Here is a 144179-nt window from a genome sequence, read left to right as displayed (position 1 = left end):
AAGGCTTAGGACAGACCTAAGTCATCTCTACCGGAGCCGAGAAAGCGGGGAGCAGCAGAGATCAGCCCGCATGAAGGGAATGCTCCCAAAAAATCTAGAGCTGAACCCGCGGGAGGAAAAAACCCGGGCAGGTCAGGAGTGAAGGCAGGACCCAGGAAGCCCGGCATTAGCTATGCTAGTGCGGTCAAGGGCATTCGACTGGCCATACTGCCAAAAAGGTTTCCCGAGCAAATACTCACTCGGGAGGAACAGGAAATCATTGAGGAATTTCTCGTCAAGCAGATGATCAAGGGTTGGACGTCGAAATTGGTGTTCACCGGGATACGCTTTCGACCAGGCCTTATACTGGTGGACTGCGCGACGGAAGGCACCGCAGAATGGGTTAGAACCATAATTCCTAGATTGCCAGGCTGGGAAGGGGTGGAACTGTCAACATGTGCTGGGGATGATATACCAGGAGCCCACATGGTGACAGTTTTTCTGCCAAAGGCCGCGGCAATAGTAACGGAAGACCTTATGAGACTCCTAATTGCTCAGAATGAAGATCCCCATACTCGACTATGGAGAGTCTTCAGAAGCAAGGTGGAGGGAAAGGGTAAACTCCTCACGATCGGGGTAGATGACCGATCCCTGGAGGCAATTAAACGTCGGAGTTGTCATATCAACTACTGATTTGGCAACATACCCGTGCATGTGCACAAGGAAAAGCCAAGGAAAGAGACCTCGGAGGAGGCACCGGGTGAAAAACTTACCGAGGTCCCTGAAGAAGTCGCGGAAGCCATAGAGGCGGAAAGAACTGGATCAACCAGGGAAATAGACCTGCTGCCCAGTGAAGAGTAGAAGCTGGACGACCTAGACCTAGGACTCCTAGGGCTCGGGGTGGACAGCGACGCGCAAGAAAGCGCGATACCGGAGGAGGAGGGTGACACTCCGACAGTGGAGAAGAGCTCCAAACAATAACGGAGCCAATGGCCAACACTAAGATAGCCCAGATAAACCTCCACCATGCGAGAGCTGCATCTGCAGTGATTGCAAGGGCAAATTCCAAGGAGAACATTGGAATAGTGCTGGCTCAGGAGCCCTGGGTGTACCGAGGGCAGATTCGCGGTCTGCAAGGAGGAGACATGCAGGTAACTTGGGACTCTTCTTGTGAAAAACCAAGAGCTTGCATAATTCTCAAACGTAATTTAAAATAATCTTTCAGAGTTCTTAACCGGGGACCTTGTGGCTATCCAAGTCTCATTGGAAGCCGGGAGAGCACTCGAGAGGCAGTTGTAGCATCGGGATACTTCCCAGGAGACGAGAGCCGGGCTCCACCGGAACAAGTCGCAAAGCTGACGGAGTATTGCGAGGAGAGGGCGTTACCACTTCTTCTCGGCTGCGATGCCAACGCCCACCACGAAGTGTGGGAAGCAGCGACACTAATCGTAGAGGTGAGTACCTTCTCGAATTTATTCTTAGCAATAAGTTAGAAATATACAACTTAGGGAACACTCCAACATTTGTGACCAGCACCAGACAAGAGGTACTAGATATAACACTTTAGGGAATTCTGTGAAGGGATTGAACAGATCACAGAAGCAACCAGGCTGTACAAGGCTGTAGCCAAAGACGGGGGAATATCCTCTGTCTGCTTGAAAAAGGAAGATGGGACATTCAACGAGAATGAGGAGGACAGGGTGCACCTGCTTCTCAGCACCCATTTCCCGGGCTCCTACCCCACGGCGGCAGGCGACAATCATCTGCCTGACACCCCAACAACGAATAAAAGGCGAAGGAAAGAGAGCTGGAAACTAGCAAAAGAGGTATGCTCAGGGGCTAGGCTAAGATGGGCAGCGGGAACTTTCAAACCAATGAAATCTCCCGGAGTAGATGGCATTTTCCCAGCACTTATCCAGAGAGGCCTAGGAATTATCTTAGAGTCTCTTCTGAGGGTGGTAAGGGGGAGTTACATACCAAAGGCTTATTCCGTCTTTATTCCGAAAGCGGGTAAAAAGGATCCTTTTCACCCTAAATCTTTCAGACCAATTTGCCTAACATTGTTCGTACTCAAAACGGTGGAGAAGGTCATAGACAACTATATTAGAACTAACGTTCTAAAGCGTAATCCCCTACATCACTGTCAACACGCTTACCGGGCAGGACGGTCAACTGAAACTGCTCTGTATCAGCTGACAGAGGTACTACGGCACGCCATAGAAACAAAAGAAATTGTACTGTGCGCGTTTTTGGATATCGAAGGAGCATTCGACAACACATCGTACACAGGGATACAGGGTGCCCTGGGTCGCAAAGGAGTGGGAAACACCCTGGCACTCTGGATGGCCAAAATGCTAGAAAGCAGACAAATAGAGGTACAAACAGGTACAAATTCTATTATCATGAACACCACGCAAGGCAGCCCACAGGGTGGAGTACTATCGCCGCTGATGTGGAGTATGGTAGTGCATGAACTCCCGGACGTGTTAGTTAATACTGGAATACAAGTCCAGGGCTACGCGGACGACATTGTTCTAATCTGTAGGGGCAAATATGAAGATACCCTATGTGATAGAATCCAAACTGGATTAAGAGTTACTAGTGCCTGGTGCAGGAAGGTGGGACTGCGGATCAACCCAACCAAAACCACCATAGTACCATTCACTAGGGGACGTAAGCTGGATCACCTGAAAGCCATAACATTACATGATATATTACGTATTACGCTAGACCAAAAATTACTCTGGAAGACACATGTCGGAAACACTTGTCGGAAAGCCACAAGGGCTCTGATGACTTGCAGATCCATAGCAGGAAAAAAATGGGGTTGCAGCCCGAAGATACTACTTTGGATATATACTGCAATAGTAAGGCCAATGATTACCTATGGAGCGGTAATCTGGGCAGAAAGAACCCAACTCAGCACACAAGCCAGGGAATTACATAAGCTCCAAAGGCTGCCTTGCATGTGTATCAGTCGGGCAATGAGGACATGCCCAACGGCATCCCTGAAGGTCCTTCTGGGATTAACCCCTCTCCATCTGCACATACAGATACAGGCAATTAGATCAATATTCAGGATGGCCGGTAGTATGAGTGAGGCGGGGAGCTGCCTAAATCGAAGGAAGATTGATATCCTTTCTAGGCGGTATCCCGAATTACTGCGATAAGAAGGTTGAAACACGTTGGAGTAACAAGGCAAACTGGGAGAGCGTGGCTGCGACATACGGCTTAAACCAGCAACTGATTGCTTGGTACACTGACGGATCCCTCACAGCAGAGGGAGCGGGTGCCGGTGTCATTGGTCCAAGGAAAATGTACTTTGAGCCAATGGGCAGGTACACTAGCATATTCCAGGCGGAAATTTACGCCATAGACAAATGTGCCTCCTTTAATCTGCAAAGGAACTACAGGGGGCAGAACATAGCTATTCTCACCGATAGCCAAGCAGCGATCAAGGCACTTAGGTCCAACCAGGTGAACTCTAAACTGGTATGGGAATGCCTTGAGAGACTGAATACACTCAGCTCGTCCAACAAGGTCTAGATACTTTGGGTTCCAGGCCATGCTGGGTTGGAAGGCAATGAGGCAGCGGATGAACTAGCCAAGAAAGGAGCAGGGATGCCCTTACACGGGTCAGAACCCTTCTGTGGAATCGGAAACGGTTTCATGGCTATGAATCTAAGAAACGAAGAGAAACGGTTGAGGAAACTATATTAGGCGGGCCTACCAGGGATGGAGCAGTCCAGGGTGCTTATTGGGGGATAGGAACCCATGCTTACAAAAGATTGCTTAAACCTCACCAAAAAGAACCTCCCAATCATAGTGGGAATTCTCACTGGTCATTGTCGGCTGAACTATCACCTAGGGAAGCTAGGAATATCTACGGACACTGCCTGCAGGTTCTGTGAGGAGGAGGACGAAACCTCTATGCACGTCCTGGGACAGTGTCCGGCACTTGTGCAAAGTAGGTCGATACATCTGGGAGAACACTTAATACCAGATGCAAAGCTGAAACTTCTGGAAGTGGGGAACATACTAAAGTTCCTAACGGTTATAGGCCTGCTTGAGATACTATGATCAACAGGTACACTATAACCAGTAAAAGGGGCACAATAGTTCTTCAAGGACGCGGTGCGACTTTCCCTTAACAGAATAATAATAATAGCCTTTGTTCCGTTCACAAGCGTCCTATCCTGATCGGTTGTATCATTTTGTTGTATCAAAGGCCTGATCTGGATATAGTCAGGAGGCTTTCAATACCCCATACAGCGCATCAAGCCACTGTTGTTTCGATCGGCCTTTTGGTAGCTTTCCATCAACTCCTATATTCAGACCAATCTTGGCAAGTGAATTCTCGTTAGCGCGAATTACGTGACCATACCATCGAAGACGCCTCCCTCTAAATTTTTCCGCGATCTGTGCAACCCCATATCGATCACAGATGGCCCCATTTCGGATGTAATCAAAACGTGTCACGCCCCTAGTCCAATGCAACATCTTCGTCTCCATTACCGCAAGACGCTGCTCATTGTCTTTTCTAGTCGGCCAACACTCAGATCTATAGAGGGCTACAGAAAAGACGACATTGTGGAAAATTTTAGATTTGAGTAGTTCGTTGATACGTCGATCACAAAGAACAACAGTTGTGGAACGCCACTTCATCCAGGTTGTGCCAATGCGTGAAGCAATTTCACAACGCAGTTCTTCATTGGCTGATAGCATTGACCGAGATATTTAAATCGCTCAACTCTGGGCAAAGTGTGTTACATGAGGCGATAGTTTCATTATTGGACAAGTTGCTCGAGATAACATCATGCGCACAAAGTAGTGTATACAGTGCTGGACGTTGGATGTCCCGTGTGACAGCGTCCATAACAAGAACCAAAACGGTAGGATAGGGTACCGTATGGAATGACACTTTCTGACGTTTAGCGCTGAACCACTAGCAAAGCACCAGAGAAGTAGTGTGTCTAGGTTTGATTGAAGGAAGTCACAGTCCATAGGCAATGAGAGCAATAGATAACGAAAAGCCCAGAATAGAGCCCTGTGCGGCGCCAGGGGAGGGAGGGAAGGAACGGAATGGGCAACCACCAAAAGAGACGAGGCAGGAACAGTTGGAAAGGTAAAAGGCTAACCATGAAAGAAGGGGGAACGATCAAAGGGGAGAGTTTGGACAAAGGTATTTTACAGTGTCGAAAGCTTTAGCAAAGTCAGTGTAGATAGTATGCACTTCCTGCCGTGAATGTGACATTTGAATGACATTTGGCCACGAAGTTGATGAAGTCAAGCACGTTGGAGAGAGTGGACCTACACTTAACAAGACCGTGCTGCTCTTTCATTGTGAGGTGACCAAATTGGACGGACGAATCGCTGACATACCTTTCCAAAATTTTGGAATAGGAGGAGAGAATTGAAATGGGGCGGTAATTCTCATCGATCGCTTCTTTCGTTTCTTTCCGCAAGCCAGGAAAATGATTCTTTCCGAGGCTCTTGTTAAAAATAATGGAGAGGGGAAGGAAAATGAACTAACCAGTTTTAAGCAAAAAGAGGTTTGCAAAACCGTCATAAGGCTGGGCGTGACTGTGGGAATTATGAATGTAGGCCCAAAATGGTTTGAGGATCCCGCACACCAAATATTTATTTCTGAAGTTTTGAATAAACTGAAATTAGAATAAGTTCTAAATAACAGGGACTTCCTTCTAGCAATGAATTTTGACGAAGTTTTTGTGGACATCGGTGATAAAGCAAACAGGGTAAGAGCGTAAGGAGAGGAAGCGTAACAGGGAAAAATATCTGATAAAATAGTACAGAAGGTACTGAATGCTTGGTCACAAGTTATTGGAGAGAGGAGGGGAGCCCAATTAATTGTCAGAGTTCAAACGTATAAAATTTCCTTTAAGAAAGTTAACTTGGCAGGCTCGCGCACAGCAGGGGAGTGGAGTCGGGTGGACCAAGCATCAAACTTGAGAACAGGATGGTGGACATCAACAGAGACATAACGTAAGAGGGGACATGAGAAGACTGGGAAAGGCAACGCATAGGAAAGTTAGAGACTACAAGGTCAAGAGTGGGATTTAAGTGGTTTCTGGAAAGGTTAAATTGGAAGGCGTTGGGTATTCATGAAGGCGGATCAAAGAAAGGAAGGGTGGGTGGAGTTATCGGTTAGGAAAAAAACGGGAATAGTAGGCCAAGAGAGCATAGAAAAGTTAAAGTCGCCAGAGAGGACGAAAGGAAGAGAGGAGAACAAAACGATTAGGACTTATGATAATCTATCGAAGAAATCTTCGTACAAAGAAGAAGGCTGATGTAAGGAAAATATACGCAGGATATAATAAAGCAGAATCCGTTTGACGGAACGACTCGTACGGTGACAGAATCGTAAGTGGAAGAGGAGAAGGAAAAGATGGTTTCGCCACGGAGAGCAAACTTAACAGCTATTAGGGCATGTCCGCCGGTCCACTTACCAAATGCAACGCAGCTTATGTCACAACGAAAGGCAGAGTATCCTTCGTGGAGGATAGAATCTAAAATCCTGTCATCCAACCAAGTTTCAGTAATGCAGAAAACGTGATGTTTGATTGTTAAGGCAGATGGCTTGAAACTCGCCAACTTTATCCTTAAACCCCTTACATTTTGGTGAAAAAATGTTAAATTATGAATGTCATTCAAGGTCGGCCAGTTAAACGGGCGGGTCGAAAATTTTCTTGAAGCTTCGAACCGAGGCCTTCTGATAATGCTTGATGAAGACCCATTGCGACCAACAGGAAGATTGGGCGATAGTGTCGAAGTCTTGAGAATACGTAGCTTTGAAACAAGCTACTCCCGTTCTGGAGAGCCATTCTTCGTCAGCTTTACACATGAAAGAGTTGACAAAGTTGAGTTGGCCTTGCTGATGTAGGCCAGAATATCGTCGGAAGACCAGAATATCGTCGAAAGACCAGAATATCGTCGGAGTAAGCTAACCTCGACCCGAATAATTGTTTCGGTGGTGAGGTAACATTCAACAAGGGCCGCAGATTGGGTGTGACCTACGGTGTAGCGATGACGTGGGTCGATGGGGCACTGGTGGAACGGTGCGCAGACACCAACGCAGCGACAGTAGAACAATCATGGGAGCTGCGTAGCGCATTTGATGCAAGTAGGGTATGTGTCCGTCGGATAGGAGGCGATTGTTAGGGAAAATTTGGTTTGAAGGCACCCATTGAAGATGGAAAGGCCGGAGTAGCATAGTGGTCCTTCCTCAGGCTGGACCTCTGGAACGCTTAGTAAGATAGTGTGTTTAGACTTGATATGCCAAAAGAGTTGGTTATGGAGAAGATGTTGTGGCTCTTGTTGCCGTCGACAGCGTTGAACAAGAGCAAAGCAAATTTGTCATGTTGATGTGCCGATTAAGTGGATAGATGAATGTATTACTCACAGTTTCAAAATGGCAAAGGGAAAAAACCAAAGCAGCCCCCATAAGCAGAAAGGGAACCCTGAACTTGCTTCCCGTATCTCATCATCATCACTAACCGCGCAACAACGCGTATCCGGTCTAGGCCTGCCTTAATAAGGAATTCCAGACATCCCGGTTTTGAGCCGAGGCCCACCAATTCGATATTCCTATAAACTGCCTGGCATCCTGACCTACGTCATCGTTCTACCTCAGGCAGGGTCTGCCTCGTCTTCTTTTTCTACCATAAATATCGCCCTGGAAGACTTTCCGGGCTGGACCATCCTCATTCATACGGATTAAGTGGCCCGCTCACCGCAACTTGTTGAACCGCATTTTATCCACAAGCAGGCGGCCATGGTATCGCCATAGATTTCGTCGTCATGTAGGCTACGGAACTGTCTATCCTCATGTAGGGGGCTATAAATTTTTCGTAGGATTCTTTTCTCGAACGCGGCCAAGAGTTCGCAATTTTCTTGCTGAGAAAGAGTTTCCGAGATATACATAAGGACTGGAAGATCATTGTCGTGTACAGTAAGAGCTTTCACTCTATAGTGAGACGTTTCGAGCGGATCTCTTTCGTAAGCTGAAATAGGCCCTGTTGGCAGCCAATAACCGTGCACGGATTTTTCAACCCTAGATAGGAGAAATTATCAACCGTCTCAAAGTTGTAGTCTCCTATCTTTATTCTTCCCGTTTGACCAGTGCGGTTTGATGTTGTTGGTTGGTTGGGTTTTGGTGCTGACGTTGCCACCATATATTTTGTCTTGCCTTCATTGATGTGCAGCCCAAGATCTCGTATCAAGCGTCGCCTGCTCGATCTGGATGAAGGTAATTCGTACATCTCGGGTCGTTCTTCTCATGATGTCGATATCGTCAGTATAGGCCAGTAGTTGGGTGACCTTAAAGAGGATCGTACACTTTGCAATTACCTCAGCATCACGGATCACTTTTGTAGAGTCAGGTTGAAGGCGACGCATGACAGGGCATCCCCTTGCGTTAGACCGTTGTTGATGTCGAATGGTCTTGAGAGTAATCCTGTTGCTTTTATCTTGCTTCGCACATTAGTCAGGGTCAGCCTAGACAGTCTCATTAATTTCTTCGGGATACCGAATTCTCTCACGACCGCGTACAGTTTTACCTTTTCTATGCTGTCATAGGCGGCTTTAAAGTCGATGAAAAGGTGGTGCAACTGATGTCCATATTCCAACAGTTTCTCCATCACTTTCCGCATAGAGAAAATCTGATCTGTTGCTGATTTGCCTGGAGTGAAGCCTCTTTGGTATGGATCAATGATGTTCTGGGCATATGGGGCTATCCGACCTAGCGAGATAGCGGAGAATATCTTATGGATGGTACTCAGCAACGTGATACCTCTATAATTACTGCACCGCGTGATATCTCCCTTCTTATGTATGGCACAGATAATACCTCTTTGCCAATCGTTAGGCATTGATTCATTGTCCCACCCCTTGAGCACAAGTTGATGAACTGGTGTAATTGGTCGCCTCCATATTTAACCAATTCGGCTGTAATTCGACGACTTATGGTTTTTAAGCCGGTGGATTGCATGGACTGTTTCTTCCATGCTTGGTAGTGGCAGCATTTGTTCGTTGTATTCAGTTGGCGGGACCTCCAAGTCACCGATATTCTGGTCGTTGAGTGCCCATTCTGTTGGAAATCAAAACTTGCGCGCCTGGTGCGGTTACTCCCTGTACTTTTCGAGTTCATAGACTTGTTGGTTTCGCCAGGCTTCCTTTTTCCGTCTGAGAAGTTGCTTCTTCGCTGGACGGAGCTCATGATATCGTCTCTGTGAGTGTACGCGTTTTTTGAGAACTCAACATTACTTGATATGCAGCATTCTTCTCTTCCCTTGCTAGCTTACATTCATCGTTGAATCAGCCGTTCAGACTTTTTTTGCGGCTGGGGCCAAGTATGTTTGTGGGCGTGTCAATGATAACGCTCTTCAGGTTGTTGTGAAGATCATTTGTTAATTGATGCTTCATCTGCAGGACATCTATCAGCTGCCTTTATTGCGGCATCCATTCCCCCCTTATAGATGTTACGGAGGGCTGTGTCTTGAATCGCTTCAGTATTCACTGTCACTTGATTGTCAGAGGACAGTGTAAGTGGTTTTGTAATTCGATCCCGGAGCACCATGCCAAGGAGATAGTGATTCGAGCCTATATTGACCCCCCAATATTTTCCGATATTGATAAAGGCTGAGTGTGGCGGCGTTCGATCAACACGTGGCCAATTTAGTTGAAAGTGATCCCATCAGGAGGGGCCACCGTTTGTTGATGGACCGCTGTGGTTCTTCTTCAGGAAACCGGTCCGTGTCCAGCGCATCTCTTGCAGTGCTATTACATCAGCCTTATATTTGGACAGGGTATCGGCTAGCTCCTGAGCAGCATTCAGTCTGTACATGGAGCGCGGGTGCCATGAGAAAATGCGCAAATCGTTATTCCATTGTCGTTGCCGGGTTCGTCGTTTTAAAGTCAGTCCATCCTGCAGCCTTCTTCTGTGGCTTGGTAACATTGGTTTTTCATGTGTGTCTGTAGCCCTACTCAACCTTCAACCTGGAGGACCAGTTGGTACAATTTGTCCCGTTTTTATGCGTGGGAGACTCGCCTTCATCCTTCTCCCTCTGCAGTTTTTCATTAAGAAAGAACTCCCAGCGATCACCACGTAGAGGTGGAGATAGGATTTGGAAGTAAAGCTATTGGTGTTGGTTGAGCAGGGGTTTCCCAGATTGTATACACCACCATGGGTTTCAATCCACGTTTTGCCCTCGGACTTATACTACCCTTTGGCCGCCACTTCCTACATTTATCTGCATAAAGTCAAAATCAACGGCTGAGTATCTTAGTTTAACACTCGACTTGAAGATAGGTTTCTTCCGAAAATCAAATTAGCAGCGGGCAAGATTGTAACTGGAGTCTCGACATAAAGTCGGCTAATCTAGGAAGCGACGTATTTTATTAACTGCAACGTACATCGTAAGCGCCTTGGCGAAGTGCAGAAACGGGAAGCCTTCCGAGTGCCGTCGCGGGCACTGTCTCAGGACCGGTTGTTGTTGCCTCCTTGCTAAGGAAGTAAAGCCGCCAAGGTAGATGACTTAAGGGAGATGGTTGCCCGAGAAGAACGGCCACACCCACTAACTGATTGGCAACTCTCTGGGCAAAACGAATGAAGAGTAGACGGTCTGCGCGGCCCATCGGCAATTTAGATCCATGGTTGAAGCGAAAGCATGGTGAGATTGAATATTTCCTTACCCAGCTGGTAAGTGGCGTAAAAGCATTCACCTACCCTATTGAAAAAATATCCAGAGTTCTTCAGCAAGCACTAGTTCAGTTTGCCTTCGCAATTTCTGGAGAGACAGCCTTTGTGTGGAAGAAATTTGGTGCGGGATTTCGAGGCCTTCTTCCATTATTCGAGAATCTTCTCCCCTTGTGACGTGACACCGACCTGTAATTCGCTGTCCTCTTCAATCTTTTTATCTTTTTATTACGCAGCAGGCCCATCCCCTAAACACTTCCTACAATATCGGTTTCTATATCTTTGTCTATTCCTTTCGATATGTGAATTTAGGTAAAATGGAGTGCCAGGGATTGAGGTGCCCCGAGCTCCACCCGTATTCCTGAACTAGCTAGCTCAGTGGCGAACGAACAGTCAATGACAACATGAACAGATTTCAACGATTGACTGTCGCGAATTTCCCAAGTGAGTTATCGTCTTGGCCTCGTTGTTAAAAACAGTCAACACAGGTTAGCCTTTCGACACAATTCCGAAGTTAAATATCACATATAAGCTTTCAGGATTTCTATGTTGATTTTTATATTTACAGATTTCTAAAAAATGAGATAAGATTTCGGTAAATATAATTCATCCCTCATGCAATGTAAGCTTCAAATTCCGAACTGGAAACTTCAAAGCACCTAAAATAAATAAGACACTCCCTCATTTAAAGTGGCTGAAAATTACTAAAATTCATTCAGTTGGTTCCAATTAAAATTGGCACTTGTTCCTGGTTTGCAGTTAACTTTTGGCAATCTTAACCCAATTGAATCAAAAGCACGTACTGTTGACACAGCACACCACCCAACGCCACTCATGAAAAGTAAATACCACTTGAATGCTATTCTGAACTGTTTTTCTAATCCTATGGGCTTTGATGCGACTTTTGCCCCGTGCCTAGCCTTTAGACCATTTTTTGATTCCATATTTAATTGGCGGATTACAGATACCACTTTCGATACGGAGCGATCGTTCCGTTGCCAAAAAAGTTTTGATAGCACGAGCCTCAAATTTTTTGTTAGAAAGCATTAGATTACGTTCAATTGAGGGTGTGCCCAGGTGTATTTGCTTTTCCAAAGTTTGGACAGACAACTCAATGCACTCAAGGAGAACTGAAGACTTCAGCAAATAAACGCATGACAATGTGCAGATGGCGTTAGCTTTTCTTGGTATCATAATTTACACTCCGCGGATTAAAGAAAAAGACTGAGTGACTCAGTAGTATTACTCAAAAAACTATAATATCTACGTAGAACCGGGGATCAATATTTGTTAAATCATTGCATAAGAACTGAGGACACTTTTTAAATTTCAAGGGGGGTTTCTTATCATATCCGTATCATCAATTCGCGGTAAAATTTCGGCCATATTTTTCTAGGGCTCAGTAATCTTGTATATTAGGTGCCAGATATCTGAAAATTAAAGTGAGTTGAAATTCAGACTTTTCGTATCTATTTATTAATTTTAAGATGCGCTTAATCGAAACATCCTCGGAAAGATATTTCTTTGGTCTTCGTATTCGAAAAACCAAGTTCTTCCTGTTTCATTCTTTAATGCACGAAATTAACCAAGCATGAACCTTTCAACATCTTATTCAGATAGCAATTGCCTATCATCAATCAAATGATTGGGAAGGGGGTAAAATTTGAAGGAGCATTTTTTTCATTTCATTCTTTAATCGCTTTCCGGATAAACGGAAAAGACGGTCAAGACAGCTGCTAAAAATCAACTGTGCATTTTGAAAGACGAAAAAATCCTTGGTGAAACTCTAGAAGAAGTTACCATAAATCATCCAGGCGGAATAATGTCATATCAAGAAGCGTAAACGTTCAACTCTTACATCAGGTCAGCATCATCTCAAGATCAATTCTTTTCTCTGATCCTCTTTCAGCCCCTACCCGTACCCAAGATTGATGCGCAAAACCAATAAGAGTATATTGTTCAGTGATCTAATATAAGGAGTCCCTGAGGAATTATAATAGCTTGTTGTTTTTCAAAAGACATTAGTAAAGTTACAAATATCGTTAACAGATTTGGAGGACTACATCTAACTTCATAATCTCAAGCATAGAAGTTGCAGATAGTTCAGTTTCCTGGGGATCTACACTGTATTCGCGTATTTAAGCATAAACTTACGCAAAATTAATGTTTCACGAACACCTTCTGACCAATCATCCCCTTAATCAACAAATTTCCTGTGCCAGGAGCATATATCCTGCCAGCTTCAACATCAATTTATACAGATCCTCTGATCAGTGGATGCACCAAGATATCAACAAGGGCATCGAGAGGATCTTGTTGTATGTATTATGCTAAATAATTGGTTGCACCTTCGTTTGTATCCATATATGCTATGCATAGACGTATGTATCTGAGGGAAATTGATACTCAAAAACCTTCAGAAGATGTTTAGGCTTTTGAAAAATCGAACCGCACACCTTGAGCACACTCAACAAAGTAACACGTTCACACGTTTGGAAGATGCCTACAGCATCGTTTTTGAGATTCGATAGGACCGATCTCATTTGCAAATTTTGCAAGGAAGTAGTTTAATGCATAAAGGATTTTTGTTTACTTATAAATTAGTTTTGGGAACGAAAGTAGTTCAATTCTTCTGATCTAAAGAGGCTTCTTGTTTCCCAAGATATATCACTCAGCTGAATTCGTATACCATCACAGGCAATAGTGAAATCTGCAAAAATACCCAGAAGATTGTAAGCAATTGATATACGCTGGAACCCATCAAAACTGTCCTGTAATGTGTACGGCTTATTCCTTTAAACCTTCTCTTCATACTCAGAGAGCCTCATTTGCTCTACCATCTCTACTGTCCGGAGCATACCACCCCGCTCCAGGTGTCCTCGCTCTACATCATCGCTCTAATCATGGTGACCGGAAACACTTGTCATCTTTTCGCTGGCAAGCACTGGCATTACACTCAAAGGTTACTCTGTTTTCCGGTGTGACAGAGACTGCGCTGCACTTGGCAATTTAGCCGGCGGAGGTGCCTTAATAGCCGTTAAGTCCCCTTTCCGTGTCGAAACCATCTGTGCCTCTTCCTCTCCCACCGACGATTCTGTCGCCGAGTCATTCCACCTTTATCATGTCCTATGTAGGCCTACAAATAATTTCTGTCGGTTTTCACAATAGATGGCGTAGCTTGTTTTTTATTCCATTGATCCACATTTCCACACATTCATCAGAAAGCTACTGTCAATAGGCACAAACGTCAGTATAAATTATTTAATTGAAGTGTAAACAACAATACTTTTTTCATCAACGAAAATGGCCAATTTTGTACCAAATAATGTGTTTTTGTCGGGAGTTCTACTTCATTATTTCAATATAAAGAAAAAAGCAACCGAAACTCATCGCATTTTGGTGGAAGTTTATGGTGACCATGCTCTATTTGAGCGAACGTGTCAGAGGTGGTTTGGACGGTTTAAAAGTGGCAATTTTGACTTGGAAGACGAAGAGCACGCCGGACGTCAACAATTTTTGAAGATGAAGAATTAGAGGCATTGCTCGAACAAGATCCATCGCAAACACAAGAAGAACTTGGAAAAACACTTGGAGTCACTCAGCAAGCCATTTCCCACCGTTTAAAGGCAATGGGAATGATCCGAAAGGTGGGAAATTGGGTTCCGTATGAACTGAAGCCAATAGACGTCGAACGCCGTTTTTTCACGTGCGAACAACTGCTCCAACGACAAGAAAGGAAGGGTTTTCTGCATCGAATAGTTACTGGCGATGAAAAATGGATCCATTACGATAATCCCAAGCGTCGGGCAACGTGAGGATACCCCGGCCATGCCTCATCTTCGACGTATAAGGCGAATATTCATGGTGAGAAGATCATGCTGTGTATATGGTGGGACCAGCTGGATGTGGTATACTATGAGCTGCTAAAGCCGAACGAAACGGTCACGGACAAACTCTACCGACGTCAAATGTTGCGTTTGAGCCGCGAACTCAAGAAAAAACGGCCGCAATACCATCAAAGGCATGATAAAGTTATTTTGCAACATGACAATTCTCGTCCACATGTTGCACAGCCCATTAAAACATATCTAGAAACGTTGAAATGGGAAGTCCTACCCCACCCGCCGTACTCCCCAGACATTGCTCCTTCTGATTACTATTTGTTCCGGTCGATGCAGCATCGCCTGGCTGACCAGCACTTCTCCAATTACGACGAACTTAAAAAATGGCTCGATGAGTGGATAGCGGCCAAGCTGGCCAATTTTTGGCGCGATGGTATCTATGAATTGCCTGAAAGATGGAAGAAAGTTGTGGCTAGCGATGGGCAATACTTTGAACAATGAATATATAACCAATTTTTCACAATAAAGCTTCAAATTTAAAAAAAAAACGACAGAACTGACACATACATTTTCCCTACGTCAGTCCCCACCTCTGTACGAAGAGTTTTCCGACAGATTATTATAAATCTGAATCGTTTTGTTTCCCTCTCTTCCTTTCATCCTCTGTGGCGACTTTAATCTTACTGTGCCCTTCCTGACCAATGTGCGAGGCCAGATAAAAACAGCAGGATCACTTTCAAGACCATTCGACATCAACAACGGGCCACGACAAGGAGATCCTCTTTAACCTGGCCCTCGAGAAAGTGATCCGTGATGCTGAGAGGTACGATCTTCTTTAAGTCCACCCAACTACTGGCCTATGCTGACGATATCGGCATCATGGGAAGAACAATCCGAGACGTACAAATTGCCTTCATCAAGATCGAGCAGTCAGTGATCGCAGCCAGATCTTGGGCTGCACACCAATGAAGGCATGACAAAGTATATGGTGGCAACGTCAGCACCAAAAGTCAACCAACCAACAACATCAAACCGCACTGGTCAAACCGGAGGAATAAAGATAGGAGACTACAACTTTGAGACCGTTGATAATTTCTCTTATCTAGGGTCGAAAATCACAACCGTTAACAACTACGGTTGTTGTCAGCCAACAGAGCCTATTTCAGCTTACAAAAACTGTTCCGCTCGAAGCGTTCACCATAGGGTCAAAGCTCTTACTGTACAAGACAATAATCTTGCCAGTCCTCATGTATTCCTCGGAGACTTGGGTTCTTAACAAGAAAAATTGCGAACTCTTGGCCGCGTTCGAGAGAAGAATCCTCCAAAGAATTTTTGGCCCCCTACATGAGGATGGACGATTTCGTAGTGTACATAAGGACGAAATCTATGAGCAATAACATGACCGGCCAGGTTGTGGATAAAATTGTGGATAAAATCCGGCTCAATAGGTTATGGTGGGCGGGCCACTTAATCCGTATAGATGAGGATGATCCAGCCCGGAAATCTATGATAGAAAAAGAAGATGAGGTAGACCCTGCTTGAGATGGAGCGATGGCGTAGGTTAGGATGCCAGACAGCTTTTAGGGATATCGAATTGGTGGACCTCGGCACAAAACCGGGATGTCTGCAGTTCCTTATTTAGGCAGGCCTAGACCGAATACCGGTTGTTCCGCCGTTGATGATGATGATGCCCTGCTTGCTTAACCCCTCCAATTTAACCTTTCCAGAAATCACTTAAATCCCCTCTTAATCTTGCCCTCTCTAACCTTCCTGTGATTTGCTTTTCCCAATTCCCTCATGCCCCTTCTTACATTGTACTGATGCCCATTATAATGCTCTCGAGTTTAATGTTCAGAATGCCAGATTCCATGCGCAAGCCTGCCAAGTTTAACTTTCTTAAAGCAAATTTCGAAGGTCTGAAAACCGCCCTGGCAACCATCCACTGAGGTCTCTTTGTTCTCTATTAACGTGTGACCCAGCACACAGCACCTTATATACCCTTTTACCAGATCTTCTTTCCGCACCTTTCCTAAGCCCTGTCTAGTTCACCACTGAAGTCCACAAAAACTTCATCAAAAACGTCTGAAACAGATACTGTGTTCAAATTCTTAATAATTAAGTCCTGAAAGGAATATCTGACCAATGTTGAAAACTCACTCGAGCGCGAAAACCTCAAATCATTCTGATCCCAGCTTCATAACTCATGCAGTCCCGCCCAACTATTCCTCCTTTCATTAAATTCTCTCCTTTCAACTATCTTTTCGTCAGTTTATGTTCTCACTCCTTTTCTTTTCGCCAATTAGTAGTCCCTGCATGCGCAGTATCACCTACAATTCGTCCCTTACGCCTCTCCTTGTCGAGTACCTCATTGGCAGGCTTGATGCCAATGTCGACCCTCGTTACAACGGTCCTAATCTCTTTCTGCTTAAAAATAACCAACCCGTTTCCCTTGCACTCTCCAAGAGAGTGTTGGTTCTCCAAGAGAATCATTTTTTTAGCCTGTGGGAAGAGGCTCCCATCATCCCCATTCTCAAAAGTGGTGATCGCGCTTTTACTGAAAATTACCGTCCCATCCGCTCCTCCTGTTCCAAAATCTTGGAAAGGTGTATCAGCGACTGATTATCCGCCCGTTTGGCCACCTCAGAGCGAAAGAACGACACGACTTTCTTAAGCGTAAATCCACTGCCTCCAACCTGCTCGACTTTACCAACTTTCTTGCCGAATGTCTAAATTCACGCCAGGAAGTGCATACTATCTTCAATGACTTTTCTGAAGACTCCGGCACCGTAAATCACAAGATACTTCTGTCCAAACTCTCCTCTCTCACTGTTCCCATACCACTTGTTTCATGGCTTACCTCTGACGTTTCCAATCGATCTTGCAGTGTCTTTTTTGATGCCAGCACATCCCGTTCTTTCTCCCCCTCCTCTGGTGCTTTCCGCTATATCGTCGCCTAGGGACTCTGGTTTCCTTCATTCAAAGCTAGATACTCTGGTTCGCTGGTGCTCTGCTAATGATTTCGTGCTAAACGTCAGAAAGTGTCACTCTGTGTCCTACTTACCCAAATCTTTCTTCTCCTACTCTCTTGATGGACATTCTCTATCAAATCGGAACTACACTCAAAACCTCAAAGTCACTTTCAACAATATGCTCCACTTCGATACCTACTGCCCTAAAGTCCCCAATCGGGTTTCATAATTCGCTCCTCCTCTGATTTTGACTGTATCCAACGCTCCTTAACTCTTTTCGTGATCTGGTCACCCTTCCGTTACTGTGATTGGCTTACCCTTGATAATATGTAACGTAAATTCACCCGTTCGCTCTTCTTGATATGAAAACTTTCCTCATGTGGACTACCACTCTCGCCTCCGCTCTCTGACCCTCTCCTCCACAAAAAAGCATAAAACCTCAACCTCAGAACCACAGTGCATCTAATAAGCAGTATCCACACTCAATGGACTGGACTTGCGAATACATGGGGAAGCTTATCCGTACACGTCATAGGCACTCAACATCTGGCAATATCTACATGTGATTTAGTGACTATGGTGTGTACGGATAAGCTTTTTCAATACATACAATGAACCAGAGAACGTGTGTATTTCCTCGGACATCAAGACCGCCAAAAGACGGCTTTGGTTGCTTTATTGTCAAACATTGAAAATACCAGCGAATCCACAAGGCTCAGCAAAATTTTCTCCGAGGAACATAGATGCCCATTCTTTCTTAAAAAGCCGGAAGGCTGCTGGACGGAATCTTCTGGTAGAACCTTGGCGCTGCTGGTTCTGACGCATTTTTCCGCCAGGGGAGTACTGTAAGTCAAAGCCTTGCTTGGAGGGTCTGCAGTCACTCCATCCGTGCGAGGCTATCAAATCGGTAATTACTAAGGATAAGATCGGCTGGGCTTTAAACAACTTCGCATATAAATCTCCGGGTCCGCTGGGACGTTCCCAGGACGGAGCCGTCCCTTCTGTGGGGTGCGGAAATTTTACAAATATTGGACAGCAGCGTGTGAAGCAGTGGCGTGGTGAAGGTGGTGGCGTATGTCAACGACTTGGTGATATTAGTGTCACGGATATTTCCTTCCAATGCGAGTGACATCATGGAAGAATCGTTGCGAAAGGTATGCAAGATGCGGACTGGGCATAAATCCAACCAAAGCTGGGCTGATGCTACTCACCACCAAGATAAGGGTACCTGAAAGAACAACGGTTGGTTCTCCAATGTGAAATATCTGAGTGTAATCCTGGATCCAAAGGTAAACTGGAGATTGAACATAAAACTGACGGTAAAGAACGCCTGTATTGGCTTCTACGGTTGCAAGAGAAGCTTCGAGGTATCCGGTGAGGGATGGTTCTCTGGTTGTACACAATTGTGGTTCGTCCCATCCTAACATACGGATCTATTGTATGGTGGCAGACTTTGAGCGAAAAGTACATTAGGATAAAACTTAATATGATTCAGACAACCGTGTATGGTAGCATCTGAGGCTCTGCATTCCTGCCCGGCAGATGCTCTTAATATACTCCTGCATCTCTTCCCCCTAGACCTCGACATTAAATACGTTGAAGCGTGCAGTGCCGTTAGATTACGTGAGTCCGGATGCTGGACAGCGAAACCCAATTGCCATAGTAACATTCTAGACGGAGTACCTCGGGAAATCTGGACATTCCAAACGGACTATGCCACACGGAAGCTAAACTTCACCAGAAACTTTTCTGTGGGCTTTCCAACCAGGGCAGAGTGGAAGACGGGTGGCATATTGCAAAACTATGACACAGTATTCTTCACCGGCAGATCAAATGGTCTGTGGAGGTTTTCTCGAATACACACAGTGCATCCCAGTCGGTTTCCCAAGTTTCGTCACTGTATTCTAAGCGGAAGTACTGACAATTCTGGAAGCCTGGCGATGGCTGGGACATGATGCGAGCCCCAAGCATGTCATAGCCATTCTGACCAACGGCCAAACGCCCATTGAGGGCTTGTGTTCAGCGACGTCACCCTCCAGGCTCTTGAGGCAGTGCGCCAACCAGTATGCGCGGCACGCTCAACTTTACCCTCCTCTGGATTCCAGGTTATAAGAACATAGAGGGGAATCAGCGGGCGGGTGGATTGGCCAGGCTGTGCTCTGCTCTTGGCAGTCCTTCGGCGAGTACAGCCGGTGTCCTGCTGGCTACTATCGAGGGCGGAATCTACTTGCACTACTTAGCAACTGTGAACGTCAGATAGCGAAAGCTCATCATCTGTGGCAAGTCAAGGAGGATTTGACTCGCTTACAACAAAACCCGATCGCGAGAGTTCCTGTGAAAGACGAGTGCATACAAGATTACGACAATCTGCACGGGGGACTGCGAAGCTGCGAAGAAGAAGGGGGAAGAGATCCTTTCCGATTGCTCAGCTCTAGCTAGAGTCAGACTACGAACACTGGGTAAACCATTCTTTGGGGTCCTTAGAGAGATTTTTAGCTGCAGGGTGGGAGAGCTGTTTTCCTTCTTGAATGCTACGGGCTAACTCTGCAGATCTGAGCCGGTTGGACTCTGCCTCCCTGCTCTCATTACAACAGCCGCCGTGGCATCCAACCGGCGCACCATAGAGTTAAGCGGCCACTGATACCGACCCACCTACCCAAAGCAATCATAAGATTGGCAATTGTATGAGGTAAAAAAATGGGGTTGCAGCCCGAAGATATTACTTTGGATATATACTGCAATAGTAAGGCCAATGATTACCTATGGAGCGGTAATCTGGGCAGAAAGAACCCAACTCAGAACACAAGCCAGGGAATTACATAAGCTCCAAAGACTGGCTTGCGTGTGTATCAGTGGGGCAATGAGGACATGCCCAACGGCATCCCTGGAAGTCCTTCTGGGATTAACCCCTCTCCATCTGCACGTACAGATGCGGGCAAGGAGATCAATATTCAGGATGGTCGGTAGTATGAGTGAGGCGGGGAGCTGCCTAAATCGAAGGAAGATTGATATTTTTTCTAGGCGGTATCCCGAATTACTGATACCGAGGGATAACATGACAACGAGGTTTCACTTCGATAAGAAGTTTGAAACACGTTGGAGTAACAAGGCAAACTGGGAGAGCGTGACTGCAACATACGGCTTAAACCAGCAATTGATTACTTGGTACACTGACGGATCTCTCACAGCTGGGGAGCGTGTACCGGTGTCATTTGTCCAAGGAAAATGTACTTTGAACCAATGGACAGGTACACTAACATATTCCAGCCGGGAATATACGCCATAGACAAATGTGCCTCCTTTAATCTGCAAAGGAACTACAGGGGACAGAACATAGCTATTCTCACCGATAGCCAAGCAGCGATCAACGCACTTAGGTCCAACCAGGTGAACTCTAAACTGGTATGGGAATGCCTTGAGATACTGAATACACTCGGCTCGTCGAACAAGGTCTGGATACTTTGGGATTCAGGCCATGCTGGGTTGGAAGACAACGAGGCAGGGGACGAAATAGCCAAGAAGGGAGCAGGGACGCCTTTACACGGGCCAGAACCCTTCCGTGGAATCGGAAACGGTTTCATGGCTATGAATCTAAGAAATGAAGAGAAACGGTTGAGGGAACTATATTGGGCGGGCCAACCAGGGATGGATCAGTCCAGGGTGCTTATTGGGGGACTTCACCAAAAAGAACCTCCGAATCATAGTGGGAATTCTCACTGGTCATTGTCGGCTGAACTATCACCTAGGGAAGCTAGGGATATCTACGGACACTGCCTGCAGGTTTTGTGAGGAGGAGGACGAAACTTCTATACACGTCCTGGGACAGTGTCCAGCACTTGTGCAAAGTAGGTCGAGACATCTGGGAGAACACTTAATACCAGATGCAAAGCTGAAACATCTGGAAGTGGGGAACATGCTAAAGTTCCCAACGGTTACAGGCCTGCTTGAGATACTATGATCAATAGGTACACTATAACCAAAAAGGGGCAGAATAGTTCTTCAAGGACGCGGTGCGACTTTCCCTTAACAGAATAATAATAATGAGGTACAAAATGAAGAGGTCAGGTCTCTATTTTAAAGGACAGAAGACAAAAGTTAGCGAAAGGATACTCGGTTAATAAGAAATGAGGTGTGAAGTCAACAAAGTTAAGAAAAGAAACCTGGTCTAAGTAAAGCCTAGCTGAGCACAAAATTGAGCAACTGATTTCATCTCCATTTGACAATCTATTTACGAAATTTGACATTTGAATTGGACAGGTTTGAGGTAATCTAAAGAGCAACCTAAACTACCTACTGCCGATACAGAGGTAGAGCTATGCTTCACCTTGGGGAAACTTGGCTAATGACCGTTCAAACCCACCCGCTCTGAGTTTAGAAGCGCAGGGCATAAGGCAAGCCCTTTTTCATAAAATAAGGTGTGAAGGGCAGAAGTACCGCTGACTTCTTCGGTAAAGCTACCCTTAGGTGCAGCCAAACCTAAGCGGATGTTAATCATTAAGTTTTCCAAGGTGAGTTGTTGCTTTGCCTCTTTAGTGAATAATTCCCAAGTTGGGTTGTTCCTTTGGATCATCTCCATAACATCAATGGGCATATTAGGCTGTGAAACACGTCAAGTAAGCGATAGATGTAAAATGATGCAGTGATCAACCCATAAAATACGCTGGTGGCGAAAGATGCTGTGGAACTTGCATATTAAGTATGCAGGAAGATATGATCTTCTTTTTCTTCAGCCTTTGTCCCGTTCACAAGCGGGGTTGGGTCGTCGTGATCGGTTTCGTCATTTGGCTCTATCGAATGCCAGATCTAGGTGCAATCTCGAGGCTTTTAAATCCCCACCCAGCGTATCAAACCAACGTTGCTTCGGCCGGCCTTTTGGTCGTTTACCATCGACTGCGATGTTCAGACCAATCTTGGCAAATCAATTCTCGTTAGCACGAATTGCGTGACCATACAATCGAAGACGCCTCTCTCGCAACTTTTCCACGATCGGTGCAACCCCATAAAGTGGAAAAGTTGCGAGAGATCTTAATGAACGCAACGTTTATGAAGGTCGAATGAAATTTGCTAGGCACTCCGGAAAAAAGAAGGATGAATACGGATCTGGAAAACTATAAACGCAACTTGATTAGAGCGATTAGAAGCAATTATGAAAGTAGTTGCCTCTAAATACCGAACTTGTACAATAAAAAACATCTAATCCATATGCAGGGTGGTATGTTAAACGCCTGTTGAGGCTCGACACAGAGCAACAGATATATCGACACGAAATGCGATGCAACAGCTTGTAGCCGGATAACAACTAATCACAACATCAAATGAGCTGGAAAACATTGTTAAAATCTCCTTTTCAATTCTCCATTGATGACATGTCACAATCACAATGGTATATCCTATTAAATCTCATTTCACGACGACACAACAAACAAGTCCGGAAATGAAAACATCTGAGGATGTTGTGAATCTAAAAGCGAACAGAAAGCAAAATCAGGAGGACAAAAAAAAGATCGAAGAACGAGAAAATCTTCAACCTTACAAAGCACTTTAGAGAGCCCAGAGTCCTCCTTATCCACCTTTCTTCCGAAACGGAAGTACATGTTTGGATTTCTCATGGGTCGCTAAAATCTGCATATGTGTTGAAGAGATCTCAACTTCATCGCATCCTGACGAAGAAAAAAACGGATCGGAAGTAAGAGGAGATTATGAGGAAGAGGAGGACCTTTTTCTCGTATTGAATAGAACTCATCGCAATTATCAACGGAGGAGGATCTACAATGGGTCTTAGTCCTTGCATCCTTCAATGCACTTTCCCATTTCAAGCACGATGAGGGAGTAAATATTAATTTCCGAAGAAACAATCCAAACGATAAGAGAGGTAGGAAAAATCTCACTGCGCACTTAAAGTTCTTTTCAACTGCTCAAGTTGAAGAGGGTGAAAGATTTTAATTTTCTCGTTTAAACTTATCACCTTACCGGTGGCAATCTGATTCAATTCAAACACCCTCTATCGTTATACAGCCAACATCCCTCTCACCCCTTGAACTTGTTGATTTCCAAAGAAATTGGTTGCATGCAAGGTGCACCTCGGATCGTGTGAAAATCTGGATCTGAAAATACTGCGCACGAAATACTATGACTTGGGGTCCAGCCAGATCTACATGATCGCAAGGAACCGGGCGTAATTATAAATCTGCACCATGGTATGAAGAGGATATGGAGAAATACGAAAAAATCAAGTGAAGATTTTAGATTGAAACCAGAAAAAGTGCATCTTACACCGGATACCAGTTTTTAGGGGCCAGAGGCACTAAATAACGGCAGAATTCGTTCTGTACAATTTTTCAGATATGATAGGACTGGCGGCATATTCATTTGTAGGTCAAAAGAAGGAGCTTCTACAACATATCAAGGTAGTGCTAAGCATTTGTCGACCGGTTTCTTTGCTATTAGATGTCATTACATAATTAAGATGTGTCTCTGCATAACTTGTCCGCAATCAATGAATTAGTTGATCCAAATAACATTTGTATCTTTTTGGGAGCAATAAATACTCCTTCATTAATATTCACAAAAATTTTAAAATTCAAATTAATTGCCCATTAATTTGTTTCCATATCGTTTCCATATATACACATATATAGCCTGAGCCTTTTTAAATTAAACTAAATTATTAAGGCCTGCCAAACTTCGTCCAATAAATTTTAAAATTAGTTTAATGTTTGGCTTAGTTTAAATGAAAATTATAGCAAATTAATGCGTGAGGACTGGCAAAGAGGCATGATCTTTAAGTATTTATTCAGTTTTATTAAAGCTATTGCATTATTGTCACTAAATTGTCTTTTATATACAAAAATATTTAATTTAATTCAAAAGAAAAATATTTGAAAAGCGAATCGTTTGAATTGACACAATCATAGAACTTATCTTTTTTACATTATTTACAATTATTCATTAATTTAAGATGAAATACAAAACCAAAACGACCATTCCGGTTGATGGTTGAGAACTGAATTACTTCTTGCTTCTCAAACGTTAGAGGCAGAAAAGACGTCTCCCTTCATTTGTTTCTTTTCTGCCCCTAACTCATGGCACACTCGCCGGTCCTCCACTCCCGTGTCGTGATCCGCAAAGTGGATAGATCCGCGCCATCTATTCGTTGGCACTCGCAACATTCGAAATAAATTTCGAATGCCGCGAATCCTGCCGCGCCACATCACTCCGCCCCCAGATGAAACCTAGGGGTTTCAGCGACTGATCCCCGAACTTCGTTCGCCGTTAATCTGCAAATCGGACACGACGTTGCTTCGGGGCGCACGCGGGTTTCAGCCTGGACAAAGAGACCGCCTTTTTGTGACCACCGATCTCGAGCTGGAAGAAATGTTCTCCTCGCTCGAGAACGCGGTACGGGCCCTCATATGGAGGCTGCAGCGGTTTCCGGACGGCATCCGTTCTGATTAGCACATGCGTGCATGTGTCCAGTTCCTTGGGCGAACAAGCAGGTATGGACGAGTGTCGAGAGGGTGGTGGCGCCTTGATACGTCGGAGATTGTCCCTCAGCAGACGCACCAACCCCGACTCCGTGAGACCCGATCTCTTGTCGAAGACCGGATCGCTTGGGAGTCTCGGGTTCTCCCCGTAAACCAGCTCCGCGGGGCTGGCAGCAAATTCCTCTCGGCGGGTTGTACGAAGGCCGAGCAGGACGAGAGGCAAGACTTGCGTCCAGGACGGATCGTCGCGTGCCATAATGGCGGCTTTCAGCGTCCGGTGCCAACGTTCCAACATCCCATTGGATTGTGGGTGGTATGCCGTAGTCCGCTGGCGTTTAAAACCAAGGAGTTTGCCTAACTCGGAGAAAAGGGTGGACTCAAATTGCATTCCCTGGTCAGTGATGATCACTGCAGGGACGCCAAAGCGAGGTATCCACTCTCGACAGAGGGCTTCAGCACATGAATGCGCCGTAATGTCTTTCAGAGGTATTGCCTCAGGCCACCGCGTGAACCTGTCGATGATTGTGAGGCAATACTTATAACCGTGCGAGTCTCGCAAAGGCCCTATTATGTCGAGGTGTATGGTGTGGAAACGCTTGGTGGTGCGGGGGAATGAGCCCACTTCTTTCCTAACATGCCTGGAGACTTTACACTTTTGGCATGCGATGCACTCTCTGGCCCAGGAATTGATATCCTTGTTCATGGAGGGCCAGAAGTATTTTCCGGTGACTAACCGGTTTGTTGTCCTGATGCCGGGGTGCGCCAAGTCGTGAACTGCGTGGAACACTTCCTTACGAAATGTGGCCGGAATGTATGGCCGAGGTCCCTTTTCCGAGTCTTCGCAGCAGAGCGAGAGGTTTGAGCCGAAGATGGGCAACTCCCGAAATTTGTATTTGGGGTTGGACATGAGGCTCTGAAGTGCTGCGTCATCCACTTGCGCCTTGGCAATAGCCGAGAAATCGAGTGAGGCGGGGATGTTAACTTCGGAGACACGAGACAAAGCGTCAGCAACAATGTTGTCCTTCCCGGACACGTGCTGGATGTCCGACGTAAACTGGCTTATGAAGCTCAGGTGTCGAAGCTGACGAGGGGACGCTTTATCGGGCTTCTGTTTCAAAGCGAACGTGAGAGGCTTATGGTCCGTGAACACTGTGAACGGCCTGCCTTCTAGGGAGAAACGGAAGTATTTGATGGACAGGTATGCGGCGAGCAGTTCGCGATCGTAGGTGCTGTAGTTCCGTTGAGCGGGATTCAACTGCTTCGAGATGAAGCTCAACGGCTGCCAAACTTGGTCCACCTTTTGGTGAAGGGCAGCACCTACTGCGATGTCAGAGGCATCAACAAAAACGGCTAGGGGTGCATCTTGAAGAGGGAATGCCAAGAGTGTAGCGTCAGCCAGTTGTTGACGAGACTTGTCAAACGCGCAGATAGCCTCTTCAGACCACACGATCTCTCGTGTGTCCTTAGTTTTGGGGCCAGACAAGTACGCGTTCAAAATGGACTGGAGATGGGCGGCCTTGCGCAGGAAACGACGGTAGAAGTTTAGCATGCCCAAGAACCTCCTCAACTCCCTCACTGTCTTTGGACGCGGGAAGCTTGTTATCGCTTGCACCTTGTCTGGGTCGGGTTGTATTCCTTCAGGGGAAATGAAATGGCCGAGGAATCTCACCTGTTGTTGAAGGAATTTGCATTTCTCAACGTTTAGGACTAAACCGGCCTCAAGGAGACGTTGAAAAATGCACTCGAGATGGGCTAAGTGCTCAGACTCAGTGGAAGAAGCGACCAAAACATCATCCAAATATACGAAACAGAACTCGAGGTTTCGCAGGACTGAGTGAATGAACCTTTGAAAGGTTTGCGCCGCATTGCACAATCCGAAAGTCATCCGGGTGAACTCGAAGAGTCCAAAGGGTGTGCATATTGCCGTCTTTGGAATGTCTTCAGGAGCTACTGGGATTTGGTGATAAGCCTTGGTTAAGTCCAAGGTCGAAAAGATGCGGCAATTCGCGAGGTGATGCGCAAAGTCGTGGATGAGTGGAATTGGATATCGGTCAGGAACAGTCTGTGCATTTAGCCTTCTGTAATCCCCACATGGGCGCCATTCGCCGTTTGGCTTAGGGACCATATGCAGTGGGGAAGACCAACAGCTGTTTGAGGGCCTGCAGATACCCTGTTGAACGAGTTGTTCAAACTCTTTCCGTGCAATTGCCAGTTTCTGAGATGGTAGAGGACGCACCTTCGAGAAGATCGGGGAACCAATAGTGATAATGTGGTGCTGCACATTGTGCTTCACTGGTTTGGAGAGACTACAGTTGGTAGTAATCTGGCTGAACTTTTGGAGAAGTGCCCGAACACGAGAGTCGGTAATGTCTTCTAAAAGAACGGAAAGATTATTGCCTGGGTGAGATACCATAAGTCCCGACGAATTAAGTTTGGTCGTGGAATCTATAAGAGACTTGTTTTGCAAGTCCACCAGCAATCCATAGTGACACAGGAAGTCTGCGCCTAGTATGGGGAAGCTGACATCCGCCAGGATGAAACGCCACGAAAACGTCCTACGCAAGCCAAGACTCACGTCTACTTGCCTATACCCATACGTGTTTATGCGGGAGGAATTTGCTGCCGCAAGTTTGAGCGGTTGAGGGAAAAGTTGATGATGCTGGGGTACGGGAAGAACCGAAACTTCCGCACCCGTGTCGACGAGGTAGTTGCGCCTGCTGAGGGGGTCGAAAATAGTTAGGCGACGTGGCGCTGCGTTCTGGGTGGCCGCCGCCAAGACCCCCCGCGGACCTAGTTTTTTGCGGTAGGAGAGAATCTACACGGTAGCGTACATCTTGTCGCTTTATCCCCGAATCTGCGGTGGTACCAGCAAATCCCTTGGTCCGTGGACTGTCTTGACGACCTGCTACCTGATCGCCCTTTTCGGGTGGCAGACCGCGAGCGTGCTCGCGATCTGGCGCCCGAACGCTGAGCGTCCAACATCGCCCGCATCTCGGCCATACTGGCTGTTAACGCAGCAATCTCGCGCCTCAATTCACCCACCTCATCCGACGGTGGTTGAACGGCCGCCAAGGTTGGGCGTACGTACACCTCCTGGACCTGGTCGGCCGTCGCTGCCAGTTCCTCCAAGGAACCGGAGACGCAAGCGAGGATCGCCTGGGTGCCCTCCGGGAGCCGACGCAGCCAGAGCGACTTGATGAGGTCGTCGCCGATCTTGCTCCCACCCAATTGCCTCATTTCACGAAGCAATTGGCTGGGAGTTCGATCACCCAACGTTAAACCCGCCAGCAAGTGGTCTAATTTTGCCGACTCGCTTGCCGACAGGCGCTTGATCAACTCGCTCTTGAGCTGCACGTACGATGTCGACTTCACCACGTCGGACACCAGAAGTATGGACTCTTCGTCCAGGCCGACCACCGCGTAGTTGAAACGTGTCGCGTCCGATGTGATGCCGGACATTTGGAACTGTGCTTCCAAATGCACGAACCACAGTTCGGGGTTCCGCCGCCAAAACGGAGGGACGCGTACGGCGAGGGCGGTCACTTGCGGGTCCGATGGGCCTGCTGCGTCTTTATTGTCAAAAGACATCTTGTTTCACTAAAAGTACGAGATTGAGATGCAAACGCGGTGAGTTTATACTGACACGGCAGGCCGCACCCACAAATGCACGCACGAAACGAGAAAAAAAACGAAGCGGACGCTATCCAGCGCAGACCAAAAACACCACCAAAAATGGAGGACTCGCGATGCCAAACACCTCCACGCCGTCTCTTGCAGCGATTTCAAAATTTTTTATTACTATTTTTTTAACTGAATAAATAAATAAATATTATATATAAATGAATAATAATTTCTCTTAAGTATAGCTCCTCGTCGGTGGCGCTGGTCGAGTTTGTCGGTTGTAGCTGCGGCGTTGGCGGTGCTGGGGACGTCCGTTTGTTGCTGTTGTTGATTGTTGTGGCACTGATGTTGTTGATTGTTGTGGCACTGATGTTGTTGTTGTTGATACTGCTGTGGTGGCTGTTGCTGCTGCTGTTGAATTTGTGGTGGTTGTTGTTGTGCAGGAGGGCGTTTTTCTTTCTTGCTTGTGCTCCGACTCGGGATGTGGATGGATTTCTATTACTTGACAATGGGAAATCATCTATGGCGCGAGTATAGTCCAGAGTATATTCAGCATCCGAATAATTGCATTCTTCTTCAGTTGGCTCATAGTCTCCATTTATGATCTCAAAACGTTTCTTGAAAATATCACGATGTCTTTCTTCCAAGCTGCGTTCCAATTCATAGACCTTACGATGAAATTCGGCATCAAGATGTGTTGTTATCAGTTGTAACTTTTGAAGGGCACGAACTTTTTTTTTAAAATCGGGGTCACCAATTAAGTATTTATTCAGTTTTATTAAAGCTATTGCATTATTGTCACTAAATTGTCTTTTATATACAAAAATATTTAATTTAATTCAAAAGAAAAATATTTGAAAAGCGAATCGTTTGAATTGACACAATCATAGAACTTATCTTTTTTACATTATTTACAATTATTCATTAATTTAAGATGAAATACAAAACCAAAACGACCATTCCGGTTGATGGTTGAGAACTGAATTACTTCTTGCTTCTCAAACGTTAGAAGCAGAAAAGACGTCTCCCTTCATTTGTTTCTTTTCTGCCCCTAACTCATGGCACACTCGCCGGTCCTCCACTCCCGTGTCGTGATCCGCAAAGTGGATAGATCCGCGCCATCTATTCGTTGGCACTCGCAACATTCGAAATAAATTTCGAATGCCGCGAATCCTGCCGCGCCACAATCTGTCCCATACATAAAAAGGGAGATATCACGCAGTGCAGCAATTATAGAGGTATCACGTTGCTGAGTACCATCTATAAGATATTCTCCACTATCTTGCTAGGCCGGATAGCCCCATACGCCCAGAACATCATTGGCCCATACCAAAGAGGCTTCACTCCAGGCAAATCACCAATAGATCAGATTTTCTCTCTGCGGTAAGCGATGGAAAAACGATTGGAATATGGACACCAGTTGCACCATCTATTCATCGACTTTAAAGCCGCCTATGACAGCATTGCCAGGGTGAAACTGTACACGGCCATGAAAGAATTCGTTATCCCGACGAAACTGATAAGACTGTCTAGGCTGACCCTGACCAATGTACGAGGCCAGATAAAAGCAGCAGGATCACTTTCCATTCAACATTAACAACGGTCTACGGCAAGGGGATGCCCTATCATGCTCTTGCTCTTTAACCTGGCCCTCGAGAAAGTGATCCGTGATGCTGAGGTAAATGTAAGAAGTACGATTCTCTTCAAGTCTACCCAACTACTGGCCTATGCTGACGAAATCGACATCATGGGAAGAACGACCCGAGCCGTACAAACTGCCTTCATCCAGATTGAGCAGGCGGTGCCAGATCTTGGGCTCCACATCAATGAAGGCAGGACAAAGTATATGGTGGCAACGTCAGCACCGAAAACCAACCAATCAACAACATCGAACCGCACCTCCTCATTGATTCCTCGGAGACTTGGGTTCTTAGCAAGAAGATTTGCGAACTCTTGGCCGCGTTCGGGAGAAGAATCCTCCGAAGAACTTTTGGCCCCCTACATGAGGATGGACGATTCTGTAGCCTACATAACGACGAAATCTATGAGCGATACCATGACCGTCCGGTTGTGGATAAAATACGGCTCAATAGGTTACGGTGGGCGGGTCACCTAATCCGTATGGATGAGGATGATCCAGCCCGGAAAGTCTATAAGGCCAATATCTATGGTAGAAAAAGAAGACGAGGCAGTCCTGCCTAAGATGGAGCGATGGCGTAGGTCAGGACGTCAGGCAGCTTTTAGGGATATCGAATAGGTGGGCCTCGGCGCAAAACCGGGATATCTGGAGTTCCTTATTAAGGCAGGCCTAAACCGGATACCGATTGTTGCGCCGTTGATGATGATGATGATGAAATCACCCGGTGTAGATGGCATTTTCCCAGCACTAATCCAGAGAGGCCTAGAAATCATCTAAGAGTCCTTCTGAGGGTGGTAAAGGGGATCGTTGCACTGGGATACATACCGAAGACATAGAGACGGACAAAAGTGGTCTTTATTCCGAAAGCGGGTAAAAAGAATCATTTTCACCCTAAATCTTTCAGACGAATTTGCCTAACATTGTTCGTACTCAAAACGGTGGAGAAGGTCATAGACAACTATATTAGAACTAACGTTTTAAAGCGCAATTCCCTACATCACTGTCAACACGCTTACCGTGCAGGACGGTCAACTGAAACTGCTCTGTATCAGCTGACAGATGTATTACTTCCCCATTCGGAGGAGCAAAAAGAAGTGCTTCAAACAGCTGTGCGACCATGCCGACATAAATTCTTGGGGCGAGGCTTACAGAGTGGTGATGAAAAGGCTGCGGAAATCACCCCAGGTGACCTGTCCGCGCCTCCTGAAACAGATTGTTACCACTCTGTTCCCTCACCACGAAAATAGGGGAAGGCAAATTTTTGTCCAGCTAAATTACGACATAATACCGCCTGTAACTGTGGAGGAGCTGCGGGAAATATGTGGTAGGTTCGGTGACAACAAGGCCCCAGGTTTGGATGGCATCCCCAACCGAGCTTTGAAACTGGCAGTGAAGACTAGGCCCGACCTTTTCGCCAACACCTTTGAGGCGTGCCTAAAAGAAGGAATATTCCCTGCCCAGTGGAAAAAGTAAAAGTTGGCGTTGCTTTCGAAGCCTGGCAAGCCACCTGGAAACCCAGCGTCGTACCGTCCTATCTGCCCGTTGGATACAATGGGGAAGATGATGGAGAGAGTCATCTACAACAGACTCCTGCCCATCGTCGAAGCCAGCAATGGTTTGTCGGAACGCCAGTTTGGTTTCCGACGCGCCCACTCTACGGTGGACGCAATTGGCATGGTGGTAAACCTGGCAAAAGGTGCATTGATTTCTGCCGGCTGCTGTGCCGTGGTGGCGTTGGATGTCAAAAACGCATTCAACTCGGCCAACTGGAATAGAATTAAAAGGGGCGTTGGCTGACATAGGTGTCCCCGGGTACTTAGCGAATTTGGTGGAAAACTACCTCTCAGAGAGGACTCTCTGGTACGGGACGGATGAGGGCCCCAAAGAGTACATTGTTACAGCCGGGGTACCACAGGGATCGGTACTTGGTCCCCTGTTGTGGAATATCATGTATAATGGGGTGCTTGCTCTTCCCGTCCCAGAGGGGACTACGATTGTCGGCTTTGCTGATGACCTAGCTGTGGTTGTTGCAGCAAAACACCCAGAAGATGTGGAGGTTTACGCAACAGAAACAGTGAGAGCGGTAAAGTCCTGGCTAGAAAAGGCCGGGCTGACCTTGACGGACGCGAAAACAGAAGCGGTCTTAATAACGAAACGCAGAAAAAATAACACTGTAAAAGTGGAGGTCGGTGGACACACGGTCGTATCAAAGCCGGCTATCAAATACCTGGGGGTAATAATTGACACCAAATGGAGTTTTAGGGAACACCTAGAGTATGCATGCCAAAAGGCAGCCACTGCCACCACGGCACTTGCAAAAATGTTGCCAAATATTGGTGGACCGAAACATTGCCGGAGGTTGGTGCTAGCCGGAGTGGTGCGCTCCATCCTGCTCTACTCGTCGCCTGTGTGGGCAGAGGCGCTTGCAAACTCTCAGAGAAGGAAGCAGGTGAACTCGGTTTACCGGTGGATGGCTTTGAGGGTTTGCAGTGCTTTTAGAACCAAATCAGATGAGGCAGTATTGGTGGTGGCAGGCATTATCCCGGTTGACATTCTGGCCAAAGAAATGAGTGTCCTGTACAATGCAAGACATATGGAGGAGCATGTACAGCGTAGAAATGCGGCAAGGTCAGAGTCGCTTGATCTCTGGCAACGCAGATGGGACGAGTCTACGAAAGGTCGGTGGACGCACAGGCTCATTCCCAACATTGGGGTGTGGCTTGAGCGAAAACATGGGGAAACCAACTACCACATTACCCAGTTCCTCACGGGGCACGGTGGCTGCTACAGGCAGTATCTGCACCGCTTTGGGTTGGATGATTCTCCGAACTGTCCCAGATGCGATGGCATACCGGAGGATCCAGAGCATGTGATGTTTCACTGCCCACGATTTGCGATGGAGAGAAGGAGCTTAAACCAGGTGCTGGGCAGGAGCGGGACCCCGGAGAGCTTGGTTACTGAGATGCTGGAGTCCGAGGAGAAGTGGCTTGCGGTTGGCTCCGCAATCATCCAAATGCAGGAGGAGTTGCTGAAGGAACAAAGAAGGAGGAAAGCTGCAAATAGGAGAAGAATGAGTGCCTAAGAGCAAACCTACCCCACGAAGTAATACCTCAATGGTGGTCCCGCAGGGCTGGGGCTGGAGAGACCGGGGGTGGTTTTTAGTGGGTGTGAATCCCACACGCGCCCGCTGTAGTTCCGCCGTTCGGGCGGCGGAGCTGCAGCCGATGTGTCTTTCTAAGATTTTCCACCTCCGTGTACGCACAAAAAAAAAATATATATATATATATATTGTGATATTATAACTTTGTTAGTAATAATGCGATTTTCACTAAACTTGGTAGGATCATGCTCTATGTTATAGCCTATCTTACTGCAAAATTGGTAGTACTAGGATGAAGCTTAGAGGAGGGGGGGAGGGGGGTTTGCAGCCAATTACTAAAAATTATAGTAGTATACTATTATATATAATCATTTGAAAGGATATTGGTGTGGGGGTACCTAGGCGCCATAGCCTCCTGATTTTTTTCAGATTTTCTGAGTGGATAGTTTCTGAGAATAGGTCCGTTAAAGAAATGATCATTTTCGACCTCCCGCACATCCCATCTTTCCAATAAATATCAGAACTAACACCGGCTTCAGAAAGTATTAACCAAGAACTTCATTTGGTAAAAAAAAAATCTACACCCCCCTTTTGCATGTATACCCCCACCCCCTTAAATTCGCTGTAAAAGGATGTAACTCACTGTGTGCGTGGGCGTTCACAGTTCCCACCTTTCCATCAAATTTCGTATTAATCACTATAACCGTCTTCGAGAAAAATGCGCGTGACGAATAGACAGATAGACAGACAGACCTATCAAGAGTTGCCAGATCTCCCATCAGGCGCGTCCCTTCGTGCGGATAAGGGAATGCACAGCGGATGCGTATGAATATATACTTATACGCATTCGAAGGTGTGCGAACATGGGCATGCCCATGCGCAGGTCGGGTAGGTGGGAGAAAAAAGGCCACCCGTTGATGAAAATGGATATGGGATATAATAAACCAATATGGACTAAGGGAAGATGTATAAACTTACGGTGCATGGGCTCGGAACTCCGGTACCGGCGACTTTTGGAAGTGGGCAAGCAGGCTCCCGGGCATCGATATCCCTCGACTGCAATGCCTCGGTGGTGGACAGCTTGGCCACCGTTGTATCTAATGCAACAAGCAGCTTAGACAAGTAAGTGTTTAAACCTAGCACATCGCTCCCTAGAACACCCATAGCAAGCGCGCAGAAGGATGTACCCAAGGAAAAATGTTGGTCGTTAAAAGCCGCAGTGACACCAACCGCATCCCAGCTTAAAATGTTAAGGGAGGCTCCTCTGTATCGAGAGCCGGATCCGTTTAGGAGAAGCTCAGCGATTATGAGATCTGTCCCTAATATCCAAGGTGGAAAAGGACCTGGACCACAGCAATCCCATTGATGCCAAAAAATGTGCGGAAAGAAGAATGGAGGCTTTGGAACAGAAGTTCGACCTGGAAGAGTTATCCTTCATTTTGTTTGAACCGAAAATTGTTGAGTTGTCAGAATCCATCAAAGATAAACCCAGCGTGCACCAAGTAATCAAGCCTGCGATGAGAGCCATCAGGGTTCTATACAACAAATCGCGGGAAGATGAGAAAGATTTGAAGGCGAGCCATAAAGTTACACCTTCGACGATGACGCAGTCGACGCAGGTGACACCTGACCATATACTCGCGGATGGGCAGAGGAAAAAGAAGGTTCGGGAAAATGAAGACGAACATCCAGCACATCAGCAGGTTCCCAAAAAACAAAAAGGCGTACCATCCGCTTTGAAGAAGGCGCCTAAAACCTCGGTAGGCGAGAAAATAGTGTCTAAAACACCAAGGGAGCCGATGTCTCAAAAGGTACACGAAGATTGAACTACGGTTGGATCAAGGAAGCCAAAAAAGAAGAAGGAGAGAATGAGGATCCGTCCCGAGGCAATCATTATTTCAAGCATGGCTAGTATGGCCTATGCAGACATACTAAGAAGAATGAAAGCCGACCCTTATCTCAAAGACTAGGCGGGGAATGTAAGCAGGATCTGGAGGAACGAAAAGGGAGATCTCATGCTGGAACTGAAAAGGTCCGAAGAGAGCAAAGCCGAAGGCTTCAGCAGCCAAGCCAAAAATTTACTTGGGGGTACTTCTCTCGCAGACCACCCATAAATCAGAGATGCAAGTGGCTATAATAAGTGAACCCTATAGAAACCCTAACAATAATGTATGGGTAACCGATCCAACAGGTAGGGCGGCCTTGTGGGAATGCTGAGACCAAGCCATGCAGGAATGTATGAGGCAGTCCACAAGTGGGTTCGTATAGGCAAAAATAGACAGCATATACGTCTACAGCTGCTTTGCTCCTCTAAGCCTGATGTTGGCCGAATTCGAGAACATGCTGGATAAATTAGTTCTGGATGCAAAAGGACGGAAACCAAAAATCAGTCCCGGTGATTTCACAGGGCCACTGAATAGGGAAGTTCACTGACGAATGCAAGAGGGTCTTGGAGGCGTTCGCGCAGATATCATATTGGCTAACGACGATCAGGATAATATTTACCAGAAAGGGAGGTCCAATTCGGTGGTGGATCTGACTTTTGTTAGTCTTGCACTAGCTCGTGATATGTCGTGGAACGTCAGTGAACAGTACTCCCATAGTGGTCACAAGGCAATACTCTTTAACCTGAAGAGCAAGTCAAGCGGTTCGAAATCTGCTCGTCCAAAAATGAGGAGAACATCAGGTTGGTCTGCGAAAGCAATTGACTAGCAAATTTTCATAGATGTATGGTTAGACCAAGACACTATACAAGGTATACCATCGGAAAGAACCCTCCATATTACGAAGTGTATCGAGAAAACATGCGACTCATTGATGCCGAGACATTATACGTTCCCCAGTAGAAGGCCCAACTGCTGGTGGAATAGTGAATTTTCAGATCTTCAGTCGATGTGCCATCGGACCAGACGAGCGGTTTAGAAACCTACCCATTGAGGGTAGGTTTGACCAGGAGGTGAAACAGCGAGCTTGCAAGGAAGCCCGAAGAAATCTGAAGCTGCCTATACAGCGAAGCGAGAGGGAGTGCTTCAAGCAACTCTGCTCAGGGGCCGGTATAGACCCATGGGAAAGCGCCTACAGGGTTGTGATGGGGAGATTTAGAGGTCAGGCGGCTCCAAAAGTGACATGTCCCGATCTCCTACTGAAAATCGTTCAGGGTTTGTTCCCTCAGGGGAACAAAAGGGGTTACCGTCTGCAGACATCTTTAGATGTGGCTGTAATACCCACAGTAACGAGGGAAGAAGTACTGGAGATTTGGGGTATGCCGTTAATTCGAGGTCAGACATATTCGTCGAATTATTTGAAGCATGCTTGGCGTATGGGATCTTTCCTGAGACATGGAAAAAACAAAGGTTAGTGCATAAACATGCCCGTGCATGCACATCTGCAAATCCGTACATATGCATATTCCTGCGCATCCGCCGAGCATTCCTTTATCCGCACGAAGGGACGCGCCTGATAGGAGTCTGCCTGTCTGTCACACGCATTTTTCTCGGAAACGCTTGTAGCAATTGACATCAAATTGGGTGGAAAGGTGGGAACTGTGAACGCTCACGCATACAGTGAATTACATTATTTTAGGTTTGACGATGAATTTAAACTAGCAACGGAACAGAAGAATGCTGCCTACCGAGTAATGTTGCATTCTCAAAGGACGTGGGCACGCGTGGAGACTTATCACGCACTCCGTCGCGCGGAGAAGCCACTTCACAGACGGAAAAAGGAAGCCTGGGAGAACCAACAAATCTGTGAACTAGAAAAGTACAGGGAGCAACCGCACCAGGCACGGAAGTTTTACCAACAAGTCAGCAGGATGAAGCCTTAAACACCTCGATGTTCATCCTGCCGAGACAAAGAGGGAAATCAGATTTCCGACAGAATGGGCATATTGGAGTGATAGGTTGGGTACTTTGATGAACTCCTCAACAATCAAAATATTGGCGACTTGAAGGTCCCGCCAACTGAAGACGACGGACAAATGCTGCCACCACCAAGCATAGAAGAAACAGTCCGTGCAATCCACCGACTTAAAAATCATAAGTCGCCTGGACCCGATGGAATTACAGCCGAATTGGTTGAATATGGAGGCGACTATTTACACCAAGTGGTTCTTCAACTTATGCTCAAGGTGGGGGACAGCAGTAGCCTGAGGACTGACAAAGAGGCATTATCTGTCCCATATATAAAAAGGGAGATATCACGCAGTGCAGAAATTATAAAGGTATCACGTTGCTGAGTGATCCGTGATGCTGAGGCAAATGCACGAGGTACGATCCTCTTCAAGTCCACCCAGAGTCTGCTGGTGACGATATCGACATCATGGGAAGAACCACCCGAGACGTACAAACTGCCTTCATCCAGATCGAGCAGGCGGGCGCTGCACATCAATGAAGGCAAGACAAAATATATGGTGGTAACGTCAGCACCGAAGACGAATCAACCAACAACATCAAACCGCACTGGTCAAACACGAAGAAGAATAAGGATAGGAGAATACAACTTTGAGACCGTTGACAATTTCTCCTATCTAGGGTCGAAAATCACAACCCATAACAACTACGATGATGAAATCCGCGCACGGTTGCTGTCAGCCAACAGAGCCTATTTCAGCTTACAAAGACTGTTCCGCTCGAATCGTCTCACCATAGGGTCAAAGCTTTTACTGTACAAGACAATGATCTTGCCAGTCCTCATATATTCCTCGGAGACTTGGGTTCTTAGCAAGAAAAATTGCGAACTCTTGGCCGCGTTCGAGAGAAGAATCCTCTGAAGAATTTTTGGCCCCCAACATGAGGATGGACGATTCCGTAGCCTACACAATGACGAACTCTATGAGCGATACCATGACCGTCCGGTTGTGGATAAAATCCGGCTGAATAGGTTACGGTGGGCGGGTCACTTAATCCGAATGGATGAGGATGATTACACCCGGAAAGTCTATAAGGGCAATATCTATGGTAGGAAAAGAAGACGAGGCAGACCTTGCCTAAGATGGAGCGATGGCGTAGGTCAGGACGCCATACAGCTTTTAGGGATATCGAATTGGTGGACCTCGACGCAAAACCGGGATATCTGGAGTTCCTTATTAAAGCAGGCCTAAACCGGATACCGATTGTTGCGCCGTTGATGATGATGAAATCACCCGGAGTAGATGGCATTTTCCCAGCACTAATCCAGAGAGGCCTAGAAATCATCTAAGAGTCTCTTCTGAGGGTGGTAAAGGGGATCGTTGCACTGGGATACATACCAAGGGCATAGAGACGGGCAAAAGTGGTCTTTATTTCGAAAGCGGGTAAAAAAAAATCATTTTCACCCTAAATCGTTCAGACGAATTTGCCTAACATTGTTCGTACTCAAAACGGTGGAGAAGCGCAATTCCCTACATCACTGTCAACACACTTACCGGGCAGGACGGTCAACTGATACTGCTCTGTATCAGCTGGCAAATATATTACTTACTTACTTGTTAAAAAACTGTGTGCATTTTTGTGGAGAGAGATACAAGATGCACTGAGTCGCAAGCGAGTGGGAAACACCCCGGCTTTCTGGATGGGCAAAACGCTAGAAAACAGGCAAATAGAAGTACCGGCAAGTTATTTAGTTAGTTAGTTTAGTATACTGGGGGGAGCCGCAGCTCCGAGCACTCAGGCCATTGTTAGGCCCATTGTACTATCCCCGTAAATCGTTTATTCCTGCCTACGATGTTCGCAGGTTTTAGCGAATCTGAGAACATTCTCCTGAGGCAGAGAGTGTGCATTGAAGAAAACCTTTGCAAGGTGTCTTTGTCTGAGATCTGAAGAGGCCGGGGGGCTGTGAAAAAGTGCAGGACCGTCTCCTCCTCCTCCTCACATTGACTGTACATAGCCGAAACCACTACCCCAATCTTTTCCCCGCTTCTTAAGGGACAACAAAAATGCCGCTCTAGTAGCCCTAGGTTCTTTCACAAGAATTTTCGCCTGTTGGCAAGAGTCCAAATTTCTCCACTCGGCAGCGTGAATCCTTGAAATTTCACCCTTGAGAGTAGACTTGACAGGAGATGGTCGGATTGCAATAGCTGGTTCTGGGTCCCCATTGTGGATCCAGACCCTTGGCAAGCCAGTCTGTCAGCTTCCTTATTACCAGCGATGTTAGAGTGCCCCGGCACCCACATCAGGAATGTTTCGTTCAGCCGGCCAAGTTTCAGCAGCACCCGATGACAACTCCACACCAACTCACTTGATATGCCGTTGCCATTCAGTGCTGATAATGCCGCCCGACTGTCGAAACATATCCGAGTGGTGCGACCCTAATGAAATGGCATATATCTCCGCCTGGAATATGGTCGCCATTTTTCCGAGGGGTCGGGCCAATTCTATAATTGGATTCTCTGAGAACACCCCTGCGCCCCATCCACCCTCCATTACTGACCCGTCGGTGAAGATTATTAAGGCTGTAATCTGAAAAGACTTATGGCCATTTGTCGAGCATTCTTCTCTTTCGGTGATTACGACAGTGGATGTCCTTTCAAAGACAAATCTGGAAACCATATGATCGGTCGGCATCAGGGTTGCCGGATCTTTTTCAAGGAATTTCCAGATAGACGTATAACCGTGTGATTGGCTGACTTTCCACGCGCCAATGGTATCGAACCTATATGCGTCGTTGGCTGCTTTCCGTTTCACCTCCAAGTGAATAGAGGGGAAATTTACCTATCGCATTCCTACAGCACCAGAGCAATCTGCAGGATTTCTGATATTGTTCTTGGATATGATGCTTCCACGTTAACTTGGAGTCAAAATGTACTCCTAAGTGCTTGACTGTTTGTGCCAGCTGGATTTTTGCCCCTGCTAAGGTGGGTAACGTATACCTGCCCCACTTGACGTTCCTGGTGAACATAACTAGTCCAGTCTTCCAGCGTTCACCGTGAGTCTATTGCGGAGGCACCACCTCTGGATTTCATGCAGAGTTGCATTCAAGCGGTCACATAATGTGTCCGCAAACTTGTCAGCAATTATTACAGCAAGGTCGTCCACAAATGCTTGTGCGAAGACTTTTTTGTCCTCCAGGAGCCACCGACAGGTACAAATTCTATTGTCATGAACATTCCTCAGGGTTGTCCACAGGGCGGGGTACTATCGCCGCTGATGTGGAGTATGGTAGTGGACGAACTCCTAGACGTACTAACAAATACTGAAATACAAATCCAGGTTGTTTTAATCTGTAAGGGCAAATATGAAGATACCCTATGTGATAGAGTCCAAACTGGACTAAGGGTTACTAGTGTCTTGTGCAGGAAGGTGGGACTGCGGATTAATTCAGTGAAAACCTCAATAGTATTCATTCACTAGGAGGCGTAGGCTTGATCACCTGAGAGCCATAAGATTACATGATATGGAAGTGAAACGAGAAACAGAGGTCAAATATTTTGGAATTACCCCAGACCAAAAATTACTCTGGAAGACACATGTCGGAAACACTTATCGGAAAGCTATAAGGGCTCTGATGAGTTGTAGGCCCATAAAAGGAAACAAGTCGGGAAACTGGAAGCTGGACGTTTCAGGTATGAAAGGTTTTGTTTGCTTCTTGTGTGAGTATATTTGAGTGTAGAACTATCCCATTTGTACGTAGCCCGTTAAGAATATGCATTTAGCATGTCAGATTTAGTACTTCGGGTTGTAAATTTACACGGTAAAGACAACTTTGAGCTACTGTAACTTTGTTACTAATAGTATGATTTTGATCAAATTTGGAGATAATATGCTCCATATTATATTTTATACTACTACCAACTTTTATAATTCTGAGATATCTGAGAATTCTGAAAATCGAGACCTTTCATTTGATACCCCACATGACTACATTTGGTGAAAAAAAAATTTACACCCCCCTTTTACATGTATGGGGACCCCCCCTAAATCTCAACGCAGGAGGATATCACTCACTGCATGTCTGGGGGTCCACAGTTCCCACCTTCTCACCAAATTTCGTGTCAATCGGTATAGCCGTTTTTGAGAAAAGTGCCTGTGACAGACAGACAGACAGACAGCGAGCCTTATCGCAACAATAAGAGGTGCCTGGAGTGCAGATGAAACTGGTAAGGCGGCAATATGGGCGTGTGGAAATCAGGCCATTCAAGAAGTGATGGAGTTTCCAGAAGTTGGATTCGTCAGGGCAAAAATAGCTGATATCTATATATATAGTTGCTATGCTCCACCAAGCGCGACGATAACAGAATTCGAAGGAATGCTAGGTATGCTAGTCTCGGATGCAAGAAGTCGAAATTCCAAGATCATAGCTGGTGATTTCAACGCGTGGGTCGTGGATTGGGGCAGTCGCACTACGAACACCAGGGGCCGTATCCTGCTCGAGGCTTTCGCGGAGCTAGATTTGGTGCTTGCCAACACGGGAAACGTTTCCACTTTTCGTGGGACAGGGTCGGGCTCAATAGTCGATCTGACATATGTGAGTACCACATTGGCGAGGAGAATGGCATGGCTTGTCAGTGAGCATTATACTCACAGCGACCACCAGGCGATTTTCCTCCAGATCGAATATGGGCCAAGCGTCGATGCGTGTTCCCGTGAGGCTGGAAACCGGGGCTGGTCCGTGAAGGGGCTTGAGGAGGATGCATTCATAGAGATGCTATTAGGAGGCCAAAGTCCCGGTGGTGCGGCTACGGAAAAGGTAGAGCAAATGATTGGGCGCATAACGAGAGCATGTGACGCTGCTATGCCGAGGCGACGAGTTCTCGGAAAAAGGCGCTCAAACTATTGGTGGAATGAAGAGATCGCGGTGTTACGGGATGCATGTTTTCGTGCTAGAAGGATCTGCCAACGATCTAGAGCAAGACCAGATTTCGACGAGAAACGGCTAGCGTATGTGAACCTTCGAGGTAGGCTTAAGCAGGCTATACGGACCAGCAAGCGAGAATGCTTCAAGGAACTTTGCACAGAGGCAGACCAAAGCCCCTGGGAAACAGCGTACAGGATAGTTATGAAGAAGATGAGAGGGCGAACACCACAATTGACCTGCCCGCATCTTCTGCTCGGTATCGTGACGGCGCTCTTCCCCCCGGATAAAGGGGAGCGCTAACAACACAAGCGAATAAATACCCAGGACACCCATCATCATACCGACCGATTTGCCTTATCGACACGCAGGGAAGATGCTCGAAAGGGTCATCTGCAACAGACTGCTCCCTATCATCGAATATAAGGATGGACTATCGGAGCGACAATTTGGATTTCGTCAGGCCCACTCAACGATCGACGCCGTAGACGTTGTTTTGAAGCTGGCTCGAGACGCGATGTCGTCTAAAAAATGCTGTGCCGTAGTGACGTTGGACATCAAAAATGCGTTCAATTCCGCAAGCTGGGAGTGGATAGAAAGGTCACTGGCTAAAACGGGTGTCCCTAATTACTTGACTAAGCTCCTCAACAGTTACCTTTCGGAGAGGACACTGTGGTACGACACGGATGAGGGATCTAAGCAGTAGACCGTCACGGCAGGAGTACCACAGGGCTCAGTGTTGGGTCCTCTCCTGTGGAACATCATGTACAATGGGGTCCTTGTCCCTCCCGTGGCAAAGGAGGCCACGATAATCGGTTTCGCAAATGATCTAGCTGTGGTTGTCGTCACGAAAGAACCTGAAGACGTTGAAATGCACGCTAATGAAACCATAAAAGCGTGGCTGGAGACGGTTCAGCTTGATCTTGCGGAACAAAAGACGGAGGCGGTCTTGATTACCAATCGTAGGAATACGGTTAATATTCGCGTTGGTGGTCACGTCATCACTTCGAAACCGGTTATCAAATACCTAGGGGTGATAATTGACGCTAAAATCAATTTCAAGGGACATCTGGACTATGCCTGTGAGAAAGCGGCAAATACCAGCTTATCATTAGCGCGGATGATGCCTAACATTGAAGGTCCAAGGTACAGTCGCAGATTACTTGTGGCCGGAGTGGTTCGCTCCACACTATTATACGCGGCACCAGTTTGGGAGGAAGCACTAGCGTGTGAGAGTAATCGTAGGAGAGTGAATATGACTTACCGCTTAGTGGCGCTAAGGGTGTGCAGCGCCTTCAGAACAGTATCAGGCGAGGCAGCGTGTGTTATTGCGGGAATGATCCCGATAGATATTCTGGCAAATGAGACACTGTCTGTACGAGCCAAGGAAAATTAATCTTCTTGAAAAGGATGCAGAATACCGAAAGGTGGCAAGGCGAGAGTCGTTGGAGAAGTGGCAGAAACGGTGGGACGACTCGCAGAGGGGTCGCTGGACCCACACTTTGATTCCCCGTATTGAGGAGTGGATCCAGCGACGACACGGTGAGATTAACTACCATCTGACGCAATTCCTGTCAGGACATGGCGATTACAGGAAGTACCTGCACCAATTCAGGCTGAATGATTCTCCCTTGTGTCTTGAATGCGGTTGCACACCTGAGGACCCGGAGCATGTTATGTTCCACTGTCCACGATTTCTCTCAGAAAGGAGGAGTCTTTAAGACTCCCTGAAAACCACCCTAAGCCCGCAGAACATCACAAAAAAAAACAAGGCAGACAGACAGACAGACAGACAGACAGACATTGAACCGATTTTAATAAGGTTTTGATTTACATACAAAACCTTAAAAAATGGGGTTGCAGGCCGAAGATATTACTTTGGATATACATTGCAATAGTAAGGGCAATAATTACCTACAGAGCGATAATCTGGGCAGAAAGAGCCGAACTCAGCACACAAACCAGGAAATAACACAAACTCCAAAGACTGGCTTGCGTGTTTATCACTGGGGCAATGAGGACATGCCTAACGGCATCCCAGGATGTCTTTCTGGGATTAACCCCTCTCCATCTGCACATACAGATGCAGGCAAGGAGGGCAATATTCTGGATGACCGGGAGTATCAGTGAGGCGGGGAGCTGCCTCAACCAAAGGAAGATTGATATTCTTTCTAGGTGGTATTCCTAATTATTGATACCAAGGGATAACGTGACAACGAAGTTTCACTTCGATAAGAAGTTTGAAGCACGTTGGAGTAACAAGGCAAACTGGGAGAGCGTGTCTGCGACATGCGGCTTAAACCAGCAATTGATTGCTTGGTACACTCACGGATTCCTCACAGCAGAGGGAGCGAGTACCGGTGTCATTGGTCCGAAGAAAATGTACTTCGAGCCAATGGGCAGGTACGTTAGCATATTCCAGGCGGAAATGTACGCCATAGACAGATGTGCCTCCTTTAATCTCCTAAGAAACTACAGGGGGCAGAACATTGCTATCCTCGCCGATAGCCAAGCAGTGATCAAAGCACTTAGGTCCAACCAGGTGAACTCTAAACTGGTGTGGGAATGCCTTGAGAGACTGAATTCACTCGGCTCGTCCAACAAGGTCTGGATACTTTGGGTTCCAGGCCATGCTGTGCTGGAAGGCAATGAGGCAGCAGACGAACTACCCAAGAAGGGGGCAAGGACGTCTTTACACGGGCTAGAACCCTTCTGTGGAAATGGTTTCATGGCTATGATACTAAGAACGGTTGAGAGAACTATACTGGGCGGGCCTACCAGGGCTGGAGCAGTCCAGGGTGCTTATTGGGGGATACGAACCCATGCGCACAAAGGATTGCTTAAACCTCACCAAGAAGAACCTCCAATTCATAGTGGGAATTCTCAAAATTATCACCTAGGGAAGCTAGGGATATCTGCGGACACTGCCTGTAGGTTTTGTGCGGAGTGTGATGAAACCTCTATACACGTCCTGGGACAGTGTCCGGCACTTGTGCATAGCAGGTCGAAGCACCTGGGAAAAGACTTAACACCAGATGGAAAGTTTGAAAGATTTGAAAGTAGGGAATATACTAAAGTTCCTGACGGTTATAGGCCTGCTGGAGATACTATGATCAATAGGTAGCAGTAAAACCAGTAAAAGGGGCACAATAGTTCTTTAAGGACACGGTGCGACTTTCCCTTAACGTAACAATAATAATGAATACAGAAAATTCCTTTCACATTAAATTTATTTTTAACCAAAATATCGCTCCTCGGCCAATTCAAATGCAATTCTACCTTGCGCCCAACACCCAAATGCAATCCACCCTTTCCCAAGCCCAACACCAGCCCACCGCGAGCCACCCTCAACCAGCAGCCGGCATCATTGCGAGCATCTTTTGTTTCCCGTCACCTTTCAGTTGGATGCACACGAATGGAAGCATCCGCGCGGCGACAGTACTCACGCGAAAGCAGCGCCCCTGCCGAGCAATACGCCAAGCATGGGAGAGAGCGTCCTACCCTCTCCCCAGTGGTTTTACCACGCGCCCCACATTTCTCCAGCCCCGAAAGTGAGACGGACTCGGAGTTGCCGTGCGCCAGAGCGGAACAACCAGACCAACCGGAAAAGCCGGCTTCAGCCTGGGGAACACAACCATCTGCTGCCCGCGTTCTCTCGAGGCGGAGAAACGTGTTTTCTTGAATTGTTTCGTACTGCGTCCCGCTCGCACTCGTTGTCTATCCCGCTCGCGCCGGCAACACGCCGCTCGCCAACGCCAGGCTCGCGGCCGCTTTGCCTCCTCGCGTTCGACTAGTTTTCAAGTGTGCGTGGTGGACGTTGGGTTGCTGGCCGTCAGCGACTTCTTGCACGAACCCAAGAAATTGCATCTTTTGCATTTGTGCACTTCTGTCCCACAGAACTCCTTGCTCTCCGCTGATCTCGCTGTGTGATGCGTTCCGTCGTGCGTTCGCTGCTTGCGTGACATTGCGAATTTTCCGTCGATGCGGGAAAAACGTTTCCGACTGAAGTTGAGTTTTCGCGTGTGCAATTCACAGTTTGGAACAAGTGACAATCGCCGCGCGAGGATACTAAACAAACGAGCCGGCAAGCACTCCGCGAGTGCAAGGGATTAACTCCGCTCGTGGACTAAGTGGATTAGACCGTAACGGCCGCCGGGAGCTGCATTCTCGCCGAATAGTTCGTCCTTGCCTTGAAGTCCTCGTGAACTAAGCGAGTGCGTGCGCGACTTACTCTGGAATCCGACCCTGTACCTTGTGCTCGACTTGTACCCCGTCCCTGCTGTCACCCCATGCAAAAATGCTTTTAGGGTCAACAAGGGACGTAAAAGTGCGCGCTGTGAAATAATAACGGATTTACACTCGAACAACAAAAAGAACCGCTTGGTTGACAGTGTCGGAAGGATTGCGGGAAGTGGCGACCACCGACCAAAGTTTAACGACTGAAAATGTGCTCGTGACATTGTTCTGGGTTTTGTGAAGAGTCTCCGAGTGACCGCCGTTTTTTGACCCCATCCGTGGTAGGTGTGTAACGGTGGTTTCTGCCGAGGCACGAGAACGCGGCCGCGAAAGGATACTATGCATCGTCGCAGGCTCCTCGAACAATATTCCCACATTGGAGCCGAACAGCCCTCCTAGACACCTAGGGGTACCGCTTGGAGTGTTAGTCGCAAAGTGTTTCACTCAGTCCCCATTCGCCACACAATTGGAGTCCAAAAATGCCGAAAATGAATTTTAGAACCAACGAATCCCCGAGAATATGTTGAACAAGTAACGAAGGAAACATAAGAAACGGTGCCGCGAACAAACGAGGTACAACACCGCAACCGTACCAAACCTCGAAGTCTTTCTCCTCGAAATTTTCACTTTTCCGATCTCCTTGAATTATTATTTGTTGCGCCTTCCAACAACCTCTTCGCCATTCTTGACAAAGAAAAGTCTGATTTGTCGCCTCCTCGACGTGTCCTTAACTTTTCAATTCTCCTCCGCGATAGATTTAGCTCCTGAAAGAAAAGTTCCTTCCAAACGTGCCGCTTTAATGCAGTTTCGGAAAGGAAAGCATCGAAGAAAAACGTCTCAAGATCCGGTCGTTAGTCGTTAAGAGATCGCACGCAACATTTTCCGCGTTTTACGTAAACCGATCAATTTTCAAAGTAGATTAATTAAAAACAACAAAAGATCAAAATGATAAGCAGAAGCAGTTGTAGCCGCAGCATCAGCAGCAGCAGAACCATGAATTGGATTAACCTTAGCCTTTTGGCGTGGATTTTAATTTTTGTGATATCCGTTAGTCAGGTGAGTGGATCAGAGGTTTCTTGCTGGTAGTTTTTGGGTTAATTTTAGTATTGGGGCCTCGGATAGCGTACTCGGCAACGGGATCATGTTTTGGAGGCGTGGAGCGAAAGGGACACGAGAAGGCTATGCAGGGCATTGGCCTTAGGTACCCCGTTTCTTGCGGTTGTTCTGGGAAAACTGTCAGTTCGCAGCGCCACGTGGAGTGCAATAGTTTTAGGTATTGGAGCCTAAATTGCATTTAGTTCTAATTCAGAACAAGTTTTCTTTTCTGAAATTTCCCTCTGACTTCTTTAGTTTGATGGTCACCTTTTGATATTTGTCATAAAAACGAACACTAGCCAATTCTTTAATCCACTGTTCATATGTCCTTCCTCTGACGTCCAGTTCGTCAACCACATTTTCCTCTCGCTAATCTTTTAGATCATTTCAACGTTACTGCAGTAGAAAGACCTTAATCAAAAACGGGGTCCTTTCCGTCATTGTGTGTATTACACTAACTGTGACGTTTACCCAAGTCACCTCCCCATCCTCAAGGATCATTTGCTGGTCAAAACTAGGACAAAATCAAAAAGAGAACTTGGTCCTTATCTCCTTACCTCCAAAATATTGCGCACAATGCAGATAAAGTAAGCGAGCCTGCAGGTTTAGGATTTAGGATCAGAATTGACTTGTCTGAGGTTCCTTTGGAGTTAGTGTTGAACCTCTGTTTTCGGGTTAAATGCAAAATCCCAGACGATTCAAATGTTGGCACATTGAAATTTCACTGAGGAGAAGCAGGATCCACCAATTGGCAGGGTTGATTGATTTAAATCATGATTTATATTAAACGATTTTTTTTAAATAAAAATCACGATTTAAATCAAATTCGATTTTATTTTCAAAAATTGTAATAATTGAATTTTTATTAATTGATGAATGAATGGACACCGATTTTTCCGCTTATTCACTATCCAGCCTGCTGCGAAGATTGGGTCCAAACAATCTTTGAAAAAATCCTTTCTACAAAGGCAGAGGAGGTCACGGCTGTGACCAACTAGCTCAAGATAGGCGTAAGTTGACCATGCTCATCTATACCACTTAACTGTGATTCAGACGACTATGGTTTCGTTCAGTTCAGAGGCAACTCATCTAATCCTAGATGAAATCGTAGTCATGTGTATTTTGTTTAACTTTGGATGTTAGCTCAAAAAAAAGCAGTCCATGGACCAGTGGTAAAATGTCACTCTCCAATTGGTCCGGTCTGCCAGCAAGTAGATGACGAACCTATGGTTCCCTCAATTCTACACGATTTCCTCTGGTGACGTTTCTTGTTGACATGGATTGGCTTAAATTTAAAGGTAGTAATTATCAAAGGCAAGTACCCCTAGTTATCGCAGTTGCGTTGCGCGATTATTAATAAATCTTATTTATTTATTTTTTAATCTACCAAACAAAATACGCTGCTTTCTCCCCGATTTCATTCCTTTTAGTCGAGGAAGCAATACAACGAGTGAAATCGGGGAAAGCAAGAGGACCTGACGATATGGCATCTGAGCTCTGGAAAACGAAGAGCTGGGACCAAAACACTGCGGTTCAGTGAATTCTTTAATCAGGTTGTTCAGGAAGGTAGAACACCATCGGATTGACAGCTCCAATATGGAAAAAGAAAGATAGTCCAGTTGAATGTTCGAATTACCGTTCGATCCGGTTACTTTCCCATACCATGAAGATTTTTGAACGCATTCTTTACAACCGCATTCGCGAAATCGTTGAAATGACTGGAAATCAAGCCGAATTTGTCAAAAATTGTGAAAGTACTGACGCAATATACGCCAAGTGGTTTCTCATGGAGAAACACCGTGAGAAGGATCGCCTCATTACCTTGCATTTCTGGATCTAGAGAAACTTTTGACCGTTTGTCACACGAACTCATCTGGTATGTTCAACGACAACCCCTAGTGTCAGAAGAACTCGTACGCTGGGTTCAATTTCTCTACCACGATCCGAGAAGTAAAGTTCGAAGTGTGGCGAGTGTATCAAAACCGCTTCGTATATATGTTGGTGTTCATCAAGGTAGCTCTGACCACTCCTCTTTGTTCTTGTGATGGACACTGTCACACGGGACATCGAACGTTCAGCGCACAATACCATGCTTTATGTAGATCTTTTCTTAGCACCCAATAGCAAAAATTATCTCGAACGACTTGCCAAATAATTGAGCGATCGCCGGTATAACGCGTTCTCAAATTTAATGTCAATAAAACTGAATTTTCAACGATCTCGATCTCGAGTCAATGTTATCAGCCAATGGCGAACTGCGTAATGATATTGCTTCACGCATTAACGCAACCTGGATGAAGTAGCTTTCCACAACCACTGTTCTTTGTGATCGACGTATCAAGGAACGTCTCAAATCTCAAATTTACAGATCAAGATTTTGGTAAAATAAAATGGCGAAATCGATCACGACGAGCTGACCCCGCTTGTGAATGAGACAAAAACTGAAGAAAAAGAAGAAAACTTCACTATTTTCCTGTTTTGCTTTCATTTTAAATTTTAGGCGGATTAGGTTATGTTGGGTTAGTTTAAGCAGACTAGGATGTCAAGAGAGCCTTTGTTATGTTATGCTTGAAAGAAAATTTAGACAGGTCTTTAGAGTAGTGGACACTTAGCGAATTAAAAGCTCGACAGCATCTACTTACTACTTTGGGTTCGTTATAACCATAGACAGTTTGGTGTTGGTATTCTTTAAGTATGGTACTCTTTGGTTGTTCGTTAAAAGTGAATCATTCGGAAAGAACATCGACATTGACTGCCACGCTAACAATGTCAAAAGTAAAATAGGCGCAGAATAATGTTCTTCTTGATGAGAGAGTCATTAAATTTGAAAGACCTAGCCTATATCTGTAAGATGAAGGGTTATGAAAATTTAGCGGGTCGTAAAGGTCTCTTAAAGCCAAGATTCGATCTTGTCGCAGTGTAGCTCATACGCTGAGTTCCAGAGTATGCAAGCATATTCAAGTGGAGGCCGTACGATCGTGATATATAAGGATTTGGTAACCCCAAATATTTTTGAATTCCTTTCCGTGCCTCTTATTGAAACCGAGTTGCTTATTAGCCATGGATAGCGCTCTGTCATAATGCAGGTTAAAGCGCAACTTTCTGTTCAAAACTACGCCGAAGTCTTTGATATGGTCAATTCTAGTCAGTTCAACAATGTTAAGGTTGTAAGAATTAGTTGCAGTTGTGTTCTTAGGGGAAAAGTGTATCACCTGACACTTATTGACATTGAGATGTAGATTGTTCTGATTGCAGCACTGCTCAAGAGATTGGGGTTTGGATTGGAAAAATGCGACATCCGATTTAGTTTGGATGATACGGTACAATTTAAAATTATCAGCATAAAATAAATGAGGGATGTCCGATAATACTCGTCAGGGTAGGTCAGAAATAAGTAGTAAAGAGAAGAGAACCTAATTTACTCCCCTGTGGCAATCTCAATTTGACACCTCAGAAGATTCAGATACCCTTTTAAATGTCCTCGTCGTTATGTAGGCTACGGAATTGTCCATCCTCATGTAGGGGGCTAAAAATTCTTTGGAGGATTCTTCTCTCCAACGCGACCAAGAGTTCGCAATTCTTCTTGCTAAGAACCAATTAGGCCTTATTTATTAAGATTAAACTTTCGCTGATCTAAAATGTTCGAAGCCGTTAGAATTAGAAAGCCATTAAATATGCATCCTAAAATTATTCTTCGGTAAATTTTGGCAAACTATTGCCAAAAATGAAGAAGGTATGCTTTGAAGTGGCTCAAAATTATTTGTTTTCGTGCTTAGCTCTGCATCCTATCTTGATCTTTTCCACTTACTATTCGTCTTAGCGACTTTTTGGATTAGCATACCAAGTTTATTTGAAATAATTAGACAGGTTTTGTTTTTCGCTAGTATAGTTTATTTTATTTGCATATACCGATATCTCGGGAACCACTTGTTGCCATTATCAGCTCTCCAGATGCACAAGCCCAAAACACGTTTCATTATTCCAAATAATTTAATTACTAGAAACATCGCAAGATCACACTTAGAGAAACCAAATTTGTTATTACTTTTCTGGATAATACCCTCTTAACCACGTGGTGGTGGTCCAGCAGAACTGTCCATATTCCTCCGACCAAAATTTTCCCAGAATTTTTCTATTAGGAGACCCAGTTTTTCAAGGTAAAATTTCAGTTAGTCCTCTCAGAGCATAGATTCGGTGTTAATTTGTCCAGCTTTGAATTAGGTTTAGTGGTTTAGTGGTCTAATTCCAGCAAAAATGTATATTTTTTTTCGGTTGTCTACGATTGGCAATATAGTTTCCAAATTAACTGATCGGTGACGTGATCTGTTTCGCTTGGTATATCTAAGGCGAGCCCACAAATGCCACTTTTGCCCGCGTTGACGTTTTTACACAACCATAAACCTCTATACTGTGGCAAGTGTAGGTGCCTCAAAAGTAGCTCAAAAAAATTTTCACTTGAGTTAATACAAAATTATACCAACTAGCATAAGGCAAAAATAACGTTTATTTTGAAATGGTTTCTATAATAAAAAAAAATTTTCCAATAATAAGTTGAGAAAATCCAGAACAGAAGAAACTCGTCAAAAGGCAGTAAACTTCACCTAGCTACTAGATGCTATCTGCGGTAACGCTACTCACAGGATACAAGTCAGTTCCAGGGTGGGCTATGAGGGTGGTGAGTTAAAAAATTATCGATTTTCAATAGAAATGAAACAAGCAAGGTCTAAACTTCACTGATCAAAAATGTTTCAAGACCTATCGAAACTACATTTAGGAGTTCTCTCTTCATTTGTGAATTTTTATAGAGTATCACAAAAAGCTCGGTACTCTTGCTTTCTAGTAAGAGATACCTTTTTTTGATTTACCTTTTACCCCACGTTACTCTGATAGTCTTTACTTGGTTTCTCCATTTTATCTATTGTCTCATAGATTATTTTGTAAAATTTTCCTTTGCCTGACTCTAGGTATTAAAACACATCTAGATAGGCAAAAGAAAAGGATGCTACCGGAACAGTCCGCTTTTTGAGTTTTAGGAGGATTTTTGTATTGGTCAACTCGATGTCGTATCGACAGTCAATTATTTCAGAACGTAGTAAATTGTAAAGGATTTGAGAATTAGGGATTTCATTTTTTTGTAAAAATGGCACATTTCTAATAAAACTTGAAAAAATCGGTAGTCTTTTTTTCGGGGAAAAATTTGAGTGATTGACAGATGGAAAAAATGACATTTCTCGTAAAAAATTTTTTTTTTTGCTTTTTTGACAGAAGCCAAAAGCTAGACTAAACCAAGCAGTTGTCGTATTTTCTACTTCACAAATTAATTTAATAATATCGGGTCCACTGGAAGATTCCATATTAATTGAATCACGCTCAGTGTTCCGAAAGTTATATGAAGGCAAAAACCGTTCAAACATGACCTAACCTCTTTGCTTGGTGAACAGGATTTTGGTCGACCCGTTGCAGTTTTCGTTTCTTTAAAATTCTTATTTATTTAGACGATTTTCGTGATGTCAATGAAAAGTACTACAAAAGAAATACGAAATGGAAAGCATATAATGTAAGAGTACAAAAACAGAGACAGCAACAGACAAACAGAAAGGGCCTTTCCAGAACAATATTTTCAACTTGTGATCAACCTCTGGCTCATGATTTCATGCCCAAATTGAAAACTAAAATAAGCTCAACTGTCGTAAAAAGTGGAAATCCCAAAAATTAGGCAAAATCTGTTTGAAATTTAGCTTTCGATGATTGAGGTCACAGCACGCATCCTTTTTAGGGATGAAGATTAGGCTTTGTGGTGTACTTTTAGCTCAGAAATTGTAGATTTTTTGTTCACTGAATATAGTCATATATCAAATGAAAAATATCGACTTGTATTTCCCGAGGCGAAACTAACTGAAAAGAGGGTTCAGCATTTTCAATTTTTTAAAACTTGCGCTTGGAAATTAGTGGTTTGTGTTGTAGAATTTTGATTATCAACCATAAACAAGACGAACCTTCTTCAGGTTGACGAATGGTAAAAACAAGCTTGCCTCCTGATCACTTGGGTTTCTGGTTCTGTCAAATAAAACGAACAGGCTCTGTGGTGGCTAATAAACATAGTGCATACCTAGCTGTCTCTAGAAATACGAACTTCTCTCGTTGCAGTTCATTCATATTGAAAAGAATCCTGTAAAGGCCGTTTTGAGGGTATATTTTTCCACGAAATCTAACCCTTCTTACAACGGCAAAGGGGAGTTTCTGTATTTGTCAAAAATGCTCCATCTTCCTCAAAAATTGATCTCTTTTGCTTGCATTTTTCTTTCGCTCTCAGGCAATTATCAAAATACCAAAAAAGTAGGAGAAAATCTGTCTTCAATTAGTTCGGTCTGTCATCAAGTGGTTTTGGACTTAGAACTCTATAAACTCTGCTTCATACAAGCTTAGGTCTAAACAAGGCGGTTTTCCCCCTAGTCATAATTCGCCCCCATGTAGTGTTTTGAACTCGCACTTTCGGTTATGTTACTTTCAGGGTAGAAGTGAGGCAGTGTCTGTAAAGTTGATTCTGCCTTGGACGAAACTGTCAGTTGCCATTTTTTCGTCCAAACTATTTTGAGCCCCAAGTGAAGAGTTTCCAGGCAACTAGATAAAGATAGTAGCTAGCGTTTGCATTCAATTTATTTCCGTTCCTAAAGCCTCCTTTTTTACGTTAGGCCACATTTATCCTAGTTACCAATTTGACAAGCTTGAATTTTTGTATCTTCCCCAATTAAGATGGCTCAGTTGCTTTTTCCCAAACATTCCCACTTTAAAATATCTTGGAGAAGAAGATCCACTCAATCGACTCATGAAACCGCAAAAACTAATCACGTGCGGTAAATCCCATAAGCCCTCTATTACAGAACTTTATTTATTGACCAAGTTCGGACATCAACCATTCAATCCAAATTCCAGCGAATCTAGCCAGTCATTGAACTTCGCTAGTTATGCTATCAAAATAATGCAATATCGCAAAATTTCACATTTTGATAATAAATGGTATTAGGAAATTTTGGGAGGATTATGTTCACTAAAACTCATAATACAAGTTTCAGGTGTGTTGAGTTTGGAGGTAACTTTTGAAGCAAAAAGTTGTGGGGTTGATAACCATTTATAAAAGGGGTAAAGCGAAGTAAGTGGTCATTTACAAAGTAAAACAAATAACCATTTATTAAATTGCTAAAGGAAGTAAGCAATTATTCACAGAAAACGGAAAAACTAGAAAATTGTCTCACAATATACAAGCTCCCTTAATTCTCTTCAAATTTTCGCTAAAACTGTCGATGCTATTGACCCATCGAGGGGGTCAACTCAGTCGTTTCTCCCAAGAAGATTGGCGACATACTTACTACCACTAAATGTCCACAACGATATCTTTGACTTAGATGGAAAAAAACGTACACACAAACACGAAAAATGCTCATAATCATGGCCAATAATAAATTTGTCACGAAGTTTTTGGGTGGGATAATAAGCAGTGAATGTCTGGTTTTATAGTAGTTTTTAGTAGCGGATAAACGATTGAAATTTGTCATATAAATGTTGTTAATAAATTGATATGGTTTTTTATGTGCGAATGTTGGTCAATAACTGCTTTTTTTTTGGAGTTGTAGCAAAGATATTTCTTTTCTTTTGGGTGTGCGATGATGGATATAATTTAAAAGAGGTCGGTTTGGGGCCCGTCGGATGTGGTGAGGATTAATGGTTTCCAATCCAATTTTCAGAGGTATCAAAAATTTTTATTCCTTTTTCAGGAGTGCGGCCTTTTGAAGTTTCAGGTGAAGGTCGGAATTTTTTTTGAAGGTTGAGATGTCAAACTCATTTCAAATTCTATGTTTGCACCCATTTTGCAACCCCAACCCCCCCGAGCCATCTGTTTAGTTTTTATATTTCGAACCACATCTGGTTTTTGACATGGTCAGTTCCTTTGTGTTGAAAAGTTTAGTCATGTTTTATGATATCCTCTTGGCAGAAAATGAACCGATTCAGGCCTGACTGTTGTTGCGAAATATTGATATTGCATGAAAGATCGAATTTTTCATGTAAAGGTCAGTTGACCAGTTTTTCCCTTTACACTTATTGTAGGCAACGAGCAGTTCGTTTTCCGAACTTGCAAGCTGCGACTTTCCATTTTATACCAACTAGATCCCCTCAACCCAGTGATAACGAAATGTTTCCCTTTAATATTGGAATTTCCTCTAATAACTTAAATATTACACATCTATTATCTGCCTTATTCCTTTTTCTTCGATTTCGTCGTTTCAAGTCAGCTGTCACTAGCAAACCTTGAAATACCAACTTTGCTCTGTTCTTCCTCTGCCCTCTTGGGCATTTTTTTTTCCGATTCTCCGATTTCAAAGCATTTTTAAGGTTTTGTTTTACACAAAACCTCACTAAAATCGATTCAATGTATGTCTGTCTGTCTGTCACACGCATTTTTCTCCAAAACGCCTAAACCGATCCGAGAGAAATTTGGTGGACAGATGGGAACTATGAAATTCCACGCATACAGCGAGTGGCATAAATTTTAGGTGGAGTTTAAAGGGGGGGCTCTCCATACATACAAAAGGAGGATGATTTATTTAAATCACTTTCTAAAAAATAGATGGCAATTGAATTTTTAACTATGTGACACGGAGCTGTGGTGCACTCGTCGCCCCTCACATCTTTCTTCTTTTTCTTCAGCCTTTGTCCCGTTCACAAGTGGGGTCGGCTCGTCGTGATCGGTTTCATAATTTTATTTTATCAAATGCCTGATGTGGATGTAATCACGACGCCTTTAAATCACCATCCAGTGTATCAAGTCACCGTTGTTTCGGCCGGCTTTTTGGTTGTTTACCGTTGACTTCGATGCTCAGACCAATATTGGTGATTAGGTGATCACACCATCGAAAACGCCCCTGGCGGTTTTTCCACGATCGGTTTAAATCCATATCGATCGCGGATATTCTCATTTCAGACGTGATCAAAACGTGTCACGTCATCAGTGCAATGCAACATCTTCGTCCACATTACCGCAAGACGCCGTTCATTGTCTTTTATAGTCGGTCAACACTTAGAACTATAGACAGCGGCAGACGGACGACATTACAGTAAATTTTAGATTTGGGACGTGCGCTGATACGTCGATCACAAAGAACACCAGTTCTGGAATGCAACTTCATCCAGGTTGCGTTAATGCGTGAAACAATTCCATTACGCAGTTCTCCCTTGGCTGATAGCATTGAATCGAGATATTTAGATCGCTGAGTTCTGGCAATGGCAGTAACTTGCCTCTCGAGATATTTAAATCGCTCAGTTCTGGCAATGGCAGTAACCTGCCTAGAACTGAGCGATTTAAATATCTCGGGTCAATGCTATCAGCCAATGGAGAACTACGTTATGCTCCTCACATAGGGAAACACCAAACCTTTGTACTTGAAGCGTCAAGCTTCCGGTTTATCACTTTTTTTTAGACTATAGACACTTTTTTTGCTAGACCATTGATGACTTTAGAATTCATTAATTTCTCTACATTATCTGCAACATCTCTACGTATATATTCTCCCATTTTCGACCCATCCCCATATCCTAGTTCCTAACAGTCTTCCTACCCTGTTCCTCAAAAGTAGTCATTTCAAATATAAATTTCCATAAACTCCCAAGTTTTCTAAGTGACACTCCTCCGCACAATAAAAAACTAGTAATAAACGGCATCTGAATCGCATTGCCATTATCAAAAGGTCACTCATTCGCATTCTGTGAACTTCCTGGATCTATTCCCACACTAATTTTTACCGCTCCATGCACTTTACCATACCCAAGCGAATCATCAACCATCGAAATGAAGTCCATACACTGCACACTCACCATATATACAAATAAACGTTCCAAAAGACATTCAACCATAAAAATCTTTTTCAATTGCTTTTTCTTTATTTCTGTACTTGCAATGCTTTCTGTGCCGTGTTTCGCCTATGTTAAATACACACCATCATCGTCTCCGTCTTCATAGCATTACCATACACTATCCTCGCTATTTGTTATTTTCTTTTTTTGCATAAGTAAATTTAATTTCTCGTTGGTCATCCATGGCGAATAAGACAAATAAGCTAACAACAATCAGACGGGGCTACGACGACACTTCTTCGATGGTCGGTCGGTCAGTCATCAAATACCAAATATACCCTTCTTGACCCTCCCGTGTTGTACTGGTTAAAAAATGTGTGTACGGCGATCTGATGACGGTAGTTCGTTGTTGAGCAAATATATTTATATAATCTTTAAATAGCGTATACATATACAAATTTTTCTGGTCACCATCAGTAATTGAAATTCCCACGGAAATTTTTGCTGACGAAGTATTTTGAGTCACAAAAGACAAAAAAGTATACGTAGTAGCAGCAAATACAAAAAATGACTATGCAACCCAGAGAAATAAACGGTTAGCTTGCGAGAAAAAATCGGTGATCGTATATTTACGCCCCTGACCGTTGTCGTCGCTTGACAGAAAACCCAAATTCAAAATTTTGCACTAGACTTGGGTACTTCTCACGGATTGCCAAAAGTGCAAACACCAACAACAATTGGGCACGATTGAAGGTTGTACTATTGTCGTTCGACAAGGCGAAATCACAAGCATCTAAATAGTAATATTAAGCAGAAGAAAAATGAAATAGTAATAAAAAACTGCAGCAGTAAAAATGACACAGAAGAAGAAATGAAAAATATATATATATATCCAATATACGTGTATTTTGAACAGATATGAACCCTGGGTGTTGTAACGCGGAGAAAGCACAAAATAGAGCTTCACATATAACGGAATATGAGCCGGACTCACTCGCATCATGTGCAGATTGTATTACGATTCCACGCGCGAGTGTGGTGTCTTGAAAGATTCAAGAAGTCTTTGCCAGTCAGTTTAGGTGAAATGACTCACTTCACACGATAGTACTACCGATCAGACAATCTAGTCAATATGCAATCAGATATATCTTACGAACGTATGCAATTTCGTATTGAATCAGTCAAGCGGAATGCGCGTAATGTTACCGATTGGGAGGTGGTCTTATTGCCAAAAGGGATCTTAGATTGGGTGGGGTTTGAACCGGTCAAAGGGGCAGCGGTTGGTTAATCTGCGCTTGTTTCGATGGTTTCTATAAAATTGTCTACTATCGTAAGAGAAATTCACATCAAATTACCGCTTAAAGCAACTTTTGACACTTTTTGACCGAATGTCAAAATTTTTGAATGTATAGATTTTTATGTAAGAAGTTGCACCAAACGATTTAAACAGTTTAAAGACAGTTCGAAACGATCCTAGTCACGCCATTAAAGACTAAATTGGCTATGTGAATATTTGACATAATTTTTTACCTCAACCTCAACTCTAACAACAAATCCCAAAAAAAAGAATACATATTTTCTCACCTAATCAAGAAATTAGACATCGTCTTACTTCACAGTTTTTCTTTTTGTGTGTTGAATAATTTGAATTGAAATCGTCAGTTAACTTTTTCGTTCTTTTTTGAAAACTTGAGTGTTTAACCCAAAAAAGAGGGAGTCTGTGGACTACAAAAGAGGAAGTAAGTTGCTTCCCAAGTGGTCCGGTCCGTCACAAAGTGGGTGCGGACTCAGGACTCTTAGTATCCTTAACAAAAAATTGAATCGATTTTCGGCAGTCACAAAAAGTTGAGAAAAGGCATATTTTCACAAATATTTTCTTAGCTTCTATCTGTTTTCTGTTTTTTTTTTTTTTTTTTTTTTTTTTGATCGATAAACGGCCGAATCTAGTCAAATTTGATTTGGTGAAATGATTTATAGAGTTGTCACAAAAACTACTCCATTTTTTTCTGGTGTCTGGATAGGTCCATTCAAACCTAAATCGGCACACGAATTTTCACTTGGTTGCAAGTGGTGCAATAATTCTTCTAATTATCACAGTTACTTGTATTTCTTTTCGTGTTTCGTGATCCATGAGCAACATCATCCAGTCATTTCTAAATTGGTACACCAATTCTTGGAATTATCACAAAGACTTTCTTGGTTAGTTCTATTTTTGTCCCTTGGTCCATGAAAAACAGAAACCAGTAAGATCTAGATTGATTCAACAATTCTCCGTACCCCTCAACTATGAATCACAACTTTTTACCCAAACGTGAAAAAGTGTGAAATCAATCGCCACAATGTCAAACTGTCTCCCAATTTCTTCAAGATACCATACCAATCTCTCCCTTTTTTTCCAACAAAATTTGGAACACGATGCTTTCTTCATTATTTATTTCAATTGTGTCGTTGCTTCGCAAACTAATCAAAAACAAAAGTTAACTGTGATTCCTTTCCATGCTTTTTATTTTATAATTATACTGAAATGTCAGGTTTTGGTATCACACAAATAATATATATGTTCTTGTTATGGTAGAACTACAAATGAGACGGCGTCATTCATCTCTTTTAACTGCTTTTGACTACGAAATCAGTACCATAAGTTGGTAAGAGAATGGTTCTGGTCTAGTAATTTTCTGTTTCCAATCTGATAGTCATTGTGATGTTATTTAAATTTTTTTTTAAATTGTGCATTACTTTCAGGGGTTTTAAGGCTAGAGAAGAAATGTGATTTAGGGAAAAGAAATTCAAAGTTAAATTGTCTTCCATGCGTTTACTTTCTTTTTTTACAAAAATATGGAAAAATTTGGAATTGCAAGTGATATGGGCGTTTTTGCCGCTATTTGTCATTATGTATTGCGTTGGATTCAAGTTAAAAAATTTGAATTTCATAGATTGAATCTCCGCAAAAAACGAAAGCAAACCGTTTATCAACAGACGTGTGTCAACGAAGTAATAGGTCCTCCGGACCGCCCGATATATCAAGATAGTAATCGATGGAAACCTGGGGAGATACTTTTGATGTTTTCAATACTTTGTAAAAAACTTTTGTCAGCATTTTTACGAGCGTTGCCAATGGTGGTATCATGCATTTGTCAACGTCTCCTTGCCTTTGAATTCCGACCATAAGCAGCTTACCATCATAGATATGCCTTACTTCATCTGCTAAAATGTCGATTGACGCCATTCCCGCGCCGTCATTCTAGGGTTTCCCAATGGTTGACGGTGTGGTTCCAAAAAGATCAAATAAATTCAAATCGAACCGTTCATATCTATCTTACTTTGCTGAAAGAAGTGGGAATACCAATTAATGAAGGTGAGGAAGTAGGACCTTATTCAACTTCTTGATGATATGATTTCTCACTCCATCATTTAATGTAAGCTTGAGTTGGCGTAAGAAACTAGTACCACTGTTCCAATATGGAAAAAGAAAGGTAGCCCAGCAGAATGTTCAAATTACCGTCCGATCCGGTTACTTTCCCATACCATGAAGATTTTTGAACGCATTCTTGACAACAGTATTCGCGAAATCATTAAAATAACCGTGAATCAAGCCGGATTTGTCAAGAACTGCGGAACTACTGACGCAATACACGCTGCGCGGTTATTCATGGCGAAACACCGTGAGAAGCATCGCCTTCTTTACATTGCCTTTCTGGATCTAGAGAAAGCGTTTGACCGTGTACCACACGAACTCATCTGGTATGCTTTACAACAATACTTCGTGCCAGAAGAACTCGTGCGCTGGGTTCAATTGCTTTACCATGATCCGAAAAGTAAAGTTCGAAGTATGGCGGGTGTATCAAAACCGCTTCGTGTCTCTGTTGGTGTTCATCAAGGAAGCGCCCTCTCACCACTTCTCTTTGTCCTTGTTATGGACACCGTCACACGGGATATCCAACGTCCAGCGCCCTACACACTGCTTTATGCAGATGATGTTTTCCTAGCATCTGATAGCAAAAATGCTCTCGAGCAACTTGTTCAAAAATGGAATGATCGCCTCATGCAACACGGTCTCAGATTGAATTTAAACAAAACTGAATTTTTGACGACCGATCCCCATGAAACAAGCACAATCACTGTCAGCGGCAGCGATCTGCCCAGAACTGAGCGATTTAAATACCTCGGGTCAACGCTATCAGCCAATGGAGAACTGCGTTATGAAATTGCTTCACGCATTAACGCAACCTGGATGAAGTGGCGTTCCACAACTGGTGTCCTTTGTGATCGACATATCAACGAACGTCTCAAATCTAAAATTTACCGCAATGTCGTCCGTCCAGTCGCTCTCTATGGTTCTGAGTGTTGGCCGACCATAAAAGACAATGAACGGCGCCTTGCGGTAATGGAGACGAAGATGCTACGTTGGACTAGTGGCGTCACACGTTTAGATCACATTCGAAATGAGGATATTCGCGATTGTTATGGGGTTGCACCGATCGTGGAAAAGTTGCGAGAGAGGCGTCTTCGATGCTATGGTCACGCAATTCGTGCAAACGAGAATTCACTTGTCAAGATTGGTCTGAACATCGAAGTCGATGGTAAAAGACCAAAAGGCAGACCTAAGCAACGGTGGCTTGATACGCTGGATGGGGATTTGAAAGCCTCTAGATTGCACCCAGATCAGGCATTCGATAGAGCCAAATGGCGAAGCCGATCACGACGAGCCGACCCCGCTTGTGAACGGGACAAAGGCTGAAGAAAAAGAAGAAGAATTGCTAGTAATACAAAATTGTTAATAATACCGTGGAGTTTTGTATAAGTCAACTTGTGAAGGTATGACTCCTTCGAATCTCGGGTTCTTGACTTTGCTGCCAAAAGGGCGGTGTAATATTTTCTAATTGTTTTAGAAGCTTCGCTGAGAAGTCTAGATTGATCCATAATATTCGAGTTTCAGATTGATAGATGTTGCAAAGATCATTTGCTTAGCTTTTACGTCTTCAGTAAGGAGGAGGGATTTTTCGGTGATGAAAAGTATTCTCTGGGTCGGAGGACAAATATCTGTATGAACCCGATGCACAGTTTTCTTAGATCCATGTTAGAAGGGAGAGGAGGAGAGCATTACATATTGGAATCTGGATCTTCTGGATAAGTAATCGTGTCATTGCTAATATTTATTGCTTCTCACTCTCCTTAAAGTAATGGAAGACCTTCAACATTTCGATGTGCAATGGATCGGATGGAGCCAGAGGATGTGGTTACATCATTTGGAAACATTAGCTTCATTCAACGTTCTTTGATTAAAACTATTGGCGGCTCTCTTCTCTTCCAGAAAATCTAACCGAATCGTTAGTTTTTGATTCATTTGGGTCGGTTTGTTAAAAAATGTTCGTTTTTTTTTATCTATTTTGTCTGTTAGTAATGGTTTCTAAAAATTTCGCAAGGATATCGGCTTCTACTCCACAAATTTCACAATAGTATCTATTTTAATACAATAATTTGCATTTGCTTTAATCAAGCAGTTTATTTAGAACCCATTTCATTCTTTTCTTTCAATTTTCTTTAAAACAAGAACACATGCATCTGAAAATAACAAAGCAATTGATTGATCAAAATTTGAAAATCTCTCACGGATGAGCAACATCATAAAATTGTTAATAAAAACTACTAAATGGATATCGAACTATGAAAAAGTTTAACATATCATGAACTAAACAAGCTTGAAGCTCATTGAGAAAGCGGAAAATAAAATCAAAAAAAAGTATCTTAAAATACTGATCAAATTATAGATGCAGATACATTCGATATTTGCTAGAGAAAAAAACGTTCTATCCCAAAAAAAGAACATGCTCTTATATAGGCTCATAATTTATGGAATTTGCATAAAATTTATAATGTTTTGCAATTTTTTAAAAGCTATTGTGTTTACGTGGGAATTTGATACCATAGCAAAAGTGATTCTTATCAATTTCAGATACTGTTTGATGTTACTCATTTTTAATTGGTTTAGTTTAAAATCAGAATGATCAAACTATCAAGTTTTGTGGTGGTCCTGACTTATTTGTGTATCATTTTTATGACGATGAAATCTGGTTTCTAAATGAGTGCATTGATTTTCCTGTTTTGATTGGGAACATTCTTCTAATGAAACTGGAGTCACGTGTTAATTCTTGCATGATTTTGAATCACTTATTAACTTACATTCAATTCGGAAAAATTTGGTGCACTTGACGTTTAATATAGCATTTTTTTTCGCTAACTTGTTTGATGAGACGACTCTCATCATGACATTTTGAATTTGACTTTAAAGAGTGTCTGAGTTTAGAGGTAGCAGAGAACCGAACAAAGATGCATCCAAATGTTTTGCGGCTAACAAGGATTCGAACCAAAATCGGAAAGTTGACACCCAACCGACTTGCACTGCCAAAATTACTTAATCCACGCAGACAACGGCCTAAAACACTTCATCCGCTCGCTTTCCAAATACCGCAATTGTTCCCAATTTTCCTTACGCAATAGCATCAAACCAAACCCATTGTATTCTGTGTGGCATATCCATTCCAAAACTCGATGAAGGTTTGCTAACTACCCACTAATTTACCTACTTCTGGATATTCTTCCACCCAATCTTTTCAACTTTTTTCTTCTCCTTTCAAAACACACCTCAATTACCTACACGTTTTTGCATTTACTTTATTACTACGTTTTGATTACCTTTAAATTCTCATTTTAAAAGATTCCATTTTATCTGAAAATTTTCTCTTCTATTCATCGACAAAACGTGCGCGCGTACTGCACAGCAGAAGTAGCAAATGGGGCCCGCTAACAACATACACTCCATCATAGTCCATAATTACCGAAATAGTTCTGACTGCTGCTGTTGACTTCTTGTATGCCAGCATCAAAACTATTTTTGGCCACCACCGCAATACCACAAAATAATCATCATCATTATCAGCATCATCCGAAAAATCATCAGCCTTGAGTCAGTATTGCATTCATCATCATCCAAAGCTAATTAACTGCTTGGTACTCTAATTTCTTGAGAGACCCGGGTGAGGCCGAAAAGGAAGTTTGTGGAGAGCGCGGAGTCGAACAATTCGGTGTTTATTGTTTCACAATAGGCAACAATTGGAAAGAAAACAAGTTCGACTGGTGGTTGTTGATGCTTGCCTTGCATAATTTTCATCCAATTGTGTTGGCTGTTTTTCTCATGGCTAAAGAAATCACTTTTCCTCATTCATTTCTTCAATTATCGTCGATTCTGAAAGTATTATAATTGGGCCTCCCTCAGAAAGGTTTATATACGGAGAGAGGCGTGAAGCCGTTTATTAGAAGAAAACTGAACTTTCAGCGTTGCATGTAAAAGCAAAAGGGGCGGAAAATTCATATTTCTTTAATGAAATTGTTTGCCGCATGTGGACCTAAATTTGGATGCATCTTCTCCACTCTCTTCTGCATCGTCTTCAGGTACAACTCAAGTTTTCCAACATCCAAAAAATAGCACTACCTTCTCTACCAACTCTTCTAATCATTTGTAAACATCATCAATACACTCTAGAATACGTGGATACGGTTGAAGATACAAGTATCTATTGATTCATAAAAAGATAGAGATAGACAATCCTAAAGGGCTCGCTGACCAGCTAACTAGTTGGGCTTAAAACAGGGCCAAGATACTTTATGGTTTGTTGTCCAAACACTTGCAACTCACTATGCATTCGTCTGTTTGTCGGCTCGGAAGAAAAACACCATAACGGAAAGATCGTTTTCACACCTTTCATTTTACAAAGTGGAAAAAATCTAATCAATTACCCGAACGATTTGGATAGAAGTTTTGTATATTGGAAGCATGGAATACTCAAAAGCTTGGACGATTTCAAATCCTCACCAGCTTTCCTTGAATTTAGTGGTTCGTTCGTCTTGAATTTCATTTGGTCACCCAAGTCTTGTTGCGACGAAATGAGCAACCTCCACGAGCTACTTTTTCAAAAATCTAACTCTTGGTATCTAACATTTTGTTGTTGTATCCATCTTCGGCTCTATTGTACTAAAACTCACTTTTCACACAATTCGAATTCTTGATGATCTCGACCTGAAGGTTGCATGGAATGTTTGTAACTTCACACGTTCGCTGGATTCAATATATTTTCTTTGATTGAGCTTGTTATCTTTTTTTATAGTTCGGCTTGGTGCGGCGAACGAATATGTTACGGGGACCCCTGCAGTTATTTAATTTGGTGGGTGCTTGAAAGATATTTTTTTTTTCATATTTCGGCGATGCATATTGGTAGGTGAGAGCTGGGGAATTAGTGGAATTACTGTGCGGAATTGGAAGTAGAAGCACCAAGTCAGTGCTGAAGTCTAGGAGGAAAGCTCTTGAGTTTCTGTGAATGGAGGAGTTTAAGATACGAACCCTGTGGGGAAGCAATGAATCATCATTGTTAGGGTTTTATCATGATGATTTGTAGAATCAAAATATAGATCTATTCTGGACACAGACTGCCGAAAAATATCTAAAATCTTGTCAAAAATTGCTGAAATTCGTTTGAAGTCGAATCACAATTTGTCGAGATTCCTTTTTGACAGCTCGGGAGGCCAAATTAAATCGGGTCTTATCTTAGTTGTTGCAGTCAATGTTCTTTGTAAATCTCGGCAGCCGAAAAACGACATTTGCTACGAGTGTCTTAAGGCTATTTTCAGCTATTGACAAACACTCGCCGGCAAGATCCTATATGGCAAAAGTCGACAAAGTGCATGAGAGGTAGCAGCAGATATGACGTCGTTGAGGAGTTCCCGGTCCAGATCATTTCCATACTTTTCTTTGGGTAGAATGGGGTTGTTATGTTAACTCAGTTTTATGTTGAAGTGTTTTCGAAATGGGATGGGAAATGACCGCTTTGGTATTAAAATTTGAAACGACGGTAAAACTTACAAAAATTGATTTTATTAATCAAAATAGGTGCCAGTCAATTCAAAATACTTCTCCCAGCGAGATACAAGAGCATGTATGCCAGTTTCATAGGAGTCCAATTTGCGGGTGTTGATAAACTCGCCGAAGGCAATTTTGATGGCCTGTTCATCCCAAAATGGTTTTTCCGCCGAAAAATGATCCAAATGTTGAAAAAACTGGTAGTCGGTTGGCGAAATAATAATAATCGTTGGCACAACAATTCATATTGGATCAGGGCCATGAAGTGTGTTAGAGCACTTCATCCAAGACCGTAACGGTAAACTACAGAACACTGTAGGAGGCAATGTGGTCAGCATTACGCTCGCCCGAGATCATTACCCTGATTTGACTCAGGTACTCATTCACAGCTGAGTCGACTGGTATCCGACGTCAAATCACGATACAAATCCCACTGCCGCCAGCGAGATTTGAACCGCGACCTTCCGTACGACAGCCTTGTACGGTTGGCGAAAGGTCCGGTGAATATGGTGGATGAGGCAGAGTCGTCTTATACTGCAATTCGTTCAACTTTTGAATCGTTGTTCTGGATATATGAGGTCGTGCATTGTCGTGAAGGCGTATCACACCATCTCTGTTGACTAATATCGGCCGTTGAACACTCATTTTTGGTGCGTTTCCCCGAGTTGGGCACGGTATTCCTGTGCATTTATGGTTTCTTCAGGTGCCAAAAGAATAGAGTTCACTTTTTATCACATGTCACTATTCTGTGCAAAAAGGGATCACTTCTGTTGCGGGAGAGTAAAGAACTGCAAATTTCCATTCGAAGCGCCATGTTTTGCTCCGTAAGGGCATGCCGAATCCACTTGTCGAGCTTTTTCACCTTTCCAAGTTGTTGCAAGTGCCGGGAAAGTGTCGAAGTGTGTACGCGCCCAGTTTTTCTGCAATGTCTCGTCGTCATTGTCAATCGATGGTTCTGGATGTCCACATGGCTCATTTTGAAGGTTTACGTCGCCTGACCACCGCCGTGTGATTCGTTCGCTTACCGTATCAGCTTCAAATGCGCTGTTAATGTTCCTGGCCGCCTCCGCTGATATATGACCGAGTTTGAAGTCATATAGAGAAAGTATACGTTCTTGGCTCTTTTCCACCGTTTTTAAGGTTTTGTTTGTAAAACAAAACCTTATTAAAATCGGTTTACTGTCTGTCTGTCTGTCCGTCTGTCTGTCTGTCTGTCTGTCTGTCTGTCTGTCCGTCACACGCATTTTTCTCGGAGACGGTTATAGCGATTGACACCAAATTTGGTAGAAAGGTGGGAACTGTGAACGCTCACGCATATAGTGAGCTACATCCTTTTACGATGAACTTAAGGGGGATCCCCATACATGCAAAAGGGGGGTGTAAATTTTTTTTTCATCAAATATAGTCATGTGGGGTATCAAATTAAACGTCTCGGTTAGTACTTTTCGAAGCCGGTCTTAGTTTTGACTTTTGTTGAAAAGGTGGGGAGTGCGGGGGGTTGGAAGTGGTCATTTTTTTAACGAACCCATTCTCAGGAACTACCAAACCGAAAAATCTAGAAAAAATCAGGGGGCTGCCACTATATGGTGCCTAGGCTCCGAAATACCCTTCATATCGATATCTGTTCAAATAAAGTTAATAATAGTATATTACTCTAATTTCTAGTAGTTGACAGGAAAACCCCCCTTAAGTTTACCCTAGAATTACAAAATTTTGCAGCAATGTAGGCTATAGTATAGGTCATGATCCTGCCAAATTTGGTGAAAATCGCACTATTACTAACAAAGTTATACTAGGTCAAATCTGTCGCTCCTCTGCAAATTCAAGACTATGAATGTCAATATCACTTGAAAGTAGATATTTTCACATAATAAATGTATATACGTGCTACATGCTAATGGGACAAATGTACACCCAAATCTCTTTATAAAAGAAATACACAAAACCTTTCATACCTGAAGCGTCTAGCTTCCGGTTTCCGGACTTGTTTCCTTTCTATTCACTGTTATCAAAACAATGGTCAAAACTGAAATGACTTCTTGATTAAATGTAGGAGTATTTATACTTCATTAATCGACAACAACAACGCCAACTGGTGGTGGTTTGATACAGCCAAATCGCAACTAATTTCACTTGATTATCAATTCATGTGCAACAATGTAATATTTGAATTTTCCAAATTAGGCTTCCTAACGGCACAAGGTTACGTCAGAACTAAAGATATTCCTCATCACGATATCTCAAACGGTAATTTCAGCTCTTGGAATCCGACCATCTACTGTCAAGTCTGCTCTGAAGGGTGAAATTGCAAGGATTCACGCAACCGAGTGGAGAAATTTGGACTCTTGCCGGCAAGCGAAAATCCTTGTGAAGGAGCCTAGGGCCACTAGAGCGGCATTTTTGTTGTCCCTTAAGAAGTGGGACATGAAAACCCTAGTAGGGCTTTTGGCATCCTCAGATCTCAGACGAAGACACTTTGGCAAGGTTTTCTTCAATGAGGAATCTGCACACTCTCTGCCTCTTGAGAATGTTCGCAGATTCGCTAAAGCCTGCGAACACCGTAGGCGGGAAGCCATTGAATAGGCAACTTACGGGGATAGTACAATGGGCCTAATAATGGCCTGAGTGCTCGGAGCTGCGGCTCCCCCCATTTAACTAAACTAAACTAAAAGATATTCCTCATCTGTTTCTTTGATGGCCTTTTATTAAGGAGTGCTGAAGTTATAATGCGTTGGTGTAATCTTTTATCAATAGGTGCTGTGCGCATAATCAGCACATTTGCATTGTCCTTTGTTCTTTTCCCTTCTCTTCCTGCGCCTTCCCCTTTCCTTTCCTTTCTCCTTCTCTCTCAACCTTCCCGTTTCTTTCGGTCTCCTTTTTCTCCCTCTTCCCGGCGCTTCCTTTTGTCCTCTCTTTTCTTTCTTCGTCCCCCGCTCCCTTTCCTCTTCATCGTTTCTTCCTTTTCCTTTCGTTCTGCTTTTTCTTCCCTTCATCGTTCCTTCTTTTTTTCCGCCCTCTTCTTTCTTCGTATCATCCCTCCCTTCGTCCTTCCTCTCTAGGTTCACTCTTTCCCTTTTCCTCCTACTTCCTCTTTTCTTTCCTCTTCATTCCTTTTTCCTTCTTTCTCTTTCTCTGTAGTTTTTTTAACACTGAATGTTTCCTAGGTGTTGGGAGTACATTTTTTTATTGGTTGTTGGATATATATGTATCTCAGGGAGTCTCGCTGGAATTTTAGTGACATAGTCAAGAACAAGACAGTTATCTCAGCAAACATGTGAAAGATCAATATTACAATCAATCTAGGTATCAATCAAAGGAGGATTATACTGAGTTGCAGACTTTGAACCACTTATTGGCAACATCAAACCTCGAAAAACTTCGTGGAGCGAATATACCCGACAATCTTTACAAGTGTTATCTAGGAAAAAGGGCTCAATTGCTACCAAACGTCTACTGGAGGATGATGATCTCCCTGAAGTCGCATTTGAAAGTACCCTTGTCTATCCCGTTGTAACCAATCATGGAATGCTATAACTAAAAGTCAAAATATCAACCAAACATTTCAATGATCCGAGCTAACTCTTTTCAATGGAATGCAACGTATACCATTATCCATTTTATGTACTCCGTCCATGGAATTCTTCCTCTTTCTTGTCTTCTATATGCACTTGGACTGCTTGATTCCACGACATCAATCCTCTTTGCTTTCAAACCGATACAGTGGGATCTAAGTACGAGCCCAGGTATCTTAAGAAATAAGTATCTTCTACGTGTCGCGCCAACTTTCAATTCCACCCATCTCATGAAGTTTTTCGACCGTTTCATTAACTCAACCTCTCATGTAAGTGTTCCTTATGTGTTACTGCTTATACTGTAAAGTGTTGCTATTATTTTTAATTTTATGTCAGCAGCAGTCGGAACCTTCTTGGATCTTACAGTTTGATCCGCTGGTCGGACAGTGCAATCGTTTTATATTTTTTCCCTTTTAGTTGATTCTTCATGTTTGCAGCAGAATCTCTCAATTCTCAAGATGCTTTTAATCGTGTTGCGGAGTATCTTTTATGTCTACAGCTTCGGATGTGTTCTTCTTGCACTTCTTGGAGATACTTTGCTGAGGGAGTTTCTAAAAGCAGCTTTTTATCATCTTGGGTTACTTCTGCTTGTATCTCTCTTCCCGACCAGACACACATTTCCAAGTCGGACAAACAACCTTGCTTGCGCACTGTAGCCGTTCCTGCTTCTACTGAATCGCAATCCAGCACACCGGCCAGCAAATGTTGCTTCGATATAGCCAGCAACAATCGAAGAAGCAAAATAAGAAGACCGAAAAACACGACCTAAGGTCTCTGCTGAACCGGGGCTCGCATATGTACAGTCGGAAGAAGAAAACCTGCTTCTCCGCCGCTATTGATGCTTCAGTTGCTAACGAATCTACACTCCTCACTCCATCTGAATTCCGGTATCTTCAAATATGGTAACTCCACGTCTCTGTCTAACCTGCGTCTACCAATGCCTTGGCCCGCTGCTCCATAGATACGCCTATAGCGTATATCTCGCCTCAATAAAAACTGAAGAAACGAATTGTTTCCCACGGCATGCGATTTGCCGGTCAATGTAGAAATAAAAATAAATAATAAAATTAAAAAAGGAAAAGAAAAAAACCCAAGCAATACAAAAAGAATCTCGGTGTAGTGCTTTTTTCTTTCTTCTCTTATTTCAAGCCGTCGTCTTTCGCCTCAATCGTCTTGGCTTGGGGTGTATCTTTTAAGCGCAGAGAGAATAGATACACCGTGCCATATACCGAAAGATATGGTGTTGTATGCCTTAGATTTTCTTGACCGACACTTAGTATCTTTGTATCTTCTTGTCTTACTGGTTCGGCTAAACAGTTTTAAATTTGGCTTACAGCTGGCAGCACCTTTTTTTCCTTAACTAGGTAGATGGGTTCTGTAGTAGATAGACTTGGACTATACCGAGATGTATCTGTATATGATTGTGGGGGACGTTGACTAATGCGATGTTATGCGCTATGACCGGGAGTATTGGAGACCTTCTCAGCAATATATTGTGCGCTTTGTGTATTGCATCTTGAGAAAATTATGTGAAGAACATAAAATAGAAATAGAATCTAACTAAGATTTGATTTAGCAATAAAATTGTAGGAAAAAAAAATGTTGGAAGTGGATATGATGACGGTCAAGTTGTTTTATGGGATGGAGAAGGTTTTGTTTTTGTTGCGAGCAGTTGAAGTGAAGGTGGTAGCTGTGAGGATTGCTGCGGGGCGATTGAACAGTTTGGGAAGGAAGTATGAATTAATTTTGACTAATTGAGAGGGAACATGTTGGTATGATGGAATGTGAACCAGCAGAGGGTCAAATGAGGACGGTTTTGCTTCGTCTTCAAGTCAGGTGGTCCCTTTAGACCGATAGTGAGCAGAGATGGCGTGAGAGTGAGCTAGAACCCCAATCAGGAGCTTCTACAATAATTTGACAAGTAAGTGTTATTTTGCCAAAAGTTATTGAGTCATATAGGTCATGGCTATCATGATGCCTCACATGGTTGCGTTGAAATTCATTCCTCTGACCCTCCAAATTCGCTGAATCAGAAAAAAGTTGCGGTCAAAACAGTCATCATTCGCGAATCATACACTCATGATCCACAGTATAATTACTACACCAACGAACATCTCCAATATTGTTTCACTTCATTAGCAATCTTTGCGAATTCCCATTTATGCTTTCGGATCTTGGGATGCTAAATGGGTGACCTCGCGAATTCCTCTTCATCTCATATTCTCATCTTGTTAAAATGCACAAGAAAACCTCGTCGCACACTCCTTGGAAAATATTCCGCGTGAGTGGTATACTACAGAGAAGAAGAGGGTCCCCCTTCAATTATAGTACCCCAGGCATTCGTCAGCAGGTTTTTATTACACACCACAAGGGGGCCCCATGGCCCCCGATACGATGGTACCTCCTTCAAAAGCCAGGCACAGTTTGAGCCTGTTCGCCAAGTGAGTGGTATATGGGGATACTATTGCGCTTCTTCTTCTTCTTCTGCATAGATCGTTTCAGAAAATGATCCCAGGCCGGAGGTATCACGAAGGGGGGAAGAAATACGACGCGACCGTCCGACTCTTGAGGGCAATCTTTAAGATTGTGTGACTATCGTTTTCAAGTTTGCTCTTTTTTCCAGCTTCTCCATGTGCTTGGTCGTTTTGAGATCTTCTCAAGTAAGATGACGAAAAAAAAAAATGTGAACCACGAAATGAATGTATCCGCAAAAGAAATATATGGTCGTGATGGTTGTGTCTATAACTTGTTTTGTTGTTGTTAGTGTTGTTGGTGTTTTTGGTCTTCGATAGTTTTATGCGATTAGTTTACACGTTTTTACTTACTTCCAGTAACTAACTTTTAGTTAGTTGAAAACGAAGCCGAGAGAGGCAGGTTGACTGAGTTCTTTGTATATTCTTTCCCTTTTGTTGTTGTCTTGTCTTCTCCTCTCTTGTCTCATTCTTTTAATTGTTAGGAAATATTTATACATATTCTAGAAGAGCCTTGAGGCTGGCTGTGAATCAGTAAACGCAGTGGAGGAGATTCTGCTCAGGTGGATATGGAACTTATTCTTTTTGCTGATCTCTTATAATCAATTGAATGGGAACGAAAGAGTAAATAAAAAAAATCCTCGATTTTTGAAAGGAGGAACTTTTTGAATAGGCCAAAGTATGATCATTTTGGAATTTTTGGAAATTTTTGTAAGGTATTGTGTGTTGCCTTTCCTGTCTGGGATTTGGTCCTTCCTTTCGGGTACAGGCTTCCTCTTCTTTAAATCGTTGGTATGCTCGACGTGTGACTGATTCTTCTGTTGGGTTTTTGCATACCTGTCGTCTTCAATCGGCCATTCAAAAACTTGAGAACATTCTTCAAGACCCCTAAGTCAGATTGGATGGTCAGCTAATTCAATAAGAGCCGGGACACAAAAAAAAAGAGACGAACGAGAGGAAAAAGATAGGAATCTTTTGTTGTACCAACTTTTGATTTTTATGATGACTCTCTCGATGGTCGTTTTATCTTCTTGGATTTGGTTTTTTGACGGAAAAATGCAAATTCTTCTAACCTCTAACTAGAGATTACTTGAAGTTGATAGATGGATGCTACAGGTACTTGTTAGCATTGATTTATTGCATCATTGATCGCTTCAGCGTGTAGTTCAAGGATAGTGTGGTGTGGACTATCGGAGATTCTCTGAATGGCATGGAGTACCTCAAGGTTCCGATCTTGTAGTTGTTTTGCTTTTTCTTTCTGCTTTGCTTTGCATACGGTTGGTTGGGTGTTCCAAAACTTCCTCTGTATAGATTGCAGATTTTTATCATGTATTCAAATTGTTTGTGCACAACAATCTCTCAGATATGTATGTTTTGTGAGCATGAAACTAAATGAATCTTGTGAAATTGAAGGAAAAAAGATGGATGGATAGATTTTCGTGCTACATCCTGCAGTGGACTTGGAAAAATGTTGGAAATGCAACTTTATTGCTTTGAGAACATAAACACTTCATTTTCATAGTGCGCAAGCATAAGAAAGATAACAGTCGTTTAGTGTCTTGGCCGTTCTTGGCACTTAGAGCGTTTTTCATGTACCCAACTTGAATTACGTTTTACGATAAATTTTATTATACAAAGCAGCACATGCAGCAGCTAATAAAGTGTGCGCTTGAGCTTTCGTTTAGTTTCTGTGGGAACATTTGCATGAATAATTTAAATATATCTTTTTTCTTTCGTTTAATGGAAGTGTTTGAAGAATTCAGTTTAAGTACGGTGATATAACCCGTTTTGATGGGCTATTATGCAATATATTGGGTATGTGAATGTATAAAAGGTAATGCTTGGAGTTTAGTGAGGGGCGCCCTCCTTTGAGGAAGTAGCTCAGTGAATGCTTGAGAGGTAACAACTTGGTGTTGAGATTCTAATTTAACCTATCCATGAACGCTATCGCATCGGAATTTTAACTGATTCACTGATGATTCAATGTCAGATCCGCTATTGAAGTAAGTTTTTTGTATCAGATGAATCTACCTTGAAAATTATCTAAAGATGGAATGAAATCATACACAATTTATGGGATTCAACTATTGTAATTATTCATAAATACAAAACTAAACCGTCCAAGATTTTTTCACTCCCAACAGTATTCACGTTTTTCACGCCATTAATTCGTCACACTTGGTGGCATTCATCTTTGAGGGGCTACTTTTGACCACTCTGTCTAGTTCTACCGACACCTCCATTTTTATCCAATTAAAACTCTACCTTAGACACAGTTCAATCTTCCCGGTAGGCGCATAGTGCACTTGAATTTAATGTAATATTAAATCACATTACGTCACGATAATTAGGACCCACTGTAGGGAAAATGCACTTTTTCTGGTGCCACGAAGAAACTTGCACTGAGGGTACCATGGGATTTTGTTCGTAAGGTTATAGGCCATCAGATAGAGGTTAGACATTCATTAAGATGGTCTCTAGTGTGTATAGTAGTAGCTTGCGGTAATGTCATATTTAGAATATTATATTCTGAACTGAATGTGTTTTATGGAAAAAGATTTGCTTAATTGCTCAGGGAGTTGCTATCTAGAGTTTGTTGAGGGTCTTCCCTTCCATATTCTAAGGAGGGTAACCGAATGTTATAATTTATTGAAAATAATTCTTCAAAAAAATTAATAATTTCAACATCGATTTGCACTTTTTAACTTGCTCCAAACCGCCTGGACTTGTAACTCCTGTCTAACTGGCAAATTGCGGGGTAAGCACAAATGCAAAGAAGAATATCCATGACAAAGTGGGGTTCGATGCTGCGGTCAATTTAACTCGGCCATAGGACTCTCAAGCATTAAGTTACATAAACATTCCTGAACAATGAATAACAGCGAATACCCGGCCTAGTTTCTTCTGAAATTGCCAAAATTCATGCATTCGTAGGCAACAATTCCCAGAAATTGGTCAAGTTCTTGTCTCGTTCTTTAATTGAACGGCAGTAGCTAGCAAAGCTATTGGTCAAACTAAACCATTCAAATTTACTACAGCTAAATCTAAATTCATTTAATTTCCCTCCCCTTAAATTCAAACCATATTTCTTTTATCTTCTGTCCCATAAAGTTCTCAAAAATAAAACCACCTAAAATTTCATCCTCATCATCTCCATCCACGACTCTTTACCTTGACGATAAAAACCCATTAATTAAGGAAATTACGTATTCTAGACATTTTTAATGGAAAATGAAACAGGCAATTATATTTTATCGTTTAAATTGCTAAACATTGAACAAGTAAACGTTCAGACCGCTACAAAAATGTCCGTATCACGGAAGCAAACCGATCTGACTAAGCTCAAACCAGAAGAAAGGGTACTACGGTACGGTACTTACTCATTCACTCATTCACTTAGCATCATTATCTTATGTACCCAGTACCCTCTCATAAGAGAATTCGTGGAAAAACATTTTCGAGGAGTGATGTTTAATTGTTAACTTTTTTCTTGAAACATGTCGTTTTTTTGTTTGGAATCTCATAGCGCAGTTTTCAGTTTTTTCTTGGACCCGGACGGCATTGAAGGAAGAGACAACTTTTGGGGGATGGGTAGGCATTTAGGTGCGGAAACAAGATGAAGTCTACATCTTTCTTATGTCATTGAAAGTGGATTGTTAGTTGTTTGTTTTTTTTTCTTTCTTTAAATGCAAAGTGGCAGTAAATCACGTAACCTTTGATATATATTTTTTGGTTTGGTCACATGAGATCAAAGGCAGGTTTACAGGTGAATTTTTGCACTTGTTGGAGTGACTTTGGCAAGTGTAATAAAAACAGGTGAAACTGAAATGTGTTGGCTTTTAGGTTAACTTGTTTGGGCGGTGCTTTGGCTGTTGAAATTTGCCTGTCAAAATTTTTAACACCAAAGGTTTGATGTTCCAATTTTTTCTAATTTCCGGTTTAAAAATAGCTAGGCACCGTCTTTCGCATTGACCTATTGTATAGCGTTTGCTGAGCGGGTTTTGTTCAATTTGCTGAGGTTGGTTTTCAAATATTTTGACAGCGAAATTTTGACTGGAAACTTGGATAATACCTGGTTAGAATTCATCGACCTATTATGTCAGGATGCCGATAAGCTCGCGGAAAAGCTAATTGGTGCATCGAAATGATTAGTTGATTTCCTTTGAATTACCAGGGACACGTGTTTCGCCTTGTTGGTGGAAGTTTACGGTGGAGAATTTGGAAGAGAGGGGGTATTCTGTGTTACTCGCAAAAAATGGTCAGGGAAATACCTCTGAAAATAGCCTTAAATTTGATGTACCCATGATGGATTCAATAATGTAAGCTATAGAATTTGTAGATGCTGTTTTCTTGGCAGGATATTTTTTTTGCATTTGTGTGGGGGAGGGGGTAAGGATGTATTTATATGTGGAATTTATCCTGTCATTCAAACATTTGCGCTATTAATGCCGTCTTCCGGCAATAAGTTTCATCTGCTGCTGCCGCTGTCTGAAAAGTTTGAACTGTCGCTTCTTCTTTTCTATGGGCCGAAGGATTTAATCTCCTTTGCTCATCGGCTATTCCGTTCAACTTTTCCGGATATCAGTGCTTCGTGCAGGAAAAAAACCCGCATTCATATCTGCATTAATTAACTTTTTAGACTTCTATGCAGTGACTTATCTATTGGATTACTTTTTGGATAGATTACCAATAATTCCAAGAGCTAGTTATTTGTAGATTACCGTGCTTACATCACCGTTTGCTGACTGTCAAATTCGAATGTTTTTAGAACAAAGTCCCTTTGTAATGAGTTTCTTTGCTTTTTGTTTTTTTCTATGAAACATATCCTTTTCAGGTGCAATTTTGTGTCCGAGTCGTGTTGGATGTTTGGTTGTACCATTCTTACAGTTTGTTGTTTCTCCTCCTAATTTTTTCGAGAGCTAGACTTTCCGCCAGATCGTTTACTCTGGCGATCCCAAGGTTCCATTTTCGCTGGCCCCGGACCCAGTGTCGATATTGTAATCAATGATATTCTGTTTTATTCCATCAAAAATCTTCATTTGTCAATCAAGTGTCATATATGAACGTGCATTATCACGATGAAAATCCATATGGTTCATTTTTGCGTGAATTTTCAACCTTATTTCGGCGCGATCTCGGTAAAGTTGAACCACGTATAGACATCGCTATTGAAGATGACTTACTGCTTGTCTTGTATAATGTCCCTAATATACCATATGAGCCCTGGATTTTTAGAGTTGTCGTCTACATCATTTTCTCAATCTACGTACCAATCTACCTAAGAAGGAATCCTATGGTTTTCGCTTTTTTGCGCTAACATTTTTCCATCACATCAACACAATCCATTATTATTCCATCGGAAGTAAATGCCTTTGATATATTTGACTGTGCCCGAAATCCATCTTTGGCTTATTTGACATTGCCTTTTTAAAATTGGCGTTTCTAAACATTCCGTGGGATAAAACAGCTAGCGTAACACGGATCTCTTTCCTTGGCGTTTTTAAAAAATGTCATAATGTATTGCCACTTCAGCAAACATGTTTGCTCATTCTTGACGGTATCGAAGTGGTTTGGTAACCGTTTTTCCATTTCAAACTAATTAATAAGTTCCTATGTAGCCAGAAGGTGGGGAAAAGACCTCTGCCTTGGCCACCGAATCATGAGGTGTTACTCGATTTTCAAAAAAAGTAGGTAATGTTTGTTCTGAAAAGCAATCCAGGGAGAAGTCGATCATCAGATTGAGGTGAATAAGGGTTTTTCGCAGTCGTGGAATAGGAGATAGCTTGACAGATCAAATATTAACAGAAAACTTCATTCTGGATCACCTAAAAAATTGGAAAAAAATGTCGAAATTGGTTGTATAGGTCCCCGATTTTCATTCAATTGTTGCATTCAATCAAGTAAAGAAGGAAAACATTGATGAAGGGAACAAATTATTCCTGAAATACGCACGTGCAATGACAAAGGGAATAAATGGTTCCCGAAATATACAATTAAAAAATTAAGTTCAGCTAAAAACGGCATAATTTTCTATTGATTTTTACCAATATTAAATTTAATTGTGAACTCCTGAGGTGGGTTGGATGTCGAAAGTTTTGACAACTGGACTTGATGCAGCCTTTCACTAGATTTTCCGGTAGAAATTTCGGAATAAACACCGAATTTCCTTCTTCAAATCCCACTGCTACCATTGAAGTAGTAACGTTTTCTCTTCAAGTTTCAAATATCAAAACTGAAATTTAAATTTACTTCACACGTTCCTCTACCGAAGATAGAACTTTTCGTCTCATCGTTAACCCTTTCGCGACCTCTGTGCTTACACAACTCTTTTCTGAATATAAATTTACGCTAATTAACTAACTTTATGTTGATAATCAAGCGTTTCAACCTGCATCAAAAGGTTTCCTTGTAGCCGTTTTATCATCACTAGATTTTCTTCTCGAAACCTTGTAGATACAAAGATATTCTGCATGTTATTAATTATCCGATGAAAAAAAAAACATGTTTGAAATCTAAAAAATAATTTCCTGCACTTTGGAGCTTGTGACTTTTTGAATCATTGAAAGCATCCCAACCATTGCCATGGCTTCATTTGTTGATTTGACTGACCACACTACAGTTTGGCCGTGTCCGTTCATCTCTTGTCGTTCAAATAGATTCATTTCATTTGGATTTAAACACTTTTAATAAATGATGGGGTAATTTATTATCAGAAAAAGTAAAACCCAACTCAATGGAAAAAACAGTTGATTAGCAAAGAATAGAGAATGATAGAGTCAGAGACGTGATTTTTGATGCTGTTGTACTGAAAATACGGACCCCCTGACATGATAATTGGTTTCGCGTAATTTCTTGGAAAATGAAAAAGGTGTTTTGAACGAGGTAACAGAAAAACTTGGAAGTATATACAGTTGAAATGGGACAATACACTTGTTGATGGTGCAGAACCAATGCTGTACGCGTTGATTGTCATGCAAAATCAAGGAGAAAAACACTTTTTGGACAGGGGATTTAATGAAAGATTAAGTGGGCATAGAGTGGTGGCATTATAGATGAAAGTTGATTTTAAAGCAATTAAACGCTTTCTTGTGATGTCTACTGTTGCCTGTTGCTGACATTTAAATAGAGAAGTGGAAAATACCGTGCAAGTGAAATGAATTTTTAAGAAGTAAAGCGATTTTTGAAAGTTTTGTCAATTTTTTTTTATCATTTGCAAGTAGAGTAAGCCTTTTTTTTGGGGGTCAGAGTTGGTCCTTGCTTTTTATTTTGACCATTCCATTTAATTCATTGAATATTTTGGTAAATGCTGTTTCTATCTTTTTTTCCTGTTTCGGTCGCTGCAACTGGACCAATAAGAAACCAGTAGCCCTTATACAAAATTTAGATAAGTCGAGATGTATGCAAATAAGATTTGCTTCTTATCCTCAAGATCGCGCATACCCTCAGTCCGTTCAAGCTTGGGCAATGAATGTTTATGTATATTTTTATTATTTTTTGACAGAATTTTGGCAAATGTCAAAACTAATTTTTTGGCTATTTCATTGAACTTGTTGATGCTTTAACACCTTAAAACAATACCAGATGTCTTCAGCTTCCAAAAGCTCAACGTACTTTGCTTTGAATTACATAAAAAATAAATTAATTAACTAAATAAAAGTAAAATTCCACTGTTGCCAAATATTATTGTCTAATGCTATGAAATTAAATCCTCTTTATATATATATATATAAAAAAATATTTTACCATACAATTGTACAACAACAATAGCACAGCATCCCATGCTCGATTGTATCTAATCTGTTGATTATATCTAATACATTATTGTTTTGCTTCGCGAGCCTCTCCCCTGCGCCATACCGATCTTTTCCGCTCGTCGATCATTTGATTTTTACCAATAGTCAGTTATCCATCAAATCGGTATAAGAAACATCAAAACTGAAGACCGCGCACGAAATTGAACTACTAGTTAATTGGCTAATTGAATTTAGTAATGCCAGCAGGGAGGATTTCTTTTTTTCTTTTCATCTAGTTGATGATTAGGTTTCGGTGAAGATCGATTGGTTTGTTCACAGAGGATTTGGAGAGAAATTCTTTCTGAGTTTTTTTTTATAAGAAAGGAAGGATGGACGATGTATGATTGTCCGAAATATAATGTTTGAAAAAGGAAAGTAGAAAATTCCAAAAAAAAGAATATCCGAAAGTTCCCAGCACGATCAATGAAGATCAATTCATCTGCATGTCAAGATCAACTGCATCGTCGTTCATGTTTAGTTACACGTTGCAATTACAACTCATTAACTTCTAGACAATTTCATTTTATGCAAACACGACCCACTGCTGTTCGTGTGTTTCCCTTGGTGTTCTATTAAAGATCAATTACTGTGTATTTTGCGCTATTTATAGCCTATTCCAACTAGACCACGTCTAGATGTGGAACTCTAGAAGCGGCAGATCCGTCTTTAGTAAATATTTTTAGCGATGATCACTGTAGCCTAGTCGCAAATGATCCGCTGGATGCTGTGAAAGCTACAAGCATCATAAACTCAAACAATCTTGCTCTGAAACCAACATGTGGTGATATTTTTGTTCCAAGCATTTGTTACGATCCACCAATAATCATCGTCATTACCATTGAGCTGAATCAAACTGACGCGACGACAACAAACAGCTGCCTGACTCATTAAGCCTCTAGATCCATTTTGCCTAAAAAAAAGTCTACTTTATATCATTTCTCACAATAAAATCAAATTAAGGTTTCCAGATAAAATATTGCCTTTTTATGTGTTATTTCAAGAAGCGACTTTGAGATCAATTCAGAACTTTGGGCTTTCTTTTTGAAAAATCGCCGAATTCGTTTCACGCGCAGAATATGCTAAATATAATGCCATGCGAATTTGTTGCCATTGTCTACTGTGTTAGCCGCTTGTTTTTCAGAATTCTGGAATTGTCAGTTTGATTAAGTTTACTCATTGAATGAATTGGTTAGCGCGAAACTTGATTTATAAACTATAGAGTGCTTTAATTTTTATGCGTAAAGTGGTTTGGATTGAAATCGATGTTAAAGAAATTCAGATAAATTATTGTTATTGGGATGAAGACGTGAAAATTATCAACAGATGTCTTTTATATTTCAATAGGGAGTGGATATAAAAATGGGAAATGATTGGGAGTGAAAGAGTCATAAAGGTCGTATGGGACGTGTGCTCATTGATTCTGTTTTGAAGGTTGATGAAATTTTTATAGAATTATGATCTACAGTCAAATGTTTAGCTCGATCGTTGTCCTTTTCATAAAAGTGGTTTTAGAATGTTATCCTATTCATAAAAGCAGTTTTTTGAGATCTTTCTATTTATAGAAGTAGTTTATCTACTAGTTCTCTCATTAGAAAAGCATTTACGTACAAGCGAGTTATGATTTATCTAAATGGATTGAAGCCATTTTGTTTCCTTTGACGTCTTTTCCATTCGTTGAAGTTGCAAGAAACCTGGGCTTTTGAATATGCAAATTTAGTTTGATTGAATTCTTGCTTGACCTCAATATAATAAATATCATTTCTATTACTAGGGGGTATCCGAATAGCTTAGTGATTAAAGCACTAGGCTGTCGTACGACAGCAGTGGGATTTGTATCGTGACGTGACGATACCAGTGGACTCAGTTGTCAATGAGTACCTGAGCTAAATTAGGGTAACAATCGCGGGCGAGCACAATGCTGGCGACATTGCGCAATATAGGGTACTGTAATCCTTTTCTAACACATTTCACTAAAGAATGAACAGGAGACACTATTCTTAATTTTTTGTTGGTTTTACTTCTTTTAAAATGTCCTAAAAAAAATAATAAAAGTAATTTTTTGAATTTTACCAATTAAAATGTCGTCTCATTCGAAGAGCCGCCATTTTGTTTCCTTTGGCGTTTTCTTTTTTGTTGTGTGAAAACAATCTTATTAGTATTAAAATTTGTCCCAACGGACGGTTTTGATAAACTTCCCAGTTGAGCGTCCACAGTCTGCGTCTTGCCGTAATCGTAAAGTGGTATTTTCTAAAATATTCCACGATTGCTAGGATTGCTAGTCTAAAGGATTAAAATGATGGCTATCTGAAGGCCAATCTCCAGCAGCGATAAATTTGAGTAAGTAGGTTCCAACCAACGTTGAGTCGATTTCTCTTTATGTGGCAGTGCTGAGTCTTACTGGAATATCTAGTGCTTTTCTCCGAAGAGGGTTTATTTAGTGGCTTTACTGCTTTCTTTAAAACATCATTTTGGTAGTTAGAAGCTCGAGTTTTGACCCTTGTTCATAAAAATGCAACTGTTATCCGTTTGTACGACACTCCCGGCCAAACTATTGTGGAAGCTATCATTTTGACGGTTCAAATACAGTTATCGTCAACATTTTTGCATCGGTGAAGAGAAGAGAGAATTTTTCGGTAACTGTCGCTAACAGCTGTGCGCTCCGAGCTTAAGGTCATCTTTTCTGATGCGTTACCTCGTCCTGGGTGTAATTTTCATCTCCGAACCCATAATTTTTTTTATAGTGGGGATTCCTGTTATCTTCACAGCAATTAACCATGGTCTGGTGCAACTTTCGACTCTTCTGCTTTGAACCTGACCTAATATTTCATTTTTATGCTTAAAAAGTCAACAAAAAATCAATCCAAACCGGTCAAGGGGTCGGAAGTGATTATCTCAAAATGGGCCGTGATTACAAAAATTCCTCAAAACCGAGACAGCTCTTTCGAATGATGTACATATTTGATTAAGTTGGGTGAAAATAAGACCACAATAAAAACTAGAAATTTGCTTGTCAATTCAACAGATCACGCGAAAATATGAGGTTATTTGGAGTGTCTCTTCACCAGCCTGATACGTTACGCTAGATAGAGAAACACCATTTGTACCTGAATGCCTAGGCAATAACCTCTCCTTTGTGTTCGACTTCCACATTCTCGTTTTTAAGGTTTTGTGTAAACACAAAACCTTATTAAAATCGGTTTACTGTCTGTCTGTCTGTCTGTCGGTCACACGCATTTTTTTCGGAGGCGGTTATAGCGATTGACACCAAATTTGGTGGAAAGGTGGGAACTGTGAACGCTCACGCATACAGTGAATTACATCCTTTTACGTCGAATTTAAGGGGGGGTCCCCATACATGCAAAAGGGGGGTGTAAATTTTTTTTTTCATCAAATATAGTCATGTCGGGTATCAAATTAAAGGTCTCGATTAGTACTTTTCAAAGGCGATCTTAGTTTTTACATTCGTCGGAAGGGTGGGGAGGGGGGGGGGGGGGAGTTGAAAGTGATCACTTCTTTAAGGGGGCCATTCTCAGAAACTACCAAACCGAAAAATCTGAAAAAAATCAGGAGGCTGCCACTACTTGGTGCCTGGGCTCCGAAATACCTTCCATGTCGATATCTGTTTAAATAAAGTTAATAATAGTATATTACTACAATTTTCTGTAATTGGTTAGAAACCCGCCTTAAGTTCATTCTAGTACCATGAAATTTTGCAGTGGTATAGGCTATAATATAGAGCATGATCTTACCAAGTTTGGTGGAAATCGCACTATTACTAACAGAGTTATAATACCTCAAATTTGTTGCTTTTTTGAAAATTGAAGACTATCAATGTCAATATCACCTGAAAGTGGATACTCTCACATAATATATGGATATATTACGTGCTACGTACTAAGAAAGACACAAAACCTTTCGTACCTGAAGCGTCCAGCTTCCGGTTTCCCGACTTGTTAAGTCATAAATGTGGAAAATTTTGGTGTAACTTATCCCATATTTGGCGATTTTTCCCAGCTATCTCCGAGTTAGATTCCTGTCAAGAAAATCGAAACAAAGCCAAGTTTAATACCGCTATTTCAATCCGCAACCCGCTTGCACATTTTCGAGATTCATTTTCGATTTTTATTCAGATCTGGGAATGACAGATTCTCCCTAACAGTCAGCGACATTTAGTTTAGTCTAGGATTTTTTTGAAATATATAGTTTAGACTTTATAGACTTGTTTAGACTTTATAGACTTGTTTAAACTTTATAGACTTGTTTAGACTTTATAAGACAGTTGGGCCAATATCTACGAAAAAAATGCTATAACTGACACTGTTTTGCTTTTAAAAACGAGTGCTTACCATAGAAAAGGGTTCATGCATCTCAAACTGTATCCCAGCATATTCAAGCCATCTATTACATACTTCAAAGATACAATTTGTCACATCACCACCATATATGTTTTCCTCCGCAGGCAAAGGGACTTCTTACCAATCACAAACACTTAACAGTTATGGCGCCACAATTCAAAGAGTCATACCGGGCTAGTCTCACTAGTTGATCTATCGATCGATCAGTGATCGATCATACGAAACGGTAGTTTTCTACGTTTGGCGACACAAGTTATCATCAATGCGTACATATGCGTACTGTACGTGCAGTGTCGCGTCACGTTGATCAGATCCATATGTATCTTGTAAGGTATTACCTTAGAAAATTCCAGGCATTATACCGTCGCGATCGCCGCCTTTTTATCTTTCTCCTGGGGCATGATAAGTAGTATATAAGTTTTCTTGAATTGTCTGTCTATGCAGCCTGCGACCAAACATTTCTACATATGTCGTGGATACTGTTGGAAAGTGTAATTCTCCTCCTCAAACATGCAATGGTTCACATATATTCAAACTGTACGCATGATAATCACTTTTCTTCCTTGTAATGAGCGCTATAAGAAATATATATGCACTTGTTTGTGGTTCAGTACATTTTCTAAGTAAATTGAAACCGGCTTACGATTTTATTTACTTTTTGTTTTTGTTATTTTTCACTGAAAAGTTCGACACGATCACTGCAGTCGCCGTTGCATTGCAGGATAAGTGCAAGCGAGTGATACGTTGATCAGGCTTGGTCTTTTCGCATGTGATCTTCACTCTTGCCTTCTCTGCATCACCGGCATATGGTGTTCAATTGGAATCGATGTGCCTGCTGGACTTCGTCGTCACGGCCACCGTCGCGTTTCTCTAGACTCCTGAGACGCACACCACATAATACATTCATCGATCAGCGATCGTGCAAATGCAATTTTGCTTGGCAATCAACAACCTGCAGTGGATTTCCTCTCATAGTTCGTCCAGGAATAACTTTCATAGCATCGAATTTTCCCACCATTCTTCTCAGTATTCAGTTCTTTGCATGCTTTTGAATTGCTAAGCCAGCTGATCGGATCCAGGTCTAGTCTGACCAATGAGCAGCACATTGAATGCCATCGTCTTTAATGATTCAGTGCAAAATGAAGGATCGAAACTTATTCGATAGTCTAGAGTAAGTCTTAACTCCGGGAAATCTGCTGAAAATCAAGCTAGGTCAGAACCTTTTCCTTTCCTAATCCAACTAGACTACTACGGGGAGAGGGAAAGCTAGTTCTAGGCATGTTCCTACTGCAACCTGGGAGAGTAATAAATTGTATCTTTAAAGTCAATTGCCTTCTTGCACAAAGCGCGGACACGGAGTCGAAAAAAACAGAGCCTCCACCACTAAAAGATAATTGAACTTTAACAAGTTTTGTGGTGGGCAAAGAAATTGTGTGTTGTGTCGATCGATCATATTGCGGAATGCTAAAGAAATGCACCGCCACGCTGTTGAACATGAGAAGAGAGTGTACGCGGTAAAGGCTCTGGTGCGATCGCACAAGTGATCAACCTGTATACCAAGCAACCTGTAAGTGCCTGGGACCAGAATGCCATTGCATCTTGCTGGTTGCTGCAGCTTTTATCCGCACTTTTACGTTGATCCGATCCATGATGCCTATTGAGGATCATTGATCGTGCAACTCGGTATTGTTGGCAAGATCACTCAATGCTGATCGCATGGATCTATACGAATGCGTATATATTAATGTTCAAGAATGGCGACAGCATTTTATTTATAAAGTAATTCGATCACAGGAAAATCGGAAATGGTGACCACTTTTTGTACAACGATCCAGAAATCCAATTGAAAGATGACAACAATTCAGATAAGAAAATCTTAAGAGATAGCGACAAAATTCACCTGGTCGCGACTATCTGGTTGTGATGTGTATCTCTGGTATATTTTATTAGCCCTTCCTTTTTTATTCAGGAGAATCTGGTACAATGTAGTGTGGTCAAGTCGGTTAGAAGCTTTCTTTTCGGTGATGAATTATCTTCACTTTGGACAGATGGTGAGGGTATCTCGCAAGTTTCCTGCGAATGAACTTCTCCGAAAAGAATAACTAAGTCAATTTTTTGGCGATGGTTCAACTGCATGTACAGCAGAGTATGTACGTTTTGCAATTAATTGACGATGATGAGAATCTTAATCGGTATCCTTTTTCGGTAGTGTCAAAGCAGATGACTGGCTTTCAGACATGGGAAAGCAGCTGCGACATTGCAATCTGATTATCACACTATCATCGTCAGTCCTCGAATCACATTTCTTGTAACCCAGCATGGCCAAAAGAGTCTTAACATTTCACTAAGTAGCCGGCATGGCAAGAAACTCACTCAAGCTTAACAAATCTAATATTTATAAAGCAATTTGGGGTACATGTATTTTATTTCTTCTTCTCCTGTTGCCTCCTCGGGCTTTGATTCGAATTTTTTCATTACGGAGCGCTGCTATTCACTCCTTCATTCACTTGACTACGACTACGTGAATTTAATGCCGTCTTCTTGTTTGCAAAATAATCCTAGCAGAAATCATCTATTTATTTTAGCTCATCGTTTGACACCTTTAAGATGAGATGATTAAAAAAGTAAAACGAGCGAAAAAAAAGGCCAAATGAAGAAAAAAACATAGAATGATACGCAAATGACTGTCTTAAAATCATGGAGCCTGAGACTCAGACGGTGTTTTCTTTGAGCGTGTTTGTACTTTGAATATCATATTTCTGTCTAATTTGCATAATATCTGACGTGTGGTATTTAGTGGAGATATTTACAGAAAAGATTTAACATTATAGCCATCCAGCTTAATCATCATCTAGCCTTGGCATTATTATTCCCTCAAGAAAGGTTTTCAAGACACTGGAATGAGAGAAGGAGGCATTGAATTGCATCCGAAAATCATGCGGAATATAAATCTAAGGTTTAGCCCCTTCTCGGTTTTTATTGTTTCACGCAGGACTGGTTCAGTCCCAAGAGAACAAACTAATGGCTCTGATCTCAGTTCTAGTTAATTAAGCCCCATGTTAGCTTTCACTGATTATATATGATTTCCATCCTGAAACAATGTCTAAATGCTAATTTTTGTTTTCTAATTTTTTACTTACAGGTGGAAAGTTCCGGCCTATTTGAATTACGTTTGAAATATTTTAATAATGAGAACGGCATCGATAACGAAGGACAATGTTGTAGCGGTGATATTGACGCGGTAACGGGCAAATGTTCGGGTACGTGTAAAACAAGATTTCGTGTTTGTTTAAAACATTATCAAACGAAAATTGATACAACATCACAGTGTACGTTTGGTGATGTTGTAACGCCTGTGCTCGGTGAAAATTCAGTGAATTTAACAAGGATTACATCACAACAAAAATATCGTGGATTTTTGAATCCGATTCAATTTCCATTCAATTTTGCATGGCCGGTAAGTAAATGTTGACTAATATATTTAGATCTAAGCTTCAAGACCTATTTTTGTTGAAAACCGAACAAATTGGTGGAACTTTGTGCTATTCGATTGCACGCTCAGATCGCAATTGAAATTTTTGAAGCTGGTGGCATTTTTTAGGAAGTTTTCTTCATAGAAAAAGATGCCAGAAAGGATAATTCTATTCAGAGTCAAAAGCAATCTGTCAACTGTCACAGCGCATCCTTGAGTCAACTTATTGTAAAGCCTAGGTCACAATCGCTCCCTGTTGACTCTGCTGAAATTCTTTGCGATTTTTTCTCTAAAGTGATGTATCTTGGTCTCATTCTGTCCATTCTGAAGCTTTCTATTGAACACAATCTCTTTTGAACTTTTTGCATCATCTCTGAATGTGTTCGACTCGAAAAGCGTGTAGATACCCAACTAATTCATCAAAAAATCAAATCTAAAATTTCTACCCCATGTAACGAAATTCCTGCAACGGTGCAATCGAAAGTTTCTCTAATCCCATTCCAGCCTTTCACTCTTCACCGATCATTTGCATTGCCTACATCTTTGAAGAAACTACATCTCTGTAACCGTAATCCGCACGTTTTCATGTCAGACATCATGTTGGAATTATACCAGGGTACATATGTGGTATCTGCATCGCATACACTTCAGTTTGATCATCTAAAAATAGTCCGGAATTAAATTAGCACACATTGAATATGTCGAATATGCGAACATATATATATATTTATTCCATGGCACTGCAATAAAACATTTGGTATCATATTTTCGTACATTTTCCAGCACGGGGAGAATTAATAAACACACCACCCAACCAATGGCACCACGCGATCTTTCTACTCTGCCCATAAAACTTCTGTAGAAAAAGAGAGTAACAAATTTGACATTCATCAGCGTCTCCCATTCTTTAGTTTAGTCAACAGTTTTTCACGTTTTCTTGGTTTTTTTTTCTTATTTCATCACAACATGAGAGTTGCCAAAAATAGATAGCGGGGACATATGCGAAATTTATCCCTGGATTTTTACATTTCAGATTGTGGTAAAAAATTCGTTGAAATACTTGGTGAGTTTATACAGGAATTTTGGTGCAAAACCGATCGTTTTTGTATTGGTCAGGTCAGTGGGAGTGGGATGGTTAGTTAAGAGATATTGCCTTGAAAAATTGAGAAAGTCATTTTGGAATTATTGATGAAACCAATTTATTGTGTCAGATTTACGAATGAAGTCGGTAGCTTATGGTTTGGGAATGAAAAAAGTTGACATTTACTGTGCTGTTTGATTGCTATGGAAACATTGGCATCTAAACGCTTTTTTGAGAGATACAGAAAACTGAGCCATAATGTGATAAGTCCAGGTTGTAAAGGCGATGTTTTTGGGTTTTCCTGTCTAATGTCTCTAATTTTCACCTCGTAGCGTTCGTTGAACTCTAGTTTTGTCATGAAGACAAATCACAGATTCCGTCACAGATGTCCTTTCTTCACTCTTTTGCTATTCCGTGCTCGTCTGTTTTGATTCTGATTTGTGATGGTATAAACAGTCTCATTACAGATTACGGTTGAATTTAAAACTGGTATTTCAAAATGAGTCACGTAGTGGATTCTATTATGAAACGTTTACACGACCTCCATTATTTTCGAAATAGCCTCCACTTCTGCGGTGATCAACTGAAAAATCACAGAGAAATCTTCGATCAATTGCACTTTTGATCCTCTGCAACAAGTGTAATATCTACTTCTGATATTTTATATCTATTAAAACCCCGTTAGGCGTTCTATTAGATTATTTCCCCCATAAAATGTTGGGTCATTAAAACGTTTCGGCCTTGGAAATTCTTTGCGACATACAAGGCCATTTCAATTTTCTCGAGTAGCAATCATGTCTCTATACTTTGAGATGAAAGGACTTGTCTACGACTAATGCTTGTTTGACGTACCTATCCGGTAGACGAGGTTTACCTAACGTTTGATTGCCTTTAACTCAAAAGTGAAACTGCGCTTTGAGTTTAGAGAGATCCTCGGATTTGTTGGCCGTCATCAACAGTCATCTGGAGCCTCCCAAAATGGAGTTAGCGTAACTATTCGGAAAAGCAAGGACCTGGCGCCATCTTATTGTTTACCGAGAGAACTGCTTCTACAAGCTCTTTCATGGTGAATTGGAGCCAGTCGTCACTGCCTTCCACTTTGTCATCCCGGACAGGGTGTTTAGGGAATAATGCCTCGACAGTGGAGTCCAGTGCGGCATCAAGTGAATAGGGTTTCCACAGAGCCGAATTTCGGGTGTATATTCCTACTGAAATTATAATAGTTGCCTTCTTTTTTCTTTCTTTTCAAAAGCTAGTCACAGGTTTCCAGGATACACCAACAATTATTGAAATTGTCTGCAAACATATCAGTTGGTCTGTACATTTTTTTGTTTTACTTCTGGCACTTGACCACTTCACTACTGTCGCCTGCAAATTTAGGTAAAGTAGAAGGAGGGAGCACCATTCCTCAAAAAGGTGCTAGAAATACCTAGTTAAGAATGTAGCTTACTTTTATGAGGTGACTTCCCTGTATTTTGGTACCGAGTGATGGTTAATATTATTCCTAGGAACATGGCCTTTCTGTCGCAGCAATCATCAACTCAACAGCAAAAAATTCAGGGTGTTTGTTGATTGCACTTTCAGAATCAACTTAGACAACTTTATCAGGGTATGTGGTGACCACATTTTAAAAGACATCCTACCCTGAGTTGTGTTTCATTATTCCACTTGGAAAAGCACTCTAAACATACCAAAGTATTTTAGCGGTCACAGCGACCAATACTTTAGGGTCGTCTGGTCGCGTTAAAAATTGTCCTGATTCTGTGAAAATAAGAAAATTATGTAGTACATATTCTGTAGACGGCTTATTTGCACTGACTGTCTTTGTTATTAGAAAAACAGTCAGTGAGTCAGTGAATTCTATTTATTCTCGCAGATGCGCATTTCGATAGCTAAATGGTACCTCATCAGTGGGTTATGAAGGTAAAGATCAAGATGTTGCATTTATACTTACACCTAATTCTTAATGCTAAAAGTTCTGTAAAAATACTGTTCTGATAAGTCTATCTGGGAATGCGCGTTTCCTAGATTGGTGTTTGGGCGGGTTTCCTGAGTTTATCTATCTATAAAGAAATTTTCGTACGCGTTAAGCTTTGCCTGCTTGACCTATTTCAGTATTTTCACTACGTCCACGTCGTGTTGCCTACTCTGCCGTTTGACTAATTCTGTTTCCTTTAGATGCTCCCTAACTCTGCCATGAACCAACCTCTTTGTCTGGCCAATGTACGTTTTGAGACAGTTATTGCACTTCGTCCGGCGTGTTTTTGGGTCTTATCTGTAGTTAACCGACACTTGGGCGTATATTCCTTGTTGGAGCCAACTATCTCGATGTCAGTTTTAGTCAAATTTGTCAGTTTCCCATTGAACAATTCTTTGGACAGGTGATACCTATCCTATATGCTTTACAATTTTTCATTATTCATTTCTACCTTACACATCTATTTTCAATTTTCTTCGCTAATGATTCTTCTAGTATACAAATGTTTACTTACTTCATTCTGCCGTAGCAAGAGTACGTACTCATAATTACATCCATAACAAAAACTAAGTATGCGCTCCCATTGCCCGTGGCTTTGCATTTCTATGCAACCAACAGTGTACCTCCTAGGATGAATACCAAGACTGGAAGGTATGGAGAGGGGGAAAAACGTTGTAATGTGTAAGGTATGATGCAGATTTAATTACAACTTCACTAGAAATTTAATTACATGCGTATTTTAGGTGAAAGATTGTGATGTGGAAAAGGACTAATGGAAGAGGGGGTGGGAGTAGGATTTATAGAATGATATGATATGAAAGAAAAGAGAGCTGATATCTTTCGAACCTAAAGTTTTTTCGTTTCACAGAATATATTTTTCAATGTAGCTTCATCAAAAGTGTCAGTTTCGTTCTGTTGAAGTGCTAGACAATTTTCACGAGTGGTGGTTAAGCATTACATTACATTAATTAAATTTGAGGACTGAAGGTGCCTTGGATTTTTTTCCATTTTTAAGGTTTTGTGTAAACACAAAACCTTATTAAAATCGATTTACCGTCTGTCTGTCTGTCCGTCACACGCATTTTTCTCAGAGACGGTTATAGCGATCGACACCAAATTTGGTAGAAGGGTGGGAACTGTGAACGCTCACGCATATATTGAGTTACATCCTTTTACGACGAATTTAAGGGGGGGGTCCCCATACATGCAAAAGGGGGGTGTAAATTTTTTTTCATCAAATATAGTCATGTGGGGTATCAAATTAAAGGCCTCAGTTAGTACTTTTTGAAGCCAGTCTTAGTTTTGAGTTTTGTTTAAAAGGTGGGGAGTGCGGGGGGTTGAAAGTGGTCATTTTTTTAACGAACCCATTCTCAGAAACTACCAAACCGAAAAAACTGAAAAAAATCAGGGGGCTGCCACTATATGGTCCCTAGGCTCCGAAATACCTTCCATACCGATAGCTGTTCAAATAAAGTTAATAATAGTACATTACTATAATTTTCAGTAATTGACAGGAAAACCTCCCTTAAGCTCACTCTAAAATCACAGAATCTTGCAGCAATGTAGGCTACAATATAGAGCATGATCCTGCCAAATTTGGTGGAAATCGCGCTATTACTAACAAAGTTATACTAGGTCAAAGCTGTCACTCCTCTGCAAATTCAAGACTATGAATATCAATATCACTTGAAAGTGGCTATTTTCATATTATATATGCATATTTTACGTACTATATGCTAATGGGGCAAATGCACACTCAAATCTCTTTATAAAAGAAATACACAAAACCTTTCATATCTGAAGCATCTAGCTTCCGGTTTCCCGACTTGTTTGTTTTATCTACCACACTATTGCTGCTGTCGCTCCTGCATTTTTGTAGACGAATGAGCAGATAAATGGTCAAAATATAATCTGTGAAGTGTGTGTTGATCCCTAAAATTTTGTCTAGTTTTATTTATTTTCACTGCTAATTTCTTACGCCGTCATTTCTCGAAAAAGTCAGTCTTTCTATTGGAAAATCAAGGTACGAATCTCACCACACCATCTTTATTTGACATTTGTATGAGAATTGGAAAATATATTTCCTTTCGAGTTTTTTTTTTGTTTTGTGAAATGTGGTATTTCGGGAACCAGTTTTTCGCTTCTTCAATGCGAGATCTTCAGAGGTGCCCTTTTTGAACGCGAGGCTTTGGAAGTGCCTTTTCCAGAGCGATACCTTTAGTGAGTTCGCTTCTTCAATGTAATTCTTTCAAAACGTCCCGCACTAATGAAAGGAAGAACTGGTTCCTGAAATACTAAACGAACATTTAATCAAAAACGGCAACTTCCCTTACTTATATCCAAACTTTGGAAATTTTCAAAATAGGACCTTCCGCACGTCAGCTATACTGATTGGTTTCTGCCTTCGTCCAGAAGTATTCGCTCTGGAAAGCATCATCTGACCCCCTTTCTAACATGAATCGGTCTCCTCGTAAAGCATGTTTATTACTTGTCGTTTCTGTGGAAAAGCTCTTCTCTTCCCAAGTTTATTATAACTGTTGGCCCCTTACAAATTCTGTGGTTCCTATCTAAATCTTGGAATGAATGAACCAATGGTAAAGAAAATAAACGGAAAAGGCAACTTTTTCGTCCTGTGTTTACCGAAAAATACTCAAGGGTTACAGATATATTTTCCAATTGAAACTATTCACCCCGCGATATGTTGTCAAGAAACCAGTTCAATTGCTCAATAGTACTTTTGATCCCTCTCTCATATCAAAATCAAACGGGATAGATGAGTTCACGACGCGAAACAAAAGACCCAACTAGTAAATTGCAGCCAATAGCGAGTACTGGGAAATTGTCCGTTATAAAAATTTTCTTCTTCAATTCTATTTTTTTTCTATTTTTCCATCACTCATTGTTCATTATCATAAAAATGGGACTAACTCAAGCAAAACGAATGACTGACTTCTTAGTACATTGTCTTCATAGTTTGACGGCATCGGTGGAGGGCTTTGATGCATGCTTTCTCTATTTGGCTGGACTAAGCCGTTTAAAGATACATACTACAAAGAAATATCTTTTTAACGTATAGAAGTCAAGATAGATGCCGGAGTGGACTTTTGTAATTGAAGCAATAATTGTAGTTACGATTACTCTAGGCTCGTGCTCAAGGAATGAAATTATACACCAAAGCAAAAACAATCGCTGAAAATCCCAACTATTTTAATTTCAATCTAATAATAAGCTGTGCGTGGTACAGACGAGTGAACACGCGTTGCACGTACGTACATTGCTCACGAAACAAGTGCGACTGCGTAACGAACATTTTTCTTCCCCTATGCCGACAACATTAATATCATACTTGCATATGCAGTGGCAATAACCGTCTGGAATACGGTCCTGTCTTGCAGTCACGCGGGCACTTTAAATGCTCGACAGATGTTTGCATTTCCAATACAGATCCTGTATGGCCTTCATGCTGGGTCGCGACAGACTTGGCGGGCGATGTAAGGCAACTATAAACTCTTCGCGCAAGGACATTGCCCATGAGCCATGTTCCAAACCCTTGGAGGGTTGAAAATGTCGCCTTACATATGATAGGGAGTCGTAACAAAATCATGCGCAACGTTTGAGTTGGTAGGATTGGCGGAGGGTGATGAGTAGTAGAGATTTGTAGTGAATTATGTTGAATCCTCCTGAGGAAAGGGTTTTGCTTATGATGCATTTACTATATTAGATTTGATTTCATAATGAGATGAAAGGATAGTTAAGAAGCTGTAGGGGTTTGTTATGACGCAGGGAGAGCTGGTAATAAGCAGACAAATGCGTTATCTCGTTTTGGGTGAAAGCGCCTAGAGCTTAAAAAGTCTTACCATTGGATAACCTGATATTTTCAGGGATCGAATATCGAGTACAGATCTATTCGTTTCCCGAGGATTAAGAGTTGCCTAAGAGGACATGTGTTTTTGAAGAATGGTTCTGTCGTGCAGCAGGATTAACAACATTCGAAATTTATTTCGGGCACCTTGACTGGGTTGGGCTGTCAGGCGAAATGAACTGGCTGAGGAATCTCACTTATGTCTGGAGAAACTTGCATTTATCAACGTTTAGGACTACACCGGCCTCAAGGGGACGTTGAAAAATGCACACGAGATGGGCTAAGGGTTCAGACTCTGAGAAAGAAGCTACCAAAACATCATCCAAATTCACGAAACAGAAGTCGAGGTTTCGCAGAACCGAGTGAATGATCCTTTGAGAGGTTTGCGCCGCACTGCACAACCCGAAAGTCATCCGCGTGAATACGAAGAGTCCAAAGGGTGTGCATATTGCCGTCTTTGGAATGTCTTCAGGAGCTACAGGGATTTGGTGATACGCCTTGGTTAAATCCAAGGTCGAAAAGATGCGGCAGTTTGCGAGAAGATGCGCAAAGTCGTGGATGAGCGGAATTGGATATCGGTCTGGAACAGTCTTTGCGTTTATCCTCCTGTAATCCCCACAGGGGCGCCATTCGCCGTTTGGCTTAGGGACCATATGGAGTTGGGAAGACCAACAGCTGTCCGAAGATCTGCAGATACCCTGTTGCATAAGTTGTTCGAACTCTTTTCGTGCAATAGCCAGCTTCTGGGGTGGTAGGAGACGCACCTTTGAGAAGATAGGGGAACTACTAGTAGAGAGACTACATTCGATAGTAATCTGGCTGAATTTTTGGAGGAGTGCTCGAATACGAGAGTCAGTAATGTCCTCCAAAAGTACGGAAAGATTGTTGTTGGGAAGAGATGAGATTCGGCCTGACGAATTAAGGTTGGTTGTGGAGTCAATAAGGGACCTGATCTGCAAGTCCACCAGCAACCCATAGTGATACAAGAAGTCTGCGCCTAAAATGGAGAAGCTGACATTCGCCAGGATGAATCACCACAGGAACGCCTTACGCAAGCGAAGACTCACGTCCACTTGCCTATACGCGTAGGTGTTAATACGTGAGGAATTTGCCGCCACAAGTTTGAGGGAATAGCCGATGATGCCTGTGTACGGGAAGAACTGAAACCTCCGCACCAGTGTTTGCAAGATAACTGCGCCTGCTGAGAGGGTCATAAATTGTTAGGCGACGTGGCGCTCCGTTCTGGGTGGCCGTCGCCATGACCCCCCGCGGACCTAGTTTTTTGAAGTAGGCGCGAATGTTGTTAACCCTGCTGCGCCACAGTTCCATGCTTCGACTTTGGTAAATTCTTTGTCACACTAATTTTGGTTGAAATTCATTCTGCCAGAGATGGTTTGGTACTTTTTTGTTGTTAGCTTGATTTCTTTTCACTTAAACAATGCATTCAGAAGCTACAGATATTCGAGTTTACCAATGGCAAACATCAATTGATGAAGTATTGAATTTGCCGGAAATTAGAAGGCTTATGTGAAGAGTGATTGAACGCATTTCGTCTTCACCCGATGTAATCCTGCGTGTATGTGTAGTAAGGAGTCTATCAATCCTTAAGTGATGGAAATTATAAGAACAAGTCAGTTTTTGCTTGAACTTAATCCTAGTTGCTTTACGGGTTTTTTTTATCATTCGCGAGCAAACTATTTTCAAATTTTCTGCTCGTAAACTTTTTTGCTTCTAGAAGACGATTCTATTGAACCTGTATTCCGTTAGTAAGTTTCGATACACGAACTGTTTTCTCACAGATAAATTTAGGATCAAGTTTTGTGGAATTTTATCTAAATAGCATGTTTTTTTTTGTTAACATTTGAGGTGAAACCGGTCACTCCTAAGCAAGCTAAATAAACCATTTGCCAAAATCCAATCTTCCCATAATTTGCATAGTCTTGTCTTTCCTGTCTATTTTAAACTTGTCCAGGCTACACATTTAACCGTAGAAGACCTTCTCACTGTTTTTATTCCCTAAAAAAAAGGCTTCCTCTTTCCAATTGTATCCAATGAACCATGAAGCAAGGCCTAGGTCATGGTTCTTCCACCATTAAAAATCTTAATCAAAATCATTCGATTCCACTGGACGACATCCTATAAACTAAACGGTGAACAGGAAATCACCCAGACATCTTCACTGTATCGTTTAGCCGAATCAATATTGATCATTATTGGCTCTCACAACAGTTGATCATTTGTGATCATTGTCTCCACTTTGTCCATTTTGTCTGTTCAACCATTCATTCAGCCATAAATTCTGCTGGAGACTCAACAAAAGTGGGAATCAATGCAAGGGAAAAAGGTTTATTTATTGTATATCTCCAATTTTGCGCAAAATTAATGGTCCTCGAAGCTGTGATGATGAAACTTAGTTGCATTGACTCAGTGAAGATCGCTGAGGATCATCGATCTTTAGTTTGAAATTGATGCGAGCAAGTTTATTTTTCTTTTAATTTTTGTCATGGACGTGAATAAAAAGTGATGAGAATATTTAATTAAAATTTCAAGTGGGACCATCTGAGAACGCCGATCATGGTTTTTTGGTAGGTCTCCCATGCAAAGTGAAGATTGCAGTTTAAAATGAATGGATCTGGTGATATTTGTTTGACTGATTTCTCGGCATACAGCATCCAAGATACATTGCCTGTCAGTTGCTCTGCTTTCCAAAAAAATAAACTGAAAAGAAGATGAAAACAAACCAACCAGTCAATTTGATTGCTTTTTGTGAACGCTAAGATGCCAACATCATTTCCATGCCCACGATTTCAATGACACCCACTCAAATTGAGCCCATATTTGGAAATTTCTGTATTTTGAAATCAATCAGGCGATGATGTGTCTGTCGCGTGTTGAAGTGGTACAAATGGGGTATACACCTTACCGGTTTCGCGGGCGGATTGGGCATTATGCTCAAAACTCGTATATGCATGTATGCCTTTTTCAATTTTCATTCAATTTCATTTGACCTATCTTTTTCTCTGAGCTGAGTATCACATCGATCACTTAAGATGAGATTGTTTATATTTGAGTTGATGTTATGCATGCAACGGATTTCTTGTTTGCATATAAAAAATGATCGTCCTACAATCTGAGCTCCATTCGGAATGAATTTGATGTAGGTTTTTATGTCTAGTTTTTTTATTAAGTGACATTTTTGAATGTGGTTGTTTGGAGTGTTATTTAATTGATTTGTTTTCTTTTTTTTCAGGGTACTTTCACATTGATAGTGGAAGCTTGGCACGATGTGAATGAGTCGGATTCACGATCACCAGGTAAGTCGGAAATATGATAGGTTGTAGATAGTCTTGGACCAAATTCTGAGCAAACAAGCGAATGCCTCCAAAAGGCCGCTCATTGTATTGAATTTTCGCTAGTTGTACCCAAAATTGAGCTTTTCCATTTGATATTCTGCCCGACAATTGAAAAATAATATTCCTATTCCTACTTTTCTATGTGATGTAGTTCATACCCGAAAATAATCATTATGTGATAGGTGGACTCTCATAAGGGAGTATTTTTAATGCAATTGCCGAATTTTGAGGTGCTATTAAGTAAAAGATGCAAATTACGTCCTAAAAACTGCATTTGGAAACTTTGAAATTTCGGCAGAAATTACTGAAAGTGCACCAAAACTCTCAAATTCGTTGGGTGGTAGGTAGTTGTCCGGTGGCCTTTGAAGCCTTGGAGTTTGCCTATCTGTGAGGAAACAAAGGATTCAAACTGCATTCCCTGGTCAGCGATGATGATGGTTGGCATACCAATGCGTGGATTCTTGACAGAGGGGTTCGGCGCATGATAATGCCGTAATGTCTTTTAGGGGAATCCCGTCAGGCCACCGCGTGAAACTAAGCTAGTAAAAAAATTCTTGATGATGACGCGGTGGGTGGTGTGGAAGCACTTGGTGGATCTGGAGAACACACCTACTTCTTTTCTCATATGCTTTGAAGTTTTACCCTTTTGACAAGCTATGCATTCTCTGGTCCAAGAATTGATGTCCTTGTTCATGGACCGCCAAAAATATTTCGCAGTGACTAACCGCTTCATTGTCCGGATGCCTGCATGCGCCAAATCGTGAACGATGTTAAATACTCGCTTGCGAAAGCGGCCGGAATGTATGGCCTTGGGCGTTTTTCATTTTGCAGTATAATTTAGAGGTCGAGCCGGCACTCTCTGAAAGTGTACTTGGAGTTACTCCTCAGGCTCTGAAGAACTGCATCGTCCTTCATTGGCTCTGCGATTCCCGGGAAATCGATTGTGGCGGGGATCTTGATCTACTCAATGCGTGACAAAGCGTTAGCAACTATGTTGTCTGTTCCAGGCACGTGTTGGTTGTCGCAGATGCATTGGCTTATGAAGCTCAGGAGTTTGAGTTGACGAGGAGATGCTTTGTTGGGCTTCTGTTTTAAGGCAAACGTAAGAGGTTTGTGGTCCATCAACACTGTGAACGATATCCCCTCTAGGGGTACGCGGCTAACAACTCACGATCTTAGATACTGTAGTTCTTTTGGACGGTGTATAACTGTTTCGAGAAGAAGCTTAACGGCTGCCAGCTTTGGCTCACCTTTTGGTGAAGAGCAGCATCTATGACGATGCCTGAGGTGTCGGCGAAAACGGCTAGGGGTATATGTTTGTTGAGGGAATACCAGAAGCGTGACGTTGCAAATGTCTAAATAGTTGCCGTGGACCACTCAATCAGTCGGATATTTTTTGTTTTTCGGCTTTGGCCCCTTGTACTTCGGTCTCTACATTGTGATCAGTGTAAGAAGGTTCACACTTAGAATTTGACACGGCCTCATTTCGCTGAGCTATATTTGCAACGATTCAATGATATGTGTTTTATTTAAATTTTTAAATTGACCGGTCAATCCACTAAAACGTTTAGATGACTCAGCTCAAGTAAGCAGCAAAGTGTTTTCAAGATTCTCGTTGAATTAAGACATCTGGGACTATAAATAGTTTTCACTAAGAACACAATTCTGATGCAACTACATCTAATTTTTGGCCTATAGTAAAAACTTATTTTTTTGTTAAAAATTTGGAAAGTAACTGCTCAAACTACGAACATTAGAAGCTCTTATGAAATGGGCAGGAGGAACTTTGAGCCTGGTATCAAAGCAGTTGCACGCTGAAAAATAAGTAGCGATTTTTTTCACTTTCGCATAGTCATTGGGCTGGGTTCGACGAATACGATGGAATCAGGGATCCATGCATAGTTTCGCAACGCAACCATCGTCGGTTTCTCTCAGTCTCTCAACAGTCATGTCACTTCGGGCAATAAAGCAAACGATCGATTAATGTTACGGAATCAAAATCGGCGTCAATCTCGGCAAAACATCGATACAAACCAATCAATCTAATCCCATCGTGATTCTAATCCCTCCTCTCTCACAAGTGCCAAAAGGGTTGAAGAAGCTTAAGGCAGATCACGTGGAGGTAACTAACAATTTCTATACTGGACGCTAATTAGTCAGCTACGTCAAAGAAATTGTGATCCAGATGCGTCGTTTAATTATGACCATTGAATGATCACAATTTCACATATTGCTTTCGAATAGCGACTGTGCAGACGATCGTGACGAACGATCTCAGATTGTGAAAAGTGTTCTTCAAGCTGGTCCTTGCTCTGCAGTACGATGAACACAGGGTCAATCTAGTGATGGACGTGTATAAACTTTTCGAACGTGTTCAAATTGAGTATTATTCGGAGATCAAGCGTCACGGTGTCGAGTAGTACACCTCGGGACCTTTTAGCCAAAAAAAGGATTTTTTTTCGAAAAGTTAAATCCCTTGGGCTAAAGCTGTTTTTTTTTGTACTTCTAGAATAGGATATGAACGCAAATGTTTCCGAAAAACTGTTAGATAATTTCACTACGTACATAGTCCAGTCCTGGTTTGTTTTGGGCAGGTTTTTTCACTGCTGACCATTAAGATCCACAGAGGACATTGTCTGGCATTGAAGTCGTGTCAAGCGCCCTGAAACCAACAACTGTTGTCAACTCGCATGTCACAGCTAACTTTAAATGAATGCCATGCCAATGAAAATATTTTGGATTTGAGTTTTAAAAGACAGGGGAGGGGGCATCAATCCGTAATAGGATATTGGTGGTGTCTTCTTTGTTTGTGCTAGCGGTCACTTTTGGTATCTTCAATATCGGCTTATAACAGCCCATTTCATACCTCTACCGAGCTAGACTATCTTACTCGGCAACTGGGACTTATGTAGACTCTTTGGTGTGTTTTAAAGTTGACATTAATGCTTTTGCTACTCACGTTGCAGAAAATCGGAACTCATAATTGCAATCGTCGTTTCAAATGAATTAGTTGATACCGAAAGAGTGGTCATCGTCACCAACCGAACATACCTATCTGACCGTCGGTACAATGTCTCTGTTATATTGTTTATCATTACTATAGGGTGGCAGACATATGGAAGCCTGCGTTCACTGCCTCTGTATCTCTAAAAGCACCTTAGTTTGTATTCAGACATGGCTTCTTTAGGTTCTTTCCAGGTTTCGCTAACGAAATTTAAACTGAACCTCGCTCAAAATTTATGAAAATGACTATAATTTGTTGCAATTGGAATGGGAAATAACCTGACAACTAATTAACTAACCAACTTGCGGAGATGGTTTCACAAAGGAGTAAGCATCAATTTATAAACGGAAATTAGTGTCCATAATCTCCTAAAGCCATAATACATGAAAAATTCAGACGCTTATCTTCATAAAAGGCTTTGCAAATTCGAATTCCAAATGCTTACATAAAAGGAGGAACATTTTAATGATAGAGTTTTAATGAAATATGTAGGCATCCTTTATATTCTGAACATTATGGTTGCTGCTACCTCGATCCGGTCGCTGGGGATCCTCTTCTCATTCGCCGTCCTCCTCATCTTCCTCTTTCCTGGAGTCACGAAAACAATCTGCTGCCTATTATCGCTGCCACTTCTCTTGACCATGGATACCTTTCTGGTGAAATAACTTTGAGAGAAAATTTAATTTTGTGCCAATATTCACGATATCCACGGCTTAGTGCATACGCAAGCTATGCGGGGGTCTCGGTCTCTTAAACGCAGATGCACTTTTAAAAAAAAAAGCCAACACAATTCCACATGAGACAGACACATACGATCATGATTCTGGACAGACAACAGACAGCGCAACACACATATCGGATATGCATCTGCAGGTTTTCTTTTTCATATATGTTGCAGCAAGACTGCATATATCTACTCTCTTACGGATCGCTGATTATAATGACGAAGAAGTTGGGACTTGGTAAGTTTCGCGGCGTGTACGACGGGTGTGCTAAATTACCTTGTAACCAATCCACGGCCAGCCTGAGCATTGATGCGTTGCGCAGAGCTCATACATTGCTGTTCTTTTAGATGAGATTAATGAGGCAACTGGAAGAGGAGACTTCTGACTGAAGGATCATGACGTTAAGATGTTTGCGATAAGAAAAATAGTGAACGTGCTGTGATAACATGACGTTCAAGTTGAATCTTAATGGTCCCTCGGTTGCTTTGGCATCATACAAAAATCCAAAGCCTAATCTTTCTAAAAATTCGCAAAAACTTAACAAAGCGCTAGTATCTTGACTTCAGTTCAGATTACCAGTTTTGGAGCCTTTGACCTGTCTCACATTTTTCTGTGATGGGTTCAAAACTATCTTCTGGAGCCCGCTAAGATTATTGACTTCACATCCGCTTAACATGCCTATGAGTCTCTCCAGTTTCTCGCTTCCACGCTCATATGGATCCCTATCTGCATATAGCCGAAAGATTTCAATGTATCTGCTTGTTTCAACTTGTTTCAAATCAATATCAAATATTTAAATACCACAAACACCGACATCATCATCCGCTGCAAAGCTCACATAACGAATAAGACCAAAAGTGACAAAGAATTAAAAAGACATTCATTAAGAAAGAACTTCTTGCCTACCACTCGCTGTCCATCCGTTCAAACTCCACTGAAGCTCTTGAATAGTCTCACGCGCTTCGGATAGATTGAGACCTCTTTCCAATGGAACCATTCATCGAGACCTTTCTTAATTTCTCTGAAACAGATATCCAGCCAACCTGCTACCTAGCGATAGCTTGGACGTGGACCTCGCGCACTGCTCTCTTCGGAATTATAATTTGAATGATGAATTGGACGCGTTGAGATAATTTTCAAACTTAATCCCAACCACAGGTTTTTTTGTTTCGTGCAGCCCGAATGCTGCCCAACAAAGTTAAATATTTATAAGTTGATGACTCCAAAAGTGATCTTAATCCAATATCAATTAATCGAATGAGAGTTTCGAGATGATGATTTCAATTTTTTGGTAGTCAAAATACAAGAATTTCATAGCAGATACTGAGAAAAGTTTGGTGTACCGCGGGGCTCCAGTGTCGGACCGATTTTATTCCGATTAATTAGTAAGAAAGGTGGGAAAAAATTATTTTTACTGGCTGATCAGCGGAGAAGAAAATGACAGAATCGAAGATCGGTACAGTTAGAATGTTAATAGAGGTGAGTTGTGGTAGGAATGTGTGACGGACACGAAACAGGAAACATATAACGACAAGACTTAATCAATTTAGAGAGAATGCACCGCTGTGTGATGGGGAAATACATAGGCTCCAATTTGCATTTGAAGATCGTAACAGTTGTCGGGAACCAGTTTGAGGTTAGACGAATGGACGCTGGTCGGAAATAAATAATGAGTTCCGGAATTTGAATTAGAATCTTATGGAGTTAAACAAGTTGGGATTACTGATTTTGAATGGGATGAAAAGGCACTGATTAGGTGCTTTTCCCGGAGCTACAATTCAGTGTAATATATCAGACAGGTAATTTCGAAATCTTCTTTCAATATCGAATGATATCACTCTCAATTCATTTTGCCCTATAATTTCTCATGATCCCATCCAAAATCCATCCCCAATTATCTCCTTACATATGCCACCCAGGCATACTTATTGCCACTTATAAAAGTCATTTCACAGGCAGATGTGCGCCTAAATTCAAATTTAGTGGTAATTATTCAGCCCGCGTTTTACCGCTTCATCCGCTCATTTATATCATCACTACATCGCTGCAATAATTTTATTAAATTTATGTGTTATTTGTGTATATTTTTCAATACTCCCCGTTGAAATGCGCTTTCAAACTGAGCCTCCTACAGGGGGGAAGATCCGATGGTGAAGACTGCTCCTGCTGCTGTGCTGTTGATTGGACTGTTTCCAGTTGTTTTCTTATTTCTGCATGATGGCATTGTCGAGAAAAAAAAGATATGAAAATAAATAATAAATGAAGAAAATTTTTCACCTGGCCTACCTTAAATGAATTGGTTAGTAGTTCGGCTGGTATTGTAGAATGGAATGGCTCGTTGTTTGCTAGATCTTGTCTTGTTATTGACAATATAGACGCGCGTAACGTGCAACAACAGGGCAAGGTCGACCCGCATGATTGAGTCAATGACGTTGACCAATTGCTTTTCTGATGCTCTTGCCCTGGTGGCCGATGGTCTTGTGAGCGCAATGTACTTGCTTGCTCCTTTTGTATCAATGATTATAACGCGTAATCGCATCAACGAAAAAAAAAGACCTCGCCATTGACAATATCTGCCGCAATGCAGCAGGCAGAAAAAAATGGCAATAACATTTTCTTTTAGCTTTTTTTGTGGGCAGATGTGTTGCAGAGCTAGGACGCGGTATGCGTGAACAATTTGGTTTAGAAGGATTGCTTTAGTCAACTAGGATTGAAGGGATGATAAGTGAAAAGAAACTGGCAAAATAGATAAGAAAATTGATGCGATTGTTTCGTAAATCAAAGGTAGATAAAGCGAGTAAGTGTGCTCCTTGACTGCAGCATCCCACCTCTCCCTTCATTTTATTGTATCTTTCACATAGTGTTCCAGTATCTATCATAGTTGTGCTCTCTGCATGCCACTAGGACTGTCATACTGTTGCTGATGAGAAGCGCGTAGAGTATGGGTCTTATCTTCCTTAGACCATGCCTGTCTAGACATAGGTACGTGTTAACAGGTGCAACCACTTTTGAAGAAGCATAAGATCAAAGTGTCACATGCTGTCACAGCTGGACCATTGCGTCGCCATATTTGGGAGAGGTAGTTCTGACATTGTTTTTTTCTTCGAGTTTAGGCATGAGATTTTTTTTAGTTCCGAATCTGCATAAACCGCACAGGATCGGGAGGCTTTATTATGATGAAATAAAAAATGAAAATGGTATTCGAATATAACACACAATATTTAGTGATTTACTACTGAAACAAGGACAGTTATAGAATTACAAATTTTGGACCTCAAAATGAGCCGAAAAATCAAGAAATTCCAATACAATACATTGGGGAGGCAGAAATAATACCAGACCCCCTGTAGAATTATCGAAGAATGGACTCGGGACATACCATAGATGAGAAAACCTAAAACAAGAAGATACACGAAAGGCAACGATTTCAGCTCCCGGCGCCCAGTACCAAGGAACCAAGCGATAAGTAGGAAAGACTTTCTGTTTCGTAGACATCATATATTATAAAAAACAAAATCTGCATAAGAAACGAGGGGTTCAGGTAACTGCGATCAGATGATGTTTTCTATCAAAAAGCCGTTCAAATACCTTTTCTCCTCACGTCTTTATCCGAATCTGTTAGATTTGTTGCGAGGAGGTCTGTCAGTTAAGAAACACTGGAATGCTAGCTTCAATAGTGCTTTCAGTAAAAACATCTTTATCACATTCGATACCCAATAACGTTCTTGAAAGATCTATCAACGTCTTGCAGTACTATTCAACAACGTATTCGCGCAGAATGTTTTCAAGAAATCCTGGTCTTCCAAAGAAGGGTCCCTTATTTGTTTTTTTTTTTTTGTGAATTTTCTTTTAAAAACTTCGCTGGAGAGATGGAAGCAGAAGGCTAAAGAAGATCAAAACAATCGAAAGAAGAGACATTGGAACGTTTAGAATAAAAATTATCACAGGGAAATGAAATGTAAGGATGCAAGATAATGGTTAGATCTATCTTTGGCAGAAAGGCGTGGCCTATGAAACAATCGTGTAAAGACTTATACAGAATCAAATTCAGCGCCTACTGGCATTAAGGTTTACGTTTAGTCTGGGATTCGAATGAATGTAACGTCTATTTCATATTTCTAGATACTGGCAATTGTTTACAAGAAAGCACAACTCTATAACGATATCAATCACAGCCATTATGAAGTTCCATCAATGCAGCCAATAGCGCCAACAATCGGGGCAGCAAGATACTTCTACCTTCAGATGGTTACCTGTATTCTTGGGTTACCACATCAATCCTCTGACGGGGTATGAATTTAGTCCGAAGCGATTTTCAGTAAGATGGGGTTTTCCTTCAATTGCAGTCTTTCGGTTATGCTTCGAATTCAGATCTTCGTTTTAAAGATGGTTTTCTAGCGTTTGCCTATGAAATGTTATCAATTTTGGTTCTAGCAGTCCATCAGTTTTTGCAGGCAAGGGATATTGAACTGTTTGAACGAAAAAAAGTTGTTTGCTCCTATTTTCACCAGCTAGGACAGGTTCCCTCTTGAAAAAGTTATCAATTTCAAGTTTTGGTACATGATCAAGTGTTTTCAGTGGCTAGGATAGATCTTCCGTCACTGGTAAAAGTTGTCAAATTCATGTTTTAACACATTTGATTTCTTCCGAGGGAAGGATCGGACAGATCCTTACTGGAAAAAGTTATTTACTCCATATTTTGGTGTTTGGGCACTTTTTGCAGGCAAGGAGTTTTGAACGGATATCAAAGATCGCCATTAAAAAAAGTTGATCACTATTTAGGTTTCTAGCTGCTGCCAACAGATCCCTACAGTAAAGTTCTTCCGTCACTTTTTTTTGGGTAATCGGCGCCTGTTTATAGGCAACAAATTTCAAATTGCCAGGACTCATCTCTACAGGGGTAAAGGTGTCAACTTCCCCCTTTTCTAGCATGCCCATTTGGCAGCTGTCAAGCGGGTCCAACTATAAATCTTAAACTTCGACTTAAATTTGGGCGAACGGAAATTAAATTATATCTTACGATTTACAGAACCCTAGCTTTGGATAATCCTGGAGTTTAACTTCAAAATTGGGTGGGTGGAATATCCAATGATATTCGTTGGCGATTAATTTTGATATTTCATTTCCTGTTTAACTATTCTCTTTAGTTTTTGAACATATCCTCCCGATCTTCAATAAAGTATTTTCAGATATTTCAAAGGTTTCAAATTCACTGAAGAGCTCTTTTTTGAAACATTTATTAGTTCTAAAGTCAGTGAAACAGAGGAGCATAGATATTAATTATTAACAGCCATTCCGTGACTCGAAAATTCTACGACGATCCCTTTCCGTCCAAACAACACACAGCCTCCCTTGCTCAGTGAATCGGATTACTATCAGCATCACGTCGCCACGCATGGTCAAATTTTAGATGCTAACATATTTATCTGTCTGCATTTTTGCAGTCGCATGTTTTGCCGTTTTCTAACAAAACGAAAAGAAACTCCAAAAATTTTAATTTATATTTGGTTTTGTTCAATCTTTTTTTCTTGCTGAATTTTCTTCAATGCGTTTGAAGACCGGCGTGTTGGCGTGGCTCCCTGGACTTGCAGGGCGTTTCAGGCTACACATCCAACACCTGGAATGACTAGGCCGAAAATTGCATAGTGCTGCTGTGAGCTCTTTGAGATAAAGGAAGTAACAAATCGGTTTCATTCTTTTCTTTCAAAAAATTTCTAAGAAATCTACGTTTCTGGAAATCTGTTTGGGTATGATTTCTTCGCCTTAGCACTGCCTGTGGATGCCATCTGCTGTTGTTTGCTACTCTTATGTTCTTTAGGCTTTAGGCATGTCCTTGCTGGTGAGTTTCTCAATCGATCTCATCCTCGGAGATTTATGACCCAATAGATATCTGGGTATTAGTTTATCTCGGCATGGGTCAGTTTTGAGCCAAGAGAATAATAGAAGCGTCATTTGGCCATGTTCTTGTCGAACATCAATTATGACAAAAATGGGACTAGGAAATTGAACATGATTTTCTTTTGTGGATAATTTTTTCAACTGAGATTTACAACGAGCTGGAAAGAGATAAAAAAGGATAGGAAAAATTTCCTTGAAACAGTTTTCGGACCTCGGGAATATCTGTTAAAAACTGGTTGCCTGCATGCATGCCATTCAATGCGTATCCTCCTCTAAAGTCATTTTTATATTCCGAACCTCAATCATGCAACATTGTTGGATTTTCTTTCGTCGTTTGGGATCAAGAAATATTTTCTTCATGTCGTGTGTACCTGGCTCGCATTTCAAGATTCTTCGTTGCTTTATGAACTATCTTGGCCGCTCGTTGTCATCTTCTTCCTTTCTCCTGCCTAAATAACATTGTAAGAAGAGTAAATACCATGAGGAGAAAAAAAAAGAAAGAATAATATACACAACAAAGTCAAGACCTTAAGGTCATCAAATGAATGTCGAGGGTATCCATAAAGATTTTCTCTTCTTTTTCTTGGGGTCTAAGTTTTTCTTATGACTTGGTTTGGATTCTTTTACTTGACTTTTGTTGGCGGAGGTATTTGCTTTTCGTAGTATGTATATCGATACTGGGGATTCGGGGGAAAATGATCGTGGCAATTTGGTCTGGGGTTTCGAGGTAATAGGAATTCTCAGGTTGGAATGGAAATGTATAAGTAAGGAAGTAAGTAAAGGAAGCAAGAGGTGTTGGGAGTGAGTGATGCTGTGATGTTTCAGCATTACGAAATGTAGCTGATCAAGTGGATCTTGTCAGTCTCCGCGTGTGCGTGGTCTGATAGATGCATCTCCTAAGAAACATTCAATTTAGATCAAACAACAATCAATTAGCAAACATCGAACGCTGCTGATCTTTAAAACTAAGCCAAATACCTACCGAATTCAATAACAAGATCGTAATCCTCTTGTGGTGCGATCATCATTCTGTGATTCAATTCACCTAATCGAGAGTAACAAAGTCTCCGTTTGACCAAAAGAAGCCTCGAAGTGTTTGGTAACTTTAGCGTTCTTATGCAAGCTGGTGAAGATTATCTTCCTAAACAAATTCCAGAGTAGGTTAACACAGCGAACTTTTCTGTGTAGGAATGATCGATCAAGCATTTTTTCACTTTTTGACTTTGGAGCTGTTAGTCATGAGACGGTAGGAGTTGTGAGTGGCTAACTTAGATGTTTGCCTATGGCTTTTCAACTTTCCATTACATGGGAATGTTATCTTCTATCTTCATCATTTTTCTTTTACCTTGAGACTGTTAGTGGTACAGCTACTGATCATGCTGTTTCTATAGTTATCTCTCCGCAGTCAATTTAGATTCAAATCATATACATACATATAAAGTGAACATTTGTGAGATCCACCAAAAAGGTTAGCGAATCTGATCTATCTTTGCGATCGTGTTATATATTTAGATTCTTCTTGCATCGCGGCACCATTTTTGGCTCGATCGGTTTTCACGATCACAATATTGTACTATATAAATTGTAGCGGATTTCCTAGATGTTTGCTCATGTTAAATGGTTTTAAACGGATGTTGTCAGTGATCGTACGAGAATAATGTATGTATTGGTACATAAATCTGGTAAGATCGTGCTTAAATTTCCGCTTGCTCTGATTGCAATCAGCATACTGAAGGTGCTCACGATCGTGTGGTTCTTGACTGCTTCTATCATATCTTTCCCTACTCGAGATGATCAATGCATTGACCTTCACTGTACTCGAATTTATGTTTCTGCTAGTTTTACCGCAAGTATCTTCTCTTTTGATTCGGAAAAATTCGAGCTCCCTTTATATCTACAACTAACATTGTTAAGTTAAGGCATCTTGGGCTTTTCTGGCCCCATGAGAGGCTTTGACAGTGAGTCATTCAAACTCGATGACCTTCACTCCGTGTTTTCTTTCACATATTCCGTTTGCGTGGCGTTTATACGGTTTCAAGTAAGAGGAATGGAATTGATCAGTTTCAAATGGTGATCTATCATTGAACACCTCTTTGTGAAGATCCGCTTTTATATGTACTATACTTTATGGGGTATGATTTATGAGCTTGAAAGAATTTATGCTTGGTTTTTGGTGTCAACAGTTTATTTTTTTTATTTTGTGATATATGTATTGGATAAATATGCCCTGCAGTAAAAAGAACGTCATAAATGCATATGTAGCTTACTTAGCCAACGTAAACATTGTCATGAATGCATGTGGGCCGTACATCGAAATTTGCGCAATCCTTGCCACAACATAAATCTAGACACCAAATTATTGATCATATTTCAAAGTGACTCCAAGCCAACATATACAAATTTGGGTCAATATCTCCCTATATCCCTTGTGCAGACGTTGACTAAATCATCTTAATCTGCAGAACTTACTAGCCCCAAAATGATTCATAAATAGCAACTAAGACCGGAAATCTTTGTCATTCATTTGTTGCACGTTTTCTACCCACAAAATAAACAAACTCCGTTACAAGGACTTGGTTTTAAGTGGTTGGGCTTTCTCTCTTTCCCCTGGATGTGTTTCTGGCACCATTTCACTCAAAACTGATGCTGTGGAAACCACATACAAGAGGTGGATATTCTTATAATCTACATCTACATCCATTTTCATATAAACAAGTAGTCCTGCATTGCCGCATGAAATTCGTGTGTTCACGTACATATGTCCATCATCCATGCTGAAACTCATAAAATTCATGGGCCCCGTTTCGAAATCATATTGTGATCCATGCTCTTGAGAGAAGACCGGCTCATCCTCTGCTTTGCGGTGATAAACACACTCATTAAACCCTTCCGAAAGTTAATTGTCTGCGGTTTTCCCGTCTTCCTTTCGCCTGGAAAAAAAAACAAATGGATGTGGAGGGTGAATGTGTCAGCTGGATAACTATATACTTGTATATGCAAAACCCTTTATCCAAACATCAGGGCCAGATCACTGATCATCTAAACCATATGGGTATCGAGAAATTATCTTCTCTTTTTAATTTCCTTCAGTTACCTTCAGGGACCTCATAAGACGAAAGTATCGGTCGGACAAACGTAGTTTTTGTTCACATGAGTTGGGGTGTGGGATCGATGTTTGTTTTAACACGATCAAGACGGACATGTTACGTTGTCATGTGCGATCGGTTGGCTATTTGTTTATAGCAAGTATAGTAAGTTGGAAAATTTTGACAAGATTGCCAAAATTTTTGATCTCCAAAGGAAGTTTAACGATTTCGTTAAATATTGTAAAAACAAATTTGAGGAAATGGTTTCAACATTTTTTTGATAAGCTTCCAAAATTTTTCACTCGTTCAAAATGTTTGACAATTTGGTCAAAAATATCAAAATGTTCGATGAAGTCCTGGTTGAATGATTTGGTCATACGCTGCAAAAATATTTAGTAATTTGGTTAAAAAACTTCAAATATTGGAAAAAATGGGATGGTTTGTCCATTTTTTTGAAAATGTTTCTGAATATTTGATTAAAATGTCAAAAATCTACAAAAAAAAATCAGAAGGGTTCTAAACGTCTATCTTTGTATTTGGTGTTTCTTTATTTATCTTATTTTTTTATATTTTTGTTAATATGTATTATATTTATGGTATAAATGGTACCACATTCAAAAGATTATGAGTGCCGCTCGTTTGGTGTTAAAACGGCCGAAATCACATCGATAATATGTTCCAAACTGTCTCCCCGCTTGATAGTAGCCTCCCAAATCTTACCGCTGCCACTTTTTTTCGCACTAATATCGATGTTCAGTGGCCAGGAACCTCTATCAAAAAATCCAAGCCATCGCTTTCTTGAACTTCTGCGCAGTGTCATATGATACACTCAAACCCCGCACCGACAACATGTCGTCCACAGTTTGTTTAGGTGATACTCTATACTCTATACATCTATCAACCTCAAAAAACTCCCAATATTCACAACTCATTTCGAGGAAAACGTCCATCGAATCATCCATCCCTTGTTTTTCTAACCCCCGACCCGTGCCCCCTCTTGGGCTCGAGACACTAAACACGGGAAATATTATTTTATGAATGAAAAACTTACGTTACGCTTTGCGCATGCGTAACATACTTTTGCTGGTTATTTTGAATAAAAAAAGAAAAGAAAAAAAACTAAGCCAGAAACTCATAATTGTGTCGCCAAAGAAATGGTAGAGTGTGTGGTGTTGGTGTTGTTCAAGTGGCAGAAAGAACTGCGTGGTCGAGGAGCCTTTTAAGAGCCGGATGAAATGGTTGGTGAGGGAAACAGCAGAGGAAGGAGCCGGATGAAGTTCTTTTTGAGTTCAGAAAAAAAAACCAGATGAGCGTTATGTCTAGGCTTTTTAAGGTTTAGTTAACTCAAGCGGCAGGATAATGATTTCCGGTGTTTATTGAAGGAGATATGGCGGAAGTTTAGGTGAATTATGAATTTGAGTATGCGCGTTGTGATGTCCTTTTTGACAGGTTTTTTTTTGGAAGGGCAGTTGACGATTTTTAGAGACAGGCTTCAGGGAAGGTTTTTGGGTTTTGCAAACAATTATCTACCAATAATACAGTACAATAAGGTTATTTTTTGGTTACGATCTTATTTTTTAGCCTTTTATTGGTTTTTATGCGATCAAAGTAGAAATAGATAATTTTTTGAAGTCATTTATTTCTAAGTGTCACAATATGAAGTCATTCTTTATTTGTGATTTGTGATTTTGGCTTTATTATGTGTACATCATTCCTAGTACATTTTACACTTCATATCTATCATACAAATCTGTCATTTTCGAGGTTCTTTCATCTTCAAAATTATTTATCTTTCGAACGCTTCCCGAGTTCGAGCAATCATGCCTCTTTGTCAATTAAATCCGTTGCGTTGTTCCTAATTTTCTCCAGTGGTTTTTGTCATTGGTTTTCCCTTCGAATACATTTTTAGGCATTCAGATGTCATCTTTGCCTTGCACGTTGCGAGGCTATCGCAATTTTAGTAGCTTTATGATCTTGTACACTTCCGACCAGTCAAATATTTCGTACAACTTATGGGCGTATCAAGAGTCTTTGAAGGTCGCGCAAAAGTCTTGTCGGGATTAATTAAATGTTCAGGCAACTTTACAAAGATTGTTTATGTTTTTCGCAAGTCTTATAATAGTTCAAGATATTTCAGATGTCGGGGTGAGACGGTAGATAGACATCGCTCTAAACGATCATCAGTCTAGTCAGCTGACAGCAATATTTTCCGGGTTTGCGAACTTTTAAATTTTGAAAATCGCTTTTTGATACAGTGATGAAACCTAGGCATTTGAACACGACCCAACGCCAAGGTTCCCAGTGACAAATCTCATAATCCTTCAAACCGAAGAGGGTAGAAATGAACGAATTAGGAGTCAAAATAATGTTGATTTTGTTTCTCAATGTTAAAGTGATGTTCCACAAAAAGTTCGTTTCTCAAGGTTAAACGATGAATGTAGTGGACCAATTGAGAAAAAGGCTTGTCAAAATTAGAATGGAAATTGTGGCTATCAGCAAACGGCATTGCGATACTGTTCCGAACAAGGCCGCTTATCAGGTATTGAAAGCATTTGTCCCAAGGCACCAGCGTTGTCAGTAAAATGAGGACATCTAAGCTGTGTAACAAAGGCTTAGCAAGACTATCCCGTTGAAGCATTCCAGGATGCATATTCTGCGTGACAGCGTCATTGAGCAGGAAATGTAAAGAAGCTCAAAATTACTTTAAAGAATATTAAAAATTTGTGAATATTTTTATTGCATTTTCCGTCTACACCACGTATGACCAATCAAGGTTTGGAATACCGTCAACATTTCCTTAATGAATATCTTCTTCATACTCCACTAATCTTATGCCGAAATATTTTATCAAGGTTTTCTATAACATATAGGAGCACGGAATTATTAGCCCTTTTTATCACTCTTGGATCAACCATCCCTGGTCCCAGGAGTTGCGGACCTAATGGGGTGACTCTTCTAGTTATATCGGAAGTACGTCGAATATATTGTAAAATTTTTACTATGTATTCATATGTGAAATTTTGCGTCGGCTGGTGCCATTCGATGCCAGGTTTTTGTTTATGAGCCTCCCAGTTCCCAATTTAGCGTCAAAGTCACTGGGGGCAAACCATTTAGATCACCACACAGTCTGACAGTCAAAAGCGCTCCTGAACTTCATTATCTTTGTCTTCAGACGAGATAATTGTTAGTCATAATATTGAAATATTTGGACTTGGTATGGATAGTAATTAAAGTGTATTGTTTGGTCTCATTTCCTTATCCTCTATATATTTAGCTACACGGTCCGGAGGTCCTGATGGGGTTACGCCTATGAAAATAACTCGTATTTCATTCCAATATTATCACAGTCAATGCACCCTCGACTGTCGTCTCTTTCAACTAATAACTGCTGACTAGTTGTAGGAGACATGTAACAGCTCCAGTGGCAGCTTAGTGGCAAAATATTCTAGGATCTAAAACCTTGTCAGTTGTTTGCTCATGCAGTAGTGTCCATGGTATTAATACAATCGGAGCCTTATTGTTTTCGACGTGCTTTTCAGGGTGATGGGTTGTCAGCTCCTTTTTCGGAACCAACAGGGGAGCAGTTTGTTCAGTGTTTATGTTTGGATGCGCGTATTTTTGACATCAGTGTCTCTTTCAGTGTTTTGACTTCCTGAGGAAGAAGAAGAAGATTCTTTAATTTTTACCTTGGATAGTGGCCACCAAACCACTCCATAGTGGAAAATATGATTGAAAGAGATTTCTTCAAATGAGTGCAACTTCCAAATGTCCTTTTTAACAAATATTTATTAGACTAGCCCTACAACTTCAAGCAAATAGTACAGGAGCTTGACGCGAGCCCTCTGTCACACCAAACTTCTCTACGTTTACCTCCATTATTCAACTTCGCAATCCCAGACATTCCCAAACGATTTTAAAAATTGGAATTCAACTATCATAAATTCTCTAGTTACGTGCATTTCTTCGTTTTATTTCTTATCTATCCTATCCAATGCAAGCTAAGAAATCCGATTGGAATGAGACAAGTTTTTGTTGCCATTGAAGATTTATGCACAATTTTGCAGCAACACACCACCAACAAGCAATAAAGTAGCCCCTCAGAAATTAGAAGTTTTATATAGCGCTTTAGGCTAGCCAGCTTGAGTTTTCGGCTTAAAACTCGTGTGATTTTAGTTGTGTAGTCAAGTCAACATGCAGGTTAACATGTTGACCACATCAAGCTAAATGTTCAATGCTGGTATCAGCAGCCGCCGTATGGTAGTAGCCAGGCAGCCGCTTGTGAAAAGTAACTTTTTCTCAAAAATTCAGATACTTTTGAGGAACCTGTTTGCAACAAAAACACCTGCTCAGCATATATTTTGCTGGCGTGGATGGTGAATGCGTGGTTGGTTGGCCTTTTTCCAGGATGTGTTTGTTTACCAGATGGATTATGTTTTTGATGGAATTTGGAAGGTGAATGGATCCAGGGCAAATGGGGGATAAGAAATTTATGGAGTTTGCAAATTATTGGATGCAGGGCCAAGTGGGAACTTGGAGATTGATTGTATTGTGGTTAGTTGGAAAATGTTTAATTGGAAAGGATTTTTTATCCTTTCTTGGGAGGTGAGTGGATCAGGTTAAATGCGATTTACAGCTTTCGATATAAACGGGCGGGGTCAATAAATAGTTCAAGAAAAATGAACGAGGATTTATTCGACGGTTGCCTGGGGACTAGTCTGGTTATTTTAATGGAAACGTAAACAACGTATGTCCAGACTCTTACGTTACTCTGAAATAACAATCGTTTGAGGTCATCCTAGTTTTAAAACACTCTTGAAATCAAAAAGATAAAACATATTTACGTCAATATTTTTCTCTTTTCTTGTATTTGCAGGTGTTCTGATTTCGCGTCTATCTATTCAAAAAGTTTTGGATGTATCACCCGAGTGGACCAAAGATCATCATGTCGCCTCACATTCATCCATACAATATGATTTTCGTGTAACGTGTGATGCTCATTATTATGGTGCCGGTTGTGCGAATTTATGTCGTCCGCGCGATGATAAATTCGGTCATTATACGTGTTCAGAAACGGGAGAAATTGTTTGTTTGTCCGGTTGGCAGGGTGAATATTGTGAAAAACGTAAGTATATATTCTAATTTGATAAAAAAGATGAAAAAATCGATTCTACCTAATTCAGCTGAATAGGGTCCGAGTTACATCAAAACTCTCAAATTTTGGTATTCGATTATTTTACTACATTTTGGAAGCTTAGCTCCCTTAGATGCATTTAAGATAGATCATGCGGAAAACGGTTCGATTATGCTACTTTTTCCGTCATTCAATTTCCCTTTAATCAATCTACTTCCATCTGAATTGGTGACCCAGTTTCCTATCTCTGGACTAATTTTTTTCTCCCAAGCGCTCCCAAACAAAACCCATTCATCATTTCTTCAATCGATCGCCAGCAATTTCGAAACATTTAACCATCCAATTACACCACTAAATTCTAGCGAAAATTTCGCAAAATTACCAAATTTGGATTACCTTTCGTTTCTCCCTAAAAAAAGCCGATAATGTTCGCACAATTCTTGATCAATATTGGGCGCACACGATCATCTCAAGTCTCATGAACCCATCTTCCATGGAAATTACAATATTATCGAGGAGACTGGTATGAATACTGATTTTATCTTTTCCAACATTTTTTTCTTTCTAAACTACAGATAATTTCGTCTTGGCTGGAAGAATTATTCAGATCGAGACTCTACCACTAATCGTGCGGGTAGAAGGGTAAATCCAAATTCAAACTCCACGGAGCACTCACAGCAGTGGCAGAAGCAACAAACTGAGATATCAGGTTGGTGGCTGGCCTTTAGTGTATGATCATTATGAAGGAAAAAATCTTTAATTGGTCTAATGTGCCTGTAATTTAAGTTTTCCTTCCGAATGTAAGAGACCGGGGAGACATCATTGTCTTTGGGAAAATGGTGGCCACTCAGTTGGTTTTCAGAGATTCCATCCCTTGAAGAGCCATGACTTGGATCTTCTATTTATAGTAAGTGAATAGATAGTTAGATGGATGGACGGATGGATGCATGGCTGAGTATATCCGGCGTTTGTTTTCGATGATGGTGCTGTGCATTAGCCGAAATCGATGGCCACAAGAAGAGGAGAGAATAACCGATAATCGAAGTGAAAGATACTAATAACAGGCTTGTGGCTGGTAGTTGGCAGTGCTTTCTGCTACTTTTTTATTGTACCTTAAGTGGATATAATTTTCTTGAACAGCGATGCGGTTTTCGGATATGGTATTCATACTAAGGCAACAAAAAATATCTATCTATAGGTTTATTATTGAGGTAATGTGTAGTTTTGGCGCTTTGAAAGATTTTTGAGCAATTATTGTATTGATGTTCATAGTTTTTCAGCCTCAGCTTGAATACAGTTGGAATCCACTTTAGAAGTGCATTTGCTGTTGCATTAGGTAATCGCAGATTAGTTGCTTGTGGTTATTCTAATGCTGCTAAGTGGGTTAAGAGCTCCTAATCAACCATTATTGCTGCTAAATGGATTGTAAGCCCGTAACCAACCATAGCTCGAATGAAATGATATAAATTCTATCCCGCGAGCGGATATAAACCGCAATCGTTTGCAAATTGTGAAAGAGAAATGATTTTATCTCTTCCGTTCCAGTCCAAAATTATTGCATCATATTCCCTAATCTAGTAGAATTTCCGTCGTTGCCTTAAACAAAAAAGTTTATGTTCTGCTATAAAAATTTCATCTCCATAAGCAGCAAACGCACGAAATCTTTCTCAATCGACCTTTTTCGAGCCCCACGCTGCGAGCCACCAATTAACACAGTAGTTAGTAAAAATCAGCCTAATCCACATCTAGATCGATCTCACGAGTTCTTCCTTCCAACATAATCTCATATCGACTATAAATTCGACGCTTCTCAGCATCATATTACCTAACACTAATCAAAAACAATTATTTCAATTGGCCGCACTAAAAACCTGAATAAATGCCAGTCATCTTCAGGCTTTTTTCGGTGTCCCTTTTGTCTCTCAATCACTTCCATAGTCGGGTAAAAAAAACGGAAAAAAATACGTTTGAATCGTATTTTTATCTGACTCAACTGGGGGTTAAAGGGACCTTACATAGCAGGCCGAAAAATTTGTCATCCTCCCAGCCAAGATGTTGAATTATTTCAATTCTTCAGGTCAATTTTTACTTTCCGCTACGTTTCATCTATGGATATGTGTGCATATCTTCTTCACCACTGCTACCCTTATCCACTTGCCTGGAAGTTGTTTTTTTATCTACCCGTCCAGGTATATGAAACTCCCAAACAGAGCCTTCTTTCACACTGAATTAGAATCCTACGCGTCAGCCAGGTTGCTGCTGCTGCTTTTCTATATGAATATACATAGAAGATATTTTTCCCTTAAAAAACAATCTTTTTTTTTTTCTTGCTATCCGATCAGGAAAAAATCTTCCCACGCCAGGGCCAGGAGCATTTCTAAAATGTGTGCATGTATACCGTTTATATCGTTGACGATACATGTATTATCTTTTCTGAAGTTTTTTCTGGTATGCACACTTAAGATATTTGTTGGTCTTTTTGGTTCCTTGGATATTTTTTTCATCTTAGCTGCTGTGATCGGCCAAGAGAAAAAATAAAACAGAAAGACCTGCTACTTCGGATTAACTACCTAACAACCGTCCGACCGCTGTGTTGTGCATCACGATGCTCCTTTTGAAGATTAAGAAAGGGCCCATGAAGGAAAAAATTAACCTGAACTACAGCTGTTTCCTTGGGTTAAATCTCTACCTGCTGTTATGGCGGAGTGGGATCGGGACCGGCTGCTGTGCGTTTAATGTATAATCTTGAGATTTTTTGGATATTATCCAGTTTCGTTTTTTTTTTTTGACAAGAGAATTGCGAAAGAGAGCTTGAATTGGAACGAAAGGTAATCCTGTTGATGTGGTTGGTAGGAAATTGATCAAAGTAGGTAGATTGGGATGTTGCAGTTGAAATTCCCGAAAATCTTTACGTTTCTTAACAGAAGTTGCAAAATGCTTCCTTATTTCTATGTATAAACCAGTGATACAAACCATCAATAGGAAAAACTGACAGTTCCTGTTATTTGAAGAAATGTATCTCAAATAATAACAACAAGTCGGGAAACCGGAAGCTGGACGCTTCAGGTACGAAAGGTTTTGTGTATTTCTTAGTACGTAGCACGTAATATATCCATATATGATATTATGTGAGAGTATCCACTTTCGGGTGATATTTACATTGATAGTCTTCAATTTTCAAAGAAGCAACAAATTTGAGGTATTATGACTTTGTTAGTAATAGTGCAATTTTCACCAAACTTGGTAAGATCATGCTCTATATTATAGCCTATATCACTGCAACATTTCATGGTACTAGGATGAACTTAAGGGGGGTTTCCAACCAATTACAAAAAATTGTAGTAATATACTATTATTAACTTTATTTAAACAGATATCGGCATGAAAGGTATTTCGGAGCCCAGGCACCATATAGTGGCAGCCTCCTGATTTTTTTCAGATTTTTCGGTTAGGTAGTTTCTGAGAATGGCCCCCTTAAAGAAGTGATCACTTTCAACTCCCCGTGCTCCCCACCCTTCCAACGGATGTCAAAACTAAGATCGGTTTTGAAAAGTACTAATCGAGACCTTTAATTTGATACCCCACATGACTATATTTGATGAAAAAAAATTTTACACCCCCTTTTGCATGTATGGGGACCCCCGCTTAAATTCGACGTAAAAGGATGTAATTCACTGTATGCGTGAGAGTTCACAGTTCCCACCTTTCTACCAAATTTGGTCTCAATCGCTATAACCGTCTCCGAGGAAAATGCGTGTGACGGACAGACAGTAAACCGATTTTAATGTTTTGTGTTTACACAAAACCTTAAAAATGAACTCTCTATTTGCAAGTCCAGTCCATTCGTCCTGAATCTGTCGTAGTTGAATCAAATGCTTTTAAGTATTGCTAAACACAACGAGACTGAAAAAGAAGAAGAAGAGAGCCTCGTCTATTAAGGACTATTGTAATTTCATACATAATAGTATGGTTTCTACCAAACTTTCCATTATCGTGCGTTAAATCTCCCGCTAAAATCTTCAACTCGATTATCAAGATAATTACCACTAAAATTGGTAGAAAGAAAACTGAAGCTGAATCATGTTGTAACTGTAGGTGGAGCGGTTAAAATTTGTTAGTGTTAATGACATTTCACTGCGAAAGATGTGGCATATGCAGTCGACCAAGCTAGCACATCGCAATTTGAATTTAAGAATTCGAACAAGAGGTCAATGGATAAGGGCATTTGGAAGGCAATATTTTGAATGTGAAGACAACAAATTGATTGAGTCTCGAGGACTAAATGTATTTCCAGCAATTACTCTAGAAGGGAGGATCAGTGGATCTTTATAGGTTATAGGTTTTTCTTCGCATCTGGCTGTAACTTTCACTGAATCATTTTTTTGAAAAGTGTTTTAGTAAAATTAGACTTGCCTTTCCAGAAGATCCCGGTCAATTAGATCAATATTGAGCACTTACATGGGGCGTCGTGATTGAAAACTTAGGGATGTTCTGAAGAGCGTAAAAATCCTGAACTTCGTACTGGTGACACAAGAAGTTAACAAGTTTTTTTGGACAAGTTAGTAGTTCGAAAAAGATAGAAATCCTCAACTATTTTTTGGTCACTTTTTCAACGAGCAGCCATAGTTTGAATCTAGTCCATGTCCAATAAGGAAACGACCCGCTGTATAATTATCCTTTTTAGAGTGAAGGTTAATACCCCACAATGAGAAGGATTCTGTTGATATGCCATTGTATGAAGCCTATAGCTTTGGAAAAATTACTGCTGGAAGGAAAATTTATCCAAATCTGAAGAGAAGGCATCGTGTTGAAAAAGTTCAGGACGCATGGACGACTTGGTCACGAGTTTGTCTCACTAGCTAGGTACTCTTTTTTGCCCCTTTATTGAAGGATCCGGACTTTCCACGTTAGGAATGTCACCGAAAAGGTGAGTTTATGCTTCAGATTTTGCTTCGCATACTGTTTGGGATGCTGCCTCGAAAACTTTCTAATGATACTGTGTCATTTCTTTTTGGGTTTGATAACAATTTGTGCCGAAATTCTTGACTGTCTTCTCCTTTTTCTTCTGAAGGTTACCACGTTTCGAATTTGCCATTGAGTTTTACTTTAGTTTCAAGCACTTCTTTAGAAAGATACTCGATTAATTTAAGATACTTTACTGATTGACCATCGAAATTAAGCAATCTTCTGAATCTTCCCACTCCTAGGAATACAATCTGCGTGGGAACGATGATTAATTTGTTGAATCGCTCCTTTAGCTTGGTTTCTGTCCTTCGTAATTGACGCCATGATATCAAGATGCCTGATGGAGCATTTTGACAGTGTTGAATTAATTTCTACTTCGTTGGACGCTATTGGGGTTTTGGAATTAAAGTCTCCATTGATTTCATGGTGGAAGCAACTGTATCCCACACTTTGATGCGTGGCCGACTTATGGGAAATAGTTCCTCTCAACTGGTGCAATTCGCTAATAAGCTGATGGGGACTTGGAGCTAACCCAATCCTGAAATAAGAAATACTGATTTTTGTTAAGTTTAGCTAGGTCGGAACCTCAATATAATTCACAGGAATTTCACGTTTATGAATTAATAAAAAGGAGTAAACACCGCTTTTGATCGTATTGTTTTTAGGATAGAGTTGACAGAATTTGACATAGTTGTCTTTGCCCTGGACTAAACCGTCAGCTGTTTTTTGATTAGGGATAGAGGGATAGGAAAGCCAATAATAAGTCAATCTGGTACTCTCTTCAATCTGACGTCTTTCTTAATTGATGTACACAGTTTTCCAAACGTGGCCTGGAAATAGTGCCAGGTTTTGGTAAGTGGTGGAGTAATAGGAAAACTTTCTTCTTTTTCTCTCCCGAGTAATCAGGCAAGAAAGAAGCCAAACAATCCTTGGGCATCAGGTCTGTGATGGAACAAAGCTTTTTTGACTAGATCCTTCTGAATTCAAGTCTTACTAACTGTTTTATTTCTCTGTCGTGGTCTCGACAAACATTTCATTCCAGTGATCTAAATTTTGGCAGACTCCATTCTTCCGAATAATTTTTGCTTTTTTGATTTTGCAAGAAGAATATTAATTTCTACATTTCCAGGCTGACTGGACTTGGGTAAGATTTGGGATATGATCTTTGACAGGTATTCTATTGAATAGTGTAGACCTTGGTGGTCCTAATTTCGAGATTGTTCCGCTCTTCACGGTTTTAATTTCCAGTTTTTGCGAATTTTATGCAAAACAGTTTCAACCAGTTTTTTTGCTACAAATCATAAAGGTTCGATAGTCAACCCGACAACGAACACATTCAAGAATTGATCTTGATAGTCACTCACTGCAGATCACATTACAAAGTCCCCTAAATCACACAGTCCTCAGTATATATTACAAAAATCTCTTTTAATTTCTCTGCATTCCGCTATCTTGATAATTTATGTCTCACAGTCGTCATAAAAATATCGATTTCAATCTAAATCCATCTAAGACCAAAGAAAAAGAACATCATCCGCTAATCATGGCCTGTAATCATGTGAAATATATCAAAGCATAAAAAGATTGGCAAAGTACCTAATCTTCCACAACACACAATTTCGTCGGCTTAAAACAGAAACCCGAAAGACAAGACAGTCCATTCTGAAAACCCCAAAGGAAGAGGCCATCACAGCAACAAGCAGAAGGCAAATGAATGCAGAAAGTTAAATATATAATAAAATTACAGAAAGAAAAAGTCCCAAAAGAAGAGAGCACAGAATCTAAAAAGAACAAGCATTTCGCTTTAAAAACTCCACAGCATCAATAAGATTAGTCAGTCTTTCAAGATATTCAATTCTTCTTATTTTATCTCGTCGTCTTGGAAACAGAAAGATTGTCGTGGTGAATGCATGGACATGGATTTCTGGGTTCAAATGGAGAAGAGGAAGGAAATACCATGGACAAGCTGGTAAAAAGGTACGTCAGACCCGATTGCAATATTCTGGCTGTTATACGGACCAGGGACAGACAGCCCGGGAATACAGACGTGCAGAGAGCACAATGTTAAAATCAAGAGGGCCTTGATATAATGAAATGGTTTGAACTTCACCAGAAAATCAGTTCCCACCGTTTATTTACGTATGAAGGTGCTATATATAGTGGTGCATACGTACCTATGGAGTAGCGCCGCGAACTTAAAGAAGGTGTATTTGGTTTTATTTCAGAATTTTTGCTGAGGCAAGTCTTATCTTTTTGTGTTCTACGTCTTCTGTTTTACTTTCTTATGCCATGTAGTCGGTTTTGTACCGTTTGGTTAGGTATGGTTTTTGCTCTTTCTCTCCCTGGAGCTACATTCTCCAATCCAGCACTTTGATCAAATCTTCCCTTCGTGATCGTCTCCCTTCTCATTGAGAAATTGAGTAATGAATTATTTTCCTTTTCTTTTGGATCCCCAAGATGGATATTTTCGTGCCCCCGGATAGCTATGCGCGCTGCAACTTGCAATTTCCATACGGGGGTATGTCTGGCTAGAAAGAGAGCTTGCTTGTGGATGCAAGTGTGCGGAGGTAACTTGGTGATTTCAGTAAATTTCACCATCAATACTTTTTCTTTGTAGATACAATGAAATGGAAGTATTAAAGTAGCACACATCTGTTTCGATGGCTACGAATATGGAGGCTAAAAAGGAGGTGATGTAGCGAAGATGAGCCGATCCCGATGTTGTGTTGTAATGGAGAAGGTGTTCAGGTTTTTAGAAGATACAAATGAAAGGTGGAATTGAGGGAAAAAGATGTGGATCAGGTATGCCAGTCGGCCAGAAGCTGGAAGATGAGTTGAGAGGTAGGAGCATTGACTAGCTTCTCATAATGCTTTTGAAATGAAACGGAACTTTTTGTGGTAGATTGGTGTGGACTACTTACATCATGTTCCCTAAATGGTAGTAATAAGGAGTTCTTTGATTATTTTGTTGTGTTTTTACATGGGAGGTATTGGTTGATCAAGGGAATAACATTATTCTTTAAAAAGGCCAAGAATTGTAGGAAAACGGACCGAAGTTTTTCTTCTTTAGACATTTCATACTTTCTGGCAAGCCTTGTTACTAGCACAAATTTGATATCCAGGAGAGTCGCCTCCATTCGTCTAAGTGCTGCGTTTGTCTGCTTAACTTAAAGAGAACTGTCATCTCAGAATTGTCAACCTTTTCGTTCCAACGTTTTCTGCGTTTCCCCGATTGCCGTTGTCGTATCTCATTTCTTTCTTTCCGGAGACATCTAAGAATTCTTGTTTCTTCTGTTAATTTATTTTTTCCACCTAATCCTGAAAAAAGGGTAGTGCCAACAGTTTCAGCTAAACAACTCCCTAAATAGGGATTGGGCACTGTTGGTAGATAGAATAGATTACTGAAGTGCTTGGTCAACTATTTTTTAAGGTTTTGTGTAAAACAAAGCCTTATTAAAATCGGTTTACCACCTGTCTGTCTGTCTGTCCGTCACACGCATTTTTCTCGGAGACTAGCAGCGATTGACACCAAATTTGGTAGAAAGGTGCGAACTGTGAACGCTTCCGTATACAGGGAGATATATCATTTTACGTCGAATTTAACGGGAGGTGCCCCTACATGCAAATATAATCATGTGGGGTGTCAAATGAAATGTCTCGATTAGTACTTTCCGAAGCTGGTCTTAGGTTTGACATTTGTTCGGGTGGTCGATAGTGATCATTTATTTAACGGGGCCGTCTTCAGAAACTGCTCAACTGAAAAATCTGAAAAATCGTGGTGCATATTCTGCGCCCTAAGTTGTTGTTTTTTGATGCTCATCTGAGAATCCTCTTCCATTTTTTTAGTGTCGAATACAAAGCTTTCCGTAAACAGGTGGTCTGTTCAACAGTCAACTTTATTTCCTCAGCGCTGTAAGCAAGCGCGTTGATGAAGGGGAATGAGTATATGAGTGTTCCCTTTGGGTCACTTTTCATCTTTACTTTTTGTTCATTTTGTGATGGTAGGAATATATTTTCCTGGTGAACAAGGTCATTTATACACTCATTCATATTTTCATAACCCTGCTCTGAGAAAGCAAGAATGGAGACCGGGCTGCCTTACAAAGAATAATAGTTTCCTTGAAAAAGAAGCGAACACTTGGTATTACATAATATAGATGGCCCCACTTATAGAATCCACTTCATAACCACTTTCTCTATTTTCGCTTTCACATACTCCCTAAAATGTAGCACTAATTTGTTCCTATTTTAGCTTAATTCCATTAAAGCACTTTCGTCAATTTTCATTTGGAATTAAATTAAAATTTTCCTTCAACATTAGCCAAAAATTGATTAAAATCACTTTGCAAATTTGAATTATCCAAATTTTTTCCCAGTTTGCTAATTTCTCTTCCTTTTCCATACAATGAAACCTCAAAAGTCACCTAAAAAAGTGCTTCAATTAAGTCACCTTCCATCTTCTGTTTATTTTTTTATAAATCGCCACGAATCATCAACAACCGTATTTGTTGTTACTATCACCGTCGTCATCATCCTATATCGGATTTATTGCCATAAAGTCATAATATCAACAAAAATTCATGAAAGGCTTGAATGCGAGCTAGCTACATTCTTGTGACTTTTGTTGATTTGTTTACAAATAATTAGATACGTGAATGGGAAGAAGACAAAGTAGTTCAAGCATGAGTGCATGAATGAATGTTTATTTGTCATATTTGTGTCGGCTACAGAGTTCAGCCACTTATCTGTTTGTAGCTTGCTAGGCATTGAGAAGAAGTGACTTGCAGATATTGAAGGGAGAGATGATGATGGGATGATGTTGAGGAAGCACAAATGATTCTTGTTTCAAGGGGTGTGGGGTGGTGTTTTTGCCAGGTTAGCCTAGTCTTTTAGCGGCTAAATTTCTATGCTTTGACAAATTAGCATTTGGCATCTCCATCGTTGAAATAAACTTGGTAGGAAGGCTGCAAAATATTAGATGGTAGAAATCCAACCCAAAATGATTACGAAACTGGAGCAAATATCCACAGTTTGTGATGAAACTCAAAAGTCCAAATTAGAGCGTCAAAGATGCTAGAATCGATTTTAGATCATGTCCCTGTCGCACACTGAGGAAAGACTACAATTTCATTACGAGTTTTGCCACGCAAAGGAGTCTACTTTGCTAGGTTAGTTAGGTCGTCCTAGATTTATGTGTTACAAATCGGTGAATGAAGAGTGTGAACTTTTCGGAAATTCCTGACACTTGCTGAAACGTAACGCCAGTAAGTATTGGTGACGAAATTGGCAAGTTTGGGGGGTTTAAAGCAATCATATTCCCAGGTGAAGATCAAATTATTGACTCCAAAACCGAACTTCCAGGGTCTCAATTTCCAAAGCAGAACTAGATGTCGAAAGTCACTATTACGGCCTAAAATCGGTATTTCAAAAACTTCTGTCAAACCATAAAATGTACCAGGTAAAGTCCACCTGAACTTTTCATATATTGGATATCTACAGAATTTATTGATCAATTTGCATTAACATATTTCCATTCTCTAATTCTTTTTATTTTCTATTCCAGCTCGATGTTTACCAGGCTGTGACGCGCAACACGGTCAATGCAACAAGCCGAATGAATGCACGTAAGTACCGATCATACCTTCTAATACAAACACTAATAAATGAATGTATGCAAATCAACATTTAATTTGCAATAGGCCAAATAAAGTGTTGATTGCAGCCGCTGCAATAGATCGGAATGCACTAAAATACTGCAAATGAAGTAGAGCAAAATATATGCGTACTATTGAATTTATCTGTTCTAATAAGCATAGTGGTTTAGTTGGAGCCTCTCTTCGTTTTTTAATTTGTGGTATTCACTTTTTTTTAAAAGTGATAGGAAGATGTGAAATCCAGGGTCTTGTATGGAACACGTTATTTTTCGTTATTTCAATTCTATGGAAGTGTAACGAGGCTAGACATAATCTAGTGTCTAACATTACTTTAACAGTGACTAGAAAGCCACAGAAGTCGACTTTTTAATTTTTGAAGTTATACAACTTGACGGCATATGACGTCAACTAGCGAAAACAAAAATTGACAGAATATCCGATAACCCGGATCTAAAATTAGCAACGAATTACCTTAGAAGATCTTTTTCGCATGTATTTTCAAAAATGAATTCTTTAAATATGGGTTTTCAGCACCTCGTGCTTGACGTCAAATACCGTCACATAACAAAAAAAAAACCAGCTACTGGGGATAAAAACTGGACAAAGCTTGAATTTTATTTAGCGTCTTTCGTCAATTATTGCCTCGGGTTTTGTGAACGCTTTTGAGTTTTGATCCCGTATTAAGGAAGGCAACAACAGGTTCCCGAAATCCTATATATGGGTAAAGGGAATTAAATCTTTCCTAAGACTAGAAATATCTCAGTTGATTTGCACGTAAACTTTGGAAATTGGTTAATAAACCCATTCCACACGTCAGCTATAGATTATGTGGATTTATCATGGACCGTCACCTATGAATTCTCTGATGCGCTTTCCTCGCATAGGGGAAGTAACCATCAAAAGGCTGAAAACAAGTTTGAAAAAAAAAACAAGTGTTTAAAAGTAGATTGTGCACCTTTTCACCGTGAATGACCCCGAACTTGCCCTGAAGTAGTACAGGAATATCTGCTTTGAACCAGGTGCGAGCTGGTGGGGATAGGATTTACCGGAAGGGTCGTCGTTTTTTGTGTTTCCTTTATACGTCAGGTCCAGTTTGGGCTTCAGTTTTTGATCCGCAAATGATTGTGAAATTGTCTTTGATGCTATCTGGCTTCTCCATTGATACCTTATGAATCTACATGTCAAGACTGTAACCCTCTGACAGTTCTTAGCGGAGTCCCGTGCATCATCTGTTTTCTTGCTACTCTACTTGCAGCGCTCGCTTCAAAGTTCAAAGGTGAACTCAGTCATCTAATAAGCCCATCTTATTATTAATTATTTACAAACCTCTCCAGTCATTCTCTAAGCACGAAATCAAATCGATCAGCTCTTCCAATTCAGTTGTAAAAGTCCCTCGCTCGGACCAGTGAAAAAGGCAATAGTACAATAAAATGAACTTCGCGAAAGTGTAGTAAGGAACAAATTAAAGCTCATTAGATTGCACGGCACGATGTACGTGCCGAAGTGACACACCTTTCGTAGTTATCTCATAATATATTGTTGTTGTTCTTTACTTTTACCGCACATACAAAACTCAGTACAATCCTCCCTCGAGTACTGAGAAAACAAAACAACCGGATCAGCTCGTCCATACAACAAAATACATTTAATCAGCCATTTAAAGACAATAAAGAGACGACGAATAAAAAATATAAAAAGAATTATAATGTATATATAGAATAGTTGATGGAGAAGGCTCGTTGTTGATAAAGAGACCCCGGGAGCTAGCGTGAGCCCCGTTGCATATAGACCCAAGTCTATGTTTGTTACGCGAGTCACAACAAGCATGGGTCGATCGAATCAAAAAATCGTAGTTTTCCCACGCTATTTATAAAAGATACGTTGGTTGCCGTATTGATTCTCAGTTCAACAGAAACGGGGGGCTTCGAGGGGATACAATCGCCCACTGGAACGAGAACTGCATATTGGGTGACGGGAATTGGGGGTTGATGAAATTCTTTAAATTATCTTATTTTAATGAAGCGCGGTTTGATTTAGAGAGCAATGAGGAGAGCGGTTTGTGAACTTTTGAAAGATGAATGTTATGACCAGGCTGTTGGTTATTGATTCTCTCGAGAAATACTTGATTGATGCCATCTCGATTGGGGGATGATGCATATTGTCCATTTGCTCATTTCTGTGTTTTTTGATTAATGTATTTGAATTTGATTTGGAGGTTGTTTTTTTTAAGTGAAATATGTTAATTTGATTATGGCAATTAGGCTGTTATAGACGTCGTTCAACGTGAATTTTTATGAATATTTAATTGATTTTCCAGTGAATGGCGACGACATGACTGGAATCGTAAAGTATTCAAACGTCCAAGGATGCTGATCGATTTGTGGGAACTTATTGAACTGGATATGGTTATAAATCATTTCACAAACAGACATGTTCGATTTTAGGTTCATCTTTTTTGTGATGATTTCATGGAAGATATTCTTCGGTTTATTATTTGGCGCCGGTTTGGTAGTACCCTTGATTTTGTGATGTGAAAAGTTATTCAAATAAGGGTGGTTTTGTGAGGGAAAAGTTGGAGCAGTTTCAGAAATTGAACCTAATGTGTCTCGATCAGATCGCTTATTTCCTACCCAAATGCAATTGCAACATATGCTTGGAGCATTTTTGAGCACCAAAAAAACGTCCAATTTTGTGGTTGAGATTCTATCACATTCACAAAACAAAGGGATTCGCAACACTTTCTGTAAGCAGGTCATCTCACTCTGCAGATGTTGGCATATCGTGGGTTTTAGGCTGGATCACAAATTCTCAAATCAATGGTAATCGCATCACTTACTTAAACCGGTCGTTAAGCAACGTCTGACAGTTAAAAAGACATCTCACTTTATATTATAGTTGCTGGCCTATCGTCTGTTTCAGAATGGATTACAAATTTACAACCCAACGGGAATCGCACCGCTTGCGTCTAGCAATTCTTCTAACTAGCAGAATGTCCCACGTCACGTTTTGGCCGATCATGTGCTAAAGCATGCACCACAAATTCACAAATCAACATGCCTTAGAATGCATCACAAATTATGGGCAGATTGTATAAAACTCGAGCAGCGAGTTTGGCAGGATGACGTTCTACCTCCTCAACCCATCCATAAATTCACAAACTAAACAAGTCGGGAAACCGGAAGCTGGACGCTTCACGTATGAAAGGTTTAGTGTATTTCTTTTAAAAAGACATTTGAGATTGAATTTGTGACATTCAAAATCTTGAATTTCCAAAGAAGTGAAATTTTTACCTATTTGTTAGTAATAGTGTGATTTCCAGCAAACTTGGTAGGATTATAGCCTACATTACTGCAAAATTTCGTGGTGATAGGATGAACTTAAGGGAGGTTCTGCAGCCAATTACTGAAAATTATAGTAATATACTATTATTAACTTTATTTGAGGGAATATCCATATGGAAGGTATTTCGGAGCCTAGTCACCATATAGTGGCAGTCACTTGATTTTTTCACATTTTTCGGTTGAACAGTTTTTGAGAATGGCTCCGTTAAATAAATGATCACTTTCGACTTCCCGAACTCCCTGCCTTGCCAACAAATGTCAAAACTGAGATCAGTTCCGGAAAGTACTAATCGAGACCTTTCATTTGATAACCCACATGACTACATTTGGTGAAAAAAAGAATGTACACCCCTCTTTCATGTATGGGAACCTCCCCTTAAATTCTACGTAAAAGGATGTAACTCACTGTATGCGTGTGCGGGCATAGTTCCCACCTTTCTATCAAATTATATCCAAGAAAAATGCGTATGGCGGACAGACAGACAGTAAACCGATTTTAATAAGGTTTTGTTAAAAATGAGGACTAAAGGTCGAAACAAAAAAAAAATTATAAATTAAATGTTAATTTTAGAATTGGGCTCCGCTGTTATTTACGATCAGTTTATGTTGTTGTGAAACACTTTGAGCCACCCGCACGCTTCAGTGGAGATTTCAATCTTTCTTCGCTAGCTCGGGTTCAAAATTGATCTTAATATTCTCTAATTCCTCCCAACATCCACAACTAGGAACAACTCATGGATTTTCTGATTACATGACTCACGAAAAGAGTGGCTCTCTCTCAGTACTCCATGTCGTCCTTATTACTATTATTATTATTAATTATCTGAAGGTCGCCGACATAACCATCTTGACGCGACATATCTAAATACCACTTGATCATCGTCTATTAAGATCACTACCAGATATCTCACGTTGATCTTACCAGAAACAAAATGAAGACATAAAAAAGTGTCAGCATATCTCCGTCCTCTCAAACGAAAACCAGTAGCTTGTGTATATCTTAAGAGTGTCTTATTCATTCACTTAACGCGATCAAACCTTATTACTTGATCACGTTCACCATATTATTATTGTCAAACAATCGCTCGAAAAACCGCAAAACTTAGCCTCGGTTTGGAATTCTCAATTGGCATAATATTTTTCGTCATTGGGTTATTATTATGATCATTTGGTAGAAAGAACTTTTCAGCGAGGAATAGCTCAAAATCAAAGATATTTTAAGTGGTTTGTTATGAGAAGGTACAGGAGACGAATTCACCTACGTGATCGTGGCTATCAGCGATTCCTGTATCTTGATTATTTTTTTGGAAAAAGACGAACAACTGCGGCTTCTGGACTGTAGAAAAAAGATAAAGTTATTGTCGTTAAATGTCTGATGATAAAAAATAGCCTACCTGTCATCACTGTTCTGGTAAAGATCAGTGATCTTGCAAATTATCTTAGTCATCTCTTGAAAGGCGGCTAGGATATCACACATTCATCTAGAATGCAAACAGCAAAAATATGTGTGTGAATAAAAACGCTACAAAAGTGATCTTGTCTCCACATTATACAATGCTCTATGTAGGCATGTATATCCACTTCATATACTAACAGTTGTTAACATTATACCCAGATATAATAGCATTCAAGATCGCTATTAACTTCTTGGCGTATAAAGTGAACGCGAGGAGTGTTCTTCTTTTCTATGAAGGAGTTATCTCAAGTTGGGAACCTTTCGGGGGCATTGTGTATCTGTGTTGTGTGTACCCAAGAAAGATCTATGGCGTGAGAAATAATAATCATGATCGCATAAATGCTTCTGAGATGTCGAGTTGAATTGTACACTCTGTCAAGAAATATTCAGATGAAGTGATCTTTCTCTTGTTGGGGTGATGTTGGACTGTTTGGTGATCTTGCTTAGTGATCCGCATAATGAAGATCATGATCGCCGAGACAAGGGGTAAAACGATACAGCGGCCACGTATGAACAATTAAAAGTGAGCAAACAGTTTTTTAATTGGATAAATGTGGAGTTTTTTGTTTTGTTTTAGTAGATTGTCGGAGAGGCAAGAATGAACTTGATCATCAAAAATGGAATTTTGAGAGATTTTGATTTTGATTATCTGTAATTGGAGTCAGGGTTTGGAATATGTTTCCCAGAAAATATTAGTGGGTTTTGAAACTGGCTTAAAACTTCGGAAATTTGTCAACATTTAAAATCTATTCATAGAGTTCGGAAGAAAGACCAGTTTTTGTATGTGGAAGACATCACATTTGTCATTCAACATCACAAATACAAAACTCGGAAATCAGAAAAACCCTGCACAGGGTACTTTAAATGCGACAATTGGCACTAAGTTTGTTTGTTATCTTTCCGAAGAATAATAGAAAATTGAACCAAAGTGAAAAACAACACAAAAATCCCAATAGCCTTAACATCACATCTCAACAAAATTCCTTTTCAGTCCCGCAAACAGCAGATGAAATGCACGAAATAGAATTGAAGTGAAGAAAAAACATCCACACTGTACACAACAATGTGTAATCTATGTATATTCACCTTTTTGATACCTCTGCATACATACATGTCTTGTGTGGACTGTGGTGGCTCTAATGTGGCCACATGATGTGTGGGAATGCATTGAAAATTCAAGACATAATGTCCCGTAACTTATATGCCGTATGAATAGCAAAAAATTTTTTTCTGTTCTTGAAATCCAAAGTTGATCCGATGTGTGTCTATGTTTGTTTTTTTCCCGTGGTCTTTTGTCTTGTTGCTCAGGTGAGTTTGGTTTTGTGAGGTGATTTCAAATTTCTTTTCATGGAAAAATTGTGGATTTGGAAAATTTTAGGTTTCTTGGCAGCTTTCAGGCAGGTAAAAGTGATCTGGTGGTGGTTTCGATGATAGAATGAGAAGCCAGGCCTCATTCAAATCGCATGGCAGCTAAGGGTTTAATATGGTTCCTAGATTTTTACAGTGTACTTCATCCTTCCTGACTTATATTTGGTTTGTCAAAATGTAGAAAACTTATGGATCTATGTTGGTTTCGTATTGGCACCTTTGTGTTTTGACAGTATTATCTAAGCCGCGAAATTTTTTCTTTTTCATACTAAGAAATCCGGGTTTGCTGTGACCGGGAAAGAGCCTTGGCACTCGAGATTCTTGGCTAACCAATTTGGTAACGTAGAAATCACGCCCATTTTACTTTTGTTTGTATTCCCCACTCACCACTCCAGATAGAACTTATTAAGTATGGTTACCGCGATCATGAAGTGTAAAACATAGTTTGATGGTGCAACAGTCCAGTTTGGACCTAGCTTTTGAGGTATGTAACAGCACTTAATTTTTTCAATGTAACGATACATTAGAATGCAACATGCTCAGCTTTGTGCTCGTCGTTTATTGTTACCCTGTTTTGACTCACGTACCCATTCACAGCGGATCCCTTTGATGCCCGACATCCAGCTTAAGCCAAATCACTGTGTCATCGCTTTCTATGGTTCTGAGTGTTGGTCAACTATAAAAGACAATGAACGACGTCTTGCGGTAAAGGAGACGAAGATGTTACGTTGGACTAGTGGCGTCACACGTTTTGATCACATTCGAAATGAGAATATCCGCGATCGTTAAGGGGTTGCACCGATCGTGGAAAAGTTGCGAGAGAGGCGTCTTCGATGGTATAGTTATGTAATTCGTGCTAACGAGAATTCACTAGCCAAGATTGGCAGGTCGAAACAACGGTGGCTTGATACGCTGGATGGAGATTTAAAAGCCTCAAGATTGCACCCAGATGAGGCATTCGATAGAGCCAAATGGCGAAACCGATCACGATGAGCCGACCCCGCTTGTGAACGGGAAAAAGGCTGAAGAAAAAGATCAAGGCTATTTGAATCTCTTCCGTTTTGACAGCCTTTCGATCTTCGCATTCGCATTTACTTATTTGCCAACCCAATATATCCTCGAAATTGAAGTGACTCCGATGCTTGATGACTTACATGTCAAGTTTTTTTCCTGTTTCAAACAAGAGGCAGCCGAGCACCGCTAATTGACTTATCGAAAATAAAGCGTGATTTTTGTTTTTACTTAAAATCTCTTCGTTGAGGGCATGTGAACATGTAAAGATAAAAGGCTCCTGTAATTGCTCCCATCTGGGAAGTTCACCACAGAAAAATCAACAGCATAATGCAGACTCCTCAAACAAGACCTCTTCCAATCGCATGACCTCCAACTTCCCATCCAATCATATCAATTTCCCATAAAATCAAACGACCTTTTCAATTCTGTTGTTCCAATGACTCAGATACACTTGTTGCGTTGCTCTATTGGCACGCATCGTAATTTGTATATTAAAACCACCATCATCGCCTCCCTTCTCTGCTATGTCCAGCACTCACCGGCTCATTGCACGGATATGTGCCTACCTCATTTAAATGGTCGAATTCTCACTCTTGCTTCACATTCCAGCCCAGTACAATTCCCACATTCACTTGTACCAATCCCGAGCGAGACATCGCCTCGTAACAATCGCATAGTACTCTGCAATTCGGACGAACGTTCGTACGACGATGATGATAGACTGATATTTGTATATCAGTATGCGCACGTAGATGGCAGGCAGAAATTCAGTCGAATCAAAGAACAATACCTAACAATAATCATAATCATAATAACAATAATAAATATAATCAGTGCGTGGCTCGAACCTCCAACTGGCTAGGCCAATTCTCGAAATGAATCGCATACGGAGGAATCCACGTGAGAACCAAACACTTGGCAGAAGAAATGTTCAGTTGAGTCAATGCCAAGAAAAAACGGTCAATCGGAGGGAGCTCCACAGTTCTCCATAGTGAACGAAATTAGCCTGAAATCCTTGCCCCTTTTACGTCTTTGCCCGTTTTAGATAATAGGATTCTTGACGTATAGATTGGAACCTTCTGTGCCCAGTAGCACGGAATTATGTCTACTTGACGAAATGAATGAGCCCGCGAAGGCTACATATCAAGTACACTACACACATTAACCTGTTTGGTATGCATAACTCATTTATCTCATAAACGGCGCGTTCATACACATCTCAACATTTGTTTATTGAATTTATTATTAATTTTTCGTCATTGTTGGCCGTTTTTCATTTTCATTCACATTTCATTCATTATTATTATTATTCGAATGAAAAAGGGCAAATGACGAAGATGGATGGGACGAGAACGGGCTGGAAAGGTTGCAAGCGTGCACGGTATCATTATTTGCTGGGAAAGTTGGATGCAAGATTGCGGATTGTGTTGCCGAGATGTATGGCAGACTGGGATTTGGCTCAGTGATCTAACTGTAATGGGCGACTTTTTGAGACCAATCTGGTCATAATCAGCCAGAGACCAAGAGGAGCCAGAATTTATAGGGATTATTTTGAAATTCATCCAATTTCACTAGGCTCCATTTGATACCCATTTTTGATCACTCAGAAAAGGATTTTGAGTCCTATGGAACTACCAGAAACAACGCAAACTGGGTAGACCAAATTTCAGTCTCTCCTTAGGCTTCATTTGCACGACCTTTCCTTCACCGTTCTTTGCTTTCAAGCCATTTTTCGCTCCAATCCCATAGCCAGCGTTGTTGGCAACTCGTCTCAGAGTTGAATGCAAGTTGAGGTCGTTCCGAGCAGACTGCCGTGAACAGATTGAAGACAATAAAGTGATTGATAGAAGACGACGACGATGATGAACAGAAAAGGTTGAGTAAATATAACATGGAATGGAATGAATCCAAAATGCATTGAATAAAACATACACAACACTGACTACAGCTTTGCAAATGCATCTTAACTGGTTAAAGCAGGTCCGATCATCTTCCATGCGCCTATGTTTTGACTGTATCTAAGACAACGCATGTAACATATCTAGTTTCTTCACCTTACATGATTCTTTTCCACTGATTACAGCAGCGAAAATAATAAACTCGGCGTCAAATAGTGCATATCCGATTTGCGGTCATTGATTCAACTATAACACTCTATACTCTACCATATTTTCTTTGCTTCTACAATTTATCAAATTACTAACGAACCTGTTTCTCTTGTCTCGTTATAGATGCCATCTCGGTTGGAAGGGACCGCTGTGTAATGAATGCGAACCGTATCCAGGTTGCCTTCACGGTACATGCCAAAAACCTTGGGAATGCCACTGCAACGAGGGCTGGGGTGGTCTATTCTGCAATCAAGATTTGAACTATTGTACCAATCACAAGCCATGCCAAAATGGAGGAACTTGTTTTAATACCGGACAAGGTTTATACACTTGCCAATGTCCGCCGGGTTTTCGCGGAACTGAATGTGAGATTGAGATCAACGATTGTGCTACGTCGCCTTGTTTAAATGGTGGAACCTGCCACGACAATCAGTCGTCCAGAAATTACACGTGCGAGTGTAAAAAAGGATGGACTGGAAAGCATTGCGAGGAGAAAACTGTCACCTGTTCGGATAATCCTTGCGTACATGGAAAATGCAAAGACGTTAAATCGGGGTTTAAGTGCGAATGCCCTTTCGGTTACAGCGGGGTAGGTTGTGAGACTCAAGTTGATGACTGCAATCCGAACCCTTGTGAGAATGGAGGGTCGTGTGTAAGCAAGGAGAATACATTTCAATGTCTCTGTCCATCTGGATTCGCCGGAAAGCACTGCGAAGACAACATTGACGACTGCCAAGGAAATCCTTGCATGAATGGCGGAACTTGCGTGGACATGGTGAACCAGTTTCGATGTCAATGCATCCCCGGTTACATAGGCTCGTTGTGTGCCGAAAAAGTTGATCTTTGCTTGACGAAACCCTGCGCTAATGGTGGCAGTTGCATAAATCTGAACAATGACTATAAGTGTTCCTGCAGACCTGGCTTCACCGGAAAGGATTGCAGTGTAGATATTGACGAGTGCAGTTCATCGCCGTGTCGAAATGGAGGAACATGTGTTAATCGGGTGAACAGTTTTCATTGCGTCTGTCCAGGAGGTTATCACGGCAATCAGTGTGAGGATGAAACATACTCGGCTAATTTCGATGCTCAACAATTTGAAGGAAGTCAAACTGGACGAAGCGACGGACTGACGAGTGGACAAGTTGTTCTCATAGCAATTCTCTCGGTCGCTATGCCTGTTGTAGCCGTGATAGCTGCAGGTGTTGTGCTTTGCATGAAAAGAAAAAGGAAGCGTGCACAAGAAAAGGACGATGCAGAGGCCAGGAAGCAGAATGAACAAAATGCGTCGGCTAACTTACACCACGGTAGCTCAGCCTCAGCTAAACGAAGCTCAAGCACTGGCATGAGCTTCAATGACAACTCCACCAATCCGACCATCATCAAAAACACCTGGGATAAGAGCGTCAACAATATATCCAGTTCAGCGAGTGTCGATGATTGTCTAATGAACACTAGTCTCTACGGTGCTATGTCCAACTACAGCGACAATAACGCCAATAGCGAATGCTTCAATTCCATCGTACCACCCCTGCAGCGTGCCAAATCGCAAAAGCAGCTCAACACAGATCCATCTCTCATGCATCGTGCCTCACAAATATTCAGCAATCAGGCTCACCAAAATCAACAGGGCCAACAACAGCAGCAAGCAACCAAAGAATATATGCTCGATAGCAAGCGAATATCCGTGCTAGGAGCGAATGGTGGAGTAGGCGGTGGCGGTATCGTTGACACCGTTTCTCCCTACTGTAACTCGTCCGCACGATGGACGACGCAAAATCCGCCGGTCGGCTCACAAACACCCTCCGGGGCGGCACCAACCATCTCGTCAGTGGTATCGGGGTCGGTGGCGTCACAGCGACCGATCATCTGTAGTCCGTCTCATATGTAGTGATTTTAAATTATTAATATTAATATAATTTTTTATATTTTTTTATCACAACAAATATCGTTTTCTAGGTCTTATATTTAAAAGTAAAACAAACAAAAAAAAAGAAAGCTCTGAAAAAAATTCAAATGATACATTTTAAGTAGGACATGAGAAGAAAGTTAAGATTATATAGCATAAACATGGTTTTTCGTTTTAAAAAACTATGTTTATAGCAACAGAGATGGAAAACTATCTCCTGTACTTTGGGGGGAACGAATATTTCGCGAAAATATCAAGTTCTCACTTTTTTTTCGTCTGACTGATTGGTTGTCAAATGTTATAATATAATTTAAAGAAAGAATCATAGCGCATAAGTGATGTATAAAATGGTAAGCTAAGAGTGGATAAAGATGAGAGTATCTTTTAAATATAAAACTTTAAGCGGAAAAGCAAAACAAACACCTGGAAGAATTTTGCAAACATGCTGTTTCCTAAAAAATCCATAGTTTCTTCACTTTTTATGCCTAAATATATTTTACTTATAATGTTTTAAGTAATTTATTTATGTATGTAAATAATTATAGTATAAAGTTATATTTATATAAATAAAACCATATAAGTAAAATTCAGATAACTAAATGCAAAAACACAAATCACATTCACCCAAACTTGGCGACAGCTACAGGACACGCCCAATATTCTTCTTATTCAGACAAATAGCACGATAATAGTATTCAGAAACGGACAAATAGGAAATGATAGAGACGGATCAGAAGCCGCTTTCATTGTACATATCGAAAACGTATATTCTTGCACGAACTGTATTCGGCCAGTGTTTCGCATTCATTTGCTTTTCCGAACTATTTTCGGACGCCTCAAGTTGCGTTTTCCATCTATTTTTTTTTTGGTACTTTTCCCCTTTTAATTGGATTAATGGATTTCACACGTCAGACTAATCGGATAATTCTAAAACAAAATCCATAGAAAAGTTTAAAGAAAATTATTTAGTGTTTGCGAGTCCTTGAGAACCTCAACTGCCTTGAATGCATATGAATTGAGCTGGCACTTAACAAATTACACTTTGACACGCACATACTTTTTGGCTGACAAATTGGTTCTGGAAATTTATGGAAATCGAAAATAACCTGCTGCGATCGGATTCCAATTTTTTTTTTTATTATTTCGAATTTTTATTTCGTTTTCTATTTATCACTGCAGAATCAGTAAATCTCTGCTTTCATTCCTTGTCCATCAAAAATCCTTCTCTATTCACATGTCAAACTTATTGCATTCTCGTCAATTGACAATTTTGTGCCATGAGCCTTTACTGATTTTACAGTGAGCATTCAACTTTATTTTTTATATTCAATCAAATATTTTTTTAAATTTTTTTCCTTTGTGTTTAATATTTTTTTTATTTACTTTGGATATATTTTTTATTTTACTGTTTTTTTTTTGGTTGAAAAAGTTTTTGTTTTTTTTTACAATGCTTCATTGAAACTTCTTCAGAATGGGATTTCGAACGATGGTGACACCAATTGCCATACTCTCTCCCTCTCCCAAATCGCTTTATTCCATTCCAGACAAGTTTCGACGAATATTTTTTGTTTTTTTTTTCTTTCTTCTTAGTTTGACTATGTTGGATTCTTATTCAGTTGTGCAAAGGATTAGTCTGCCATGAATTCCTCATTATCATTGACTTGTGTACTATTTTACACATTTAATTTTGTAGAAAACCTCTAACCGTTTGACACCCTTAAAACTGACAAATCTACACTATCCCACAATTTTTGACGATATCTTCAAAGTTATAAATTCTACACTATATACTTTAGGATGAAGAATAAAAACTATTGTGATCATTTTTTGTATTATTAAAGTAAATATAACAAATAAAGCAAAAAATAGTAGAGTCAACTGTTATCTGCGCATCAAATGGAATCAAAAATTCGTCAATCACGTCAGATCTATCTCTGACATTGGTAGATATGACGTGAATAGTTGGATTTTCAAATGCATTCCGCAGATAGTCTGAGATATATTTTCACATTTCTGCATAAAATATATAAATAAAATTATTTAGAAGCGAAAAATAACTAAGTCAAGTTTTATTTAACTTACACGTAAGACAAATTTATGATCTTTGCATAAATTTAAGGATATTTCGTTAAGCCATTTATCTTTTTGTAAATTGCTCGAAAAAGTTTCATTTAAATTCAATAAACCTGAAATTCGGTTGAAATTTCTCTCCAACAACTGGATATTCATATTTAGAAGTAATTTTTGATGAAAAACAAATCGTAACTGTTAAGAAACATAATTCCAACATTTGTGATTTTAATTAAGTCTAGGAGGAATTAATGCGTTTCGAAATAAGATGAAAAACTGTGGAAAGAAAAATATATCGCAACAATAACTTTGAACTCTATTCCAAATTAGAATAATGGCTGAATTTTTAGCTGTAAAATTTCCTATCTAAAACTTGATAAATTGAATTTGTATAAAAAAAAAACAAACAAATCGAGAGAAAGAGAAAGCTCGTCACATGGTCACAAAAAATGTTTTTGCTTGAGACTAACAACCAGACTTTAAACAAATACATGCAATTGTAAATACAGTTCTAAGCGCACCTTAACGGATGGTTCCTTCAATCACATGCACATAAAACAACTGAAAATATAAAAGAAATGTTTCATTTTCACGGAAGTCTCAGCGATTGCAGTTTGCCTACTAAATTTGTACGTCTTTTATATACACCTACCAGTATGTAAAGAACCAGAAATACACAACGGTAACATTCTTTTGATATTGCTCTTTATATATACTAAGAAGAAAAGTGAAACAATTTTTTTGATAAAGGATACACACAAGATTCATCAACGCGAAAGACAAAATTTCATTGGAAAATGGAATCTTCATGGGGAACCCTCAAACCTTGAATGTACTTAATGAAAATTTCCCATTATTTGTAAAATATACATAACGTAGATACAATAACTCAATTAAGAATGTCACAACAATGTTCCTTTTTAAAATTAAAAACAAAATAGATGTACGTAATAATTCTCTAATTAATTCCCATATTGTTGTTGTTTTCCCCTCAGTTAACTGCCTTTAATTACTTTGCTCCTTTAGAGCGTCGTACACAAACTTGTGTCTCAAATATATAAGTTGAAGCTAAACAGTAATTATTGTATTATAAATTTACATATTTATTAAGCTCTGCTGGTTAGAAAAAGAAAACAAACAGAACAGCCCCCACATTCGCTTTGTGGTGATCAATTAGGCATAAGCATTTTTGTGAGATGGAAAGCCATGATCTTGAAAAATTTCCTCGACACTTCTCTTCCTTTTCAGTCGCTTAGTTACAAAAGAAACAACTTTACAACAACTCCAGTTGTGGAAAATCCGTTCCAAAGCGATTAACCGGAAATGATTCACTAAAACCAATGATTATGTGAAATTAAAAGTCTCAAAAATCTTTTAAGCATCTACTGAAGAGCTAATTTATATTTATACTCTATTCTTAATTCTTGTATGATTATCATTATCTTTATGAGTTTATAATTTATGCGATCTTTTCTATCCTGGAATGTATGATGAAGACACAAAAAATTGCGAAAAATTACATTATAAGCAAATGCGAGTCTTGTGTGACTACATAAATTATATAAAGAAATTTAAGATGAAAAAAATGAAAATCTACAATAAAAAATTAAACACAATATGTAAAAAAATTTATAGATTTAGACTTATCGTCTTTTTTATTATACAACCCTATTATATTATATAAATTATATATATAAATATATAAATATTGAAAAATGAGTTTTTGTAAATATTATAAATATTAAAATATTGAGTAAAGAAAAAAAATGAGAATAAAAATCATAAAGTGAAAAATAAACCTTAAATGTTTTATTGGATGAAGAAAAGATGGAGATGTGGCTAGTTTTTAATTTTTCAGCTCAGTGAAATTGCTAGACAAATAGTTCTCAGTGATTAATTTTCCAGCATTTCGATTTCGAAGAAAACGTGTCCGCGTTTGTACATAGCTCGATGATTGCAGGTGCATACGCTAATATTGCAAGACTTCACAAGAAGTGAAATTGATGGCTGTCGAAGGGGCTGAGTGATTGGAAAACATTTTGATCAACAAGGCAGGCAGCTGCTCGAGAAATCATGGAAGATAATGTATTTTTTATGTTGACAATTGTGAAGCAGAAAAGTCGGTGTACTTCAAAGTTGACATTACTTTCTAGAATACTTCCGAAGTGCGACAAATTTATACAAAAAAGTTAGTTTCAGCTACTATAACTTCACTTGCAGAAGTTGATCTATTGATCGATGCGAAAGGATGTGTTACTGTCGTGTGAATTAACAAAAATTAATTTTGGCCGACAAAAAGTGCAAATCAAAATAAATTTACGCAATACTACTACTCAACCTTACTGGCAGCTCTAAACGAAGTCCAGACACCACAGGCGATAAGTCCAGTGTAGCGTGTTTAAGATTTTGTGTGAAACCAAACCTTATCAGAACCGATTCGGTGTCTGTCTGTCCTTTTTTTTTTTTTTGAGGAGGTGGAAATTTTCAAAAGACACTGGTCTGGATACACCAACGTGTGGGATTTTTACCCACTAAAACCACCCCCGACTCCTTCCCTGCTCCGCGAAACCACCATAAGGTATTACATCACGGGGCGGAGTCAGCTCACTCTAGCTTAATACCATTTCTTCTATACGCGGCGCACGTGACCGCGCTTTTTTCCTTTCCTCTGCCTTTCGCAATTTATCTTGAATAGATGCGATCATGGAGTTGACCGCATCCCAATTCTCTTGATGTGCTAGCATTTTCGGCACCAGATTTTCTGGTACCAGCACCTCTCCTAGAGTCCCCTCTAGATTCCTCCTTTCTTCCACAAATCTTTTGGCATTGGAAGAATACATGCTCTGGCTCCTCTGGGACTCCATCACAATTTGGACAGTCGGGTGAGGTCTCCAATTTAAACCTGTGAAGGTATTGGAGATATCCTCCATGTCCCGTGAGAAACTGGGTGAGATTATAATTAATCTCACCGTGTCGTCTCTCCAACCACTCCTTGATGGCAGGAATGAGCCTGTGAGTCCATCGACCCTTTCCCGAGCGTTCCCACCGCTCTTGCCATCTATTTATGGATCTCTCCCTCTCAGTGTTCTTCGTCTGTAATAAGGGAGAGGTTGGCTTCGCATTGTATATATTCGCCATCTCATCTGCCAAGATGTCAATCGGCATCATTCCAGAGATGACGAATGCTGCATCATCTGAGACAGTCCTGAAGGCAGAGCATACCCTCAAGGCTGTCCTCCTGTATACTGCAGTCAGTTTGTTAGTGTTAACTGACATCTGCAGTGCCTCCCTCCAAACTGGGGTCGCATAGAGCATGATTGAGGTCACCACCCTGGCTATAAGCAACCTAGAGGTATGCCGTGGCCCTCCCACGTTCGGCATCATCCTCGCCAGGGCCATACTAGCAGTGGACGATCTATCGCAAACATACTGCACGTGTTGCTTATAACTGAGCTTCCTGTCTATCACCACCCCCAAGTATTTGATGGTCGGCTTGGAAGTGATGATATGATTCCCGATTCGTATACAGGCGTAGTTTCTCTTCCGGCGCTTCGTGATGAGGACCGCTTCTGTTTTTTACTCCGCCAGTGTCAGACCTGAGCTCTTTAGCCAACTTTTAACAGCACTGATTGCTTCGCTTGAATATAACTTAGCATCTTCGAGATGCTTTGCGACAACAACCAGTGCAATGTCGTCAGCGTAACCCACCACTGTGGCTTCCTCCGTGGATTGCATCTTCGGCCAAGCCAGTAACCAATTTGATGGCATCAATGGTTGATCTGGCTTTACGGAACCCATACTGCCGATCTGAAAGGCCGCCTTGGCTCTCAACTACCGAGAGAATCTATTATAGATTACTCGCTCTGACATCTTCCCCACCGTGTCCAAAAGACATATGGGTCTGTATGAGGATGGTTTACCTGGAGGTTTACCAGGCTTAGGCAGAAGCACCAACTTCTGCCGCCTCCATGCCGCTGGAAATATTCCCTCGGACATGCACGCTTCGAACAACTCAGCGAACATGTCCGGCCAGGATTTCACGACAAGCTTAAGGGCCTTATTCGGTACTCCGTCCAGACCCGGTGCTTTATTGTCTCCTATTCTGTCGCAGATCTCCAGCAGTTCGTCTCTGGTGACTGGAGGAATTGCCGTCACATTCAGAGGTGGTTGGAATATGTCGGTGCTCTCCTCTTGCTGGGGGAATAACCCCTGTATGATTTTCAGCAAGAGGGTGGGGCACGTAATCTGCGGAGAGGAACGGCCTCTGAATCGTCCCATCACCATTCTATAAGCACTCCTCCACGGGTTTAT

At 41.2% G+C, this 144179-nt stretch overlaps 1 protein-coding gene and 1 long non-coding RNA gene across 2 annotated transcripts; one reads left to right on the top strand and one right to left on the bottom strand.

Moving 5' to 3' along the window:
• The first annotated feature begins 45930 nt into the window (after nt 1-45930).
• On the top strand, nt 45931-138384 carry LOC119659380 (neurogenic locus protein delta). The gene is made up of 6 exons (XM_038067441.1): nt 45931-47409; nt 87539-87853; nt 98040-98103; nt 115729-115977; nt 126515-126575; nt 136016-138384. Exons 1-6 carry the CDS (start codon nt 47299-47301, stop codon nt 137778-137780), a joined length of 2565 nt encoding a protein of 854 aa, XP_037923369.1. The 5' UTR covers nt 45931-47298; the 3' UTR covers nt 137781-138384.
• On the bottom strand, nt 130875-138555 carry LOC119659381. The gene is made up of 3 exons (XR_005250341.1): nt 138423-138555; nt 131341-131427; nt 130875-131282 (listed from the first exon to the last, which is right to left on the bottom strand). It is a non-coding gene; the product is annotated as an uncharacterized LOC119659381 (long non-coding RNA).
• Nucleotides 138556-144179: the final 5624 nt, after the last annotated feature.

Source organism: Hermetia illucens, chromosome 6, assembly GCF_905115235.1.
Source record: "Hermetia illucens chromosome 6, iHerIll2.2.curated.20191125, whole genome shotgun sequence".
Taxonomy (NCBI): domain Eukaryota; kingdom Metazoa; phylum Arthropoda; class Insecta; order Diptera; family Stratiomyidae; genus Hermetia; species Hermetia illucens.
This window is presented reverse-complemented; position numbering and strand designations above follow the sequence as displayed.

Bases quoted from the DNA above. Each gene is read 5' to 3' on its own strand.
- LOC119659380 (XM_038067441.1), top strand. From the start codon at position 47,299: ATGATAAGCAGAAGCAGTTGTAGCCGCAGCATCAGCAGCAGCAGAACC. The intron at 47,410-87,538 runs GTGAGTGGATCA...TTTTACTTACAG, and splicing joins TTGTGATATCCGTTAGTCAG to GTGGAAAGTTCCGGCCTATT. The intron at 126,576-136,015 runs GTAAGTACCGAT...GTCTCGTTATAG, and splicing joins AACAAGCCGAATGAATGCAC to ATGCCATCTCGGTTGGAAGG.